General features: G+C 43.3%; 1 protein-coding gene and 1 long non-coding RNA gene across 2 annotated transcripts; one reads left to right on the top strand and one right to left on the bottom strand.

Moving 5' to 3' along the window:
* Positions 1-34,909: 34,909 nt before the first annotated feature.
* On the top strand, positions 34,910-94,728 carry SNX10 (sorting nexin 10). The gene is made up of 7 exons (XM_045006150.1): positions 34,910-35,023; positions 56,783-56,835; positions 76,584-76,670; positions 80,284-80,384; positions 81,303-81,401; positions 91,761-91,976; positions 92,398-94,728. The coding sequence occupies exons 2-7, from the start codon at positions 56,812-56,814 to the stop codon at positions 92,477-92,479; spliced, it is 609 nt and encodes a 202-aa protein (XP_044862085.1). The 5' UTR covers positions 34,910-35,023; positions 56,783-56,811; the 3' UTR covers positions 92,480-94,728.
* On the bottom strand, positions 88,358-96,903 carry LOC123364230. The gene is made up of 3 exons (XR_006577045.1): positions 96,658-96,903; positions 91,649-91,918; positions 88,358-89,206 (listed from the first exon to the last, which is right to left on the bottom strand). It is a non-coding gene; the product is annotated as an uncharacterized LOC123364230 (long non-coding RNA).
* Between the last annotated feature and the right edge of the window lie 31,889 nt (positions 96,904-128,792).

Genomic DNA, 128,792 nt, shown 5'->3' with positions numbered 1-128,792 from the left:
TGCTGAAAGATAATCCTCCAGTTATGAAAATAGTTAGAAAAATTAAAAAAATGTAGTTTTAGAAATTCAGTCCAATCTACCTGTTTTACCAGATATTTTCACTTTCTCTAATATCTTTTCCTTTTTACTAACTTGTATAGATAGCAGTCTATCATAGACAAGTTTCAATCAGACCAATTTCAAACACTCATTAAATTTATGAGAAGAAACCAAAGTAACTATATAGAAAAATAGTTTTTGTGCCCTAACACTGTCAAAAGGCTACATATAGAGAAACTATTTACTTAATGCCCCATTTCAAACCTGTTTCAGATTCCAGTTCTAGCTGTGAGTTGCTGCCAATACTTCTATAATATTAAGCTTCTATAAAATAGTAATACAGAACACTCAAATTAGACCCATAGATCATAAAAAGACTACAGATCATCTATAATATCGCCAAAGGAAAATGGTTGGGAAGATGCCTGGGGAAAAACAGATCTTCCAGGATGTTCTGGAGGTCACTAAATCCGGGCTTTGATGAAACAAGGAGAGAGCTTTATGCTTGGGAATGGGAGAATTAGAAAACAGGAGTTTTAATAGATGTCATCAAGGGAAATACAAACTCACATGGGTATTTAAATTCTAGTTGTGGGAGTTGGAAGACCACGTAGGTCGGTCTACCAAAACTGAAAATTGTCAGTTTAATGTTCGTGTGATTGTATTCATTCTTTAAAGCTGCCTCTTCTCTTCCCACCCCCTCCACTGTCTCTAATGTACTTCCATCTGCCATTTTATTTCTTAACCACTTCTGCATCCTCTCCTATACTTCATTTTCTGTCCCCTGAATGCAGTTTACTTTGGAGGAGCTGTGGAGTGCAGAAATATTTAGGCCTCTAGATACAGGGCTGATAAAGAATTCCTGGCCGTCATAATGGAGAACATTTAGAGGGAGTACTAGATTTTTCACTCTACCTTAATTTAATGTTTGTGGTGAAGTTAAGTAGCTTTGTCAGCTGGTCCTGCTAGTGTCAGCTTCTTATCACAACAATTTAGTTGTTGAGCTCTGGAATTTGAAACCCTACAAATTCATAGTGAGCTACAACAGAAGTAGAGGCATCAATGCAGTGACATGCACAGCACAACTGGGCCTGGGATTCTCCATTAAAATGTAAGAGGGGATACAGGAGCTTTTGAATCCACACTTTGACATGGTAAGAGCTAGCTATCTCACTATCACTGGCTGCTTTAATGTCTCCTGAAGTGGGAAATGCAAGCTCCCAAAATGCCTTTCTGGGTCCTGCAAAACATTTTGGGTTAGGTAGTTCTAGACTAGAAGTAGTATTTGGGTGAGTGTTTTTAAAGTTGACTTTACACAAAGCAGACTATTGGTACGTACATAATTTCAAACGTCTAGGACAGTTACTTCAAAATCCATATGTTCATTGAAATCTGCAGCCTCTCTGTTTTTCCTACTGGCTAGCGTTACCTACATTTTACCTTTTTGGGGTATGTCCATTTCAGATTCTGATTTTTTTTTTCTCTTTCTCTCTCCCCCTCCCCTTTCCAACTTGGCCTCAGAACTTTGCAAAAAGCTTAGTGTTAATTATAGCCACTCTCCTTCAGAAGGGGAGTTGTATTTACCCTTACCTCAAGGACATCTGATCCTTTTCCTGAGAGCATCAGGGATAACCTATGTAAGTACCTTTAGAGACTATGTATTCTTAATAAAATTGGACGCATTCAGACTTCTTTCACTGAAGTTTATCCACTTGTCTGTGCCTGGACAGGGAGTGAGTGAGACCTTCATTTTGGAAGACTTCTTGCTCTGCAGCATTTCCTTGCTCTGGTTTTGAGCTTCACTCTGTGCCTAACGTGGACTGTCCTTCATTGTCTTGGCCACTTTGCAACCTGTTTGGCATTGCTAATGTGTCTCAGTCCTATTTTTAAAAGTGATTTAGGCATCTAGGAGCCTAAATCGCATAGAAAATCACTTGGGATTAAGGATCTTTAGGCACTCTTGGACATTTTACCTTTCAATCTTATTTACAGTCCTGCACTTCTGTCCCCCAGGGCTTATTGGAAGGTCATATTTTAGCCTGCTTTGAAGATACCCTGCAGAAGATTACAGAAAGTAATTCTATCCATTGAATGGCACAGCACATCCTGAATTTTCTTCCACACCCCAACCTCTCACAATTTACTTATTCCTTGAGGAGGAATCAGTTGTGAGGACCTGTCTACCTTAAGGATTTTTGCACATTGACATAGTTATGTTGGTGCAAATCCCTGTGTAGATGAACTATGACTTGCACTGTATTGATGCAGCTGAGGCCCTGTCTACACTGGCAAGTTTCACCTCAGGAGTTACTGCGCAGTACACACTGCCAAGCCACTTTGTGCACAGAAACTGTGCCACTGTAGCACTCTTTTTAAAAAACCTACCCTGATGAGAGGTGGAGCTTTCTGCACCAGGGCTACAGTGCTGTGGTGCCAGTGTAGACACACAGGCGATTACAGCGCTGCAGTTGGCCTCCGGGAGGTGTCCCACAATGCCTGTACTCACCTTTGTGGTCATTGGTTTGAACTCTACTGCTCGGCTCTCACGTGACCAACCATCATCCCCACCCCAAACATTCTTTTGCAAATTTGAAAGTCCCCTTACTGTTTGTTCAGTGACACGTGCAATGGTCTCCGCACATCTTTCCAGGTGGCCATGCCTGCTCCACACACCAGGCAATCCCCCGCTTTGAGCAGTGCTGAGTTGCTAGACCTCATTAGCATTTGGGGAGAGGATGCTGTGCAGTCCCAGCTGTGCTCCAGCCATAGGAATTATGATACCAATGGACAGATTTCTGTCATGCATTGTGAAAGGGGCCATGACTGGGACACACTGCAGTGCAGGGTCAAAGTGAAGGAGCTGCGGAACACCTACCCCAAGGTGCAGGAGGCAAACCACAGCTCCAATGCTGTGCCCACGAACTGCTGGTTCTACAAAGAGCTGGATGCGATACTTGGTGGTGACCCCACCTCCACTGCAAAGGCACCTGTGGATACTTTGTTGGCTCGCATGCCAGTGAAGAGTGGACCGAGCCAGGAGGAGGAAATCTTGGACGAAGAGGGGGAGGGGAACCCAGAGGCAGAGGATGACTGGGAGGCCAGAGATGCATGCAGTCAGGAGCTCTTTTCTACGCCGGAGGAGCCTAGCCAGTCACAGCAGTCAGATCTTGGCAAAGCACAAACAGGAGAGGAGGCCCCTGGTAAGTGGATTTGATTTTGGGGAATTGCTGAGGCGAGTTGTTGAGGGCAGGAGGGTTGCAGAAAGCAGGCTTGTCTCCCACTGCATGCCTAGTCTGAGTGGTGGAACAGATTGTTGATTGATTCCCTCACATCACAGGAATCTCCCTCAGAGATCTCGAGGAAACTCTCATGGAGATGCTGGGCAATCCGCTGCTGCAGGTTCCTCAGCAGAACTACTTTGTTTCTTGCCCCATTAATGGTAACTTTCCCGGACCACTTTGCCGTCATGGGGAGAAGGGCATTGCTGCACACAGGCGAGCCACATAGGGGCCAGGGCGGAAGCCGCAGGCTTCGAGAAGTCCCTTGATTCTCTGCTCACCTTCAGCGGTGAGAGAGATTCCATAATCACATCCTGTGGAAAGTGGGGACAGGAATTATTATCAGGCCTGCCCTACAATGCTGGCTCTCCCCAAGAGCCACATGCCCAGTGTACAGCAGGGTCCGGGAAGAGTGATTTCCCCTGCCCCTGCGGCTACTCACTATTTTGAGGGTCTTGGGGCTCATGCGTGCTTGCCTGGGGTCAGTCAGTTAGTGACAGCTGTGTGAGTACTGGCTGTGTTTTAAAGAACTGAATCAGTGTTACCTGTGTTGCAAACAACACTGCTTCTGTAAAATGTTGCACTTAAACTTCACAGAGATGATCTTGGGAGCCCAGCCTCCCTCTGTTATCGGCGGCAGAATGGCTGCACAGAATTAAAAAACGGCCAAGAAGAACTAAGGAGGACTTTCTGTGTGAGGTTATGATGCACTCCACCGCCGAGAAACAGGAATTGGAGCGGTGGGACAGCGAGAAGAGGGACCAAAAGGAGAACACAGCACACGAGAGAGAAGCCCTGGAGCATCTCTTAAACATTATGGAGCACCAATTGAACATGCTCCATGCGATACTAGCTCTTCAAACCGAGTAGCTCCATGCCTGTCCTCCCTTGCAGGCGCTGTTGCAAAATTTTTTCCCATGTGCCTCCCCCACACACACCGCCAACACATTATCAACCTCCTGGCTCCACTCTCTACCTGCAGCATTCCACTCCTCCCTCCTCACAGTCCAGCACTGAGGACTATCCACTGCACTCAACACCCATCCCTCTGCAGTTTGGCCCTGCTGAAGTACAGAACCCGCTGCATTGTACTCCAAAGGAGAAGGTTGCGTATGATCCCTGGATGCATACAAATATGTAGCTGCCCTGGGACCCTCCTCTTGAGACCTTCCCTTCCCCATCCCCCTCCCTGCTGCTTTTTTTTTCATTTGGGTCTCTCCAGTTCTTAATAAAATAATTGTTTGTTTGAAAGCAATCTCTTCTATTGAGTGAAAGCAAAAAGAGCATGCAAAGCAACATACAATTAGGTTAAGGCCCCTTCTTGCATCATGTGTACCAATCACCTTCTAGCATTACAAGCACTGCAATCCTGAGTATAGCAACAAATATTAGTGGCTTTCAGCTTCAAGTTGCTGCCTCAAGGCATCCTTGATCCTTATAGCCTCACACTGTGCCCCTCTAATAGCCCTGGTCTCTGGCTGTACAAACTCAGCCACTGCAGTCCAGCCCTGAGTGAAGCTTTCACCTTTCCCTTCACAAATACGGAGTGTACAGCATGCGGCTATAAGCATAGGACTATCCTCATTGGCCATGTCTAGCTTCCCATATAGGCATCAGGAATGGACTTTTAAATGGCTAAATGCACACTCAGTCATTTGCACTTGTTCAGCCTGTTGTTGAACCTCTCCTTGCTGCTGTCAAGTTGCCCCATGTTTGGCTTCATAAGCCATGGCATTAAGGGGTAGGCGGGGTCTCCCAGGATCACAATGGGCATTTCAACTTCCCCGATGATGATCTTCTGGTCTGGGAAGAAAGTCCCTGCTTGCAGCTTCTTGAACAGGCCAGTGTTCCAAAAGATGTGTCATGCCCCTTTCCGGACCAGCCTGCCTTAATGTCTGTGAAATGCCCACTTGGTGATCCACAAGTGCTTGGAGAACCACTGTGAAATACCCCTTGCGATTAATGTACTTGGGGGCTAGGTGATCTGGTGCCAGACATGGAATACGCATGCCATGTATCACCCCTCTGTAGTTAGGGAAGCCCATTTGTGCAAAGCCATCCACAATGTCATGCTTGTTGCCCAGAGTCACGGTCTTTTGGAGCAGGATGTGATTAATGGCCCTGCACACTTCTATCAACACAAGTCTAACTGTTGACTTTCCCACTCTGAACTGTGACAGATCGGTAGTAGTCTGGAGAAGCCAGCTTCCACAGTGCAGTTGCCACACGCTTGTCCAGCAACAGGGCAATTCTCATTCTCGTGTCCTTGCACCACAGGGCTAGGACAAGCTTATCACACAGTCCCATGAACGTGGCTTTCCTCATGCGAAAGTTTGCAGCCACTGCGTGTCATCCCAGATCTGCATCAGGATCCGATCCCACCACTCAGTACTTGTTTCCTGAGCCCAAAAGCAGCATTCCACTGTGGTCAGTGTCTCTTTGAATGCCACAAGCAATCTCGTGTCATAGCTACTACATGTGGTGAGATCAATGTCACACTCTTCTTGCCTTTGTATTTAAAGGAATAATTCCACTGCCACTCGTGACATGTTGGTCAGAGTGAGCAGCAAACTGGTCAGCAGTTCGGGATCCATTCCTGCAGTCCAAAAGAGGCAGGGCGTGCAGTACACAAACCATTGAAAGATGGTGCCAAATGCAGACAGAAACACAGGGATTGCTGGGATGCAAAGCAATGCATCACGGGGCATTGGGACAGGATCCAGGATGCCTCGCGACCCTCTCCACCTTCCCACAAGTATTAGTGGCAAAAGAGAAAGAAGTGCTCTGTGGGATAGCTGTCCAGAGTGCACTGCTCTAAATAGCGCAAGTGCTGCAAGTGTGAACATGCTGTTGCACAGGCAGCTATCAGCGTGAACACCCAAGAGCGGTTTTCCTTCTGTGCTCTCTGAGTGGCGCTGTAACTGCCAGCGCTGTAACTTTGCCCTTACTCTGGAGTTGTAAGATTATTTATAACTGGAGAAATCATGTGTTCAGTGGATTAGGGGAAATGCTCTGGGCACCCTGCTGGCTCATGTACCTGACTACTGCTTTCTTCAGAAAGCTTTCCTTATTGGAGCTTCCAGTGAGGTACAGTGTTCCCACCTGCTCCTGCTTCTTGTTGCCTGATTCTCTTTCTCACTAGCTGAAAGCTCTCGCTAACTTCCTTTCCCAGTTATACAACACCAAATTTATTTTCAAAGTGACTTAGAGAGGAGGAGAACATGGTACTTATTTTTCCTTCTGTGTAACATATAAGGAATGCCTGAAATTCCCACGCCTTTATAATAAAAAGGAATGGTGGTGGATGGTAGTTTTGTTTGGTTTTCCTTACAAATATCAAATCTTCTCTCCCCTATGTTTGCTTAAAGATTAGAGAACTGAAGCCTGGAGCTCTGTCAACTCTCAATTTAGGGGACTAGCAGGCACTTGAATCATTGCTTTACATATTTGCAAGGAGGTTGAGTTAATTAACAGAAGCAAAATTTTGAACCTAAACTGTCTTTGTGTCTCAGTTCAGCTTTGATGTCGTCATCCTATTGTTCAGCAAAACCAGGGGAGATGAACCTGATACCTTTAGTGTACAAAAAAGCCATGCTAAAATAGTCTATTACCTGGATGCTTCCACTATTGTAGTCAGCTGAGAAATATTTAAATGTCATTATTTTAATAGTAATAGGCTTCAGTATTAGCATTCAGGTGAGATGCGTGTGCTTAGTGCTGTTGTTCAGATTGCTTACTTGAAAGGATTATATTGGTATACCTGTTACAATTCCACAGAAAACTTCATGGAGATCCCAAATTCTCAGAATTTATGGACTTTTCCTTTCCTGTGAATTTTTCCTTTTATCTTCATATATCTTAAGATACTATCCATGTGGATTAATCTTCCACAGGAGCCTGCTGGCAGCACATATACTATCTCAATATAAAAAAAGAAAATCTAAACCAATACTTATGATTGTTTGTTTATTTGCAGACCTCTTTCCCTCCCTTTCCTCTTTACTCCCCTGAAGAATGTTGTCATTCATGGATAGTTTGAAATACAGTAGTTGCTGGTTTTGGGTATTTATGCAAGTAGGATAATGTATCTCCAGTACAGCTGTTTTTAATACAAATGCTGTCAGCTTACAGTCTAACCAAAATGTTTCAGGCAATGGTGGGGAGTATGTAGTAGATGGCTCTCTTCTCTGGGAGTCATGTACTTCCTGCTCCCAGTCCTAGACTTCAGTTGTTTCTGTCGCCAGTAGGTGGAGTACAAGTGCCCTTACTGAACTGAACAAAAGAAGTGGACTAGGCCACACAGAATTTCTAAGCATACACTGGATGTGCATCTGCTTCTGTTGCACAAGAGACCAACAGCCTGCACTTGCTTTGTGTCAGCCCTTAGAGAACTGCAACAAGGGTTCAAAAAAGAACTAGTTAAACTCGTGGAGGATAGGTCCATCAATGGCTATTAGCCAGGATGGGCAAGGGTGGTGTCCCTAGCCTCTGCCAGAAGTTGGGAATGGGCAACGGGATGGATCACTTGGTGATTATCTGTTCTGTTCTTTCCCTCTGCAGCATTTGGCATTGGCCACTATTGAAGATAGGATACGGGCTAGAAGGACCTTTGGTCTGACCCATTATGGCCATTCTTATGTAACATACGTGGCTCTTTCAGGAGCTCCAAAGCTAGGAAGCACCCGTGCTGCCAGACTTCCACAGAAAGTAGCCCCCCAGTGTGGTTTTCCTCCTCTCGCTCGCTGCGTTTGGTTGTGGGTGTGTGTAGAGGAATGGAAAGTATTTAAAAAACAAAAACAGGGTGAGGTCCAAGCATTATATGTTTTGCTAGGAGAGTAGAGAGCTTCAAACCCTGCCTCTGAAGAACTATACCTGATCTTTTTTCCAAGATAAGGCCATTGTTAGAATGGTTCTATGCTTTATGTGGAAGGGAACATCATCCTTTCACCTAAACCAGGATCTAGTATTGCTGTCCTGCTCCAGTCTCAGTAACCATTTTGAAACTAGGCCCTGCTATCTGATTCTTACACGAGTGCTATGAATCTCTTGAAAGGGCTGTAGGACTGCACAGAGTCCAGATCCATTCTCTACAACTGGATAAAGCTCCTTGTCAAGGAAACTACTTTTCAGCTCAAGCAAACAAGTCCTGATGCTTTCGAAGTCCAAGTGTGTGAAAGTTGACTCTGTCCTGGGTGGCAAAGTTGTGTGCATCATTACTGGAGATATGCGAGGCAGCCACCAGGAATACTTGATGAGGTTTTCTAAACACTATGGGTTAATATTCATGCATTTTTTCAGTAAGCAAGTGCTTCTCTGTAATTTATGGCACTGCACTGTTTTGGGAGGTCAGAAGTGTCCAGGTCTGCTGAAACAACTGAAGAGGGGGAAATTTGCCTTTCTGTTAATTTTTCCCCCCAAGAAGTCTCTGCTACTGCAGACTGTTTATTAAATTTGTTTGTTTTTTGAGATTTCTAGTCAGTTTCAAGGTCTCAAAGCTGTACAATACATTTTGCTTAGTGAACAACACATGAATTGCTTTGAACTATGGAAGTCAGTAAGCCCCTTCTATACAGTGATTGACACCACCGAAAGATCTCCATGTACTGTCTCCACCTTCTGGCAGGGAGGAGCTATATTCAAGCATGCTGACTAGCACAGAAGATCTGGAAAAAAGAAAATGGGTAAAGAAAAAGTTCCTCTTTTTGCCCAATAGAGTTTGGTTAATCATGTTGCATAATCTGTACATTGCACCAAGCAATCTCAGGCTCCTCCTTGGTGTCCCTTCTCAAATGCACTTTTTCTACCGGCCATCCTATCCTTAACCTCCACTTTGATGTCATTCTGCCCAGAGTCCCCACATATTTTAATTAAAAAAAAATGCATTGTGTAACTGTACATAAATCTTTAGTTATTGTAACCCTTGATCTATGCCACTTTGTCATCTCTTGCTGTGGTGATATCTGGTTTACATTGTAAGCTTCTCTTGGGAAGGACAAAACATCTTTTAATTGTCTGCAAAGTGTCAATGGTTCTGAACTAATAGTAATGGCTTGTCTATACTTACAATGCTACACTGTCAACCTGGCACTGTTTACACCAGGGGTTAGGTTGGCTTAACTACATCTCTCAGGGATGTGGATTTTTCACACCTCTGGGTGAAGTTGCACCCAGCTACAGTCTATTTAGTGTAGACCAGGCTTTAGTCATGGTTGCAGTGGTCAAAGTTCAAATTCATCTAGGTACCAGTTGGCTATGCTCAACATTTGCTCTAAAGCAGTGATACTCGTACTTCAGGGGCTCAAGAGCCAACTTAGCCATCAACATTACCCAAAAGAGCCACAGTAGTGTGAATTCATTGTTTCATTTACTATATCTATTTTTTCTCACAGCAAAATAAGTGACCAAGTATTATTATGATCAACTACAATTGGTTAATAACATGGTAAAAGCATCCTGATTTAGGGTGACCAGATGTCCCGATTTTATCGGGACTGTCCCGATATTTGCTTGTTTGTCCCGCATCGGTCGGGACACTGGACAAACAAGCAATTTTGCCCTCCACTCCAGTGCACAGGCAGAGCCTGGAGGGGTTCGTGCCCCCCCACCCTGTCTCCGTCCCCTCTTCCCCCATTGGATCCCTCCCCAAATCCCCACCCTGGCCCCGCCTCTTCCCCAAGCACGCTGCGTTCCTCCTCCTCCTCCCCCCTCCCTCCCAGGCTTGCGCTGTATGGCGGTGCAAGTGCTGGAGGGAGGAGGTGACACCGGCGTGCGTGACGCGGCCATGAAGAAGGTAGGGCCACGGCGGGGATTTGGGGAGGACAAATTTGCTTGTTTGTCCAGCATCCCGAGCTGCGTGAAGGTGGGAGAGGCCGCGGGGAGCCTGGCTGGGCCACCAGTGCTGCGCCCAGACCCCGCGCCTGAGGGGCAGAGCTGCCGCCCACCGGCCCCCTCCCCTGGGGTGACTGACAACCCCCATTCCTCCAGGGCTCCCATGTTCCCCAGCCCCTTTGCCCAGCTGTTGCGTGTGCCCTGCCCCGACCCCCCCAGGGCCACAGCGCAGGGATGGGCTGCGGGCGGGTCGGCGCTACAGGCCGTTCTTGTACATGGGGACAGACTCGCCCCACGTTCAGGGCAACTTGGTGGGGTCACAGCAGCCGCAAGCTGAGCACGCCGCAGCTGCTCACTTCCTAATCCTGGGGTGCTCTGTGCTGCAGGGCAGAGCTGCCACCTGCCTGAAATGCTGCTGTCTGAGTGGGCGGGATTGAACCAGCTGGGCATCTTCCCCTATGGGGGGAGGTGGAGATGAGGTGAGCTGGGGCGGGGGGGGGCCTCCGGCGGCTTCCCCCCCCCCATCCTAATATTTCACCTTTGTCATCTGGTCACCCTATCCTGATTGGTTAATCACTTAGATTAGTTAATAATTAAATCACAGTGTTTTAGTATCATGTGCTGCAAAGAGCTGCAGGAGACACATTAAAGAGCCACTTGCGGCTCCTGAGCCTCAGTTTGAGTATCGCTGCTCTAAAGTATCCTGCAGCAAGCGCATAGTGGATGATCAAACTCCCCTGTAGCCACAATACTTGCTAATGGGTGATCTGGGCCTTTTAGAAGAGTTCAGGTGCTGTCTGTGAGTAACGGTGACTAGTCCTTGATCAGTGGACTACCACAAGGCTTCCTGAGAGAGGGAGTGGGAATAAAGCCAAACCACATTCTTAGTGTGAGACATTTTTTTTCGAATGTCTTCTCACAAGTGCCAACTTTTATAAGAACCATTCTGAGAAATCTGGATAAGAGCTACGCTAGGAAGCAGATGTGAATACAAATTAAGTTGCATATAATTTAGAGATGGAGAAGATCTCTCAGAGACTGTCTTTGTATGTATTTGTGCATTAGCTAGCACAGTGGGGTCCCGGTCCTGACTGGGGCCTCTCAGAGCTACTGTGATGTAAATATTAAGTAGAAATAATCATAAGTAATCTGAAATGCTCACAGCCACCAGGGAAGAATTGTTCCCTACAGTATATTTTCAAACAGTCTAGGACTAGGAGTAACCTGAATATTGCTGAGACTCTTGGTTTTAAGAGCCATCTATCACAGAGAGACACTCACCTGAGTGGCATGACAGACTGGAGTATTCAATGGGACTGTGTGACTCTGTTTAAGGCTGATAATATGCCTGAGGAGTTTGCACTTGGTGGTTGGTGAAATCTACATTTTAGAACATATGACCAGTTTGGGGTTGGTGCCCTGTTGTTTTTTTATAAACAAACTGCCCTGAGGTTGGTCCTCATGCTCTTGTGGGAGCATCACAACATAGTTGGGGTTCTCGAATTGTATTGGATCCATTGATGGGACCCATGTGCCTATTATTTTCCCACCACCAGGCCTTAGAATTCATCCACAGAAAGTGGTATTTCTCCATGATGATGCAAAGTTTGGTTGATCACCAATATTAATGTGTTCTGGTCTGGGAAGGTCCATGACACCAGGATCTTAGAAACTTATCCCTATTTTATGGAATGCAAAAATGAATTTTTCCTGCCAAGACATTAATAGTATTGTGATTTCCCTGTCATTCTGGGAAACCCAGCCAGCTTACCTTCTGCTTCCCTGGCTTATGAACCCATTAACAAAGCACTTGGATAGGAGAAAGGAACTGTTTAACTGTACCCAGAGTAGCTTCAGAATGACAGTGGAGTGTGCATTCTGAAGGCGGAAGGGAAGGTGGAGGTGTCTAATGATAAGGCTGGATGTTTCTGAGAAATAACTGCCTTGTGTTATAGCTTCTTGCTATGTTTTCCACAACATTTGTGAGAGTATGGGGGAGAGAGGTGGGCTTGTGGTTGTTCTGCTTGTATTGGGGGATGAAACAGCATGGAAAGGACCTGCCCTTTGTAGCTGGAAGATTTAAAGAGGGCTTTCAACTGGCTGCAGAACACGGCTAGGTTGCAATGAGCAAAGTGCAGCAGTGTTCTCCAGTAACTTGGTCTGCTTCTGCATTATGCCCAGCATCTTTTCCTGAATGACCCCTTTTCTGTCCATACATTTCCTTGATGGCTCCCTATTCTTATTCCAGAGCATGAAACCTTCCCTCCACTCTTCTGTCTTTTTGGCCCTCTACTAGGATGCTGTCACAAGGTCAGCAAACATGTCCTCTTTCATTTGCCAGGTGTTCAGCAACTGATAATACCTCTCTCTGTAAAGTCTGTGGTACATCAGATGCCAGGAGAAGAGAGTAAACTACATTATTAGCTATTGTCCCAATACTAGTGTTCATGGCAAGAATGAAAATGTGTTGCTTTTTTCTCCATGCTGGAATTCCTTTTCCTTCTGCTCTTCCCAGGCCATGTCTACACCACAGCAGCTACAGAGGCATAGCTTCGGACCTGCAACTACACTGCGACATTGACAGAAGGGGCTTTTCTATTGCTGTAGTTAATCCACCTCTCTGAGAGGTGGTAGCTAGGTCAACAGAATAATTCATTGTTCTTTGCAAGCTGCTCCTGTCTCAGACCTGACAAACTCACTATGCCTAATACCCTGCTTTTATGGCATTTATTCATAAAGGATAGTATGTGAGGTCTCTACTGAAAGCTTGTAACTTAAAGATATTCATAATCATTGTGAGATGTGTTTATGGGTAATATTTAAGGAATTATGCAATTATATTAAGAATTATGCTCTTATCTTGGAGTGAGGATGCATCAGCAGGAAATAATATGTCTTGGTAATGGCCCATTCAAGCAAAAAGGAGTTGTCAGCCCTCCTTGGCTAGCTGATTATATAATGTATTGCCCAATTGTCTACCTTTGCACCAACCCAGAGAAGACAATGGAAAACCATCAAACACAAACTATAAACATTAAAACCATTTAGAAAAGATCAGGAAAGCTATGACAGGGAGGGGATCTGTGAATAAAGACAAAAGACTGATTCAGTATATCACAGGGTGGAGTGGGGGTGCTTCATGAAAAACTGGGTCCTCCTAGTTCCTTGGGGCTTGCAAGTGCTGCAAAAGACTGAACTTTGGAGTGAGAAGCCATTAGATAGGAAAGGTAGCTATTAATAAGTAAGGGTCCTATTTTGGGTTTTATGATTTTGTTTTATAGTTGTTTTCCCATCACTCAGACTTGTTTCTATCTGAATGTCTACTCTTCCTTAAATTTCATTTTGTTTTACTATAATTGAACTCAAGTGCTGTGTGGGATACAGGAGTGGGGGGCTAAAATGAAACTTTAAACTGGAGGATCTGGGACTTCTAAGGGGTATCCAGTGATCAGGGGCTTGATACCATGGGGGGATACTTTGAAGGGATTAGGGGGCTAGGGTGCATCTGTTATCACCCTGCAGGGCAAAGACAGGCAGGGCTGATATAGCCCAGAGGAGAGTGCTTGCTTGAGTGGCTGACAGGCTAATTGTGTTAGGGAGCTAACATCTGCCACAGGCAAGACTCCCTCCTCACCTGCTGGAGGCAGGTGACTCTCAGTCCTGGGTGTCCTGAGAAGTATATATGGGTTCCCAAGGGACAGATTAGTAATTGCATGTGCTCATCTGCAGGCTGTCCTTATGCTGGAGAATATTACCCTGGTGTGTGTCCAAGAGTCAGAAAAGGATCCTGTTAAAGAAGGCAGTGGGCAAACCAGGAAGTAGGCAGCCTTGTTATAACTGACATGTTAGCTGTCTCCCTGTAAAATCCTAGTAGAGACAAGACACAGTTGTTACTTTGAGGTAGCTAAGTGAGGTTGACACTGTAACCCTTATCCACCTAGCTACATCAAGGTAAAAACTACCTGTGCCTTATCTCTAATAGGATTTTAACACTGGCTCCAATAAAACAAAACAACCCCAGTAATTCTTCAGGCTGAGAAGCCAATAGGTTTTGTCTACTCAAAAAAATTCCCATCAGCGCCCCCTCTGGTTTGGCTGCACTAATATTGGCATTGGTGGTTACCGGATGATTTAAAATGCCCCAAAACTGCCAGAGCCTTTTTTATACTAAGGATTTAATTAGTGCTGCCAAATATTTTTTTCCTAGACGACCTAATGAAGACATGGCTGTGGAGTGTGGGGATGTGTAATCTGAAATAGGTACATCAAATCATATTTTGAAAGTGGTGAATCAATGAACTGTTTGAAAGAATGGGTAACTAAGGAATATTTACACACCTAAAATATTCCTTGGCCTGAAAGTCTTTGGCCAGCTAAGACAATATCAAACAAGCCTCTAAGCAAGTAATTTAGAGCAGACAAAGCAACAGTCTGTGTTATACCAATACAAAGTACACCACCTCCTTTGATGTGAATCTTCACATCAGAGGATATCAGACAATGGAATTCCTGGCTTTGTAATGATTCGTGTGATGAAGAGATATTGCTGCACCTTAGGCAATTAGGCTCAAAAAGTTTAGTCCCATGGCTACCAAGAAGAGGCAATAGTCCAGCATCACACATGCCCTAAAATGTTATTGCACTTATAAAATGGCCATGCAAACATTTATGTGAGGAAAAATCCTATTACATATTTTCATAAATGCTGTGTGGTCTTGTGCCATAAAAGCCATAGATTAAGTAAAAACTAATCATTAAAACTATTCTTTAAGAACAGTCCTAGTTCTCTGCAGTAGCCTCTGTGGGACAGGAGAATATGGAATCCTTCTTCTAAGAGGTAGGTGGTACATGGACAGTACTGATGGTGCAGTTTATCTGACAATAGAAGGTTTGTGGCATTAAAATACGTACTGTGCTGTTTCTGATGCAGATGACCTGTTATGAAGCCAAGACTGTGGTGAAGGGAACTTGAAATGTGCTGCTGAGAGGATTCTAAAAAGAGGTAGTTCCCAATAACAACTTAGGACATTTCAACTTGCCTCCTGCTCTCTGCTAAAACAAGCCAGGTGAATCAGAATGAACTATACTCCCCTCCATGCCTACCCCCTTGAGGTGTTAATATCATCATTTAACTACAGCCATTTAAATGTTAATGTTAAATTCGGCAGCCAAAAAGCTTGTCTACATACGCAAGTTGTAACCCTTTAAGTATATGTGTATAGATAATGTGGTACAACGCCTCTAATGTGGAGGTATTTATATTGGTGTAAAGGGGTCTTATGCTTGTGTTTATTATGCCCATCAGGGAAAGAAAATAAACTGCCAGTCCAAGGCTCCTTTTTCTAGTATAGCTCCATCCACGTTTGGGATTGTACCAGTGCAACTATTTGGGTAAAAAAAATCACACCTGTAACTAAAATAGTTATAGCAGTACAAAAATTGAGTGTAGAAACGAACATGCTCCTTAGAGCAGGTGATCTGTTCTTATTTGTATTGTAAACCATACACATGTAGGATAAACACATCTTTACCCCAGTCTATAGAACAATAGCCTGGACTATGTGGGGAGTATCCACTCTAGCCTTTATTTAAACTTTGTTATGTACTCAAGTTACTTGACAATCCATTAACTCAAGATAAAAATAATCCAGCAAAGACAAGCCCTTATGGAGCTATATATCAGTGATTCTCAAACTTTTGTATTGGTGACCCCTTACACACAGCATACCTATATGTGTGACACCCCCCCCCTTATAAATAAAAACACTTTTTTAATATATTTAACACCATTATAAATGCTGGAGGCAAAGCGGGGTTTGGGGTGGAGGCTAACAGCTCATGACCCCCCACATAATAACCTCATGACCCCCAGTTTGAGAACCCCTACTATATATAATGAATAAACTAATAATAAAAATCAACATTAATGGCACATTTAAAGGTGCTTTGCTTTATGCCCTCCCCCTATGATTTTCTTAGAATGGACTCTTCATCCTTGTGTTCCCTAAATCAGAAATGTTTGGTGTCTCTATGCAGGGCTGGCACTTCCATTAGGCGAGACCCTAGGCGGTCGCAGAGGCCCCAGCATTTGAGGGGTGGCATTTTGTGCGCTCCGCATGGGGCGCACGGGAGCTTCCAGTTCCGCTCCTGTCGCACTGCCAAAGAAGGACCTTCTGCCGACATGCCACGGAAAACAGCGGCAGGCAATTGAGCAGCTCAATGACTGCCACTGTCGCCTGTGGCATTTCGGTGGAGGGTCCTTCTTCGGCAGCGCGATGGGAGCGGAACTGGAAGCTCCCACGCACCCCATGGGGAGCGCACAAAATGCCGCCCCCTGAATTCTGCCTAGGGTGCCAGAAACCCTGGAGCCGCTCCTGTCTCCATGCCAGTGTGGGAAAGGGACAGTTTCCCTGCCAATGCACCCATGGAATTTTTTTCCTTTTTACCAGTAGAATAACTATAATCTCCTACGTTGTGATGGATACCAGCTTTTTCCCCAATCCATGTAGTAATGCAGCCATTTTATCTGACAAACTTTGTTGAAGTTCTGTCCAAAAGCTCACGGTTCTGCCCAGTAGCTCCAAGCTCTGGCCTTCCCCCAAACTCCCCTCCATAACTGACATCTCTGCTTTCCTTGGTGCTTTCCCATCTCCAGCATTTCCTTTCTCTCTGTCCCAGTTACAGCTTCCCACAGCAACTTGGTCTGTAAGCCTGCATGTTCTTCTCAATTCCACCCCTCCCAGGAATCACACTGAGTCTGGGATGAGCATATCACCCAGCACCTTCCTCAACAAGTCTTCCTGTTTTCCTGGATCTCACCTCTGAAAAACTTTCCCCTGCCATCTGTTCCCCACTATAGCCTCCCTGTGTGCTCTCTCCACAATAATCCTGTAGACTCCGACACCCACCTGAGTTTTCTGTCCTGGGACAGTGAAAGCCTCTTTTAGTAACAGTAATTAGATAGGCACTAGTGAGGTGGCTAACATAGGGTGAGAAGTGCCATATTAGATCAAACCAGTTGTCTCTCTAGCCCAATGTCCTGTCTCTGGCAGTGTCCAGTTCCAGAGAAAGTGCAAGAAACCCTGTAGTGGAAAATCGGGGTAACCTGCCATGTTGAAGAGATCTTCATTTAGAAATGCATCTGTAAAACAAAAGCAGCTCTTTTGTGAAGGTTTGTGAGGTAGGATTAATCATCACAAAATTCTGCAGATTGAGGGCAACATCTCAGCAGAATTTTCTTCAAATTCCATTGGCTCCACTGCCTTAAAGGACAAAAGGAAACAAAGGACAAATACATGTCGTAGCATGGGCCTTTGGGCTCCCTGACAGAACACCAGACTGCTGGTGGCTTGTTCTTATTCTTTCTTACTCTTACTATCCCTGAAGACATCAGGACTGTGGTGTGAGGCAAATGATGGACTACTCTCTCATATTATCTTCAAGACCCATGCATGTTTTCCTCTGCTGAGATGCCAGCTCATTGGAATGCCACTTTCAGTCACTCCATGTGAAACTGTATCCTCAAGAAATCCTCTTGTTCAATGTTTGTTTAGTAAGGGAATATGGACTGAGATCAGAAGATCATCTCTTTCCTAACACTCCCACCAAGAAGATGGCCCATGAAGAGCGCAGTAGGGAATAGGCCCAGCTGCCTATTCTTCCTGTCCTTGGACTATTGGATGTCTACTACAGAGAACGAGAGGTAGGAGAACCAGTGAGGGCTGGGAGGTAGAGGAGAAGCTCCTGTCCTTTTTCTTGAACAAAAATAGCCAAAGCACTGATCTAATGTTCTGCAAAATACGAACGTAGAAGCTATTTATTTGGGGATGTAATAAGAAACTTCTGGACAAATTAAATAGCACCTAAACCACACAAATTTGATCAACAGACATTATTTTACATGATAATAGTCTGCTTTGTTATTGTCACAAAAGTGAAAATTGAGTTGAAGTGTATACATTTTATCACTTTATCATTTTCACTTGCCATTTGTTTACTTATGTTTGTGACTGATAGATAAGTAAGGCTGTAAGAAAATCACTGGCCACTATATTGTTGTGGAAACCACAACTTTCAACACGCACTGTAACTTTTTTGTAACAGCACTCACTCAAATTTGGCCTGATTGCCCCTTCATCATAACTCTCCAGGGAGCTCCTCATAGGTGGCAGATATCTAGGGCTAGAGGGGGTCTCAGCCCCATGCCAATCCGAGCTACCTTACCACCAGCTCAGGAGCCAAAGCCCTGCCACTCGCAGCATTAGGGCCTGCTTGGCGCTGAGCCTCCTGGCTGCCCAGCAGCAAGACAAGGGGGGAGAGTTACTGAAGCCTGGTGACGGGCAGTGAGGTGAGTCTGCAGGGCCCAACATGGTGCTGTGGACAGAGGCTGTCCTGAGAGCAGACAGCTCCCAGCAAGCCAGCCCTGTCCCTGGTGCAGCAGGCCAGCAATCCGTCCCTCCCAGGTGCTTTCAAGTGAAGTTGGGGTTGGGGCCAGGGCCGGCTCCAGACCCCAGCGCACCAAGCGCGTGCTTGGGGTGGCATGCCGCGGGGTGCACTCTGCCTGTCGCCGGGAGGGCGGCAGGTGGCTCCGGTAGACCTCCCGCAGGTGTGTCTGCGGATGCTCCACCGGAGCCGCGGGACCAGCGGACCCTCCGCAGGCATGTCTGCAGGAGGTCCACCGGAGCTGCGGGACCGGCGACTGCCAGAGCGCCCCCTGCAGCGTGCCGCCGTGCTTGGGGCGGCGAAATTGCTAGAGCCGCCCCTGGTTGGGGCCATTGAGTGAGCAAATGAGGTAGATGGAAGAAAAGAGAGGGGGAATGTCTGTGGAGGAGGGAGCCAGGCACTGCCATAGCCAGCTGTGGCCACCAGTACCATCACACAGCTCCCTGTGGCTCCCGGCCTCTCCCTTAGCTTCCCACCCAACCCCTCCACCCTGCTATAAACCCCCAACCCCCCCTTCCCACAGCTCCCACCCACCTTATCTCAACCTCCTTCCCACAGCCCCACACAACCCCCAGCTCCTGTTTAAACCCATCCAGCCCCCTCCTCCCTATCCCCAAATAAACACACATTATTAATATGGGAAACCATCAAACACTAATGCAGAGGACTTATACAATTGTTCTAAACATGCCTAAAAAGCCTAAACAATAAGCAATTTACTACATCGGAAAAGTAACAAAACATTTATAAGCATTTTATCAGGATATTTACACCCGGGCTAATCCCGAGGTGCTTAGACCCATATTGGTTGGCCCCAGTGTGATCAGGCAAATATTAGCAATGAAGCCTCTAAGAGTTTACTTTTTTACACCCTTCAGCAAACAAGTTATGTCATTCTGACCTCACCTAAAAACCAATTTGAGTTCACCTTTATTTCCAGTCTTAATCCAGATAAGATTTACAATCTCCTTTCTTCCCAAGGTCTTTCCTCCCCTCTTTCTTGCTGTTTGTTTTTCCATTGCATGTGGGTTCACATTAGCTTTAACGCTGGTGTGGGGGGTGGGAAGGTCCATGTTGGCACAGGCGCTGACTTTCCAATCTGCCGGGGAGTGCTTGACCCCTGGCTCTGCCCCACTCCACCCCTTCCCCCAAGTCCCCAATCCCTTCCACCCCTCCCTCCCCCGAGCGCACCTCATCCTTGCTCCTCCCCTGCCCTCCCCCCGAGCCTCTTGCACGCCACGTAACAGTTAATCACAGTGGGCAGGAAGCATGGTGATGGAGGGGAAGGCACTGATCAGCAAGGCTGCCGGTGGGCAGGAGGCACAAGGAAAGGGTGGGAGGGGGGTCTGATATGGTGCTGCAGTGGGTGCTCAGCACCCACCATTTTTTCCACGTGGGTGTTCCAGCCTCAAAGCACCCTCCTAGTCGGCGCCTATGCATGTTGGCTCATTTTAAGACAGATTCTCTTTGTTTATTTAAAATCATCTGCAGTTACCTCTATCGGTCAGAGGCCTTCTTTTTAGAAACTTCCCCCTTATCTCATTAGTTATTCTTTGAACCTGACATCCTCCCTATTTTATTCCTTCTGGCCTTACACTTATTATTTTCAAGGCCTTCCTTCTACTTGCTAGTCAGGGCCTTTCTTTACAATATATATTTCCTTAACCAAACTTAAGCTAACTCTAATTCTTTAATTTCTTATTTATCCTACACACCCCAACTCCCTCCCAGGCCCCAGAAAAATCCAAATCATGGGTGGTGGGTGAACCATGGGAACGGGGAGGACTAGTCCTCACCTCGGCTCACCTGTTCTGCCTGAGGCCCTGCTCCTCCCGCCCCCCCTTCCCCTGCCAAAGCCCAGAGGGCTCCCCCACGGCCACCAGGCTTCCTCCCAGCCCTGGGCCACCTGAGCACCACCAACCCTGGAGCACTGGGTGGGTGGGTGACGCGCTTGCCCCCCCCAAGCACCAGGCGGTGTGGCCCCAGTGCCACCTCAAGTCGTAGCCCCATCCCCACCCAGTAGGGTTCCTGGAAGAGGAGGCAGCCTGCCTGGGCTGGGGTTTGGGGCAACTAGCAGCCAGCAGGAGGGGGCCTTGGGGAGGAACATGGGCAGAGCCATGTGGGGCTGTTTGGGGAGGCACAGCCTTCCCCAGCCTATGCTATGTGCCACCCATGATCCAAACCCTCCTCCTGCCACAGTCTCCTGTTGCACAACCCTCCCAGTAAATGCTCCCAGTAAAACATCGCCCTGCCAAAACCCTCCCCCACCCCTTTTCTCCACTCCCCAAAGCCCCACATTCCCACACCCAAACTCTCCCCTGCTGCTGCCTACCATTTCCCTAAGCCCCATTCCCCAATAATGGGAAAGCCTCAGTGAATGGGGCTGGGCAGAGTCTGGGGCTTATGCTTCGTGCTGGATGCAGGACTGGGATATGCAACGCTAGAACTGCACAGGGCCTCCAGGGGTCTCTGAGATGGGGCTGGCTCTAGGGTTTAGGGTCATGCTCCCTTTCCCCCACTCTGGGGATTGGAGGAATAGGGGGGCATCCACTCCCTGTTGGAGGATTAAGGATGCTGCTGCTAACTCAACAGCCAGTCAGTTACAATATGAGTTTATGTCCTGCAACTCCACACCACCTTTTATGGCACTGAATGGACCACACTGAAGCCATCACTTTAACAAACTATGGCCACAACTTTTGAACCAAAAAATCTGTACAATTCAACTCATTATTTATGTGTGTGGTTTTGTTAAAAGTGATCTGCAAAAATAAACAGAGAAAATATCATCGCTCGTCTTCCCTCTTTGCTGGAGGACTCTGTGAAGTACCAGAGAGCTGGAGTTGGAGCTTTCATAGCTCTCAGTGGAGGAGGTAGGGATACTGAATCTTTCCCAAAGTGCTTGTCTGCTGTTTGAGTTAACTTGATTTTGTGATCACCCATTTTTCATTAAACAATCTTTCCTCTCTCCATTGCTCAGTTTCTTCTCTTCAAACTAGTGGCTCATATTCCTACTAGTTATCAAGTCTTCCATGGAGTAATCCAAGAATAATAGGGTACATAAGATCGGAATTCCTAATGTAATAAAACCAAGCAGATTTTAAAAACCAAAACAACTCCCTTTCATGCTCTTAAAAAAATAAGGCAAACAAAACAGGCCACAAACACACAAACTCTTTTATTTCTAATGCAGGTCAGCGTTAAGACTGCAAGTTTTGGGTTACTGTTTAAACATACATGGTGTTTCACTTGAAAAAGTAATTTGAATCAGGTGCATTTGTGTCATTAGAATTCCTAGTGACTGTGTATCTTAAAAAACATGTTTGTCCTCTGTCCTATTCAAAACCCTCCCCCAGTCACAAATGCACACAAGGACAAACCAAGGCCAACAGCTTCATACCTCTGGCAATTTTAGATACGAGATTATCTATCAAAACAGTTTGATGGAATGAGTTACTTTGTGGTTAGCAATATTATCCAACTGCTTTCAGTTCCTTCCTTCTATTTTTGTATATTTCTGAAAATAAGATAAAATATATATATTAGTAGGACACACGGAATAAACCAAATGTATCCTGCTTGTTTCATGCTTGTTTAACTGAAAACAAACAATATAAATCACTATTTGTCAAACGCAAAGGACAAAATTGTTGAGGGAAAGTGTTTTCAGCTATTGAACAGTAATAAATAATATAAAACATTTGACAAGGTTCCCTTTGAATTAAACAAACTGCTACATTATTTTCTATTCAGATTCTTATACCACTGATGACCGTATCTGCAGGCCTTCCAGAAATGCATTAAGCAGTGTGACTACTATTTTTTTTCTTTTTTTTTTTTTGGTACTACAGTAGTGCCTAGGAGTCAAAGTCTTGGACCAAGACCCTATTGTGCTAGGCACGGTACAAAAACAGAACAATAGATTAATATTTGTCATGTATGATTCCCTCTTTCTCTCTTCAAGGGCAAAATTTTACAGGAGAGTTTTTTCATTTTGTTTTTATTTAATATGTGTTATTCTGTGTGTGTCTATTATTGAGGGCAAGGTCAAAGAAGTACAGTTTGCCCATATATGAACTGGTGCATCTGAGCAAGATCCTGTCAAGTGATCAACCAGGCACCAGTGTGGCATTTTTCAGGTGAATGGGATCCACACTGACAGAACACAATTGAAGGGACAATTGACAGTACAGGCAAGGTGCTAATGAGTCATAGAGTTGAAGGCTAGAAGGGACCACCAGATCATCGAGTCTGACCTCCACCAACACCACTCAGCACCCACCCATCACACCTGACAACAGTGACAATTTAACCACTGTGATACTTAGGCCTTTTCTACATGGGGAAAATGACCGGCAGAGTGATATCTTTGCCAATACTATTTTATTCCTGAATAAAAGTGACCTTTTCCAGCATAACTACTCTGAGTAGATGCAGTGTTGTTGTAGCTGTGCTGGTCCCAGTATAGTAGAGAGACAAGGTGGGTGAGGAAAAATCTTTTATTGAACCAACTTCAGCTAGTGAAAGAGACAAGCGTTTGAGCTTACACAGAGCTCTTCTTGAAGTCACTCTGAGTGGAGTAATTATAATCATTCTGCTATAGCTTTTCTGGTCAATTTCCCCATGTAGACAAGCCCTTCACACAGTGTCTTGAAAAAGGGGTGGTTTAAAAACGCCAACAGCTGGTCCATTGGGAGTTGGGCATCTGAGTGTTAAAGACAAGCACACTTCTGTTAGCTGCTTTCAGATAAACCTGCAGCTTTAGGGCAAGTAATTCAGACCCTGTGTTGGAGCAGACGGGAGTGCCTGGCTCAGCAAGACAGGGTGCTGGGGTCCCGAGCTGGCAGGGAAAGCAGGAGGCAGAGGTAGTCTTGGCACATCAGGTGGCAGCTCCCAAGGGGGTTTCTGTGATTCAACCCGTCACAGTGCTGTAGTTGGCAGGATCTGTGCACAGCTGATTGCTTTGAGGTACTGGTAGTGATTTTAAGTGAGTTTTAAGTGTGGTGGCTGGAGAACAGGCAAAGAGGTTACTGGTTTGTTATTTTCTGTTTGCTTATTTCGGGTAAGGGAAGTAGGGACAGAAAAGGAAGCAAAATAAATGATTGAAAATCAGAAGAAGCTAGAACTATACAACTTGCAGATTGCTGAGAAAGGCTGAACACTGGGCACTGGAAAAGTCTCTGTTAATGTAGGGTATGTCTACACTACGGGATTATTCTGATTTTACAGAAACCAGCTTTTTAAAACAGATTGTATAAAGTCGAGTGCACGCGGCCACACTAAGCACATTAATTCGGCGGTGTGCGTCCATGTACCGAGGCTAGCATCGATTTCCTGAGCATTGCACTGTGGGTAGCTATCCCATAGCTATCCCATAGTTCCCGCAATCTCCCCGCCCATTGGAATGCTGGGTTGAGATCCCAGTGCCTGATGGGGCAAAAAACATTGTCGCGGGTACTTCTGGGTACAGCCTCACCCCTCCCTCCGTGAAAGCAGCAGCAGCCAACCGTTTCATGCCTTTTTTCCTGGGTGAACTGTGCAGACGCCATTCCATGGCAAGCATGGACCCTGCTGAGCTCAAGACAGCAATCATGGACGTTTTAAACACCTCGCGCATTATCGTGCAGTCTATGCTGAACCGGGACCTGCAAAGCCAGGTGAGGAGGCGGTGGCTACGGCAGCCGGGCGACGAGACTGATGAGGACATGGACACAGAATTCTCTCAAACCGCGGGCCCCTGTGCTTTGGAGATCCTGCTGGTAATGGGGCAGGTTCTAGCCATTGAACACTGATTTTTGGGCCCGGGAAACAAGCACAGACTGGTGGGACTGCATAGAGTTGCAGGTGTGGGACGATTCCCAGTGGCTGCGAAACTTTCGCATGCGTAAGGGCACTTTCATGGAACTTTGTGACTTGCTTTCCCCTGCCCTGAAGCACCAGAATACAAAGATGAGAGCAGCCCTCACAGTTGAGAAGCGAGTGGCGATAGCCCTGTGGAAGCTTGCAATGCCAGACAGCTACTGGTCAGTCGGGAATCAATTTGGAGTGAGCAAATCTACTGTGGAGGCTGCTGTGATGCAAGTAGCCAAAGCAATCACTAAGCTGCTGCTACGAAAGGTTGTGACTCTGGGAAATGTGCAGGTCATAGTGGATGGCTTTGCTGCAATGGGATTCCCTAACTGGTGGGGCGATAGATGGAACCCATATCCCTGTCTTGGCACCGGAGCACCAGGGCACCCACTACATAAACCGCAAGGGGTACTTTTCCATGGTGCTGCAAGCACTGGTGGATCACAAGGGACGTTTCACCAACATCCACGTGGGCTGGCCGGGAAGGGTTCATGATGCTCGTGTCTTCAGGAACACTACTCTGTTTAAATGGCTGCAGCAAGGGAATTACTTCCCAGACCAGAAAATAACAGTTGGGGATGTTGAAATGCCTGTCGTTATCCTGGGGGACCCAGCCTACCCCTTGATGCCATGGCTCATGAAGCCATACACAGGCAGCCTGGACAGTAGTCAGGAGCTGTTCAACTACAGGCTGAGCAAGTGCAGAATGGTGGTAGAATGTGCATTTGGCCGTTTAAAGGCGCGCTGGTGCACATTACTGACTCGCTCAGACCTCAGCCAAACCAATGTCCCCTTTGTTATTGCTGCTTCCTGTGTTCTCCACAATCTCTGTAAGAGTAAGGGGGAGACCTTTATGGCGGGGTGGGAGGCTGAGGCAAATCACCTGGCCGCTGATTACGCGCAGCCAGACACCAGGGAGATTAGAAGAGCACACCAGGAAGCGCATTAGAGAAGCTTTGAAAACCAGTTTCATCACTGGCCAGGGTACAGTGTGACTGTTGTGTTTGTTTCTCCTTGATGAACCCCTCCCCCCTTGATTGACTCATTCCCTGTAAGCCACCCACCCACCCCCTTCGATCACAGCTTGCTTTCTACGGAAATAAAGTCACTCTCGTTTAAAAATCATGTATTCTTTATTACTTAATTATAAAAAGAGGGAAAGAACTGACAAGGTAGCCCGGGTGGGGTTTGGGAGGAGAATAGTAGGGAAGGAAAAGGCCACTAAAAAAATTTCATAATAATGACAGCCTTTTGGTTGGGCTGTCCACTGGGGTGGAGTGGGCAGGTGCACGGAGCCTACCCTCACGAGTTCTTACTCGTCTGGCGGGTGAGGAGGCTAAGGAACATGGTGAGGGGGGAGGGTGGTTATACAGGGGCTGCAGCAGCACTCTGTGATCCTGCTGCCGTTCCTGAAGCGCCACCATACGCCGGAGCATGTCAGTTTGATCACGCAGCAGCCCCAGAGTTGCATCCCGCCACCGCTGATCTTCGTGCTGCCACCTCTCATCTCGAGCATCTCTCCTGTCCTCACGTTCATCCCTCCTGGCCTCACGTTGGTCCCTCCTGTCCTCACGGTCACTGGCATCTTTCCTGTACTTTGCTACCACGTCCTTCCACTCATTCAGATGAGCTCTTTCATTACGGGTCACTTCCATGATTTCCAAAAACATTTCTTCTTGCGTCTTTTTTTTCCGCCGCCTTATCTGAGATAGCCTTCGGGACGGAGTAGGGAGGCTTGAAAAATTTGCACCTGCATGAGGGAGGAAAAAAAGGGAGAGAAGTATTTAAAAAGATACATTTTAGAGAACAATTGTCATACTCTTTCACGGTGAACAACACTATTCACCGTACATAGCACATGTCTTCACTACAAGGTCGCATTTTGCATCTTAATATTGAGTGCCTGCAGCTTTGGTGTTACCGTTGAGTGCTGCTTCTTTCCTGTTAACGTGCAGCAGCAGAAACCACCCCGTGGCTGGCATCATGGAAGATCACTGCTAAACATCCCCCTTTCCCCTCCCCCACAACCGCATGGCTGGTAGCAGGAAAGATCCCTGCTAGCCAAACGCGGAAAAGCTCAGCGCCAATCGCACCCCTCCTTCCCCCACTTGGCTACCTTCAGGGAAGGATTTCTTTTAAGCCACAGGCAAACAGCCCAGTAGGAATGGCCATCTCTGTCCCCTTACTTAAATTCCTGAATTTCAACCAGGTTACCATGAACTATATCACTCTCCTGAGTATAACCCAGCGAGATAAAGAACGGATGTTGCTTGAATGCCAGCAATCACCGGGACCATACGCAGCTAGGCTTTGTCATGCAATGATACCAGATTACTTGCTACATGCATGGCGTGGTCAAGTGTCCTACCATGGAGGGTGGAATAAAGCAGCGCTGCCCAGAAACCTTCTGCAAAGGCTTTTGGAGTACCTCCAGGAGAGCTTCATGGAGATGTCCCTGGAGGATTTCCGCTCCATCCCCACACATGTTAACAGACTTTTCCAGTAACTGTACTGGCTGCGAATGCATCCCAAGTCCTCAGGGCAAATTAATCATTAAAAAACGCTTGCTTTTAAACCATGTCTTATATTTACAAGGTACACTCACCAGAGGTCCCTTCCATGGCTTCATTGTCTGGGATAGTTGTTTGGGAGGGTAATTCCGTCAGGGTGAGAAAAAGCTCCTGGCTGTTGGGGAGAACGGAGTGCTGTGTGCTCTCTACAAGCACGTCCTCCTCTTCCTCCTCATCTTCCCCGTCCACAGAATCCTCAGCCATGGCTGAGATTACCACCCCCACCTCGGAATCCACGGACAGGGGTGGGGTAGTGGTGGCGGACCCCCCTGGAATTGCATGCAGCTCAGCATAAAAGCGGCATGTTTTTGGCCCTGCCCCAGACTTTCTGTTTGCTTCTTTGGTTTTCTGGTAGGCTTGTCTGAGCTCCTTAACTTTCACACGGCACTGTACTGAGTCCCTGGTATGGCCTCTCTGCATCATGGCCTTGGAAATTTTTTCAAATGTTTTTTCATTTCGTCTTTTGGAACGGAGTTCTGTTAGCATGGAATCCTCTCCCCATACAGCGATCAGATCCAGTACCTCCCGCGCAGTCCATGCTGGAGCTCTTTTTCGATTCTCAGGAGACTGCATTGTTACCTGTGCTGGTGAGCTCTCCATGCTGGCCAAACAGGAAATGAAATTCAAAAGTTCATGAGGCTTTTCTTGTCTACCTGGCCAGTGCATCCATGTTCAGATGGCTTTCCAGAGCGGTCACAATGGTGCACTGTGGGATAGCTCCTGGAGGCCAATACCGTCGAATTGCGGCCACACTAACCCTAATCCGACATGGCAATACCGATTTGAGCGCTACTCCCCTCGTCGGGGAGGAGTACAGATATCGGTTTTAAAAGCCCTTTATATCGATATAAAGGGCTTCGTTGTGTGGACGGGTGCAGCGTAAAATCGTTTTAACGCTGCTAAATTTGGTATAAACGCGTAGTCTAGATCAGGCCTAAGAAGCCCCTGAGCTGAGTGCATCTCAGTTTCAGTGAACAGTTTCAGCTGGCAGCTGCCAGGGGGGTTTCTGTGATCCAACCCGTCACATGCTGGTGGCTGAAGAACAGAATATATTGTTGGAGCCATCAGCCAAAAGATGGAAATAGGCATGTGTGGTCTACACTGGAAAAAACAGGATGCATAATTCACCACCAGTGCAGGATAGTAGCAATGGCAAAAGCTGTAGGGTAGACTGGTCACGTGTGTTTACCTGCAGCTCCCTCGGAATCCATGAGGTTTGGAAGCAGAATGCCATCCAAACCCCACCCATCCCCCCTTTGTTGAGGAAACTCATCAAGGAGATCCTCAGGAGGTCTTCCACTCCACGAACACGGTATCCTCCATGAACCCTGCATTTTGTAATGAGGGAATGATTTGGCCCAGGTCCTTTTATAGCAGGGGTGGCCAATCTGAGCCTGAGAAGGAGCCAGAATTTACCAATGTACATTGCCAAAGAGCCACAGTAATACATCAGTAGCCCCCCACGGGCAGTCCCGCCGATCAGCACCTCCCCCTCCCTCCCCGCACCTCCCGATCAGCTGTTTCATGGCATGCAGGAGGCTCTGGGAGATAGCGGGGAGGAGCAAGGGCACAGCAGGCTCAGGGGAGGGGTGGGAAGGGGTGAAGCGGGGGCAGGGTCTGTGGCAGAGCCAGGGGTTGAGCAGTGAGCACCCCCTGAGCACATTGGAAAGCTGGCACCTGTAGTTCCAGCCCTGGAGTCGGTGCCTATACAAGGAGCTGCATATTAACTTCTGAAGAGCCGCATGTGGCTCCGGAGCCACAGGTTGGCCACCCCTATTTTATAGCATATGAGTATGAAAGAGCAAAATAGTCCTTTAGGAAAGTTTGTATAGTTCACAAATACATTCTGTAGCTCACTTCATACAGTCATCTGAGTTGGTCCGGATGTTTTTCAACCTCTGTTCCATCTGGAAAATGTCTGCAATCCCTATGCTTACAGCAAGATGTAGTGCATAGTTCCAATTCAAAATGAGGTGCAAGAGAGACAGAATATAAAAATCTGAAAGAAGAATAAAATAAATTACATTAAAACATGTAAATACTGAAAGTGGTATTTGAAGAACAATTGCTGCAAGTGAAAAATACTTTTCTTTAAGTGTCTTAAGTTCTTCTAAGAGATTTTAACCACTTCAGGAAAGTGAAGTGATTTTATGTCTACATTGGAAAATTGTACCGCATTAACTACACTGGTATGGTTAAAAGGGTACAAAACCCCTAGTGTGGATACAGATATAGCAGTATACTGGTGCTTTATACCCGTGTAGCTATTCCTGTATGGGAAGGGGAATAACTATATTGATAAATCACCTTTATACCAGTATATCTGCGTCCACATTGGGGCATTTACCAGTATAACTGTATCAATTAAAAAAAAAATCACACTGCCAACCGACATAGTTATACTGGTAAAACTTTTAAGTGTAGACCATGCCTTAGACTATACCAGCAAAACTGCATAGTGGAGATACAGCTAATTCCAGCTTCATTTACCCAGTATAGTTTATACCAATTCCCTGAATGAAATAAACTAAACTGGCAAAAGACTTTTTTGCTGATATAACGGCATCTACCTGGGGCTTTTGCTGGCACAGCTACACTGGTGACGGGTGTGATTTTTTTCATACTTGTAACTGATATAGCTGTGCTGGTAGACTTTTTACTACAGGCCTGAATCACCAAACTGAAACTACCATTGCCAAAATAATCTACTGCAAGGGCAGAAAATCGGACCAAATGACTCACAGGTGGCCAGTAAGGGATTATCAGTCTCAAGGAGATTTCTGGTTTATTTAAGCCATATTAAAAAATTGACTTGAAACCTGAAAATTGTGCACATAGCTAGTGTATGTAACTATGTGTCCCTGTCAGTGTTAGGGCTTGTCTACACAGTGCTTTAGTCCATACCAGAGAGGTGTAAATTTTATGCCACATTCAGGTGTTGTGACCCATGTGGACTCTGCTACTGGCCTGCACTAAAAGTTCCCTAGTACGTGGCAAAGTTGGGAGCCCTCATGTAGACAAGGTGCTGGTGAACATCGGTGCTTTTACCATCATGTCATATAAATATGCATTGAGCAGGATTAGAGAATGCAGTGATTTAAAATGCCAGCAGCCACCCAGAATCCTGCCTAGTGTTCCCATCATTGCTAACACTGCATCAGCTTTAGCAATAACAGCAAATTTTTCAGAAAAAAAGGCTGATGTAAACACATGCTGGGTGTTACACTGTTTACATCCACTGCCAGGTTTTTGGGGCAGAGAGTGTCTCTTGCTATGGCCCAGATTCTCATACCTTTACTCATTCTGGATAGCATGTTGCTCCATAAGTAATCACAATTAAGTCACCTTTGTTCACATCTGCCTCTAAGAGTTTGCATAGTGCCTGACCTAATGGTACCTCAATCTGATTGAAACCTCTGCATACTACTGTCATTCAAATTAATAATAACCATCTTCTTTCAATTGTCTGAGGCCATACAACATAGTTTCCCCCTAGAACTTGTTCCAATTCAATGCCTTACTGGAAGGATCAGATAATATTTTATATAAACACTAAATAAGAAAACAAAGGATCCCAGGCCTCCCTATATTCAGAACTAAATTCACAACTCATCTCTTGCCTTCAGTGATGGAGTCTCTGTTGAGTTTGATGGCTGAGCTATAGGAGACCTGCACAAAGAGTTGTTTAAAGTGGTACTAGGTCATGCACAACTAGTCACACTCTCTCATCCTTGTTGGCCATTCTGTCCACTGGGGCAAAAGGTTGTAACAAGTGGGCAGACGAGTGGCCATGTCCTGTATTCCCTGCTATGGTAGTAGGAAAAGAGAGTGGAGTAAGAGTCCCTATATTGTTTTTTCAGCACTGAAGGATCATCCTTACACTGGGGTGATCTCTGTGGGTTGGTTAAGATGGTTTTCGGGAGAGATTACACCGCACTAGAATGTGGTGTAAAGCTGCTGCACTGCACCTGAGAACTCCTCCCTCCCCCCAGCATTTTCACACAATGTTACATGTATGCTTCTATAAACTATTGTAAACTTTAATAGACAGCAATCAAGTGTGTGATTTAGGTAAACAATACTAAAGATGAAAGGTAGTTGCTATTTTAATATCCTTACGAGAAAAACATTCCAAAAGGACATGAGAACAGCAGGGCATGATTTACCAAGTCCCTGGACTCTACACTATACTTCGCACCCCTTAGCTCCGGGGCAACCAACCTGAGCCTGAGAAGGAGCCAGAATTTACCAATGTACGTTGCCAAAGAGCCACAGTAATACATCAGCAGCCTCCCATCTGCTCCCCAGCCCCCAGCGCTTCCTGCCTGCCAGCAGCCCCCACCAATCAGCACCTACTCTCCCCTACCCCGCAATCAGATGTTTCACCTGCATAGGAGGCTATTGGGGGGAGGAGTGAGGGCATGGCGGGCTCAGGGGAATGGGCTTTGGGGGGAGGGGTGTAGTGGGGGCAGGGCTTGGGGCAGAGTAGGGGCTTGAGCAGTGAGCACCCCCAGCACATCAGAAAGTTAGCATCTATAGCTCCAGCCCCAGAATCCGTGCCTGGGTAAGGAGCCTCATATTAACCTCTGAAGAGCTGCATGCGGCTCAGGAGCCACAGGTTGGCCACCCCTGCCTTAGCTGATCACTGGCTTATGGGCCCATCTGAATTCCTTACTCATTGTTCTTCCTTCATTTGCAGAAGTTGGTAGACTACAACATCTACGGTAACAATTGGGGGAGATTCCTGAAATGTGGTTTTTGCGGCTTGCTTCTGCCTTTCCTCACTGACGGACTCCTCCCCAAAATCTGTATTTAAATTAAAATGGGCTGGATGTGTCTCTCTTAAATTCACTTTTCTTTTTTTCTTAAAGACTTAAAAAAAACAACTTTTCTTGTAGAAGGAATAAAGGGAAGTTTGATTTGCTAGACTCCTAGAAGAAATGTTCTGCCTTGATACATTTGAGAGATTCAGAGTGCTACTATGCCTGAGTGAAATCTCTATGTCTGAAGGCATCTGCAGTCTTGGGTCATTTATTTTATATCTAAGATAGAAAATCTTTTGTTCCTTAATTCTGTTTGTCACAACCTGGCCTGGTACAGTCTGGTACACTGTATGGTTGCCAGTCTGTTATGGTCCCATGTACTTCTAAACCCCCAAATGGGCCTAACTCACCAGAAATAAAATATAGGTGACCTCTATCCTAGGGCATGTAACTGGCCATTTCACAACTAAGTGCTTTGCAAAAGGCTAACTGAAGGAGATAAGCCTTGCATGATGCCCTTAAAGTGACAAAACTCAGGCTCCAGAGGTTGTAAATTCATGGAGGCAATAAATTCCACAGCTGAGAGTACCCGTCCTCAATCTGGGGTCCATCAGCGTTTCTGTCCCCTTGAAAACGTCTGCTGCAGCGGCATCAGTCGTGGGTGTCTAATTGCATTTTCACATACCTTCGGGTAACTAGGCTCTATCCCAGTGGTTCTTAACCTGGGGTGCACATACCCCTGGGGAGTGTGAGATGCCCTTTCTGGGGATGCGAGACATGCCAGATTTTTTAGAAGGTAAATCATCGAAAACACAAATTAAGCACAGGCACATAAGTACAACTACACCTCTACCCCGATATAACGGAACCTGATATAACACGAATTTGGATATAACGCGGTAAAGCAGTGCTCCGGGGGGGTGGGGCTGTGCACTCCGGTGGATCAAAGCAAGTTCGATATAACACGGTTTCACCTATAACATGTTAAGATTTTTTGGCTCCAGCATTATATCAGGGTAGAGGTGTACTTTGTTTCATCAAACCAATGTATTTATTAACATTATACATTTTTAACGATTACTGTAATATACAAACTAAAAATATATCTAGGTTTAAAGAACTGAACTACTGCAACGATTTTTTATAAGGGGTGCGAAACCATATTTTGATTTTTGATAAGGGGCACGAGAACATATTTTGAGAACCAAAGGGGTGCAGGCTGTAGTAAAGGTTAAGAACCACTGTTCTAGCCTATTTAAGGCTTTGAAGACAAGAAGCGGGATCCTGAAATGGGTGGTTAGGCAACCAGAGTGGAGTGCAGAATAGTATCAAGGGGATGTTTTAATCAGAAGGTGGGTGTGGTAACATATTTTTAAGAACATAAGAACATAAGAAAGGCCGTACCGGGTCAGACCAAAGGTCCATCTAGCCCAGTATCTGTCTACCGACAGTGGCCAATGCCAGGTGCCCCTGAGGGAGTGAACCTAACAGGCAATGATCAAGTGATCTCTCTCCTGCCATCCATCTCCATCCTCTGACGAACAGAGGCTAGGGACACCATTCTTACCCATCCTGGCTAATAGCCATTTATGGACTTAGCCACCATGAATTTATCCAGTCCCCTTTTAAACATTGTTATAGTCCTAGCCTTCACAACCTCCTCAGGTAAGGAGTTCCACAAGTTGACTGTGCGCTGCGTGAAGAAGAACTTCCTTTTATTTGTTTTAAACCTGCTGCCTATTAATTTCATTTGGTGACCCCTAGTTCTTGTATTATGGGAATAAGTAAATAACTTTTCCTTATCCACTTTCTCAACATCACTCATGATTTTATATACCTCTATCATGTCCCCCCTTAGTCTTCTCTTTTCCAAACTGAAGAGTCCTAGCCTCTTTAATCTTTCCTCATATGGGACCCTCTCTAAACCCCTAATCATTTTAGTTGCTCTTTTCTGAACCTTTTCTAGTGCTAGAATATCTTTTTTGAGGTGAGGAGACCACATCTGTACACAGTATTCGAGATGTGGGCGTACCATGGATTTATGTAAGGGCAATAATATATTCTCAGTCTTATTCTCTATCCCCTTTTTAATGATTCCTAACATCCTGTTTGCTTTTTTGACCGCCTCTGCACACTGCGTGGACATCTTCAGAGAACTATCCACGATAACTCCAAGATCTTTTTCCTGACTCGTTGTAGCTAAATTAGCCCCCATCATGTTGTATGTATAGTTGGGGTTATTTTTTCCAATGTGCATTACTTTACATTTATCCACATTAAATTTCATTTGCCATTTTGTTGCCCAATCACTTAGTTTTGTGAGATCTTTTTGAAGTTCTTCACAATCTGCTTTGGTCTTAACTATCTTGAGTAGTTTAGTATCATCTGCAAACTTTGCCACCTCACTGTTTACCCCTTTCTCCAGATCATTTATGAATAAATTGAATAGGATTGGTCCTAGGACTGACCCTTGGGGAACACCACTAGTTACCCCTCTCCATTCTGAGAATTGACCATTAATTCCTACCCTTTGTTCCCTGTCCTTTAACCAGTTCTCAATCCATGAAAGGACCTTTCCTTTTATCCCATGACAGCTTAATTTACGTAAGAGCCTTTTTTAGTGGCCCAACTTCTGCTGGTGAGAAAGACAAGCTTTTGGCTTGCCCCGAGCTCTTTAAGTTCCCAGCACGGTTCAGTACCTCACCAGAGCTGAACTTTGCTTTATGCTAAATCAGAGCGTGTGGCCAGATAGCACGTCTGACAAATCAGGCCACTTTTTTTTTTTGTTTGGAGCGAGTGGGGTTTAGTTGCATGTATGATACAAAGCCCCTAACATCCGCCTGCGCGGTCACCCTAAACCTGATTCACACAGGAAACCCAGCCCGAGGCACCTGCTGTGACACCCCCGCCCCCAGGAAGCCCAGCTGTGCTGCTGCAGCCGCCGCAGGAGGGCGTGTCAGACTGTGCAGCCGCAGCCGCCGGGGCCCAGCAGACCCCATCCGCCTCCAGCGCAGAGCACCATCCTCCTTCCCGCTGCCTCGCCTGGGCGCCTCCCCACCCACGTGCCCTCCCAGCGGGGCACAGCCAAGCGAGCGCCCCCGCCCCCCCCCCCCCGCGGGTCACGTGAGCGCCGAGTCCCCGCCCCTGGCTGCCTTAGGCTGGGAGAGCGGCTGTGCCCGCGCTGCTGCCTGCCGAGCTCGTGCCGACGCCGCTGCCGGGGAGCGGGCGGAGCGCGGGAGCCGCCGCCGTCGGGGTGAGTAGGGCAGGCGCGGGGCCGAGCGGACAGGGCTAGCGGGGCCCGGCCGCGCAGGGGGGCGGGTTTCATTTCGTTCTCTGCTCTGCCAGGGCTGGCACTTGGCGGCTCTGTCACCCCGAGGCGCTCGTGCTCCCCTGGGGGAGGAGGCAGATGCACCGGGTAGCCTGGGTCTGGGTCTGGTGGGGTTTGGAGACAGGGAATCCTCGTTCACAACCTTCGGGGTCCAAGGGAGCAGCCTTTGCTGTAGGGGGGCCTAGGACGGGGATCACTGGCTCCCCTGCTAAAGCTGGAGCTGCTGCCAGCGCTGCTGAGAACCAGGGGCGGAGGGAGGGGCGGCCGGTCCGATGTAGCAGTTTTTCCCCATCGACAAGCAATTACTGTCTTGCGTTAATGGGCTTTGAAGCGCCAAAAAGGATAATGAGTTTCTCGATATGTGTTCGAGTGGATGTTAATGCACCGCTTCTACTTAACAGGGACGGTCATATGAGGTGGCATGGGCTGTATACTCTGGTATTCTCTCTTCAAGTCTATGCCTACCTTGGCTGTTTTAGGTAGCTCTCCCCCTGTTGCAGTAGTGAGGGAAAACGTGCAAGTTGACTATTTGTATTCATACCACTAAGTCACGTGAGAGGGGGGTTCCCTGTCTGAGGCCAGCTAGCCACGAGTCTAGGCTAGAACTCTCACCAGCAATATTAGTGCTAGCTAGTGCAATGGGCAGACCCAGCCTATATGGTTTGGGGCAAATGATACAATAATTGTACTACATGTACCATAGTTACAACATGATTTGGTCTTGTGCGTGCAGGACAATCAAACCATATTGTAACACAATCAAGGCACTACTGTGTAGTAGTGTAGATCAGTGCATAGTGGTTATTGCCCAGACCCAGTTCCTGCAGAATGGACCACTGGTTTTGGGTTTCTTGGAGTGAAGGGATGTAGATGGTTTTTTTTTTTTTAAAATGAAACAGGTAAATGAATTAGATTTGAGCTATTGCCATCTTTGAGGACACTGGCTATAGCCAATGTGCTCAAGGGCGTGATTGTTATATGTATACTGGGGACTTTTTCCATTTGAGATCCCACATTTGGTAAAAAACTATTACTGATTCCTTTTCAGAATATGCCTTTCTTGCAAATTTGTTAGCTATCACAGGACTTGCTTCTCCAGAATAGTATAAAGTATTAATTGTAACAACAGATAAATCATTTCTCCCTGTACTAGATAGGTTTTTTTCTTTGATAAACTGCCAAAAATAAGAAGTCGTGTACTATGCCCAGCTTTATCTAATAAGGCTTTAATTCCACTGAGCTTTTCTAAAAACATTGTAAGTGGTATATCCACATCACTAGGGCACCAGATGGTATAAAGCTTGACCCTTATTCTGCTCTCACATCCATCAGTGTAAATAGTAAACTTGGAGCATAAGTGAAATCAGAATCAGGCCCCTTAAAATATTATAATTACTAGTGTAGCATCTGGGAGCCCCACTTATGCACCAGGACCATTGTGATAGGCACTGCACAAACAGAGAACAAAAAGACAGTTTCTGGCTCAGAGACATCTGATGGACAGACAAATATATTCATTACTTATTATAACATAACTTTTTAACCCCCCCATATTTAATTTTGCCTGCACCCACACATTTCTACTCTCTTCTTTCCCGTCTTGATTATTTTTTAAAATAGCCATGCTAGTTTTCATAAATTCATACGATGTTCACTTTTCTGTCATTTTCTTATAAACCCAGTACTGAACACCAATATTAATTTGTTTTAATATGGCATATAATGTATCCACAACTGTTCATAAGACTGAAAATTCATTAAGAAATTCTGCCAACATTTTAATAGATTTTAAATTTATATGCCTAAATAAATAATGCAGCTGTATTACTTGCATGTATTTATACTGCTTTTAGGTGAGTTCGTGAGAAGTCCAAAGTTCTAGATATGGTAGTTAATCAATAGCCACTATTGAAATTTTGCTTGTGTATTCTAAAATCCCCATTTTTTCCCTCTTTGGCGGCAACATGAATGCTAGAGTTAGAGATTAATGCTTTTTATATCACCTGAAAGAAAAAGTTCCTGCTTTCACATGATAAAGTTACAAGTATTACTTCCTAGATCTAGTTGTTTGGAGATTGTGATAGCTGAAATAATATCTTCTTTGAAGTGCATGTTTAAAAAAGATGATAGTTAGAATTATTAGTATTATTTTAAGGTGCATTTTGCCCACAATTTGTTAAGGCCATCCCAATGGAAAAATATCACTTCTTTTTTTGTTCTTGTGGTACATGAAATATGCTTAAGTCTGATCCTCTATAAGCTTTCAGTTTTCTGGTTTCTTCTTGCGGCCTGACTTTGTGATGTGGCTAGGTAAATATTATCTTTACCCTCCACAGTCTCTCTCAGGGCTTGTCAACACTTGAAAGTTGTTTCAGATTGTTTTTGTGTATTAACTGATCGGGAACAATTGTTCCAAAAGCAGCTTGTCCTCACTGCTTTATGCCAATTGAAGCTGCTTCCCTTTTGAATCATCTTGTCCACATGGTGCTGTGTTTTACTGAAATATGCGCACAGCATTCAGGGCAGAAATCCCATGGTGCAGTGTTCTGCCACTAGGTGCTATGCATTTGGGGATTTTTCTTGTGGCACATAATAGGATACCTACTAGAAGCCACTTCTGGGACTTTGGGTCAAATGAAAAAATTCCCATCATTCCTCTCCTTTTATCCCATCATTCACCTGGCTTTTGCAACCCAGCGCCATTGTCAAACTGTTGTCAGGCAGCATGGGGAAGACATGGCTGAGTGCTGTGATCCTGATGTAGTTAACACAAACTGGCAGATGCACATATATTGGCAGTCATGCTTTGGGTAACTTGAGAGACAGCCAGGGTGGTGCTGTGGCAATAAGAGCACAAGAGGATGATGAAATTGAGCAGTGACCCCTGTATGAACTTTTCCAAGAGCAACTTCTCTCAGTGAGCTGCCACTTCTGGACTCAGGTGACCAGCACTTACAGATGGAACAGGATAGTGCTGCAGACCTGGGAAGATCAGCAGTGGTACAGCACTTAAGGATGAGAGAGCCCACTTTACTAGAAATCTATGCAGAGCTCACCCCAGAGCAGTAGTAGTGGAACACCTACATGAGAGCTCCCTTCAGCATGGAGATGCATGTGGCCATTGCTATCTGGAAGCTTGCCATCATGATTGCTAGTGGTCTTTAGTTAACCAGTTTGGTATTGGTAGATCAACTGTGGGGCTGTTGTCCTGGAGGTATATGCTGCTTTCAAGAAGTACCGGCTCCTTTTTATAACTTCTTTTAATGAAAATCCTCTTAATTCTATCCCTGATTACCTTAGTGTGGGACACCACAAACTCTTACATGTTTATCATCTCTCTTTGTAATTTCTTGACATTTGGGGAAAAAAGAAGGAAACACTTCTCTAGCTGGTTGATTTTAAAAAACAAAACACAACTTGTTAGAAGTTGCTCAGAAGTGTGGAATGTTTTAAGTAACCCTGGCCCAAATGGAGAATTTGGCAGAGGGCAGGTGACTAATTCAACGTGTCATGTCTCTGTAATATATCATATTGATATCACTTCCACATATGTGATCTGTAGCATGCACAGGCTCTTGGTTTTGGAATCAAGGAAAGGTGCTCCATCTGGATAATTTAAGATCAGGTGATCTTTTTCCTAGTTAAATATTCTGCTAAAACCTATTTAATCACAGGAAAATAACTCTTTAGCTTATTTTTTCTGATACTAAAAGTACTTGAGCCAAGATTCTAAAAGGTATTTAGGCTCCTAACTTCCATTGAAATCAGTGGAAGTTAGGAGCCTAAATTCCTTTGAGGATCTGTGCCTAGGAGAAAACTGTAGCTGTATCCTCCAGGAATTCTTGGCTCCAGATAAAATAAGTCTTGTTATTGAGTGTTAAATCCTGCTCATCTTACTGACTCACTCAAAAGGCCCTAATGAAGCCAGAGGGGTATGTGTAAGAATTTAGCCCCAAGTCTATCTGTCTAGGTAGTTATGGTATGTTGTCCATCCACTCAATATAGTATTTAAATTCTACCCACTGTTTAAAAATAGAAACAATTACCGTAATCTTTCTCTTTCTTTTCCCAGCCTGTAATAGCTTGGTTACTGTATATGGTTTTGAAACATGTATTTGTTTGTGTGGGTGAAGAATTTATTGAAGCAGAGCTAAATCAAGGACATGAGTTTGGCATTTAGTTTTTGGAAGTAGGTAGGCCTGTGGTCACTCCTATCACTGAGTTAGATCTATAATTAGGTGCATATCTCTTCCTCTGTTGGTCAACAGTATGGATGTTCCATTGAAATATAATGTGGAGAGAGAAAGAGAGGAGGTCTCTTGGTCAGCTATGAACAGTCCTAATGGAGGGCTCTGAACACCAAGACGGGATCTTGAGTAGGGTGAGCAGATGTCCCGATTTTTTTTATAGGGACAGTACTGATTTTGGGGTCTTATATATGCTCCTATTACCCTACAACCCCCATCCTGATTTTTCATACTTGCTGTCTGGTCACCCTAATCTTGAACCAAATTTTGTATTCAATGGGAAGTCATTGCAGAGAGTGGAACATTGCAATGACTTATTAACAGTGACTTGTGATGCTAAGGAAACTGGCTGCTGCTTTTTATATGAGCTGGAGCTTTATTCTTAGATATGAGATGAAGTAATCAAGCCAAAAGGTAATGAATTCATGGATCTCTATGAGCAGCCTATGTCCAATGGGATGGAACACAATCTTCTATCCATTTGCAGTTGGAAGCAGACATTGTTTACCCCCATGGCTATTGGGGCACCAATTGGTGCCCCCTGAGAATAAAAAAAAATAAAAAAATCCCAAACCTGAAAACCAGCTTGACAATCCAAGGGCAGATCAAGCCCTCATCAGTGAGGGATGTTACACAAGAGGCAAGTTCTTTGAAGCCTTCTCCTCTTCTTACCAGCATCACCTGAATCTTGAGTTCAGCTTTAGCCAGCTGCTCTTCATCCAGGTCCTGATTTCTTCCTGACATTAAGATAACTGGGAGACATCCTTGTAGCAGGGTTCAGTCCTGGTGTGCATCCCCTTAGGGCATGGTAAGCCAGTACAGGCACTTGCCTTCAATTCCCTCAGGGTTTTCCCCAGTAATTCAGGCCCAGGAGATCTGACTGTCATGCTCCAGCCCCTGACCTCTCTGGGGAGTCTTTCACAGTTTTCTTGTGCCCTGGTCTTTAGACTCACAAACTGCTTCCCCTTGGTTTAGGACAGGGGTAGGCAACCTATGGCATATGTGCCAAAGGCGGCACGCAAGCTGATTTTCAGTGGCACTCACTCTGCTCGGGTCCTGGCCACCGGTCTGGGGGGCTCTGCATTTTAATTTAATTTTAAACGAAGCTTCTTAAACATTTTAAAAACCTCATTTGTTACATACAACAATAGCTTAGTTATATATTATAGAAAGAGACCTTCTAAAAACATTAAAATGTATTACTGGGGCACGCAAAACCTTAAATTAGAGTGAATAAGTGAAGACTCGGCACCCCACTTCTGAAAGGTTGCCGACCCCTGGTTTAGGAGCTCCACAGCTGGGCTGTGATACAGTCAGGCTTCCTCATCCCACCAGCATCTGAGTTCTGATCCTGCTCCAAGGAGCTTCCCTTGGTCTCTAGACTCACAATCTATTTCTCCTTTGTTCTGGGGCTGTGCTCTAGCTTAGGCTAGGGCCTTTTGTTTTCAGTTTTCTTTTATTTAATTTTTCCCAGGAATTTATCAGTGTTCATTACCACAACAATAAAAGGTGAAAATCAGTGCAAAAAGTACTAATTTTTCTGGGTAAATATTGGGGTTTATTTTGGTGGATGGAAAGATGGGGGGAAAAAGGTATTCAGTAGCTTTGAATTCTGTTCATTAATGTGGTTTGCTGCAGAACTAAAACAAAACTCAAAGCACAATGCCACCTCTAAGTTTAAGAAAACAATACATCTCTAATCCCCAAATAAAACTTTTTTCATTTGAATAAACCATTTGCTGTTGTAGACTTAGAACTATTAGCCCATAAATATTTACATTTAATAATTGGGCCACATAATATTTGCAGCGCATACACTCAACTTCATCCTTTTCTCCTGTTTTTTTTTAAAAACTCTTGAATACTTCCTTATGTTCTGAAACATATTCTGATATTTTTGTCTTCCCATTTTAGTGTGTCAGATCTTTAAACTGTTATCTGCGAACAGCTTGAAATGTGTACGTGGTGGGCGTGAGATTCATCAGTATGTTCAGATGCACACGCACTTCAGAGTTTGCATGCCTGCCTGTTTGTTTTATAGTGTGTATTTTCTTACTTCAACAGGCAGCTTTGCATATAGACAGAGACTAATGTATTATCGTAATACACGTATCTCATGCAAGGTATTTTTTCCTAATAAAACAAGTTATTTTTTATATATTTGAATGATACAAAAGTAGGGTGAAAGTCAGAAAAAAAATGAATACTTTTTGTAAAACTAGGGAATTTTTTGGTAAAAATCGGTTTAAACTGAAAACGAAGGGGCTTACTTATGGTGCAGATCCTCCGCCCACCAACATGCAGTTTCTGGTTCCCATCCAGGAACCCTTTTCACGGGCCCTACCCCTATGCTTCTGTTTCCCTTCCCCCAGCTCAGAACTGGGTTTTAGCATGTCAGGAGGCACCTGATTAACATCTGGCCCCATTCCCAGCTTGGCTGCTGATTCCTAGAACACCGGTTTTCATAAAGAGGGCACATCATGGAGCAGGAGTTGGCTGGCCCCCGGGCTCTACTGCTCATAAAGTGGACAGACCACCCTGTTACAGTGCTGTTTACATTTGCTGTAAAAGAGGTGTATTGTAAGGTACTGTCTGCATCTTGCTGGCACTTCAGACTCACGCTCTCAGTAGCTTCAGCAATTAGATATTGAATAATAAAAGCAAGAGGATTGAACTTTGCAGGAGAGGGCTCATAACGACCCTATAGTCTTGGTCTGAAAGAAAGGACTTCAGCCATTTCAAATGAGTTTCTGTTTGCTCTTGCATCATCTTACAGGCAGGATTTATTTGTGTTCAGTGGCATACAATGTCACAGAGAGGTCTAGAGGATGTGAGCTGATGTACTTCTATTGTCTAAGAACAAATACATTGAAACATAAGGGTTCTGTTATGGAGATCTTCCATAAGATGTCTTGGGGAATTTTGAGTGAGAAATGAAAACATGGCTTGTAAGCATGATGGTTTTTTTCCCTTGCTGTTGTCTTTAGTATTTTGGGGGGTTTCTGGCTTAAGGAAATACTTTTTTCCCCCTACCAGAGTGGACAGATGGAAGAGAAACACTATATTTTTATAACAAAGCATCTGCTTTACTGGAATGTGAACAGTGATTCATTTACGGAAGAAACACCATGACCTTTCCATGTATGTGCAGCCAACAGATTATTGGAATCTTAACTCCAACTTCCTGCTGCTCCTTTCCCTCAGGGTCCTAACTCCTAGCCAATTCTTTGTATACACACAATGACAATAATTATAATACATTTGGGTGTCTATTAATAAACTTGTTGTTTTTAATCACTTGTGTAGTAGGAATGTAAGTTTTGGATTATTCATAATATTGGTATCTCTTTTAATGAGATCTTGGTCACATTCTGGGAATGGGAATTTTTATTTCACCCAAGATGTCTTACTCAGAGCAGCGGAGAAAGAGGTTCTAAAAATCCAGCATTAAAGGGTAAATTCAAAAGCTGAATGGAAGACAGTACTTCACAGGGGGAAAGGCAATAGCTAAGTAACATGTGTAGTCATAAGCCTTATCGATAATAGAGCATGTTGGCAGTGCCAACATGTCTAACATGCCTGTGACATCCCCATTCACAAGAATTTGCAACAGTGCGCAAGTGTTTGCAGCTGCCATTGTGACTGAACTTGCTTTCAGCAAGGCTAAATGCTCTAGCCTTGTCCACACTATCGTTGTAGCTAGGAATGGAAATTTGGTCGGGTCCAAATCTTTCTGCTCTCTCAGGACTCTACAATGGGGACACGGGAGAAAAAGAAAATATGTTGTAGGCTGTGTATGGATGTCTTGTTTTTTTAATTATCGCCATCTTGAAGCTTCTCAGAGGTTTGGAATGTGAGTCATTCTGCAGCCAGAGAGGGATTATTAGACAGAGTGCAGGTGGCACAGTCAGACTTGCTTAATAAATCCCAGTTTCATTTACATCATCATGTAATATCACCTGGCTGTCACTGCCACATGTCTGGTGTGTGTGTATAATTATTTTTTGGGGGAGGGCTGATGATGATCAAGTTTGATTAATTAAATGGCTCTTTGATTCCCAGGTTCCTGTGTAATGCATGACACTCTCCTAGATAAATGTTTTTTAGGTGATTTCAATTCATTTTCCTGATAGAACAGTTCTTGATAGTAAGGGTGCTTGCCATGTGGTAGAATGGTAAGCATGCTTGATTGGAATTAGGCATCATAACGTTAAAGAGAATTCTTTCTATAAGTTGAGCATTTCATCAGCCATTGAGCTGAAGTCCTGCATGAATGTGAGCAGTTTCACCTAGGCATCTTGACAGTGGCTGCTCAAGTCCAAATTTCAGGAGGAACTCTGTAACTTGCTTCAGCATGCTTTACCAAAGGGCTGTTTTTGAAATTGTCCCTCATTGCTGACTTGTGGCCAGTGCTTAAATTGTAATGAAAGAGGTGCCGGGGGCTCAAGCAATTTTTTTTCCCATTCATAACCAATGCAGCAAATCTAGAGGTGCCGGGGCTGAGCCCCGGCACAAATTAAACACTGTTTGTGGCTGCCGAAATCCTGCTGATAATTTGGAGTCCCTTATGGAAAAGTGCCCAGTTTCATTTGAAACCGTCCTTGTTTCTTGTTAATAGCCATGTCAATGAAGTGCTTCTGCTGCTGGGGTGGAAGACCATGACTGAAATGTGCATTGGCAACCTGAGGCACAAGGACAGCTGGTCCTGATGGATCTTTAATTTGGTTAAATTAACATCTGAATACTGCATAGAACTAAGATGAGGATACATTTATTTTCCTTGGATTATTTCCTCATATTTTCAGTGGGGGCAGTGCTCTAACAACAACTGCTTGGCAGCAAGAGAGGACAAGTTGATGCTGTGAATGCCAAACTGGGGTATGAGAGAGAAGCAAAGATCCTGTTTGGACAAACAAATGGACATGTCCATGGCCTAGAGTACTGGACAAAATCCTGTGTCTGTGGGAAGAATGATTCAGACTTAGGCACAAATGCCCCTATATGGCTCTGTCAAAATGTTTAATACTAAGTTGTTTCCTTGTTGCAGGAAGTAACTTATTGTATGTTTTATGTAAGTAGTCTTGTCTGTTAACATATGAGTGGTGGGGTCCATCTGTATCTACCACAGCTGATCCTCTAAGGCCATGGGACTGATCCAAGGATTGGAAAATATGCCTTACAGCGAAAGTTTCAAGGTGCTCAATCTGTTTACCTTAAAAAGGTGATTTGATCATAGTTAATAAGTACCTACATATGGAACCAAAAATTTGATACTAGAGGGCTCTTCAGTCTAGCAGACAAAGCTATAATAAGATCCAGTGGCTGAGAGTTGAAGCTAGACAAGTTCAGAGTAGAAGGAAGGCACAAAATTTTAAGTGAGGGATAATTAACCGTTGGAACAACTCAAGGGGTTGTGATGGATTCTCCATCACTAGAAATTTTTAAATTAAGATTGGATGTTTTTCTAAAATCTCCTGTAGTTCAAACTGGAATTAATCCAGGGAAATCCTATGGCCTATGTTAGACAGGAGGTCAGACCAGATGATTGCAGTGATCCCTTCTGATTTTATAATCTATGAAAGAACAGCTTGACTTCCACTGACCGCTCAAAGTGAGTAGTTTTACAATCCCACTTGAGGGTCATAGGCTATAGCCAAAAGGAAACTAGCAACCCTACTTATTAATACAGTCAGAGGGTCATATTCATTGCTGGTATAACACTGTTTGTTTGAAGTCAATAGCTTACACCAGAGCTGAATTTATTCAAAATTGTCTAGAGAGGTCTGCATGTGGAGTAATGGAAGCACATGTGAATGAAACATTAGAGGAAGTGAAATTGAAACAGGAGAGCTTATTCTAATGTGGGGAGTTGCTGGTTAATGCAGTGTAGTTCTTGTGTGTGTGAATTTTATGTTAAATATAGAGAGGCTAGCGACACAAGATCCTTGCAGGTGTAAGGTGTAGGGAAGACTGCAGTCCTGGCAGACAGGGCCTAGCCAGGACAAGGAGGTGGAGGACAAGTCCCCAGCTGGGGACGGCCACCTGGCTGATGAATGACTCCTACCCACGGACTTAGCCCTTCAGCCTCAGAGTGGCCTCCCTCCTGGGGGCTCCTCCTTGCACTGCTGGGCTGAAGCCTCTGCCCTGGCAGGAGCATCCTCAGCCTGCCCTGCACCCTGTGCCTGCAGAGATCCTGTGTCACCGCAGGGAGCTTTCTGCAGTCCTGCTGTCATGGGGGTCTCTGCTCTGCCCCACTGGGACCACAGCCTTGTACCTGCTGGTGAGAGTATTGCCAGCCTTGTTGCAGCACAGGGCACCCTCTGCAGTTCCGCACAGCTCCACTCACTCCCCTCCGCAATCCTGCTGTCCTGGGGGTCTCTCTGCACTGCCACAGGGCCGGTGACAACCAATCCCTGAAGGCACATGGTGTGTGTGTGTGAGGCTGAACGAACTTTTTACCGATGGATATTTTTTGTTGTTGATTTCAATGTGTCAACTGAAATTCATGTTTACTGACATCTATTGATTTATATTAAATCCTGCCTAGCCTCAATATCTAGTATCTGTAAGATGCCAGACTGAGAACATTGGAAACCAAAGCTCTTTAATAAACAGAACTAGTCCTGCTTTGGGCAGTGCCAAGCCTTTTTTCCCCACCTCTTCTCTCCATGGTGCTGCAAACCCTGTTCTACTGGAAGGACTACTCTAGGGGTGAGAGGGCAGTCCCAGCGCCACACCCTTTGCCTCTGCTGAAACTAGTGGTGGTGGCTACAGTGACTTGAACAGAGACTATTAACTCATGTCACATAGGACAATTAGCTCCCGCCCCCCACTGCCCCAACAAGAATACCTGAAATTACCTGCAGTTTGAAGGAAAATTCCATGAAATAATTATTAGAAAACGCTCGTGTGGACTTTGTTTGTGGTAGATTTTGGTAGTGAATGGTCAACTGTTACCCAGCTCTGAAAACAAAATTACTCTTCCCTAGCAACAATTAAAGTTGGTTGTTAAGTTGGCTCCTTTAGAGATATCCAAAGATGGATGGATAGATATTGAGCAGAGGATCAGTGTTTCTTGTTTGCAGGAAGCATAACAAGAGGATTTGTGGAATGGACAAGAGGCTTCTGAATAATATCAGAACACATAAAAGCACCAGCAGATGCCACCAAATAACAAAAGGCTGATCATACCATTGCCATATAATCTAATATAAATACAACTTAAGATGTTGGGAGAGGTGAGGGATTTCTCTCTCCTTTATTCCATATTCTGCTGCCAGAGATTTAGAGACCGCCAATCCTTGAGTGAGTTGCAGAGCTTGAATAGGATGCTGGGGCAGAAAGCAATTGGTTCTTTTGATTATATTTATTTGCTTAGTGCTCAGGCCAGCCCTGAGCGCTCTCACTGGCAATTTTTTGTGCCTTGATAGTATTGCTATAAGTTTGGCTATTAGTTATGTTTGGGAGTGTAGGAAAATTGTCAGCCTGTCCTGTAGTGGCTCAAGAGTGTATCAATCTCAGGGGAAACTGTTAAGAAGCAGGGTACAAACTGTCAAATTGGTTGAGAGTTCTGTACTTAGATTTCACCAGCCAATCAAGTGTAAACTCTTCAAGCACTGTAACAGCCTGACCCTGAAGTCAGACTGTCCTCTTGGGTACTCTGATCTTTCTCACCATCTAGGCAAGCTTGTCTTTGTGATAGATGGTCCCTTACACCAAAAATCACAAAATATTTAGGCTACTTCAAGTCCCAAAGGACCACTCACTTAACTTAGGTGCAGCTGACCTGGGGTCTCTCACCAAAGACAACACTTGTAGCCAGTCCTATAATAAACTATCTGGAGATGTATTAACTAGGAAAAGGAAATGAGTTATTTACAAGGTTAAAGCAGGTAAACATACACACAAATGACTTAGCTTTAAGTTTCAAAAGGTAATAGAAGCTTCTATAATAAGCAAGCTCTATATGTTCCTTAGGGCTAATCCAGACTTAACACTGGGGATCTCCTGTTTACACCTAGAAAACCTTGCTCTCCAGAGTCCAAGCAGCATAGAGACACTGTTCCTCCTTGTTAGAGCAGAAGGGAGAAAGGAGTAAAAAGCCCTAAGATGCAAACTTAGCTGATCGGAGGAATTCACTTGCATGCCTCCTTTTCATGGGGAGAGCGCAATCAATAAAGTCTTTTGTTCTCTGGTGTTCCACAGTAGTTTATTTGGTGTTGAAGGGCCTTCTCTGTTTGGCAGGACCTAACACAGGGGTGGGCAAACCTTTTGGCATGAGGGCCACATCTGGGTATTGGTATGGAAATTATATGGCAGGCCATGAATGCTCACAAAATTAACAATTCAGAGATATTCAAATAAACTTTATTTAATAAAGATATATGCTAGTGGAAATAAACATAAAACCTTACTTACTATTAAAAATATCATAATGTATTACAATAATTAAACCAAACTTACATGCTTTCCATGCCCCCTCTCTCTAGTGTGGATTTGTTGGGCGTCAGCTTCCTGTCATTGGAACTCATTGAGATTCACCAGTCCCTTCCCTCAGAAATCTCCTCCTCCACGTAGGTCCTGACAGACCATAACTTTGAAAACCGCCACTGAGCACTCCCTGGCCAACTACTCTGTTTTATCCTCAACAATGGAAAATTAACACTACTAAAAACATCAGCGTCACCTAAGCCAACAAGTAGCAGGCACATGGGCTTGCATGTTCCAGGCTCTGATGGTGCATGAGGCACATTTGGGTTATGCAGTCAGAGTAACATGTGTGCTCTCACACCCGTCATGCAGGTCCTGAACTTGCTGGAGTGCTGGGCTCGCGCAGCGGGGCAATCCTTCGACCCTGCTTCCTGGCTGGAGTGGGGCAATGGAGCTTAAAGGCTGGATTTTGCCCACGCCTGACCTAACACTTTCTTTTGGATGTCAGCATTTCACAGTAATTAGTATCCATTTCCGGTCTAGTGATTTACGCAGTTTCAGAGGCTTACAATGCAAATGCTCACATATTACCTTTATCCCATGGAATACTTGCGTTATAAGCGAGATTAATGCATGCAGCAACTTACAAGCAATCAATACCAGACTGATTCCAGCTATGTGTTTGTCAGTATTCAAGTGAGGCATGGGAACCTTGGCATAAGTTGGCACCTGGTTTGCCAGTGTCACAGCTACCCATCTAATAGCAAAACTTAGTTTTCAAGATAGTGATATTCCTGAGACTGTTCTGTTAGATAGTGTCTGAACTAAGCATTCTCTGAGAGGGCCCCTTAGCTTTGGAATTCACTCTGCCCTGATTTTGATCTCTAATACCCCTAGTTTATTAACATTCAGAGCACACTAGATGGCCCAGTGTAAGGGAATAGTAAGGCTCTGCTTGATGATCTTAAATATCGTTTGTTTGGTTTAATGGTTCAAAAGGTTTACATGAGTGGTCTGTTTTATGGTGTGTATTTAAGAATTGTCAAGGAGCACTTAGGGCAGGGGTTCTCAGACTAGGGGTTGGGACCCCTCATGGAGTGATGAGGTTATTACATGGGGGGGGGGGGGTCACAAGCTGTCGGCCTCCACCCCAAACCCCACTTTGCCTCCAGCATTTATAATGGTGTTAAATATATTTAAGTGTTTAATTTATAAGGGGGAGGGTTGCATTCAGAGGTTTGCTATGTGAAACGGGTCACTAGTACAAACATTTGAGAACCACTGACCTAGAGCAAGGGATAGGTACTTCTATGTAATAGATCTATATCTAAGTAAACAAAAGGTATTCAGGCTGATACCAAAACAGGGAAGGAACAAATTTTTCTATTTCAATCAGTGGGTTTCTTCCCTGCAGGCCAGAAAACATTTTATCGAGACTATAAATCTGCCACTCTCTCTCTTGATTCTTCTTCCCCATCATGTACACATCTCTCTCTCCCCCTATCTCAATGGAAACTCACTATAAAGAGCAAGAGAATTAGCTTTCTGCTTTGTTTCTACAGGCCATTTCTCTGTCACAACTGTGTGTTTAGTTTTTTCTTTAAGAGAATCTTCGCTTAAGCAAACATTTGAACTGTTGATCTGCTTCAGTGACTCCTGCACTTGCTAGAAAACTGAAGTATATCAAATCCCTATATTGAATTACAAAAGAAAAAAATCACTAAATGTCTTTTACAAAACATTTAAAATTTTATGAATGAAGTCTTGGCCCCATTGAAGTCAAGTCAATCTTGCTGTCTTACTACACAATTTGTGAAATAGTAAATTGCATTTCCCATTTGAATACAAGACATTTTAAAACTTGCATCAATTTTGAGTTTAAAGTTTCTAATACAAAAGATCCCCTGTAATAATAGTAATTGCATTACAAAAGTTTGGAAAGCTTCTTCCTATTCTCATGCATTCAGATATCAAGAGCTTTGTCTGATTTTGCAATTTTATAGGATCTTTTCCTTGTTTCTGACTACTCTTTTGGTCTATGCCAGGGGTAGTCAACACTTTTTGGTCAAGGTCTAAATGTCTTGGTCAAAGTATAGTATGTGTGCAACTGATCGTTCCTACTTAAGTGGATTACTTTGCATTTGTCCTTATTGAATTTCATTCTATTTACTTCAGACCATTTCTCCAGTTTGTCAGGATCATTTTGAATTTTAATTCTATCCTCCAAAGCACTTGCAACCCCTCCCACCTTGGTATCATCCACAAACTTTGTTTACTCTCTATGCCATTATCTAAATCATTGATGAAGATATTGAACATAATCAGACCCAGAACCGATCTCTGCAGGACCCCACTTGTTATGCCCTTCCAGCATGACTGTGAACCACGAATGATTACTTTCTGGGAATGATTTTTCCCAACCACTTATGCACCCTCCGTATAGTAGCTCCATCTAGGTTGTATTTCCCTAGCTTGTTTATGACAAGGTCATGCAACACAGTATCAAAATCCTTACTAAAGTCAAGATATACCACATCTACTTCTTCCCCCCTATCCACAAGGCTGGTTACCCTGTTAAAGAAAGCTATCAGGGTGGTTTGACACAATTTGTTCTTGACAAATCCATGCTGACTGCTATTTATCACCTCATTATCTTCTAGGTGTTTGCAAATTGCTTAATTATTTGCTCCATTATCTTTCAGGGTATAGAAGTTAAGCTGACTGGTCTGTAATTCCCCGGGTTGTCCTTATTTCCCTTTTTATAGATGGGCACTATATTTGCTCTTTTCAATATATTTAGTATTGACTTCCTTGTCTGTTCCTTATGACAAGGACACAGGATCTAATGTTCAATAACAGTTTTCAATAGTATGCAGATAAGAACAGTGATGCTAGTTTTCTAGACACATTTCCAACTGGTTCTTCAAGAATGACTTTAGATATTCAGTTAATTAGCTTTTTATGTGTGTGTGTATATATTGACATGAAATTGGTAGCAGCTACCTTACTTTTTTCTGTGATTATTAGAATAATATATCAGGACCTTACTGGATTCTTGTGTGCACTTGTAACAATACTACTATTCAAAACCGTAGTCAAGGTCCAGACTCCAGAGAAAAAAATAAATAATAAACCAACAATAATGAGTAAGTAAAATGATGATGTGGTCTGTTCAAAAGCATCTGGCAGTCTGGATTTTGGCTTGTGGTCCACCTATAGACTACATCTATGCTCAATAGATTTAGTGAAGTACCACACATATGACATACTTTGCTCTTCATATAATTCTATTGTTAACTTATCTGAATTTCTCAATTTAAAAAAAAATCAGCTGTGCCATAGAAAGGGGATCCTACTGTAGCTCACACTTGCTGGAGTGAGCAAGCAGTAATACCTCTCTCATTTTCTGCTGAGCTTTCAGGTTAGTTTTATGGTAGGCTTACTTAAATAGAGTAGGCCAGTTTGTGGACTCTTGCTTTATGATGAAGTATCTCTATCTTTTTAATGGGATACTAGGTCTAATTCTGCACTAATTTATACTAGCGTATATGGGAGTAACTCTCCTGAAGTCAAGGCAATTACACTGGTGTAAAACTGATAGAAGGGAAAGCAGAATCAGACCCTGGGTTTTTAAAAGCATTTGAATATTGGATTTATTTTTCAGTTTCTTTTCTTTACAATTGTTAAAATATTATTTTGTTGAAAACTGAAATGGGGTCTGAGCTACTTATCTGGGGATAGCCAGCATCTGTCACACTGATTGAACAGTCTCTGTCTTCCCAAAGGGGATGAAGGAAGCAGATAGAATTTCTTGGGTACAAGGCCTGGGGAGGTAGAAAGGTGCAGCTTTTCTCCCCCATATACTGCTATAATAGGGTTGGTGAAGGTTGCAAATGGGCACACAGAGCCAGCTGATTTGAAAGGTACTAGGTACAGATATAGTCAGTGTTAAAGTACAGGTGATGAAGGAGGTCTGGACTCACCCCTGTGGTGCCTCCTGCTGGTTGTCCTTGGGAATTAGCTCACTGCCAGCCAGGAGCACCCTCTGCAGGCCAGTGATCCACCTGTCCTCTTGGCCCCCCCATGTCCCTCCCTGGACCCCAATGCCCCTTTTAACTGGCAGTGCTGCCCCCTGGCAGTACCCCACCAATCTGGGTCTCCCCTCCCTGGGGAACCCCCACTCCACTATCCCCACTTTGCCTCAGTTTTGGCTACTGTCCAGTCTCCACCTATCCCCCCACACCCTGGGGTGGGCTGCAGTGTCAGCCACTCATCATAGGCAAAGTGGTTTGGACCTGCTGCCTTTGCCTACCCCTGGGGTGTCCCCTGCAACTCCCAGTACTTCTTGGCCTTATGCTAGGCCGCAGCTTGGGGCTTTCCAGGCAGGAGCTCCTCTGCCTTTCCCCAGCCCTGCTTCACTCAGGTACCCAGTGTCTAGCTCCCTGCAGCCAGGCCCTTCTCCCTCTAAGGCCAGAGGGAGACTGTTTTCTCCTGGCTTCCCTGGCCTTTTTATACAGGCCAGCTGTGGCCTGATTAGGGTGTGGCCCAGCTGTGGCCACTTCCCCAATCAGCCCAGCTTTTAGAGCTGCAGCTTTCAAGCCCTCCACTTTTTAAACCCCTCAGGGCAGGAGTGGGTAACCACCCCAATACACCTGGTCTTAGAAACAAATATTTGGCTTCATTCTAGTCCTCTGTCTATTTATTGAACCTGAGTTCAAACATTAGCAGCTGAAGACAGAAGTTTTCTCTAAAGGTTTGTATGAGTTGCTTGTGTAACGCAAGTTTCACAAGCATCTGGTCCCAGACTGTGGAACTGACTCCCACAGGAAGTAAGGCCCAATGCAAACCTTACTATCTTCTGCTCCACATGCAACGCACACTTCCTCATCCTTGCCTTCACTAACACACTTAACAGCCTGTACATAGTTATACATATAAAAACCTAATCAAAATTACCCAAAACTCTACATTGTGCACACAGCTTCCCCCATGAGAAGAGGATGAGAGAGAAAATGAACCACAGATGTTAGTTCCATTGCTTAATGCACTATTAAAAGTTGTTCAGATGCTGTGGTGATGAGGGTGGTGTCACCTTGCCTCAGTGGGTAAAAGCTCAGAATACCAGATTCAGGACAAACTGCTGAGAAATAAGGCAGACTCACCCCCAAACTGGTGGTTACTCTACCCTTAGATATACAAAGCCAGTAACAAAAGTAAACTTCTGTCTCACCACGCTGGTTAACAAGAAGTCAAAAATGCAGTCCCCTTAGGCATTCCAGCACTTCTTTCACCCCCCCAGACACTAGACTTTGATGAGTGGTTATTGAAAACCAATTTAATCAAACAAAGGGTTCTTCTGATCTCAAGAGCTCAGTCACATACCCAAGTCAATATATAACTCAGATCTTACCCAATAATCACGCTGCTTCCAATCCTTTTGTAATTAAAATCTAAAGGCTTAAGAGAAAAGAAGAGAGTTAAAATGGTTAACAGATTGTGTGTAGATATACATAATTCCTTTGGATTAGGTTATAGCAGTGGTGTAACAGACTGTTAGCTTGAAAAGTCTCTGGTAACTTCCAAAAGATTGGAAGGTCTTCAATTCATAGTCAGAGTGCTCTTTTTAGTTGTCTGTCCAGAGTATTAGAACAGAAAGAGGCAACATGGAGATGTTTCAAGGGTCTTTTCTATCCTCTGCCATGTGGATGGAATCTTACTATCTCAAACAAAGCTCATAGCCTAGTTTGTGGAAAGATACTGGCACAAGATGGAGTCCAGGGTCACCTGATCATGTCACATGCCCTTACATGGCTTGCTGACTCACAGGTGCAGCCATTGGCCATTTGGAATCTTCAGGAAGAGCCATCTGGGAAGAATGAGTTTCTTCAATGGCCCATTGTGAGAGTTAATTGCCTCCGATTGGGCCATCAGCACAAAGCTATCTGGCTTCAATGTAGATTTTACTGGGTGGGTGTTAGCCCAGGAACAAACACATTTGGGATACAGCTCTATAGCCAATATTTATAACTTCAGATAAAGTGATGATACATGGATTTAAAGAAGATAATCATCTTTAGTGAATCATAACTTTTCCATTGACTCCTTACATGATATACTTTGTACAAGTTTTGTTGCACTTGGCTAACAGTGGCAATATTAATGAGACAAATGGTTATATTTCAATCAGAGGGAAATGTATAGTAAACATTTGCACAAAATTCCCCACTGCCACCCTTATTTTTGGAAAAATTTTGCCCAGCCCTAGTTCTTATCGTAAACAATGGGTCACCTCATCTTAATGATGTAATAAATTTTTTCCTCCAAACTGGTTTGAACACGTTGGTAACTGGTGAAACATGTTATCTTATGTCTGCTTTGAAGGACAACTGTCTCCTTCAGAATGGCAAAACACAATATGCTAATCATTTCCTCCCACAGGCTTGTTGATAAAACCTTTATGCCAAACAACACCGTCATATACTATGTATATGCGATATGTTGCAGAAAAAGTATTTTTGAAATGTTGTAGCATTTTTTAAAATATATTGGGAATACATTTTTGTATCTCTTTGCTGTGAATTCAACTGTACGGGACTTTCAGGGGCAGGGAAAATAAAACTAAGGCCTTATTTACATGGAAATTGGAACTGAAATAACTAAATTTGTTGCAGTTCACTTTCATTATTTCGGTGAAGGCTTGAGTCTGGACACTCTTATTCCAAAATAAGACCCTGACCCCAAAATGACTTACACATGTACTTAAACTTGCTACTAATGAGTAGTTGCATTGAAATCAATGGAACTACTCATTGTAGTAAAGTTAAGTATGTGTGTAAGTAGGACTGGGACCTAAGAGTGTCCACACACAGACTTGCACCTAAATAATTAGAGGTGTGAATTAGGTACAATGTAGCTATTTTGGTTCGCGTTTCCATATGTATAAGGTTCAATTTAATAAACATGTAAGACTCCTCTAAAAATTACCAGTAGTATATTTTCGATATAATGTGCAATGACTGGAAAGTCTGATAGCTCAGGAGATTCCAGAGTGAGAAGCAAGTGCTGTCCATATCATTGGGAAGCTTCCAATGGCATGGTAGTCTATCCTTTCTACTGGTATAAGCTCCTGTTTTTGCTCTCCTAAGGATGTGAAATTGAACCTTAAACCTTTCACTGGTGCACAGATAAATATTGTCCAATCCTGAGGGAGAAATAGCACTCTCTCAAGTAGATCTGGAGAGAAAAAGTTGTTTTGAAGCTGTGCAGAGATTTGGAATGTATTCCTGGAAGCCAGACGACAAGCCACGGAGGACCAGGGCGGTGGACAAGCATCCACCGAAATTCCGCCGACAAGCAGCAACATCAATAGGCGTCGCTGCCGAAATGCCACCGACAAGCAGCGTCATCCAGAGATGTTGCCGCCGAAATACCACCGAAAATCGGCGGTATTTTGGTGATGACGCTTGGCATTTTGGTGGATGCTCGTCTGCCGGCCAGTACGTGGGCGCACTTAAGACACCCCGGCAGGCGCCATGGCACCCGCGGGCACCGCATTGGGGACCCCGAGATAGAATGTAGGTGCAATGGTCAGAGATGCATGCAACATTGAAGAGCTTAACTTAATTTTGGACATGGGCACCACTTCCACATAGGGGTGTGTGTGTATCTATATAAACTGCATACAACCTGGTCTAGCTTTTCAGGGGTATTCATCTATCCTGAATACATTCACTAATTTTAGAAAATAACTTAAAAACCCCCACACACAAACACAATACAACTCTGACTCCATGAAATTTACCCACACCTAAAGCCAATGTATGCTGGTAGGTCACTCATAACATGGGAAGATTTTTTCTTTACAATCATGTTCTAGACTAGGTTATCTATAGCATGTTTTAATACATATTTATGAAAAAATCCCTATGTGAATCCTAATGCAAATATTTGTCTTATTTCCTAATGTAATATGATTCCAAAAATAGTCCTGCACGCCAATTCATATAGGTGTGCTTCTTTATGGTCCATATTATGCCTATAGGTATGACCTTATGAATCATGAGGAATGCCTATGGATTATGTAATTTATAGCACAGTTTTATAATCTTGTGAGAAGCAGGGAAAGTCCTACATTACTATTCATACTACCTGTTTTGCACAGTATTTATTAATTGATCTGTCTCAAAAAGTTTCTCTAGTGATTTTTATACTGTGGCTGAGGGACAGGTCGGGAGGGAAGGACCCCTTTCCACACTCCTTAAGGAAGCTGTGGTGGAACCTGGATGGTGGTAACCCTAAATCATAGTTCTTGCTGGCATGGTTCCAGCTGCTGTGTGGACAAGATCTTGGTAACATTCTGGTATAATTGGACTGAGCATATTATGTGATTCACCAAATAAGGCTGTAGGCAGTTATGAAATAAGCTATCACAATACATTTTGCAAAATGCTTTTCCAGTTCCTGTTTCAGAGCAGATGAATACTTATACATTATTGTGCAAAGAAAGTTAATGGGTCAGATACTCTGCTTAATCCAGATCATGCTGGACACAGCAGAGGGGAATATCAGGAAGCCATTGCTGCTCCAGGGGTGCAGTTTAGACTCCAGTTTTTGCTGTAGTTCCTCAAAGGACCATCTGTAGCCGGAGATAGATGGAGTGTATTGCGTCCTCCACTCCCCCAACCCAGGCACACAAGACTGTGTGCAGAGGCTGCAGGGAGAAAGGCAGAAGCAGCACCCTACTCCATCTCTGTCGATAAAGGACTCCTGCATGCCAAGAAAATGCCTCCAGTCCATTTGTTGACATTTTCCATCTGAAGTGTAAAGTTTTAGGTAGCGGTTCAAGCCACTTGTTGTTGTTTGTTCTCCCAGAAACCCCCCTAGCTGTAACCCATGGCACCATATTATATTTACCCTGGTCTGGCCCATTCTTTTGTGGCAGAAGGATTATATAGCCCTATTTTACAGTAAGTTAAGGGCTAACTAGTCTGCCCATTTTGTTTTACAGGTTGATTTTTTTTATCTTCTGTTTTGAGGATGACACCAAAACACGAAAAACAGGTAAGTGACTTTAACGGTAATAAATAAATGCCAAGTTTCATGGTGAGTATTGATAGAATTTTACTGTACAAAGCCCTGTAGACCGGAGCTTGGAAGATCATAGGGGCAAGCTAACTTGTTGGGTAACTAGTAGAGCAGTGGTGTGCAAACTTTTCCAGTTGTGCCCCTGCCCCACCATCAATGGAATCTGTCTGTGTCCCCCCCTCCATTACTACACAGCTAAGGCTTCCTCAGCAGCAGAGCCTGGTCTGAAGGCAGAGCTGGTGATGGGGGAGAAGCTGGGGCTAGAGGTGGAGCTGGTCTGGGGCAGAGAGGGAATGAAGGCAGAGCTGGGTTGGGGAGGTGGAGTGAGACAGGGGGTGGATCTGGTCTGAAGGCAGAGCTGGGCCAGAGACAGAGCAGGACTGGGGGCTGTATGAGGGTGGTGGCAAAGCTGGGTTGGGGGCATAGTGTTCCTTTCTCGCCCCCATGGGGGCTGTTGTGGGCCTGGAGGCAGAGCAGGACTGGGGGCTGAATGGGATTGAGGGAGGAGTGAGGCTGGGGTGGAGCAGGGATGGAAGCTCAGTGCTCCTTCCCCACCTCCTGTGGAGGCTGGCCTGGGCCCCACCACATGGCCCCTGGAACATTCCTCTGTGACCCTCTAGGGGGGCATGTCCCACAATTTGAGGACCACTGCATTAGAGCTGAGTGAGCAATGGAAAACTGATGATAGAAAAAGGGTATATGGTAGTGGAGGAAGAGGGGGATACATTTTGTGAAAGTCCAGGGACCTCTGGGATAAAAAAACAAAATTTTAACCCCCCACTTCAAATAAGCAGTTAAACCAACTATTTGCATACTGTGATATTTAACAGTCAAGTATATTGAGTAAGCTCTTTTATGAAAGCTTGTAATGCACTGAGCTTAATAGTCATGATGAGATGTTTATACAGGTTATTGTGTGTGTGTGTGTGTTATATAAATATGAAGAAAATTGCAACTGTGGTGCAACTTCTTCAGCATCACCTCATAACAGGGCAGTGAAGTAATCAGTTGGAGAGGGGCAACCTCCCCAACAAGATACAACTGGCTTCAAGCACCTAGGAACCATCAAAACAAATGGGAACAGCTTAAAACTGAAAAGAAAACCTCAGTCTTCAGGAAAAAAGATAGGATGGAGTTTTCCCCACTTTAAATATCTATAGTGACTGAAGAGAAAACCCCTGCAAACCCTTTTGAAATGGAAGGGGTTTGAACTGAAGGGCATCCAGATCTTGGGGAACAAAAGGTGGGAGGCTGTCCAGGAACTCTGGATCCCTCCTATAGCTAGAGATGCACGGGGAAAATGTTCGAAGACAGTGGTTCTCATACCACTTTGTTTGTGCCCCTCTTCTGTGTGTCTGTAATAATTTACACCCCCGGGTGCCCGGCCAGCAGCCCCACTCTCCAGCTCATAGACTCATAGACTTTAAGGTCAGAAGGGACCATTATGATCATCTAGTCTGACCTCCTGCACAATGCAGGCCACAGAATCTCACCCATCCACTTCTATAACAAACCCCTAACCTATGTCTGAGTTATTGAAGTCCTCAAATTGTGGTTTGAAGACCTCAAGCTGCAGAGAATCCTCCAGCTCTGAAGGCAGAGTGGAGAGTGGCAGCTGCTGGCCAGGTGCCCAGCTCTGAAGGCAATGCTGCTGCCAGTAGCAGCACAGAAGTAAGGGTGGCATGGTATAGTATTGCCCCCCTTCTCTGCTGCTGAAGGTGATGCTGCCTTTAGACCTGGGCACCTGGCCAGTAGCTGCTATACTCCGAAGGCAGTGTGGAAGTAAGCTACTGCAACACCCTCCCCACCCTCGCCCCCCATAATAGGCTTACGACCCACTTTTGGGTCAGGATCCCCACTTTGAGAAATGCTGTGTACTTCTGTATACTTTTACCCTACTTTTTTTTTGTGTAAGAGTACCCAAAAGACCAGATTTTACAGTCCATGATCTGATTTTCATAGTCATAATGTGGTAGACCTTTACATATGGGTGGTTTTTTATTTATTGTTAGACATTAAAATGAATTCATAGATTCATTCATGCACACAGCTTTAATTTACAATTTTTATATATATATATATATATAGTTATGGGTTTGAATGACAACTAATCTATTGGCCCAAACTAAATCAACATTTCTGTTTAATGAGACAGAACAAAAACACAAACCATGTGAAAGTTGAGTTGCTATAACTGAAAAATAAACTCAGCAGGCAGTTTTGCTGTAGGATTCCTTTGTGATTTGTATTGCTTCCATTATTGTGGCTCATGCCATGAAGTACCATGCTGGTATTTTTTCCTGTTGAGTGGCTTGCCTAAGGAGTTTATTTTTAGTGGTATATTAATTAAATATTTCCCTTTTAAACTGATGAGCACTCCAAATTCCATGTTCCCGCTTAATGGCTAGTGACTTGAACTATGAGCTCACACAGGGGTGATTGAAGAGTAAGAATCTGGACTATCCAGGTCTTGGATCCAGGCACACAAGAGTAAGCCAGTGCTCATGCCTGCTGCTCCCTGCACTCAGAGCAGGTAGGTGAGGATTGGGTGGAGTCTTGGCTCTATTTCCAACTCTGTGCAACTGAACTGGTCTGGGGCACTTGTAATTTGCTGCTGGGATGGGTGCACTGGCATTTTGCTTGACATAGCCAAGACCAAACTGTTTGTTTGTGATTAAGGGACTATTGTGTTATAAAAGAATCCCCTGAAATGATTATCTTTGCTGTGTAGGCAGCCCTTACGCTCCACCTGCATTGGTCTAGAACCAAATTGGGAAGTTATGTTTGAAGAGATATAAATCTCATGCCTGGAATATTGATATAAAGGGGTATGGCTTGCTCAGGAAGGACATGTCAGAGGAAAAAAGGGAGGAGGTGTTGCTTTATACATGAACAATATATACACTTGTTCTGAGGTTCAGAAAGAGGTGAGAATCAGATCAGTTGAAAGTCTCTGGGTGAAGATATAAGGGGGGAAAAAACAAGGGTGATGTAATGGTAGGAGTCTGCTATAGACCACCACACCAGGAAAAGGAGGTGGATGAGCCTTTTCTAGAATAACAAATATCCAAAACACAAAACTTGGTGATAATTAGGGAAAATATTGGGACCGCCGTGGGGGCGGGGCGGGGGGGGGGGTTACCTACACTCACCTGTCTGGGAGTTCGGCGACAATTTGGCAGAGAGCCCTTCGGTCGCGGACCGTCTTCGGCGGTATTTCGGCAGCGGGTAGTAAACCTTGCCACCAAAGACAGGAGCACCTGCTGCTGAAGACTGTCCACGACTGAAGGACTCTCTGCCAAATTGCTGCCGAAGACTGTCCCTGCCAGCATGCAGGGGATCTTGGGGGACAATTACCACACGGGTGGGGCGCAAAATAAACTTTATTAAGAAAATGCAAAAACAGGGAAAATTTAATAGTGAGGGGTGTGGGGTTTGTTAAGGTAGACAATTGGGGAGGGGTTTCTTTTGGTGAACAGTATGGGGGTTTCAATAGTGGGGTACAATACAGTTGGTAAACAATTAACACTGAGGTATAAATGTAACAGGTAGCTAACAATTTCTATGTAGAAAGGTGTGTCACAGCAGCATATAACCAACTAACAGTTATGGAAAAATATGTTAAATAACAAACAATTTTAGGTAAAAATGTGTCACAGTGGTGTAAATGTAGAATGTGAGGTGTATCAGAGAAGAAAAAGTAACCAATGGGGTTTTATGCTAGATTGGGATGGGGGAAGAGGAGCACGTGGTGGAGCAGAGGGGGATTTAAACTTAGACACAGAGAACAGACAGACTGTAAGGAGTCAGAGGGACACAAAGAAGCTGGCGGGGGGCGGGGTTTGCAGTGGAAAGACAGACTTAACCACAATTATGCAAAACACAGCAAAATCTTATCTATGATCTAACTTAACCAAGACTACACAAATTAGCAAGTAACAAAACACAATGCAACAATTCTCTAAGCCTAATTTACAGAGTATAATGCTAAACCTAACTTAACCTAATGAGTGCACCTTATACTAGGGGTGGTTCTCCAAGGGTGTGGCTGCAGCAGTGGAGCAACTGCAAGTGAGCTGCCCAGGATAGAATCCAGGGAGGCACAGGTTTATTTCTAGCAGCAAAGGAGCTGCAGAACCAGAACCAGATTACAGATGCAGACCAAGGAGTTAACTTGGGTCTGTCTGTTGGGGAAAGAAAAGCCAGCAGCTAGAACAGGGAGGGTCTGCAAGAGAGAGTTCTTACCAATCCCCAGGACAACAGCAGAGGCAGAAGCAGGCACAGCAGCAGCATCAGAGGACGCAGAGAGGACTCAATTTGCTCACAATAATCAGGAGATCTCCAGGCAAAATTCGTTGTTCGTGGGAGGGGAGTTTAAAAACGGGGGTACGCTCAAAAACAAACGAGAGCGGGGAGAGGGCCTCCCAAAGACCCCTAGCTGATCAGAGCAGGTGGCAAAGCAAGGACCTTCTCCGAGGTCTGATTAGAAAATGTCTGGTTATATAGGCAGACTTAGGCAGTTTCCCGCCAGTAACTTTGATTGGTCCCCCTTGTTAGAGGGGAGGAGAGAAAGCAGGGAAAAGTCTTCAGGTGTGCACAGACGTGTCTGGGCTAGTTCTAAGTCACAGACATGACTTACATGCTCAGCTATGTGGCCATATAAGGTCTTGCATTCTTGGGCAGCGCCCCCTACACCGAGCCCAGGTCTGAACAAAGGAGGCAGAGGCCCACCCCCACCTGAGCAGAGCAATGGCTCCGGTTAGTCTGCAAAGGCCATTCCACTGAGCAGGGCCAGGCTATGACTCTTGCTAGCCCCATGGCCGGGAGGGGCGGCCACACAGAGAGGAAAACAAAAAGGAATGCAGCAGGGAGGCAGCTGTAACAGACAAAGACCAGGAAACAAAATATTGGGACAAATAGAGTCCCGACCGTACTCTGGTTGGGATGCGGGACAAACTCCTCAAAATCAGGACGTCTGGTTACCCTAGTGATAATGGACTTTAACTACCCAGATATGTGCTGGAAAAGTAATACAGCAAAACTCAAAACGTCCAGTGAGTTCTTGGAATGTGTTGGGAACCTCTGCTCACCACCGGAGCACCTCCTTCTGGTCATGTCTGGGGAGTAGCTCTGCCAGCCCGAGAGCCTCTTCTTGCAATTGTTCAGCCTGTCATCTCAGGCTCTTGCTCTGTGGCCTCTCTCTTACTCCTCAGGAGCTGTTACGCCTCATCTTCGTGGCTTAGCCCTCCAGCCAAGTCAAAACAGCCCTCCCCATCTGGGGTATGGTCAGTCTTCCACACCACCCCAGGCAGTCCTGAACCTCACTGCCTTAGCTGAGCCACTCCCTTGGTGACTAGAATGAACAATCCTAGACAGTAGTCAGATTCATTGCCCATATTGTGCCACTCGCTCAGTGGCTGGTAGGGAACCCAGGCTCATCCCCTATACTGGGTTCCTGCCTAGGGGCCCTGTCTCCAGCAGCTAAGGTCAGTACTACCATGAACCTTCCTGTCACACCCCTGGACTAGTTTCTACCTAGGCTATCCCAAGCTTGCATTGTCTGCTCTACTAGCTAAACCCCTCTCTCTAGTCTGCTAGACAAACTCTTCCTTGTCCCAGGGAAAGTGACTGTAGCTGTCCTCCCTGCAGTGCCCTTTCTGCTACCAGCTGGGCCATCCCTGGGGGCTGGGGGTAAAGCCCAGGACAAATCAGCCTGTATGGGCTCCACTTAACATTTTTTTTATACAGATTAAATCTGGTGTGGGGAGGGGACACCAGTGCTGGGGGACAAGGGATGATGGAGAGTCACAGGGTGGCACCTGTGCTAGAGGTGAGGGGGGCCCCCTGTGCTGGAGGGTCCCAGAAAAGGGAGGGGTCCGGGGCGGAAGGGCAATGGATGGGGCCAGCCTGGCGCTGGCGTGTTGCGGCAGCACTAGGATGCTGGTGGCCGGCGATGCCAGGAGCCAGTGGGGCCACGCTGGGGTTGCTGCTGGAGACTGAGCCCATGCCCCACAATGCCAAGCAAGAAAAAGAAATACAATGTGCTGGGGGGTGCTTCCCGCTGGTGAGTGCGGGCCCGACCCCTGCTACCGGTGCCAGGCCCCCCGCTAACCTTCCAGCCGGCCTGGACCACCAACCCCTAACCCCACCCCCCGGGCTGGGCTGGCCCCCCAGGCACCCACCCTCTGGGCCGGCCTAGTGCCCCACGCATGACACACGCACATCAAAGTGCAGGGCCTGGAGCAGTAGCCCCGATTCGCTGTACCTGAGGGACAGCTCTGGCTACCAGCTCTCTAGTCTTACAGAAGCCCTGTCTGTTCCTGCACAGGTGAGCATCTGTTAATTAGGGCTCTCCTCTCAGCTTAAATGCTTCACGGTTTGCAGCCTATTAGGTTAATTGCACCCTCTGGCCTAAATTAATCCCTTCAGGGTGAGTGTGGGGAGTACAGCTCCATCACAGCTGGGGAAAACTTCTTGTTTCAGAAGATGGAGGAAGTAACAAGTGAGGCAGTCATTGATTCTGACCAACAGAGAGGAATTATTTGAAATTCTGAAGGTGGAAGGCAAAATGAGTGAAAATGATCATGAAATGATTTGAGTTCAAGGTTCTAAGGCAAGGAAGAGCATAAGGACATAGGCACCAACTCTGTGGGTGCCTTGGGACTGGAGCACCCCCAGGGAAAAATGGTGGGTGCTGAGCACTCTCAGGTAACCCCCCATTACCTCCCTTCCCCTCCCCCAGTGCCTCCCATCCATTGGTGGCCCCTGCTGATTAGCACCTCCCCCACTCCCTCCCAGTGCCTCCTGCCTGCTGCGATCATCTGTTTTGTGGCATGCAGGAGGCACTGGGAGGGAGTGGGGGAGGAGTGAGGGCATGGTGTGCTTGGGGGAGGGGGAAGAACAGGATGGGAAGAGCCAGGGCAGGAAGAGGTAGTGGGGGGGACCTGGGGCCGAGCTGGGGTGGGTCAAGCATGCCCTGGCACATTGGAAAGTCGGCACCTCTGCATAAGGACAATGGACTTAAAGTATGTTTGTTTTTTAAAAAAAACAAACTCAGACAACTGGTAGGTAAGGTCCCATGGGAAGAAGAACTAAGGGAAAAAGTAGTTCAGGAGAGCTGGCAGTTCCTCAAATGAACAATATTACAGGCAGAACGACAAACTATCCTGATGCGAAGGAAAGATAGGAAGAATAAGAAGAAGCTAATATGGCTTCCACAAGACCTCTTTGTAGGATTCCTTTTTGATTTTTGAGGTCATTTAAAGAGTGGAAACGTACAAATTTCTAAGGAGGAGTACAAAAGAATAGCACAAGCATGTAAGGACAAAATTAGGTGCACCTAAGAAAAGGTTTATAATTAGGAGTGAGAGAAAGATGTAGAAGAGTGTAGATCCACTAATAACAGATGACCAAGAAGGCTGAGGCGTTTAATGCTTATTTTGCTTCAGTCTTCATTTAAAAAGATTAATGGTGACAGATGCTTGCACAGTTAATACTAACAACAATGTGGAAGGAACACAAGCCAGAATAGGGAAAGAACAGGTTAAAGAATATTTAGATAAGTTAGATATATTCAGGTGGGCAGGATCTGATGATTTGGGGGTCATGGTGGATGATCAGCTGGGCATGAGCTCCTAGTGTAAATTTATGGCCAAAAGAGCTAATGTGATCCTAGGAAACATAAACAAGGGAATCTTGAGTAGGAGTAGAGAGATTATTTTACTTCTGTATTTGTCACTGGTGCGAGCACTGCTGGAATATTGTGTCCAGTTCTGGTGTGCACAATTCAAGAAGGATGTTGATACATTGGAGAGGCTTTGGAGAAGAGCCATGAGAATGAGTAAAGGATTAGAAATAATGCCTTATAGTGATAGACTCAGGGAGCTCAATTTATTTAGCTTAACAAAGAGACGGTTAAGGGGTGACCTTGATTAGTCTATAAGTATCCACATGGGGAACAAATGTTTGATAATGGGCTCTTCAGTCTATCAGAGAAAGCTATAACATGATCCAAGGCTGGAAGTTCAAGCTAGACAAGTTCAGACTGGGAATAAGGTGTACATTTTTAATGGTGAAAGTAAAAAACAACAACAATGGAACAATTGACAGGTGGATTCTCTGTTACTGGAAATTTAAAAATTAAAATTGGAAGTTTTTCTAAAATATATGTTCCAGGAATAATTTTGGGGAAATTTTATGGACTGTTATACAGGAGTTCAGTCTAGATGATCACAATAGTCCCTTCTCACCTTGGAATCTATGAAATTCACCCTAGGGTACTTAAAGACCTAGCTGAAGCAATCTTGGAACCATTAATGATTACCTTTGAGAACTCCTGGTTAAGGTCCCAAGGACTGGAGAAGAACAAACATAGTTGTGACATACCCAGGGTACAATCCAGACTAATGAGTAGCTGTGTCCCCCTGCCCTCTAACCTGGGGTGCCCTTTACGCTGCTTTGCTGCTGTAGCCTCCAGTCTGGACTGCTCACAAATATCCTCCAGCATGTAAGTCACTCCCAGCTCTGTGTGTGTGCTGCAGCCAGCCACACATTGGCTCTTAGCTGCTTTGTTTATACTGCACGGTGACCTCAACACACTCCCAGTCTTAGATTTCCCCCTGGAAATCTATGTCCTGTACTGCCCTCCCCTCACCTGAGCAGTACAAGCTTATAAAAAGTCTGTCATTTAATTAATAGAAATGGAGTTTCCCAGACAGTTCAATTCAAACACACTGGATTAGATAAAACAATAAAATAAGTTTATTAACTATGGTGAGAGAGAGAGAGAGAGAGAGTTTAAGTGAGTACAAGTAATGAGGCATAAAAGTCAGAAATGGCTACAAGCAAAATAAAGATAAAACACAATTGGTGCCTAATTTAACAAACTATGTTAAATTCAAAGCAAGGTTTTCTCACCACATGCTTTGGTAGATTACAGACCAAACTCTTAGGTCAGGACCCCTCGCCCTGTCCAGTGCTGCTTCCTTCCTCCTTCAGGTTCTGGGGAGGAGAGCGAGAGAAGGGAGTACTTTTGGGGTATCCCCCCTTTCTTTCTATAGTCCTCTCCCCCCTTTGAGAAGCATCTCCAGCTGGGAGCATGGTGACAGGCAGTCTGTGTGTATGGGAATCCCATACTGTTTCTTTGCTAAGATGTAGATTTTTTTGCCCATGCCCTGTTTCCTGCCAAAGAAAGGACATTTAGCAGGTAATGGCCCATTTGCCTTGTTTACACCTGGCTGTGGTGCCAGCTTACCCTTTGTCTCTGAGGCCTTGGCTACACTTGGAGTTACAGCGCTGGTGGTGGCTTTACAGTGCTGTAACTCATTCCCCGTCCACACTGGCAAGGCACATACAGCGCTGTATCTCCCTGGCTACAGCGCTGCTTGTACTCCATCTCGACGAGAGGAATCAAGAGAACAGCGCTGGTGCTGCAGCGCTGGGGTGCCAGTGTAAACAGTGATTAATCTTACTACGCTGTAACTGACCTCCGGAACCTTGCCATAATGCTTTTAAGTAAAGATAACACTCTTTGTTTTGTTGTGATGCCTCTGTTTGTTTTGTTGTGAAGTCAGGGCTCTCAGAACTGCTTATCTAAAAAACAAACACAGCTACTGTTTGCTGTGAATGAGCAGAGGCAGGCAGGGGGATCCCTTTGGAATGTCCACAGCTAGTGTTTGCTTGAGGAGAGAAGCAGCACGGCGGGTGGAGGGGGGTGGTGTCCGTTTCGGAACAGCTGCTTATCTGGTCTGTGAGGGGAAAAAAACAAAGGCTATTTGCATTTAGTGAATGAGAGAGGGGTGGGGGAAGGGGTCGGAACTTGCAAGGCAGGGAGCTGACACAATGTCAGCTCCAAAAATCCACTCTCTGTCTCCTCCATGCTCCCTGTCACACTCCACCCCACTCCCCCTCTTTTGAAAAGCATGTTGCAGCCACTTGAACGCTGGGATAGCTACCCATAATGCACCACTCCCAACACCGCTGCAAATGTGGCCACGACAGTGCGCTGCTGGTAGCTGTCAGTGTGGCCACACTGCAGCGCTTTCCCTACACAGCTGTACGAAGACAGTTTTAACTTCCAGCGCTGTACAGCTGCAAGTGTAGCCATACCCTCAGGAACCGGTTTGGCTGCTGCCCAGACTTGGAACATGTGTTAGTAACACCATATGGTGGAATCTTATAATTTTACATTAAACAGGATTGCCCCACACATTTTACCAGGACAATAATGACCAGCATTATTGACCACAATGACGAAAATTGTAAATTTTCAAATGATACCTCAGAAGGCATACCTTGAACAAAGACTTACACTAGTGTTCAAGGGGTGAAGTCACAATAGATTTATCCGGGGAGGGATAGCTCAGTGGTTTGAGCATTCACCTCCTAAACCCAGGGTTATGAGTTCAGTCCTTGAGGGGACCAGTTAGGGATCTGGGGCAAAAAAATCTGTCTGGGGATTGGTCCTGCTTTGAGCAGGATGACCTTCTGAGTTCCCTTCCAACCCTGATATTCTATGATTCTGACTTTAAAAAGTGAAACAAAGAGGACAAGGGAATTATAGGTCATGCAGCCTAATAGAAAGATACTGGAACAAATAACAATAAGTTTGTGAGCACTTAAAGAATAATAGGCCAACATTGATTTGTCAAGAACAAATCATGCCAAACCAAACTAATTTTCTTCTTTGACGAGGTTACTGGCCTACTTGATGGGGGAAGCAGTAAATATGATACATCTTGATTTTAGTAAGGTTTTTGATACGGTCCCACATAACATTCTCATAAGCAAACTAGGGAAATATGGTCAGATATAATAACTATAAGGTGAGTGCACAACTGGTTGGAAGATCATACTCAAAGAGTAGTTATCAGTGGTTCACTCTCTGGCTGGGAGGATGTATCCAGAGGGGTCCTGAAGAGATCTTTCTTTGGTCTGGTACTATTCAATATTTTCACTAACGATTTTGGATAATGGAGTGGAAAGCATACTAGGAGGGGTGGCAAGCCTTTTAGAGGACAGGATTGGAATTCAAAGTGATCTTGAGAAATTGGAGAATTGATCTGAAAACCAAGATGAACATGAATAAAAACAAGTGCAAAGTACTACAATCAGGAAAGAAAACGGAAATGCCCAAGTACAAAAATGGGGAATAACTGGCTAGGCAGTAGTATTGCATAAAGGATCTGGGATTTATAGGGGATCAGAAATTGAATATGAGTCTACAATGTGATGCAGTTGCAAAAAAGACAAATATTCTTCTGGGGTCTACTAGCAGAATTGTTGTATGCAAGACTCTGGAGGTAATTGTTCTGCGAAGCCAGAGTATTGTGGGTAGTTTTGTGTACCACACTTTAAGGAAGATATGGACGAACTGGAGAGTCCAGAGGAGAGTAACAAAAATGATAAAAAGTTTAGAAAGGTATGACCTATAAGGAAAGGTTAAAAAACTTGGTGTGTTTAGTCTTCAGAAAAGAAGAGTGAAGATGGACATAACAGTCTTCAAATATGTTAAGGGCTGTGATAAAGAGGATAGTAATCAACTGTTCTCCATGTCCACAGAAAGTAGGACAAGAAGTAATCAGCCTAATCTGCAGCAAGGGAAATTTTAATTTAAGTATTAGGAAAACTTTTCTAACTACACATCCACCTCAATATAACTCTGTCCTCAGGAGCCAAAAAATCTTACCACATTATAGGTGAAACCGCCTTACATCGAACTTGCTTTGATCCACTGGAGTGCACAGCCCAGGCCCCTGGAGAACTGCTTTACCGCGTTATATCCAAATTTGTGTGTTATTGGGTCGCGTTATATTGGGGTAGAGGTGTATGAGGACAGTTAAGTGCTGGAATAGAAGCAGCAAAGAATCCTGTGGCACCTTATAGACTAACAGACGTTTTGCAGCATGAGCTTTCGTGGGTGAATACCCACTTCTTTGGATGCAAGTAGTGGAAATTTCCAGGGGCAGGTTTATATATGCAAGCAAGAAGCAAGCTAGAGATAACGAGGTTAGTTCAATCGGGGAGGATGAGGCCCTGTTCTAGCAGTTGAGTGAAAACCAAGAGAGGAGAAACTGGTTCTGTAATTGGCAAACCATTCACAGTCTTTGTTTAATCCTGAGCTGATGGTGTCAAATTTGCAGATGAACTGGAGCTCAGCAGTTTCTCTTTGAAGTCTGGTCCTGAAGTTTTTTTGCTGCAGGATGGCCACCTTAAGATCTGCTATTGAGTGGCCAGGGAGGTTGAAGTGCTCTCCTACAGGTTTTTGTATATTGCCATTCCTAATATCTGATTTGTGTCCATTTATCCTTTTCCTTAGAGACTGTCCAGTTTGGCCGATGTACATAGCAGAGGGGCATTGCTGGCATATGATGGCATATATAATATTGGTGGACGTGCAGGTGAATGAACCGGTGATGATGTGGCTGATCTGGTTAGGTTTCCTGTGATGGTGTCGCTGGTGTAGATATGTGGGCAGAGTTGGCATCGAGGTTTGTTGCATGGATTGGTTCCTGAGTTAGAGTTACTATGGTGCGGTGTGCAGTTACTGGTGAGAATATGCTTCAGGTTGTCTGTGGGCGAGGACTGGCCTGCCACCCAAGGCCTGTGAAAGTGTGGGATCATTGTCCAGGATGGGTTGTAGATCCCTGATGATGCGCTGGAGGGTTTTACCTGGGAACTGTATGTGATGGCCAGTGGAGTCCTGTTGGTTTCTTTCTTGGGTTTGTCTTGCAGTAGGAGGCTTCTGGGTACACGTCTGGCTCTGTTGATCTGTTTCCTTATTTCCTCGTGTGGGTACTGTAATTTTGAGAAGTTGGTCTCTGTCTGTGGGGTTATAGCAGATGCGGTTGTACCTCAGTGCTTGGCTGTAGACAATGGATCTTGTGGTGTGCCCGGGATGGAAGCTGGAGGCATGAAGGTAGGCATAGCGGTCGGTAGGTTTTCGGTATAAGGTGGTGTTAATGTGACCATCAATTATTTGCACCGTAGTAACCAGATCAGCCACACCATCACCGGTTCATTCACCTGCACGTCCACCAATGTTATATATGCCAGCAATGCCCCTCTGCTATGTACATCGGCCAAACTGGACAGTCTCTAAGGAAAAGGATAAATGGACACAAATCAGATATTAGGAATGGCAATATACAAAAACCTGTAGGAGAGCACTTCAACCTCCCTGGCCACTCAATAGCAGATCTTAAGGAACCAAATCCTCCTTTTTCACCCATTGTTTTGTTGTGTTAGAGGTGGCGAAATAGCAGATTCCACTATGTATGTCAAAGTAGCTCTGTTGGCTAATTTGGAGGGCAATATGAGACATTTGAATTTTTAAAGTGTGAATTAGCTCTGTTAAGTGAGAGACTCACTAAAGAGAATTGAACATGTAGTACAGGGGTTCTCAGACTTTTGTACTGGTGACCCCTTTCACATACCAAGCCTCTGAGTGCGACCCCCTTATAAATTAAAAACACTTGTTTATATATTTAACACATATATAAATGCTGGAAGGCAAAGCGGGGTTTGGGGTGGAGGCTGACAGCGCGCAACCCCCCCCCCATGTCATTGTTTTGTTAATAATAGGCAGACTGATTGGAAGAACTGTTGTGGTTTTTTTTTTTTTTAGGGAACTTCATGGAAAATGACTGGACTGGAGTTGGTGAATAAGCAGATGAGTACCAGTTGTGGTTTCAGGCACTCTAGAACATGAGGTTATCATCTGATATTTCCCTCATTACAGTGGTTTGACTGAAATCACAACTGAATAGATGAAGTAAATAGCTAAACAATGAAAGGTTTTTTTTATCCTTCACAGTAATTTTTACTATTTTAAAAATAGCTATTTCCATGGCAGACATCCTATTTTACAATTATAAGTATAATAACCCAACATCATTCTTCATGTTATATATGCTTTCTCAGAGACCTAGTGCTTTTGCTCTCAAACTTTTTACAGAGCACCTGGTTTGCCAATTATTGCAGGGCAATATGCTTTATTGTCAACAAATTAAACTGGCAGCAGAAGCAAACCTTAAGAATATTTCTTGCATTTGCTTCAGTTCCTTTTGCAACATATTCTCTCCTTTGTGGCTAATCATAACAAGAAGACTCCTGATACTTTCAGCTTTCAGTGGTTGTGTCTACATTAGCCTTTTCCCCTACATATTTCCCACCATTGCCAATACCAATGCAGCTCCATTGTGAGAAGCAGCAGTGAGAGGGCTAGTGTAGAAAAGCCACCTGCATCGTCTTTACCACTGTGTCATGCACATGTATCCCTACATGTCTAGAATGCCCCCATTCCAGACAACATGGTGGCGTAATAACATCACTGGTGCCTTGTTTACACTTATCAGTGGAGCTGCGCCAATGGAAGGAAATAGGTATAGACAAAGGCAGAGAGGCATTACAGTGCATTCATGGCCAGAAGAGAGGCTATGCTGGTACCTGCTTATTAAATAGCTAGGACTTCTCTTGGTATTCCAGGCCCTGTCTGCTTGCTGTTCTGAAAGATATGTTAGCTCCCCATAGCTATTTCAGATATAGGAAAGTAAGCTCAGGTTGCATTCTTCCTCACTCATAATCAACAATATTCTTAACTAAAGCCTTGTCTACACAGGAAAGTTATACTGGTGTAAGGTAAGGTGTGGATTTATACCTCTATAGTTATACTGGCAATTCCCTACGGGGAATAAGAGTGACTTTTTCTGGGTCAGCTTCTGTCACTTTGGAAGTGGTTTAAGCAATACCAGAAAAAGCCACTTCTATGCTAGCACTAGGGAGTTATGCCAGTGTAACTGTATCAGTATAGTTTTGCCACTTAATTTCCCTGTGTAGATGAGTCCTAAGTTCTAATTGCAGAACATGTACTTCTGGCCCTGGTGTCTGAGCCAGAAAACACCAAGCATGACTGTTAGATCCCAGGTGAAGGTTACAGGACCGGCAGTTACGGGGGGACATGTTTTATTTGTTAACTTAGCTATTTGTTATAAAGTTACTCGAGAGAATAAATGAGAACCTCCTGATACCATTTTTCCCAGTGTCTTTCTGTTCTGTCTGTACAGTTCCTAACACTTTGAGGCCTCTCATCCCTGAGTATGGCTTCCAAGTGCTACGGCAGCACAAATAATGATACTTTTAAGAGTATAACAGCACCGTAAGTATATATTCTGTGAAACATTTGTGCCTTAATAATCACAAGGCAGCCTCAATTTACAGCACCAATGTTTTTTGTTGAAGAAAAGGCCACTTTTAAGTCTGTTGAGTGTCCAGGGAGACTGAAGTGCTTTCCTATTGGTTTTTGAATGTTACAGTTCTTGATGTTTGTTTTGTGTCCATTTATTCTTTTGCGCAGAGACTGTCCAGTTTAGCCAATGTACATGGCAGAGGGGCATTGCTGGCACATGATGGCATAGATCACATTTAAAAGTGTCCATTCTTCAACAAAAAAACTTCAAAAACAGACTTTAATGAGAAACTGCAGAACTGGAATTAATTTGCAAACTTTACACCATCAAATTAGGCCTAAATAAAGACTGGGAGTGGCTGGGTCACTACAAAAAGTAATTTTTTCCTCTGTTGATATTCACCCCTTCTTGTCAACTGTTGGGAACGGGCCACACCCACCCTGGTTGAATTGGCCTCGTTAGCAATGATCCCCCACTTGCTAAGGCTACTCTCATCTTTTCATGTGCTGTATATTTATACCTACTTATTGTATTTTTCACTCACTTCATCTGATGAAGTGGGTTATAGCCTACGAAAGCTTATGCTCAAATAAATGTATTAGCCTCTAAGGTGCCACAAGGACTCCTAGTCTGTATCAGCAAGAACAACGAACATGGCTGCCACTCTGAAACCTTTAATTCGACTGGTCTACATAAAGCAGCACACCTTTCTAGTGTAGACAGGGCCTAAGAGTTGAAAGGGGTTGGGGCATTCTAAGCATTCAGTTCCTGGCTCTGAGGAGCACTGCAACAATAGCGGTGGTTGCTTACCACTTCTTGGAGCCAAGTCACTAATATTGAAAATTTCATAGATCTTGGGAAATGCTGTACATTTTCTTTTCTTCCCATTAGTTAATATTTGTTTTGCTTCCTTCTTTCCTTTTAGCCTTGGTATTTTTTTGTGGGTTAAAAAAAAAAACAACAAAAACCCTGCTACATGTTGTTAGCTTGAGATTGTGAAGTTCATTCACACTGTGTTCAATAAAATGATATAATTAGCTGAGCTTTGAGTTAGTTCTTTGCTACACTTCCTCATCGGAAAACGGTACAGCTTACGATGAACCCAGCAGCAACTAATGTACATAATCACCACAGAACCCAGTTCTTGTTTTGTTAGTTGTACAAATAGAATGTGAAAGATGTCTAGCTGGTATATTACTGCCCTACTATGGGATCATAGGGGTTAGGGCTGAATCAGACCTTGGGCATAAAATGATTGGGGTGTTGGTTTGGGGGTATTTGGAGGTATTTACTCTAAATGGTCAATACTTTGGAATAGCCAATTTTTGAAAGCAGCATTTTACTTAATACGGCTCTTTTGATCTGTTGCAAAGGGTGGGGGAATTAAAGTTTATCGGAAAATAATAATTTGGGGAACCTATGTATAAGGAGGTATCATGGGCAGATGATATGAAGAATGGTGACGGGAAAGGAATCAAGGTCAGATTGCAAGAAGACTTCAACCCTCTTTGCCTCACGGGGTGGAAGCCTTTAGTGGAAGGTAAGAACAGTGACCCCGTTCCTTGTGGAGACCTCTTCTTTCAGCTGGCTGAAGCTATGTATTTGTGGGGTGGGGAAAGAAAGGGAACAGCATGTAGGAGAAGAGTAAGAGAGTACATAGCACTAAGATTGAGCAGGGAGAGAGAAGCATGAGGAGCAGAGGAAAAACTCAAACAGGAGAAGACAAAACAAGATTAAGAAACAGAAAATCTAGCAGGAGAAGAGCAAAATGTAGGCACGGGGAGCAAGATATACAGACAGTAAAATAGGATTAGACTGGGAGATTGAAAATGCAGTATAGACATCTGAGACTGGGAGATGAACTTTTCTCCTTCCCTGGTTTTCACTTGATATGTCGAGTTATTCTGTTTTGGAGAGGGAGTGCTCATTCCCATCCAACTCTCCCATTGCAGGTTCCAGCAGCGTGGTGGTTTTTTCATTTTAAACCTGTGGTTACTGTAGAGGTGATAGATCTACAAACTAAGAGCCAGGGCCTCAGCTGGTTGAAATCATCATCATAGCTCTGTTGACTTCAGTGGAGCTGCGTCCATTTACATTGCTGAGAATCTGGCCCTAAAGGTTATGTTCTCCGATGGCTCTGCACTGTGCCATTGACTCCTATGTAAAATGCCACCAAATCAGAATTGTGGTGTTTTACATCAGTTGGCTCTAGCGTTAAAAGCTATACAGGATGCAGGGCAATGGAGAATCGGGTCCTGAATGTTTCTCTGGTGCTGAAAGAGGAAATGGAATCACCATGAAAACAGTTGTTCCATGTGATGAATTATTTATTTAATCCAGACCACAAATGCCTCTTTTCACACATGATGCACAAATGCTCTTTCAGTCTGAATACACCCTTTCCTCTCTCAGATGTCACAATTCTTAAGCATCCACTTGTTTATCTAGTTAGCAGTTTACTGGTGGGAGTATATGGGTTGCGTGGGTTGGAGGCAGAGGGGAATTCAGTTGAAGAACAAAGCAGTCATTTTCGGTATCTGCGGGCTGGGGGTAGAGGTATTCTTGGGAGCTCTCTGTGTCAGTACTTTTTGGTTTCTGAAAAGAAAAGTGTAAATTATTCTATAAATAACACTGAGTTCAGAATTCTGGGCCAGACCCTCAGCAGGTGCCAATCAGTGTGGCACTCTATTGAAGTAAAAATTACATCAGCTGCCAGTCTAACCTTCTCTATGCAAAATGCATTTTTTCTAAATAGATCATTGCATTTTTAACACCAGCTCCTTCTAAAATAAGTTTTTGTTTGTGAGTAACTCTTCCCCTCGTTCCAGAATTGTTTCACTTACCCACAGAGCTGACGCAGTTCTCCCCTTCCTGTTCTTCCCCTGCTGCCCCAAAAGTATAGTTTAACGTGATTTTCTTTTCTTTGTTTCTTTATGTAATTTAGAGCATTTCTAAAGTGTATTATCACCACACATGCAGGCATGGGACAGACAAGTCTCCAAGATAGACAAATGACTAAAACACAGTATTTTCTCTGATTTGACTAAATTGATAGGAAAAAATGATGTAGTTAAATCAGTGCAACCCTTTAGGTGTTTATATCAGTATAGCTTGTTTTGGCACAAACACGAATATAAACACCTTTTATACCAGTATAACTGGCCACACTAGAGACTAAATCATTGCAAAAGCTATGTGTAAACAAGGTCTTTGAGCATCCTGTCCAGTTTTTCCTATGTATTTTGGGCAGTTCTCTGGGGGAATGATTTGGTTCAGTAACTATCCTCCAAAAGTTGAACTGGTTATTAAATTACCATACAAACACATTAGTTAGACATACTGCCAAATATTTGTGTTTTAAAGGATGCTTTACTATTTACTACTTTAATATTCACATATGAATTTAGGGCTTGTTACGCCACTGTCCTTAACATGATCTTCCAGAGATGTTAGGTGAAAGTGTCTGCGTTTCTTCAATCTCATACAGCTATTATTAGCAGTACTTATTTATAGTGTAGTATTGTCCAAAGGCCTCAGTCCTGATTGGGACTCCATTCTGCTGGGCACTGGATAAATACTGGGCCACATCATGGTCCATTCCACAAGCCAGCCCAGGGAGTTGAGGGGGCATGTGTCCCTTATTCCCTTGGGCCAATGCACTGTACCACCGCTTCCTGTGTGTAGGCAGAAGTGGGCTCTGAAGAGCCACTACATTCAGGTAGATGGGAAAGAGCCTTGACTCGGCTCCCCTTCAGTGTGCCCAATTATGTAGTTTCACTGGTGCATCAAGGAGCATATGCTGTGACAGGTCTAGGCCTCCCTCCACAGAGCAGCTAGGAGAGAGATTATGACTTTGCAAGGCAAAATCTCTCCACTTGTGTTGCTCCTGGAGCAGCCTGTGATGTGCTTCCCCCTACTCTGGTGTGGATCACAAAGAGATGATCTAGACCATAGGGAAAAGACAATTCCTGTCTCCTTTGGGCTGGTTTAAGCATTTATATATCTTAATTTCAGATATTTTGATTGTTAAAATAGTGTGTTTTTTTGTTTTTTTTAAAAGAAAAATTGTACAGAGTGGTGAGGAAACATAAATTCAGCAGCATGCTAATAAAATGTAATAGTCATTCTATACCACAGAGTATTTCTTGTAAAGCCTCTTTTATTTAATGCAATGATTGGCATTTGAAAAAATTGCTGCACAGCTATTTTTAGTCTGATTTACAAGTTAGATAATCAGTTTGTCGCCACTCAGATTGCCGAGTCCCCATGAATGTGGTGTGTTTGACAGTTCAAAAATCTACAATATTATTTAATTTGAAAAATTCCCGTTTTAGCTGGCTCTGTGGCAAAGAGTTTCCCGGACATGTACTGTAGTTCAGATGATTCATTGCTTTTTGCTTCTCCTTTTAAAGGATTGCAACATTGCATAAGCAGCAGTTCAGATTGTAGTCTGCACACACAAAAGCAAAACAATCAAATAATCTTTCAAGCTGCGTTCTTATTCTAAAACTAATTGCTTGATTTATTATGCCCTTACAGGAATTTGTAACTGTCCTGGTACGGGACCCTAGGATACAGAAGGAAGACTCTTGGCATTCACACATAAACTATGAAATATTCATTCATGTAAGTATAAAAATAAGTGCAAAGTATTTTTACTATGTTATGTAGCACATCTATTCAAGGCTGTGATCATTTCAGAAATATTAATGATTTAAGCCTTACAGCACCTGGGACATCAGCAGGTGGTATGCGCCTTCTACAGATGGATCATGATACACACTGGCTCACGTTTGTGTGCTCTAGGATGTTCCATCCTCTGACAGATACTGTTCATGGTTCAAATTCTTAACAAGACGACTAATGTGCAGTGACCATGCAAAGTCTTTGTTTTATCATAGTAAGAAAAAACATTGGATTTCAAACATCTGTGTTTATACAACTCTCTTTTCAATGAATAATCCAGTTACTTGCATCATAATCAAAATTCCTGAATCTGTTTTATCTACCAAGCTATTTGATTGTCATAACTGTGCAAATGTTCAATGTGTCTAGACATTTATATTGTGACCAGCTCTGTGGTATCTGGGTACTTTAAGTGTTTTTCTTAATGCTTATCATTTTAGTGTACTGCATTCTAATAAGGATACATTTGAAATTGTGATTCTGTCATATCCTAAATCTGCCATACATTTCATTCAATTAAATATTGCTGATTATTCTTGCATTACCATACTTTGTTGGATGAAACATTGAAGGGCTTATAATAATTTCCTTAATCTAGATCCTAAAATTGAAAAATATGACGTATGAAAAATATCTTCCATCCCCTCATGGCGGCAGGATTACTGGGTTCAGCCTATTACTGTTTTGAGTGTAAAGTGTCCCCTACAATATTGGCTGCCAGACAAACCTAGATCACTTTGGTAGAAAAGTGAAATTTCATCCTTTGTCACACATTGATGCTGTACTTTGAGGCAGCCCATTGTTGGAAAATTGACAGGAAACTCGTAATGTGGACAGTGTGAATGCATAAGAGGATAATTTGGGTCTCTCAGAGGTTCAGTTTCTGCGGTTTCAAGCACTCCAACAGCAGTACACCATACCTCGTCCAGCTGCCTGTCGTTACCTGGAGCTTAAGCATCTCTTGAAGGACCTATTTGGTCCTGTTATGCTGGAAGCACCAGAGACTCCAGTATTGTTGCCGATCTGGAGAGCACTCCATAGGTTCACCTGACCTGTTATAGCTTGTTACGACTTCGTGGTCCAAAAACCCCTCCTTAATTTAGATTGCTAGCGACAAGCATTGAACAGTAATTTTGTGTATATACTTAAAACCTAGCCAATGGAGAAATGCCTTGCAAAGCATTAAAAACTGAATGTTTCTACGATTAAGGCTGATTCAAAAGAAAATTTATATTTCATTCACACTGGTCACTGACAGGTTACAGTGCCTGAGCCTTGCCAAAAGAAACTGCTGTTGGAGATGTGGGTCTCCCAGAGCTCAGATGTATCCTGGGCCAGTCCCAAAACAATCCTTTTGGCTAGAAGTGGGCAGGAGGATTAATATGATAATGGATACCTCTTTAAAAAATTACTTCCCAGAACTGTGTTTTGGGATATATCACATCATCTTGGAAACTCTCCAACTCACGGAAAACTTGTTCTCTAGAGCAGTGCTGGTAGCCAAATGACTCATACTGCTTAGGTGGCAGAGCAGACTGCCTTCAGGGCTAGAAGCTTGGTTCAGCAACTGGGCTGACCTGGCAGCTAAAGAGCAGGTAACATTTCTGAGAAGAAGGACCTCAAACAGATTTGGTCTGACTTGTTAGAAGTCTTTGATTCATTCCTAGCGGATGGAAACTGAGGTCATGCTCTCCTCTCCTTTCTTTTCCCTCCCTTTTTTCTTATTTTTTGGGTGGAAAATATAAATTGAAAAATTCTGGCATAATTACTCAAATATTGAGGTGAGAGTTTGAGAGCATGAAGTCATATGATGGCTAAATAAAGCCAAAAGGCTATCAGCACTTATTACGTGTGTGTGGGAGGAAAGCATTCATCTTAGTAAGGGCAAACAATCAAGTTACTGGTAACTAAGGGCCCAGTCACTGCAACTTTGTAGCAAGTATTCATGCTAGTCCTATTGATAGACCCCTGTGCAGATACACAAATATGTATTCACATCCGATCCGCAAAAATTATCTGCGGATGCGGATATTTGCAGAGCTCTACACTGGGGGCCGGAGCCCGGTCGGGGAGAGAGGCTCTGGAAGCTGTGGGGAGCCGTGACGGACCCTCCACCTGTCCGAGGGGGTGGGGTGGGTAGTGTTCCCTCAAATTTTTCCCACCCATGTGCAGAATGAATTTTGTTATGTACAGCAATATGGAGGTAATGTGTGACACATCACCTTCATATTGGTGCACATAACAAAATTCTTGTGGTGGGGGTGGGGCTGAGGGGTTCAGAGTGTGGGAGAGGGCTCAGAGCTGGGGCAGAGGGTTGGGGTGCAGGGGTGTGAGGGTTCCAGCTGGGGGTGCGCACTCTGAGGTGGGGCTGGGGATGATGGGTTTGGGGTGCAGGAGGGTGCTCCAGGGCTATAGTGGGGAGAGAGGACTCCCCTCAGCTCTCTCCCCCCACAGCAGCACCTGGGCTGGGGAGGAAGAGGCGCCTCTCCCCACCGCAGCAGCTCTGGGGCTGGGGCTGCAGGACAGGCGCTACTTCCCCAGCAGGTCCGGGCTAGGGCTGGGTTCGGGCCGGGGTAGGGCTGCCCTGGTTGTGGCTGGGTCCGGGCCGGCCGCGGCAGAGTTGGGGCCAGGGGAAGGACGCCCCCGCCACGGCCGTGGCAGGTCCCCGGGCGGGTTCCCTGAGTGCCTGCGCAGTGCAAAGAAGGCTGCTGCGTGGCTGCACAGCTTACAGGGAACTTAGCCAGGGGGCCCGAGCAGCCCCCCGCCCAGGGCATGTGGAGGGGCCCAGGGTCCCCACAGCTGCCAGTGCAGCTCTCCCTGACCAGGCTCCAGCCGGGGAGGGGACAGCTCAGAGCCGCAGCCCAGCCACAATAACAGCTGGGGAGCTGTGGTGGACCCTCCACTTGCCTTGGCCGTGGGGCCCAAGCAGCCCCCAACCCCTGTCCCTGCCCCCTAGGCCCTCCTCCCAAGGCAGGTGGAGGATCCGTGCTGTGGTTCCTCACAGCTGTCTGCCCGCTCTTACTGTCCGAGCCCTGCACGAATATAAAATTTGTATCTGCATCCGCGCTGGTATTCACAGAAATAGTCCACGGATATAAAGTGGATACCCATGGATTTGCAAGGCTCTACCTATTGATTTAACCAGCACTATGCACTGGAAGAAGCATATGTGCAGGAGTAAGTGTTTGCAGGGTAATGACCAGAGCTAGTTTTAAAAAAACATTGGTCTTTTTTTAATGCAAAAATTGGAATTTTCTGTTGGAAATCATTTTCTGACAAACTTTTTCACCTGCTGTGATTGACGTCTTCATTCTGGTCATTCTTTGCTTTCAAAACAAAGTGAAGAAAAATATGTTCCCTGAGAAGTTAGAAACTGATCCTGATCCGGTTCAAGATACAACTGTTTACATAGCTCTTACACTGAACTGAACAGAAGTCAGTCCTTTAGTTTTCAGGGACAGAATTCTCAACCAACTTTTTTAGTATCAAATATCTATGCTGTTTTCTTAAGTCTAAAGGATTTACAAGTAAAGTGAGTCTCATTTCCCAACAGACAAATAGCATGTGCTTTACAAGGAAAACATCTTGTGTTAGACGACGCTTTCGAGAATTTGTATGGCTGCGACAGAGACTTCAGAAGAATGCTGTGCTACTGTGAGTGACTTTTTTTTTTTTTTTAAATCTACCTTCTTCCATCAAATACAAGTTTAATACTCTGCAGATGACACACACAGCTGGTGTTTTTATCTGTTCTGAACTATTACTAGAGAATCATATAAGTTAGAGTTGGGCAAGACTTTAGCCCATATACTCTCTACCCTACCAGTGCAAGGTTGTTTTCCACAATGTATTTTCTAGTGGTTTGCAGGTACTTCTACACAGTAAAAAAAAAAAACAACAACTTGCGGCTGACCTGGCCTCCGGGACTGAAAAATTGCTGTGATGGTCCCAGAGCTTGGGTTCTAGCCTGAGCCTGAATGTCTACACAGCAGTTTTTCAGCCAAGAGCCCAAGCCCAAGTCAGCTGACAGATTTTTTTATTATTATTATTATTATTTTTAATCACTGTGTAGACGTACCCCTGCCTGGCCTGGAATTAAACATCTCAAGCAATGGGGCTTCCACCATTACCTTTTAGTAACTATTCCCCAAACTAGTAAGGCTTAACACATTTAATCTTATATTTTGTTGCATACAAGTTTGAACAGCTAGTGCTTTTGATAAACCATTTAAGATGACAAAAAATGTAAATTACACTGCTCTACATTTTCCTGACCCAACTGTTAATCCTTGGAGTCTAGGTGTCTACATACCAAGGGTCTCATATGGTCCTTATCACTGTGGTATCTGAGCACCTCCCAAAATGATAAAATGTGTACACAAAGATATGTTTATCTCTTTCTCTCCCCGCTCCAGTCAGCAGAGACTGGCTTTGCTTTATATTTGTCCAAGATATTTTTTCCTTTGGCCTGATGATGATGTAATTTATCCTCCTAAAATTAGATCACTTGCATAAACTATTTTTCTCAGCCACTTCATTTTTGGTTTTAACTCTGTATTTTATTTTTTAAAGCCAATTACCTGAACTTCCATCTAAAACTCCCTTTTTTAATATGAATAATCCCCATCACGTGGACCATCGTCGACAGGGCCTACAAGAATTTCTTGAGAAGTAAGTACTGCATCTTAGTGTGTTTTTTATTGTTAATGAAGTCACTAATTTGCTGTATTAGACAGCCCATCTCTTGTACGGGAGAGCCATCTTGTGGCCAGCATTATATATTGCTCTTTTAGATTTCCTCTGTCTCTCATTGACACATTTTTGTATATACCACTTCCACTGAACTGTTGCAACGGAATTTCAGCTGAAGTTCTGCACATTTCAGTGTATTAATTAAAAATTGTCATTTTTGTAAAGCATCAGTGTTTAAATTATTTTTATGGCCTTATTTTGGTTAAAAGTGCTGTTCTGGTGAAATCTGTTAGCTAGCTCGTTCTGGAAAGCTATGTTTAAACAAAGAGACAGATTTACAGTGGTGAGGAAACCAGTGTTAACACCTCTCTAGCAAACTCTGCTTAAACACAGTGGGCTTGGGGCTGTAATAAGGAATCATTAATCCCTCTAATACTACAGCTGGTTCAGTGAGCTGGGGTTAACATTTTTATGTTTGGGTCCCCTAGTTTAGATATGCCAATCTCACAGTTGGCACCATTTTTACCACTTTGCCAAATAAGTTTTATTCTAGCAGGCATAACTGAAATAGCACCAACACTCCTTCACCTGGACTGGTGATAACAGCAGTGGAATTTTTTTTTGGTAAATTTCCCCAGTGTAGCCTTCTTGCAGTGGACATTGTGTGTGAAAACATTGTTTAAAGGGATGGATCAAAATAATTTTTAAAATAGTCTCCTAGGCTAGGCTTCAACCTGAGCTATGAAAAGGTTTCAAGAACAGCTTAAACATGGTGGTTTAGCTCAACACTCTGGCTGTTTAATAATACTTAGCTCTTATACAACACTTTTCATCTGGGTAGATCTCAAAGCGCTTTACAAAGGAGGTCAGTATCATTATCTGTATTTTACACATGGGGAAATTGAGTCACAGAGCTGTGTTCAAAGTCATCCAGCAGCTAGCTGCAGAGCTGGGAAAAGAACCCTGGTCCCCTTAGTCTGAGTCTAGTGTTCTAGCCACTAGACCAAGGGTGGGCAAACTTTTTGGCCCGAGGGCCACATCGGGGAGTAGAAATTGAATGGCAGGCCATGAATGCTCACAAAATTGGGGTGGGGGTGAAGGCTCTGGTTGGGGGTGTGGGCTCCAGGGTGGGACTGGGGATGAGGAGTTTGGGGTGTAGCAGAGTATTCTGGGCTGGGACTGAGGGGTTCGGAGGGTGGGAAGGAAATCAGGGGTGCGGGAAGGGGTGCAGGTTCCGGCTGGGGGTGCAGGTTCTGGGGTGGGGCTGGGGATGAGACGTTTGGGGTGCAGAAGGGTGCTCCGGGCTGGAATTGAGGGGTTTGGAGAGAGGGAGGGGGATAAGGGCTGGGGCAGGGGGAGAGGCTCAGGGGTGCAGGCTCTGAGTGGCACTTATGTCAAGCGGCTCCCGGAAGCAGTGGCATATCCCTTCTCTGGCTCCTACGCAGAGGGGGGGCCAGGTGGGTCTGCATGCTGCCCATCCGCAGGCACTGCCTCTGCAGCTCCCATTGGAGTGCCAGAGGGGGCGATTGGAGTGTGTAGAAGCTGGAGCGGGGCCATGCTGCGGCTCCCAGGACCCGTGTGGAGCGGCCCCCAACCCAGTGCCCCGGCCGGAGTGATGCCGACCTGCGTGGTGTGGTCCCAACCCTGCACCCTGGCCGGAGCGCCAGAGTGGGGCCGAGCTGCGTGGTCCGGCCCCTGACCCAGTGCCCCAGCAGGAGCTCGCGGGCCAGCTTAAAATGGCTCATGGGCCCATAGTTTTCCAACCCCTGCACTAGACCAACCACGTTTGTGCTATCTTGTGGCTTTTTCTACCATTTATAAAATGTCCTACCATTGTTATCACTGGTGCAGCTCCATTTGTGGTTGCAGTGGTAGGAGCATTAGTGAAGTCAGGCGGCTACCAGCCACCAGCTTTTTAACCATTGTTTTGTTTAGAGCTACTCTGAGCATGGTTAGATGACGTGAGGGTTAGAACACCAGTCTCCTTAGCACTTACCAGTGTGGAGTTCTACCAGTGATATCAAAGGCAGGAATTTTTAAGCAAGTTACTGTGCTTTTTGGCACATGCTCTTCCTGGCCAGTGTCACGTAGCTTTAAGCTGAGTCCTTTGCTCCCAGTTTGGGAAGAGCAAGGGAAAATCTGTGTTAGCAGTGTGCTCAATAACTGGGAACAGGGCGTGTGTCTATAGTGACCCCATTAGTCATTTCAGGAACAGTCTTATCTGTTCCTGCATAGAGTCATATCCAGACTTTGTTGGCCAGGACTTTAGTCATGACTCTGCTTGAGGGTACATGACACTGAGTGGAGGAGGATCTAGGGATTTCCCCTCAACCTCATTGATAAAAAACAACTCAAGAGTTGGGAATACCGATAGGCTGGACAAAGCCACATGTCCTTGTCTGAGCTCTCAGCCTTCTCTGTGCCATGTTGTGGATAATTGTTATTTTTAAAGATACTCTCATTTTAAAATGAAACTTGTAGGAATGTTGAACAGCCCAAACTGCTCCAAAGTGACTTTATTACGGGACACAAAATGTTTCCATCCAGTGGCTATGTTTCCAGAAATGACATTAAAACAGAAATGTACTTTCTTTCAGCTTTTTGGATACCTGCAGTTTAACTGAGTATTGTTAGTGGAGAATGTTGAGCATTCAAGAACATTGCTCCATGAACATTAAAATGATTAGTGTTCGGTGCATCAAAGTTTTTAAACTGGGTTTTTCCTCTTATAGTAATGATTTAAATGTTTGCTCTTCAGTGCTGCATGAAAGGTGGCACTGTTCTCCCAGACATTCTCAGCCACAGGGGAAAGCTAGACTTGAAAGGAGTTTTTAAAAATATAGTTGTGTTAGGATAAATTGGTGTGGCATTGACATTCTGTGGCACTGCCCTCCACTGGATGGAATGTCAGACAGCCCAGTTTGTAGAAAGGTTCTCTCCATTAGCTGAACTAGGAGGCTGCTCCAGACGCCTCTGTCTTGGAGATTGTGGGGTTGGTTTTTTTTGGGGAGGGGGCGGGGGGGACACAAAATGTCATGAATTCTTTCCCCAAAGCTGCATTTATGTGACTCATTGACAAGCGTGAGATCTCCATAATTCCAGCACTGGATCACTGCAGATTTTTTTCATGACACATGCTCCAATAATTTAAAATAGTGGCACTGACATATGGTTAGTCTGGGGCCTTTCAAATTCCTCTGCCTTGATTTTATGTACATTTATGGACTGTTTTGTTTTGTTTTGTTTATTTATTTATTTATTTATTTGACATTGCTTAGTACTTTTAGTCTAAATTCTGGGCCCCATGGTGCCTATAGCACAGAGCCCTCAGCAGCTCCCCAGGATGCCCAGGCTGTGCATCTGTAAACAACCACTTCTTTTGGGAGACGGAACATCCTTTGGTAGCACTTATGCCAATGCTCTGCCCTTATCCACCCCCACACAGCAGTTTGGTGGCTCCAGTAGGGGAAATCAGTCATGGAGAAACTGAATGGGACCCTACAGGCCAAAACAGCAAAAGTGAGCTATTAGCTGGGGCAAGGAGACAGGTGCCTGTCAGGCAGAATGACACCCAGCTCTCTTTCCTCTCTTCCCCTCCATCCCAATTGCTTATGGGAATGAACAGACCAGGGATCACAAGCCACATGTGCTAACCAGCTTGAGGAAGATAGGGCCATAGGTAAAATTTTCCAAAAACCCTCCTTGAATCTTAGGCTCCTAAATCTCTTTTGAAAAATGTGACCTATGCTCCTAAATCATTTAGTCGCTTTTGAAAATGTAACGCCTCATCCCTAGCTGTTTTCTGTTTTTCCTCTCCTCCATCCACCTCTCTGTGTAGGAAGGTTACTGCAGCAGCTCCCAGGGCACCCACAGAAGACAGAGGGGCGAGGATTTATGGAGGGCTGGTGGAGAGAGGAGGCTCATTTGCCCTCTGTACTAGCCAGCTGGAGAGTGGATGTGTATCTCTGTCCCCCACCTCCACACACCATCCTCTGGATTAGTTAACTCTGTGAACAGCTAGTTACTTAGACGTAGTGGGTTTCTGCAGCTCTTCCTGCTGCATAAATGAGCGCCAGGATTTGACACTTAGTTTGAAACAGACGTAAAGCATTATAATTCATGTTGGAAGTTGAGGTTGGATGAATCTGGCTTTATCATATTTCCAGCACTGATCCTGTTTGTTTTATAGGGAATTATCACTTTGATTGACAAAAGAACTGTATAACCCAGTCCTTGTTACTGTCAAATTCAGTGTTTGAGAACTCTGACTCCATTAGCTAAATGTCAGATTGCCGATCTTTCAGTCATAAATTGCTTTTTGGGAATGAGGAAAACTACCCATTTCCTATTGGAAATATTCTGAAGATGTTGTATTGTGACGTTGATTTAATTCTCCTTTAAGTTCAAATAAAAAAGCTTATTACTGAATTGAAAAAAAATCAAGAAATTATCTTTGTTAATACTAAGTTTTGTTAGACCTTCTTCCTTTTTGCCCATTTGTTCTGCACAAAACTTAATTTTGGGGCCTAAAATTACCTAAAATGATGATTTGCATTCCTGTTTGCTTTTGGTAAATACATATTGGAGTTATAACAATTTATTTTATTTAAGTTGCATTCCATTATTTTGATTTAATTGAATGAAACTGGAGTTTTCTCATACCAATGTGTGGTTTAGAATAAAAGGTAAATATCTATTAGTACTCTCTTGAGAGTGGCTATTCCTGGCAATTACCACAGGAAACATGCTTAATGTTATATCTCCTGACGAGATTAATATGGAAACAGATTTAAATAATTTAAAAAGTTCACTGCTGATTCACCAAACCAGTTCCTAATCCTGCCTCCATTCCTTGCATGCATAAATATTATGTGTGTGGTCCCATTGGGCCTGGTTCACTTTTGCCCTGTACAGTCATTTGCATCACTGCCAAGTGGGTACTAAAAACTACCATTCTGATCTGGTTGTACTTTTTACTCTCACTTTGCACTGTATAAATGACTATGCAAGGTACAAGGCAATAGTGCACCAGGCCCAATGGGACCACACACATAATATTTATGCATGCAAGGAATGGAGGCAGAATCGGGCCCCATCTTTCTATTAGCATTATTCTGAATAGAATGCTCCAAATATTTCAAATTTGATGAGTTGTGCTGAAGTGAGTATGGGATCTGGCAGCCCTTCCTAGCTTCTCTATTTAATTAAATTCTCTTTCATATTCCCAGCTAGCACCTGCTACCTTTCACACTGGCCTATTATAAAAGAGGAAATGGTATTGATAAAAAGTATGAGGAAATAGAGCTTTAATGACTGTGCCCTGTATTTCCACATTCTCCCTGTCTGAATCTGTGTGTGTTCAATAGAGGGCACCAGAACACAGGCTGTGATGAGTTGGTTTTGGTAAATTTTATTTTTCCCCCCTCTCATGATGTGATGTAAATGGGCAGAGTAAATTTGCTGAAAACGAAATCAGAGTGTTAACCTTCCGCACACATTCAAGTGTGCATCTGTCATTGTATTAGTTTACAGTAGATACAGGAAATCTTTAGTTAGGATTAAGTTGTACTGTTCAGCCATATGTTGTTCTCCTCCAGCAGAACAGTGGATAATATACCTAATAAAATCACATTGAAGAAAACCAGATTTTGGCCTTTATCCAAATAAGACACAACACATGTTTTGCCTTTTGTAAATGTTCTCTCTTTAGCTTGGGAGAGGGAACATGCCTCATGTAGCATACAGCATCTCCTCAAAAGCCATGCACTTTCTTTTGGATATCAATTGGAAGTTTATTAGAGGTCTGCTCGGGTCTAATTTTAAAGGCCCGACTAGACCACAGCTGACCTGAATCCACTCGAAGCTGAGAGTGTCAAGGCATTTTCATAACTGACCTGACCGTTATAGTCAGGCCACATCAGGTTGCAAAGTCAGAGATGGAGCAGCAGGAACCGTAGCTAGCATAACAGCATGTCCAGGATGCTGCAAACAGACTCAGGTGTTTCTACCATTCGGAAACCTGGCCCACGCCTCTTCCCTCCCGTGCAGCTGCCCCAAGAAGCCCAGGGTTGCCCATACCTCAGTGGAGCCTCAGTCCCTCAAACTCCCAGCCAGGGCAGCCACACGGCAGGACAGACACATTGCCATGCAGGCATGGGGCAGCTCCCCTTCTCTCCTCCACTGCCACCTCCTGCCTGGCCCTACTGCAGAGTAGATGGGGGCATGGGCCCAGGGGTGGTGCAAGGTGGGTACCCATCTGCAGAGCCCCATGAAAGCCTCCATGCTGTGCAGGAGGGGAGAGGTGCAGAGCAGGCAGTGCCTGGTGTGGGGTCCCAGCTGGCCTTGTTGTTTCTCTCTCTGTTCACACCTGAACCACACCGTGTATGTGTCTGTCTGTCTTAAGGCAGGAAACAGCTGATGCAAATACAATGCTGCCTCTCCTGGTGGCAGCACCTCCCACCAGTCACTGACCCATGTAGACAAAAGACTGTTTACCACCACCCTGCCGTACCATCCCTATGGCTGCCTGTGATCGTGCACCTGCCCCCAGTCTGCTCAGATCTAATTTTAAAGCCTGACCTGAACCCAGTCTAAGCATGTCAACTCATTTTCATCTCCAAACTGACCTGAACCCAGCACCTATAGTTAGGTCCCTTTGGGTTGGGTTGCAAGACTCTGTATTTTATGCCCTCTTTCTGTAAAGATTGAGATATCATAAATTTTTACCAAGGCTGCTTACGAACAAAGATTCTCATGACAACAAATAAAAAAGATTTTACTATCTCAAATTGAAACGTAGGGCCTGGTTCTGCAAACCCTTACTCATGTAAAAGAGTTCTTATGTGAGAGTAATGACTACTTGTGTGGGGAAAGGTTTGCAGGATTAGGGCATTAATTTCTATCCTAGGTAGGTATAGGAAAAGTTTGACTTTCCTTTAAATCTGCCATGTCAGTTTTTTTCAGGTGATACTAGAATTATCAGTGTGAGCTGTGATTTTTTTTTTTTTAATAAATTAACTGTGTGGGCCAGATTTTGATCTCATTTACTGAAGATTTACATCAGAGCAGCTGGGGTCAGAATCTGTTCCTGTGTTGGTATTTGCTATAATGAACAGGCTGCTGATCATCAAACATTGTGATAATTGCTGGTTGGCTAAAAATTGGACACATGGTTAGTCGGTGCTAAAACATCCTAATTGTATGTTACCTCCCCCTGCCTTCTCCGCTTCTTTGTGCCCAGTTGTTTGTTTCATCTACATGTCATGTCTTGTCATTTAGACTGCAAGCTCTTTAGGGCAGAAACTGTCACTTTTTATGTGCTTGTACAGCACCTAGCACAATGGGGCCCCAACCTAGTTGAGGCCCCTGAGTGCTACTGTAATAATAATATTCCACAGTACTAACAACGGGCGACAAAGCATGCATGTCCTTGTTTTAGAGGTATGAATATTTTGAACATAAAAACTAACAGTTAGAACTGAATAGTGCAGACACTTTATTTTTCATTTTGATGGCTTTTTAATTACATCCTTCAAGCAATATAAGCGGATGGTGCAGAAGGAAGAAAGCAAAAGTTGTCATTTCTCAATTAAAAAGTAGAGCAGGCATTCCAAGGGCATGCCTAGGTGAAGAGTGCTTCTATGACTGCTCACATGTTGGCTTACAGTGGTTAGTAAAGAACTCTAAATGTTTTCCCTTCTAGATGGACTGTGTGGGATTGGTTCAATGAGCATCTTTCTCTAATTCTTCCTCTCTTTCTTCACTCATTTAACCTCCAGATGGCACTATTAAGCAGAAGAGAAAATAACTGTGAAATAATGAGTCCAATGTAAAATAAAATTGGAAATTGAATTATAGCTGTAGAAAAAGGACAGTAGCCTTGAGGTTATGATCAACCTGTACTCTTATCACTTTTGTTTGCTATTCCCATATGTTAGGTTACCAGCAAGTTAATAATAGTGCTTCAGCAGTTCAAGGCTTAGTAGAATTGCTGTGGACATGAAATAAAGCTAAAATGAATTTGTGTCCAATATCATTGACATTAGTGCTCATTACTTCTGTGGTGTAAAGCCTCAAACCATCTAAAATCAATTTTAAAGATTACCCATTATTTTATAAAGAAAATAAAATACATTTCAAACAGCAACAAAGCTGCAAGTATAGCGTAATCTCATGAACAGTTAGTTACTTGCGCTTTAGCCTGGGTGGCAGGAAGCTACTGGAGGTAAAATACAGGAAAATCTTTAGGGAAACTAAAGCTTATTCATGTTGAATTAAATGGGCTGGCTTTTTACTATATTACTCTGAATTAGAAATACAGACATTAGTAGTGCAAAAATGTGAATCTGCTCACTGTTATCTGTTTTTAAATCTGGAACATAAATTCTAGTAAGATTTACTTTAAGAAAACAAACAAAAGGAATGAGTTTGCTCATCCAGTGCTTACACTATAAATCTGTATTTATTGTGTGGTATGATTGGGTGGTGGGTTTTTTTTCCCTTTTTGTTTTTCATGATGTTTGTGTCATTTCTTGTTTGGGATTTCACATTGACCAAGAGTGGCCAATGAATGATGGCTTTTCAAACTATAGTCATGAAGCTATTGCTGTTGAGGAGGGAGGTGTGTGGATTTGTAGGTTCTGTGGCTTGATTCATTTTTGTACACTATTAGGTGATTTCTTTGGGGGTTACTGAGAAGTTGTTTTTAAATGTTCTGTGCATTAAGACTTTGTAGGAATGGATTGTAAGACAGACTATATTTGTGATGTCTGTTTTTAAGAAAACTATGTGTGGGTTTATCAGAGTAAAAGCTGGATTTTATCAATGTTTAACAATGTCCTTATCTTGAACAGTAGCAAAAAGTGATCTCTGTTGCAGCCCCACTCTCTGATAATTTCACATGAAATGTGGTAATCATTATGGGACACTGCAAATATTTTTCATTACTGCAAACTTACCAATTTCAAGATATATATAGGTCTTTTTTCATTTTGCTGACTTTAACCTAAAGACAGAAATCCTTAAGTATATTACATTAATTAAATATTACCAGTATATTGGTCACAACAGAGAACAGTTTTCAGAGTTAATTTATATTTAAAATATTACAGTCCAAATATGTGGTTAAGATTGGAAGAACCAGTTTCTTGTACACTTGATGTTAATTCGGGTATTTATAATGCAGTTGAATTTTATTTATTTTACTTTCACCAGTTCTTATGTTGTTGTCTTGTATTTGATTATATTCAGTAATGTTGGCAAATAAATAGAAAAGATATTGATAACTAAAAACTAACCTAAATATTTTTAAACAGACAAACATAAATTCTAAACAGTTCTGGCTTGCTTAAATATATTGCAGTAAATTTGCATGCAATGTTAGTTGTTAGTGTCATAGGCCCTTATTTTGCAAATGCTGAGTATTCCCACTGAGCTCAAAAAGACTACTCCCATGTGTAAAGTTACACATGCACATCAGCATTTTGTAGGAATGGGCCCTTATTGTCTGCTGCTGATCATGTTAGAATAGACCTATTGTGCAATTAGTTCCTTATACAAATATTGCAGGAGCATTGCATTTTCAGAGTAGCAATGCTAATGCTCAGATTTCAGTCCTTGTAGAGTACCTCTAACTTTACAATGCATTCAAAAAAATTGGAGTTGGATTACACAGTTCATGTGATTAAAAAGGTTATGCTAAATGCATTTGAAGGCTTATTTTCACAAATAGACTTTTTCAAAAAAAACATGAAGAGTATTGTCAGAACTCACTGAAAACATTTTACAAACATTTAAATTATGTACATCGATGGCATTTTTACTATCCTTTAAATATATACAAATTTGTAAAAGTGTAAATATGTACTTCTAGTTTTTGTTGGTGCATACACATTCTATTTCACAGGTATGTCAAAGTCCAGACTTTTCATGCTTCTAAACTCCTTCATCATCTTCCACTCCTCCAAGAGAAATCGGGCAGTTGAAATTTTAAAGTAGTTTAATATTTTTAAATATAGACAATTCTTGAATGTAGACCAAATTTCCATAAGTGCATGTGCCTTTGCCCCCCCCCCTTACAATCATTAATTGATCCACATGGTAATAACAGATGGTTAAATGGAAGAAACGCCCTTGAAGTTATTCTTATAACAGATGTTCTTAACTATTAGCTTCATGTTTTTACTCACCCAAAATTCCAGATAATGTAATAAAAAGATAACACATACCTAATCATTTTATTATATGCAGTGCATTCTGAAGCTAATTTGGGATTCATTTAAAAGCAGGACACCTCAGAGAAATTGTTCTAGTAATTGTGTGTTTTTTCTTTTTTTAAAGGATCCTACAAAATGCATTATTGCTTTCGGACAGTAGACTTCACCTCTTCTTACAGACTCAGCTAAGTCCAGAAGATATTGAGGCTTGTGTATCTGGACAGACAAAATATTCTGTTGCTGATGCAATTCATAAGTTTGCCTCTTTGAAACGACGTTTTCCTATTGAAGATGAAGAGAGAAAAAGAGGGAAAAATGAGGCAGATTCTGATTCAGAGAGGTTACTTTCTTTCTTCTTTACATTCTGATATACATACATATATACACACAGACTTCACTTTTTTGTTGATGTAATACTAAGATAATGAAAAAATTAATTGACTGAGATTTTATTGAGCTGTGACAGCTCATCATAGAAGTCTTCACACACACCTCCACACTGAATTAATGAATGCAGTAGAAATTCAATTATCTGCATTCTGATTATGTGAATTTCATTTAGTCAGACTTGAATTATTCGCGTTTAAATTATCTTGCTAAAAAAAATATCCAACTGCACTCCAAATGGCTAATTAAAAGTCCAAATTTCCTGTCTCTCTTTGTGACTGGAGATAATTAAAGTTCTCCTCTGTTACTCAGGCTTTGAGTGTGTTGTGAAAACCAATTTCCTTTCTTTATTTTTTTTCTCCCCTTCTCTGTAGTTCATCCTCTGGGCTTGGACACAGTAGTGATGACAGCATTTCACATGGATGTAAAGCAAGCACAGTCCCTGAAGAATCCTGAAAAATCACTTGTATATTGCCATCCTAAGACCTGCAAAATAATGTTCTCTCAATTTTCAAACCATAGCTTTGAAACTGTTTCTTTGTTGCTTTTATTAAATTGCACTGATTTATTTTTACGTTGCCTATTACATTTAGGTTTATGCAGCCATTAAAATCTTGACAAATATTGGGCTAGTGGTGTTCTATTGCCATATATGGCTGATAAAATATTTCCCTGGGTGACGATGTATTTTAGATCTTAAAAAATAAAGGTATTTTACATTAGTTTAAAAGTGGTGTATCAAATGAAAATATACTCAAAGCAACTTTGTGTACTTTATACCAGAGAAGTTTCACTCTAAACAGTTGTGTGACATTGGTAATGAAGTTTTATATAGACCACAAGGTATTAACTTTTTAAAATAGCATGGTGACTTGAGGAAAACAGAATCTGTACTATTTGTTGCTGACAATTGGAGATATAGGCTGAGGGAAGATCGTCTTTCTCCAATGTTTATGGAAAACTTGCTCTTATTATGCACAAGAGCCAGATTCCAACATTTTCAAACATAGATGCCTAAAGTTAGGCACATAAATAAATGTGACATGATTTCAAGGGGTGCTGAAAACCTTCAGCTCTCATGGAAGGTAGTGGGAGTTATGGTTGCTCTCTCCCTGCAAAAATCATGTGTAAAATCTGGCCCCACTGAAGTCAATAGGCATTTTGCACTGACTTCGACAGAGTCAACATTTCACTCTAGGTATCTAACTTTAGGGACCTATGTTTGAAAATGTTAGCTAAGTGTTCTAGGTTAACATTTTAAATGAAGTGAAACTGTCTTTCCGAAAGGATGATAGTCACATAGATATAACACATTGTTCAAATGTAGAACTCTAAGCTATTGGGTACAAACTGAAATGAATGGAGTTTTTAATTTCACTTTTACTGTAGTAAAAACATTGAAATATTGACTTTTTCACAAATAGCAGGCTTGAACACAACTTTTTAACCACAAACATTTGTTATAATCTACTTTGCTCTTTATAGCAGCAACTATGAGTTAGCTTGTCCCAGAGCCTGTCAATAGAAAATGTTTCAGTGTTTGTTTATATTTGACGTTTAACTGCTATTAAAGACAAGGTAGTGGGCCTGATCCTGTTCTATTGAAATAATGGCAAAACTCCTCCGGATTTCAGTGCTGCAAGTTCAGGTCCAGTATGGATTTTTGTCTCTGACAAAGATACAGTAGTTAGTATCTTTTAACCTGTGAATTACACAGAAACAATATATAATTAATTGGCCAGCTAATAAAAGTTAGTGCGGATGTGTTTTTAAAGCATCCTCCTGGGAATCTGTTTAGTTTTAGAAAGGTGTGTCTTAAGAGCTTGAGGATAACATTTCATCTTTTAGGTAATTATTCTGAACCAGTTTTCTCTTCAAGGTAGCACTTTCATAAGATAAAAATCTGTTTCTTTTGCTCAGTTTTGTTGAATTGCACAAATATGTCTAGTCACCATCTCTGCTTGTGTGTAGAAGGGTCAACAAAATATTTTCATATAACAGCACTAACATTAATTAAAGTAACAAGTTATCATGGCAAGATAACTTCTATTGCAAAGTGCAGACTTTTTGGGGGCGGGGAAGATGTTGCCTCATTGATAGACTTATTATTTAGCAAAGCTGCCCATAACATCAGCAAAAAAATCTTGAAATGAACAAAAACTGAGAATGGGATAATTTTTTAGAGAAGGAAATTATCATTTTGTTTTACCATACTATAGTATTGGGTTTTTTTATTTAAATGTTGAGCTAGATCATTGAATGCACTTTACACTTTGTGGCCTGCTAACACATATCCTGACTGTCTGTTTAAATGTAAGAGTTGGAGAACCTTTGTGACTACTTATTATAATTCAGGGATCTTGTCTTTTGTGTATTAAGGAGATTTTGCAAAGCAGCCTGTTTCAGTGATAAATACTTGGGATTCATCATAATTGTATTATTATTAACTTTATCATACTCTTCACAAGTTAGATCTGTGCTCTAAAATCTGTTCCATTATCATCATCTTGTCCTGCATGGAAATTTATTTAAAATGTTACTCTTTTGAGTTCTCTGTATACCTAGTATTAGTGAAAATGTTCGTGTTAAATGATAATGAAGAATACTCTGTTCTAGGGTTTATTTACCAAGAAAAAACAATTGTAAATGTTTTAGGATATGTTTCTTATTTTGTGAAATTTAAATATAAAACTTCTTAAAATTTTTGATTAGTGTGTTGTGATTTTAGCACTACATCAAATATTGTTTTTCTACAAGAAACTCATCTTGTTGGGGATTTGATTCTTGGCTTTTGTTGTTGTTTTTTACTACAAGTGACATTTCTGTCTAGTTTTTCAAACAGTCAGGATTTTTAATGCGCCACTTCTGCATCCAAAATCTTACATCACTTTAATTGTTCCTCCTTTGCTGCTTTCCTACACTTATACTTTTATAAGGAAGTTTAGTAGAAACAGAACATTCTTAAGTAATTAAATAAGACAAAAATAAATTGCTGTTTTAACTTACAAATAAAATAAATCTCATTTACAAAATCCATTTCCTAATTTATTTATTTTTATGACTTTTAGTACTCTACACAGTTTTCTGTTTCTCAGATATTTTTGTGTGTGCTATATGTTGTTAAACATAAATACCCCCAGTCATTTATATTTTTGAATTGTAATGCATATTTAACTTGATATTCTAAATCAGCATTCCAACAACCTGTTACTCGTAATGCAACTGAAACATTTCTATAAACAAGGTAACAAAAATCCTCTTTTAAAAGAAAATAATTCATTCAGTAACAGCTCAGTTTTTATAAACATTAAGAGTAAGAAACTTGACAGTCTTATTTTCTCAACACTCATTTCTAAATTCTGTGCCCACCTCTTCCAAATTCTGTGCATTTTTGTTTCTTGAAATATTTTTGTTATTTGTTGAAGATACTTTTAATATAGTTCTGAAAAACTATCCAATTGTTTGTAATACAAGCAGCATGTAAAGTTAGCAACCCTTTCAAGGAATGGGTAAAATTGAAACCTTATGTTTCTAAGTAGTTATAACAACAGTAGTAGAATCAATAATGATGATCAATGTTTATCCCAAAAAGGTTGGGTTTTTTGTTGTAAACTACTTTTACAATGCTGCACTTTTTCTTTTAAACACAAAAATGTAATTCAGTACTTCCAGTGTCAAGACTGATTCTTCTCATGAAAGGCCTTCAATACTTAAAGAAAAACACTTTCCCTCTTACAATTAAAAATATTGCAGGTTAAATTGCTTTTTTGCCTATTTGAATAAACCATATTTAGAAGATAAATGATCATTTATAACAGGAACCAAAAATACTCCTTTTGGTTTGGAACATTTAGAGTTCCTGAATTGAGATATCCATAACATATATGTATATATTTCTAAGTATTCCTATGCTATCAATGTTCCATGAGCAATTATACAATATTATATGGTTTGCAGCTCTAAAATTTTATTGTAGGATTGCTTGTGGAAAGTTAAATAACAATACCTCGTTGATATGATACCTCTACAATATAAGTTTGCAATTACAATATATACTACTTAAAATCATCTACAATTTGGCAAATACAAAACTGTTCCAGTTCCATGAGGAAATCAAGTACTAAAGCAAAGCTGAGCATGTTTACTGGAAATCATATGTAAAAACCTGCAAATCAGAAACTTTACCAACCCAAATATACTTTCCAAAACCTTGCTATCTCTTTGTAGCTGTATCTTAGTAACCAGATCCCCTTGCTTACAGAATGCTACATGTCAAAGCTTTCACTAACTGATACTGTAACTGTAAAACTTTTCCTAATTGTTAGGAACACAGTTCCACCAGTTTGATATTTGCCACCAATTGATCTAGCAGCACAAACTCTTTCAGTGACTGCTTCTTTCCTCTCATTGTCTGTGCTCTCTCCCAAGGCCCCCGTGAAGCTTTCAGACTACCTTTTCCTGCCATGAATTCCTAACTTTATAAATTCCCCCTACTAGCCATCTGGCTCTATGCTAAGAGGCAAACAGTTACTTCAGCAAGTGCCTAGTCATCAGCAGCCCCCCCATCGCCTCCTGCCTTGACTCCTGGAGGCAGCATTGGCACCACTTTCCGTTGAGTTTTGCTAGTTTCTTACCTCAGGGCCTTCATCCTCTCTTCCCTCCCACCCCACTTGCTGTAGTTTTTCCTGCAGCTGCAAGCACAGACTGACTGTGTGTGCAGGGGGCTCTCGCGGCAGCTCCCTCCCCGCCCGTGAATCTCTTCCAGGCGCCTCCATGCGCCCAGGCTCTGCCGGGGGCTGTTTGTCAGGTAAAGCAGCTCGCCGGCCTTGATCCGGTAACTCGTAGCAACCGCAACCCATAGCAACAGCGGGGGAGGGGAGGAAAAGGGAGGGGAGGGAGACGCAGCAGTTTGCAGCTCCTCGGCCCCAAGAGCCAGAACCCCAAAGTCTCCTGCATGAGATCTGAGTCTAGCCACTCACCCGTCCCCACTTTAAAACTACAAAAGCACCAAGAGATGCGCGGGGGGGGGGGGGGGAAACCAGCAGCATCCCCCTCAACCCCCAAGAAAGCGGAGTTGGGAGGAGGGTGTCGGGGGGGCCTGGGGAGCTCTGCAGGGATCGGACATTTTTAGGGCGCTGCTGGTTTATTTTTAAATGTATCCGCCCCCCCCCCTACACATGAATGTAAAACAAAAGGCTGGGAGGGGGGTGCGTGCGCGCGCGCGAGCCAGGCTGTGATAATGGGATGCTGCAGGAGGGAGGCTGATGGATTCTTTGTTATGCAAAAGCCCAGGCGGCTGGGCTCCTCTGGGCAGGCTCCGAGCCAGAGGAAACGTGTTTGCGGGGGGTGGGGTGTACAGAGCAAAAAGGGGGAGCTCAGGAGCGGCAGCTGAGAGTGCGTGTGATCCCAGAGGAGTGCGCCGGTCCCTTCGATTAGGGGTAGCCTGCTCCTCTCTGCAGTTACATTTCAAATCCCAATCAATGCAATTACCAGAGCATAGCCAACACTTTCCTGTTTGCTGCCCTCAATATCCCCACCTTCCATCAAATCGTTATGGCTTTATCTAGTTGCAGCGACACTTGTGCCCCCATGAATTCTTTCGCCCGGGACTGGAAGGAACTGATGCTCTGTGAGGTGGGTTTTATTGTTTTAAGTAAAATGATCGCAAAATAACCTCTGTGCATTGCTCACATGACAAGCCAATGCAATCTGGTCAGTCCTTCCTTTATATTAGATTAGAAAACCTAGTGTCTGCAATGAGAGTGCGGAGTCTGAGACTGAGCTGGGAAGAGAGCATCGCCTCTGTGCAAGATGGGGAGGCTCTATCCTGCCTGGGCATGGGGCAGGCACTGCTTCCCAGCGCTAAGTTTGCCTGACCCTATTGGGCCTAGAGAGCTCTTGGTACCCCTGTGTGTAATTCACCTAGCGGCCGGAAGGAGGCGCTGCCAGACAGAGAGCCCGCGCGGGTAGATTGAACGAGCTGAGAGCAGAGCCCAAAACTGAGCCGCCGCCACCTTCCCCTCCCTGGGACATTCGACTCCCGCAATCCGCTCCTCAGCCCCTCTTAACAATGCACTAAATCTCTGTGGTGGGTGACAGGGCCCTTCTGGTTTGTATGGGACTCTCCCAAGAGGTGGAGCTTACAGAGTATGTTCCAGACACAGAGAGCTTAATGAGTTCATTGCATTTAACACACACACGCTCTCTCTCTTCCCAGACCTGGGCATCTCTTTAGCCAAGGAAAAGGATCCATTGCTACAAAATACATATAGATCCACCTTCCCCACGTGCAGTGGCAGTTATTGCTGGGGTGTTAGATTGTGTGTGAGGAGAGACAATGGCTTTCTGAGGGGCCCACTCCTTAATTCCTCTCCTGCCCCTCCCACACACAGCAGCTCTAAGCCCTTTAATTAATTTATTTTTTTAAACTAAAGCAATTACAGAAAAGTGCAAATCTAACGCGTGACATTTAACACTTCGCTGTGGCAGGCAGGCTGCCTTTAAATGGGGGCCTTTCTGCGGAACAACAAGAGCCAAAAGGCCCTGTGTCATGGAGTAATGTAAGACACAATCTCGCCTGCAAATGCACAATGAATCGGGAAGGATTTATGTAATTAATTGACCAGTCTTAACCTGTTATCGTGATGTAAGGAATTTGGAACTCATTAATTTGGGCCTTGACAGATTTCATATTAGAGCTGGCAAATATGGATTGAACCTCTTATTCTTGCAGCAGCTGGAATTTCCATGACAGTGAGGATTAGTGAAGAAGACCTATTGCTGGAGTCAAACTGCCTCTTTTGTAATCAGCAGCCCTGCTCTGCATTAAAGGGATAATGGGTGATAGGGGAGACAAAAAAAGTAAGAGTGTGTGTGTGTGTGTGTGTGTAGAGAAGATATTACCCTGGTGGTACAGGGAAGAGTGGCCCTTTTGCTCACTCTGCTAATATTTATATAGGTCCCAAGCATTTGCAGCTGAGTGGAAACCTTAATACCAATCATAATGAGAGTGCAGCTACCCAGAGCTAAAGGGAGAGGACAAGGCCACAGGCTGAAGATGTTCTGGGGGAAGTTTAAGGTTGAAAATGTGAGGAGGTGGGCGTTTCTGCAAAACATTCTCTAGCTGTAGCACAAAGGCTGCAGAAGCCAGGAGATTCTAGGTTTAGGCCAAAAGGGAGTTGGTGCAATGCTTTAATTGTAAGTGAGCACACCAGGGCAACTCATAATGGAGGCTGGCCTTCTCTGGAGCACACTTACTGTCTCCTAGACAGTGGGCTACATGCAATCTTGTGCAAAAATAATGAATCTGTTGAGGTGCCTGTACTTTAATATGTGCCTTAGTCCCTCTGTGCAGAATTTATGAGTCATCTCTTCAGCAGTGTGGAAAGGTGGTTTTATGGTTAAGGGATTGGATCAAGAGATCTAGGTTAAATTTCTGGCTTGTCCACAGACTACTGGTGTGACCTTAGTAAAGCTTTTAATTCTTCTGTTCCTCAGGTTCCAATTTTTAAAATGGAGGATAATAATACTGCCTTTCCCATCCTTTGTCTGTTTTCCCTATTTAGGGACTGTCTCTGACTATGTGTTCGTAGTGTCTAGCATAAAGAGGCCCCAATCTTCATTGTGGTCTCTGGGCACTAATGTAATAATAAGGTATCCAGACTCCAGCTTGTATCTGGAAGGAAACAGTCTTAGACCTTTTATCTTTCCTTGGCAAGTCATAAATTATTGCGCAGAAAACTGATCAAGTTCTTAGAAGGAACACTAAATGCACTGAACCAGACCCCATCTACTTAAAAATCACATTTCTGTCTATAAAGTTTTTACCTACTATTGTTACTAATACAATTTACTGAAAGATGTTAGAGAAAAAACATTTCTCCCTTTTTTTCTGGTTTCTCTACTTTGTGCATTTGACAGCAAGTTGTTTCAGTGGTTCCCCTGCATAGTCAGTGCACTAGGTCTCTCTTTTATTTGTGCGGGTCTTCTGCACAATAGCAAAAGAGAGAGAACAGCATTAAAAATAGGCAAATATGGCTGTGAAACCACAACATTTGGCAGGGGGCAAATGTGGTACCAAAAATAGTTAGATTTGTGCTCTTTAAGCAGCTCTATCATTTATTATGCATTTGGATAGTGCCTAGCACAATGGTGGCCTTTAGACTGCCCATATAAATGTCAGATAATAATACTGATAATAGGTTTAACTCATTTTATTAAAAAAAGACCAGATTGCAAGTTGCTCATACCCCTTTAAAGTGTATCTTTTTATTGCTTCCTGGTACATTAATCTTAACATATGCCATGGAGATCTTATTTATCCACAGGTGAGACAACATTTATCTTTTACAGATTTACATGAATCTGTCCTAACAGTTGCTTCACCAATTCTGTACTTGCTTTTCTTAGTGATCAAGAACAGCAAACGGCTCAGTTTACACTGTAAGCATACATTTTACCAAATTTTTACTCTCATTAAGTGTTGATCAAGCGTAACTAATTTCCTTGTTAAATTAAATGTGCTGGCATATGGTGAAGCTTAACATTATTTAAAAACAACAAAACAAAGCATGTTTAAGGTTTTGTTTATTTGTAGGGCCTGTATTTTTAAATATTTTCATCCTCTTTGATTCTTTCAGGTGAACAAATTTAAAGTATGAATCATTTACATTCTTTACTTAATATTATCTGGTATTTTGGATGCTTGCAAAATGAAAGTTAGTGGTTATTATTAGTAAGGGTGAAGGTTTTTGCAAGATATATGTTGGTTAAAAAAACAAATATCAAGTGTCATAGAAACCTTAAGATCAGATTTTTATTTTGTTCTGAGATGATTAACATACAATGCAAGGCAAAAACTGTGTGTATTATATTTCAGTACAGTCATACCTTCCAAACTAATTCATTTTTGCTTCAGATATTTTGTACCTGAAGAATACAAACATATATGTCTCATTAAAAGTTTAGTTTATTTATAGAGGGTAAATACACATTTCTGCCTAGACCCGATGAAGGATGGAATAGTGGCCCCATTGAAGTCAATGGCCAAATTTCCATTGATTTCTGTGGGGCTAGGATTTCATTCAAATGGTGGATTGTTACTGTTACTTTAGTATCATCTTGTTTGCTGTTTACGCTCAAGTTGAAAAAGTGCCCTTTCCTACATACAACTTAGGTTAAAATTATGTCCTCTTTGAACCAACAGGTGGCCTTTTTTGAATGTAGTTAATTTTTGCCTGTACATCGATGAAAGTCTGATTTGAGCTTAGGAACATTTTCAAATACTATCAGGTAGATGGTTCAGCCCCCAGGGCTAGGTTTCTGGCATCCTTGTTAATTTCACTCACAGTAGCTGGGGGGAGAGGGTCATGGGGAGGGTGTGTTTGACCATGGCAGGGACAGTCCTTTTCTGCCCCCCCGGATGAGGGGATCTCTCCAATACTAATATACACAACAAATACAAGCATTTGGCTGCACAGCTTAAATCCAGAGCTAATAAAAGCAGGTGGAAGGGGAAAACTCACTGTCACATTGGTTTCTTGGCTCCTCCCTCCCCCTCCTCCAGCCAGGCTGCAGACAAGGCTCTGCATTCCTCCCCCTCCACCTCCAGCAGGGGTTCTCTAGGCTCTAGCTTGCAGTAGGGACACTGGCTGAGATGCCTGCTGCTGCTGCCTGCAAAAGAGCAGTTTAAACTCAGCTGTTCCCTGTGCAGTTCAGTGCCCAGAGTTAGGAGCCATTTCTGGCATCCTTGTTAATTTCACTCCCAGTTGTTGGGTGTGTGTGATCATGGCAGGGGCAGTTCTTTTCTGCCCCCGGGATGAGGGGATCTCCTAAACACAATCAAAATCAGGAACCATTTCCAAGTTCAAATCTATCCCATTCCCTCCCCAGCAGAGGATCATGGTTGTGATGTCCAAACTGCTTGCAGATCTTCTTTGAAATGTTACTGTTTAAAAAAAAAAACAACACAAAAAACATGGAGAACATGGTGGAAAGATGTGTCATGATGATTAGGGTTTATTTTGGGCAAAGCAATTTTGCTAAAGCAACTGAAGATTCACAGGGAAAGCAAATAGCCCCCATAGACAAAACCACAAAGGGATTGGAGGGGAAAACTGAATAGTCAGGGAAATTATTGTGCCTCCTTTGAAAGAAATAGTAGTTTTCATTCCAATCCACCCTCTTTATATATTGATTTAAACACCTGAAATGTCCTTAGGACATTGGGTGCAATCTTAGATCTCTTTTTGTTTTGTCCTGCCTGCAGAGTGCAGAGGCTGAAATTGACAAAACTTCTCTAAATATCTTGTATATTTCATGAAGGCTATTCCAGTTGTCCTTCATTCACCCCTGACTTCCCCTCCCCCGGCTCCCTCCCTGGATGGCTGGCTGTGGTTTTTGCCTTGGTTACTTACTCCTTGGCAGACCCAGCCTAGCGGCACCTGCTGGCTCTCTGCAGGCAGCAGCCCACGGGGGCCAGTTGCTGGGGTCGCTGCTGGTCGGAGGCAGGCTGCAGCTGCATTGTTTGTGACACATTCATACACATACACATACATACAGTCAGAGGTGAAAGTGAGCGGTCCGGTCTGGTCCGGCGTACCGGCAAGAGCCAGTACGCCGTGCTGGACCGCATCGACTTCCACGGTGGGGATTGAAAGGGCTCTGGGCTGCCCGTGGCTGTGGGCAGCCCTGAGCCCTTTAAATCCTGGCCGCGGCTGAGATTTAAAGGGCTCAGAGCTCCCCGCCTCTGCGGGCAGCCCAGAGCCCTTTAAATCCCGGCCGCAGCTCCAGCAGCTGGGCTGGGGCGGGGATTTAAAGGGCTCAAAGTTCTCCGCAGCTGCGGGCAGCCCGGAACCCTTTGAATCCCGGCCATGGCTCTGGCGGCTGGGCTGGGGCCAGGATTTAAAGGGCTCCAGGCTTCCCTGCCCCAGCCCCACAAATCTCGGGGTTCCCCCTGGCGGCCAGAGCCCTGGGCCCTTTAATTTGCCCCTGAGCCCCGGGGCGCTCCCAGCCACCTCTGCAGCTGAGAGCCCCTGGTTGATTTAAAGGCCCTGGGTCTCCCAGCCACAGCTGGTTCCCCAGGGCCTTTAAATCTTGAGAGGCCACGCCTCTTCCGGATGAGGCCACGCCCCCCTCAGGATTCCGACAGTACCGGTAAGTCCTGTAAATTACTTTCACCCCTGCATATAAGGTAAACAAAGCTACACACCAGCAGTAGAGAGAAATTTTATCTGAGCTATCAAGAGAGGGGTCTGCCCTCAAGTGACAAGCAACTGACTCAACTGATTATGTACAATATTACTGTACGATAAAAGTTTAATGAGTGAAGTTTTTTCTGAAAGCCTGTGACCCACTGGTGATTAATATCATTGTTAATTGTATGTATGTATGTATACTACATAAAGAATTATGGATTTTTTTTCTATTATGCTTTACAATCTGGGACCAAACAAAGGGAGAAACATGTCTCTCCCAGACAGGAGGGACCATCACAGCAATCTATCTGTCACCAATGAAATTAAGTAAGGTGTGACAACAACAATGGAAGCTTCATTTACATTAAATCAGCAAAGGAATGGGAAGCCCACAGGAAGGGAAGAATAGCATGAGGTCATCCTGACTCTTGAAACAAGGTCACTGAACTTTGAGAGATTTAAACACAGAAAGCCATTTTGGCATCCATCACTGGACAGACACAAGGGGCCAGAGCTCTTGCAAGCTGAGAAAGATGGGTCCTTCAACCAAGGAGGGATTGCAGTCTCTGAGAACTGAATATAGATGAGAACTTGCATGGGCAAAGATCTTTCACCTAGGAAGACACGGGAACCCAGCACCTTGTGCTTCTGTGAAAGGTCCTGATTGAAGGAAAGTCAGCCTGGCTGGGAAGAAGAATGACTGGCAAGAGGAACCATCTTGATTAAAGCCTGTACCGTGCTAGATTAAGTTTTAGACTTTTAAATCTGTTTTCACTTTTATTTGCTTTTAACTATCTCTATTTTTATTTCTTTCACTTGGCATCACTTAACCATGTCCTATTGTTAACAAATCTGTTTTATTTTTACTATAAACCAACTCAGTGCTGTTTGAAGGGAAAGGTGTTTTTACCCCAGTCAAGTTAATAAGCTGTAATGTGCTTTTGTCTCTATAAGGAGCAAACAGACCTTATTATTTCTCTGACTTGTCCAGGAGAGGGCTGGGCACTTGCAGAGCACATGGTTTGGGTAAAACCTGTGACTGGGAGTGTGTTGAGGCACCCTGTAAGTAGTAATTAAGGCTGGTGGTGGCCAGGATGGGGCTGTTGTGCTAGAGACAGGATGCTGGAGCCAGAGTTGCTGAGCTAGGGATGTACAGCACACAGATGCTTGGGTGTGACCTACATGTTTGTCTGCTGTCTGCTGGTGTCTAGGCTGTGAGCCACAGTACCGGGGCATTTCATGCACCCAGGGTTACAGGGCAGGCGGTGATCCCTATCACTGGTCTGGATTGCACCCCATGCCCTACACACTATGTCAGTAGTGTGCAGTGTAGATGGAGCCCTAGTGTGGAATCAGAGTGTCCCCCCCAGGAGGATAGTATGGAACAGCTACTGCATTTTTAATGCATACGCTAGCTGTTTCACACTATCCTGTGAATTCCCCATGTAGACAAGCCCTCAGTGTTTTTTGTAGACACAGGACAATATTTTGCTTTTTGTGGTATTTAGCAACATTTGGGGCCCATTTCTTCTCCCTGGGGAATTATTAGTATCTGTCTAGATGGGTTGTAAAGTAGCACAGCATGGAGTACTTTCTCCAGCACTCTCAGAGTGAAATCCTAACTCCACGGAAGACAATGGGAATTTTGCCACATTGATTTCACCAAGCATCAAAAAACAGCGTCACCCATACTGTACCTCATGTACAGCAATTGGTTGGCTAGTTCCATAGTATAGGGCTGGAAAATGCATTAGACACGCTGTTCATATTAAGCTTCCCAATTATTGCTACTTCTTCTTGATATAAAAGATGGCACTTCAGTATCCGTTGTTAACAATTAATTAAGCCTCAAAACACCTCAGGAGGTAGGTACTATTGTTTTACAGATGGGAAAATGAGCTGTAGAGCAGTTAAGTGACTTACCCATGGTTGCACAGAAAGTCTGTTGCGATGTTGGAAAGGAATAGCAAGTGTCTGTTTCCTATTTCTGTGTTACAGAGGACTTCCCATTCCCAATGGGAGATGCTAGGTAACAAGCCCTTTTGAAAATCTGGCCACAATTGTGGATGCAGAGTCCTTTTAAAAATATGATTTCTGGGGCCACAATTTTTGGATGCCCAACTCAAGCCATCTCAAAAACACCTAATTTTCAGAGGACAATGAGCACCCACCCACTCACTCAAACTCAAGGCACTCAAACAGCAGGGCATCCAAAATCACTAGTCACGTTTGATAACATTGGCCAAAGTATTTTTCAGGCTTCAGCACTCATAGTAGAGGTCTGTGTTTATTTTGGGGAAGAGAGAAGCAGTGTAGTCACCTCGCTGGTTACGGAGTCAGAGAAGGGGAGAGAAGAGAGAGGGAATTAGTGTACGCATGTACATATTGGTTAAACGGGCAGCATTGACAGAATTTCCTTCTAGGGAAGCTAGTAGCAATGTTGTAGTCTTGTTAATATCAATAGGTGTTATCATTGGAATTGGTGCCTGAGAAAGCAGGATTGGGGTTGATTAGAAATTGTAGGAAAGATATTGATTTTTGGGCCAATCCTGCAGTCATTAGTAGCCCCTATTAAAATTATTGGGACTACTGGCATAAGTAAGGACTACTCATTGAGTAAGTGTTGCAGAATCAGCTCTTAAATATACCTTATAATAAATCTGGGCCACATAGGGCTGTTAATTTCAAGCAGAACTCCCCATAAGTGGGAGTTCTGTTGTTCAAATTATACTATGATATGGCCCTCCATTATTATTTTCTCATATTATGTTAAAATTAGTTCTTGAAAATTGATCTTATTTTACAACTTATCATTTTAGAGATAGAAAACGTATAGCACATGACAATCAATTTAACCAAATACACTGAAAATGTGTTGAGATCTATATTTTATTTTCTGAACAGGTCTTTCCCCGTAATGCCTTTTGTACAGGTTTCTGGCCAGGAAGAATTATGCAAACAGCTTGTATTTAAAAACAAAACAAAATTTTGTTTCTTATTTCACAGGTATGTGTTTGCATGTTACCAGAAATCACATGCACTTACAGAGTAAGATTTTTGTCTTCCATTGCCAACAAGCAATTACAGAGAAACACATATTTTCTTGTTCTATATTTAAGACTCATTTCTGCACTCTTGACTGACAGGAAGAGTCCTTATGCCTGTGACTAAGACACACTTGAGTAGGATTTTACAGGATTGGCCCTGATTTTATATTCTTCACATAAAACAATACAGCTTCTTTTCATTAGCTTTAAACTATGCCAGGCCTGACATAAAGACTGCCTGAAACTCAAGGAACCACAATTGACTCCTTTACTCCTGCCCACCCTCTGCTGTGCCCATTGGTGTCAGGGGCGGCATCTGAGGACTTCAGATGCTTTGCCATATGTCTGTCTGTCTCCCTATCTAATCACAGTGGACTCTGAATGTATTACAGTACATTGAATAAAGACCAGAATTTGTAAATAATTAAACTCTTGTTCTCTCCCTCTATTCCATGAGCCTGTAGTAAGAGGCTCTTTCTCTTCTTTCCCTTGAGTAACATCCGTTCACTTAGTATGATTTTCATATTAGTCTTCCCCTCCTTGTTTCCCATCTCCCTGGGTGGGGTTGGTTCTGGTGGGAAAGATCTGGGTCTTACATTTCCTTCTGAAGATTCACTTGCTTAAGTGCTTTGCTGGATCAGGGTCAGAGAGTTCAGCATTTGCAGGATTGAAACCATAAAGATCAAGACCAGAACTTGGAGTTCAGTCCAAAATTCTTTGGGAAGTCAGTGCAGTATGCAGAAAGCATTGAGGGGCTGTGTTTGCATTGACCTGTGTTACTTAACAGGGTAGTTGTCATATTGTGCACCAGCTGAAGTTTTTTCAGAGACATTGGATTAATTCCCAGCTACAGTGCATTGCAGTAACAGGCAGGATGTCACAAATGTGTGGATCATTGTGGCTTGGTCCGTGTCTCTTTAGATGAGGTTTAAGCCTTCTAGCAAGCAGGAGGAAGATTTTCTGGTTTAGAATGACCCAGAGACTGTTCATTATCTGAATGACTGGAGGAGCGACACCCTCAGTTGTTATCGTTTCGGCCAGTCCTCTGAACTCTTTCCCTGTTGTACTATACTCATGTCTGTTTTGCTTTGGTTTAGCTTCCACCAGCCGTTCTTCAACCACATGCTAATTTTGGGATCCCTGATGGGAGCGATGTCTAAGATCTGGGTGTTGTCTGCATATTTTGGCATGTGAGTCCATGATGTTTCACAGTCTCTCCCAGGCTTAAGTCTCAGAGCTCTCCTGTCATGTAGGAAGGTACTAATAGTATATGGATGTAGAAGCTTGAAGTACAGAGAGTTCAAGAGTTTGACTTACCTAAGGTCGCATGGCAAGAGACAAATCTTTCCTTTAGTTACAAGACTTAGGAGACCCCAGGGGTCAGTTGTTCATGTGAGAAAGGCAAGCAGGACCTCCTGAGATGTGCAAAAATTATCTTCTGTTAGAGGTGAAGGTACTCAGTTCGTCCCAGGAGGCCCTCAGAATCTTTCAGGATTAGATGTGTTAATTGTAAGTTCTTCCAGGCCTGGACCTTGCCCTTGTATTTGTCTGTGAAACACACATTTGATGCTACATATGGTAAATAATAAATAATGACTTTAGACACCTGCTGCACATGGGATTATGAACTGATTCTCCCTCCTGATTAATTTCCCGTTCCAAGATGCCAACTGTGCAGTTTTCCTGGAATATGTCAGTAGCTGGTATGATGGCCTCTGCTACTTTCTTTTATACTATACAGCATTAACTGTTGGGATACTGTCATCTGCCATATACAACATATTTTACAGCACAGAGGAAGAATTTTAATAAGACCTCCAAGGGGCTTGCTGCCATTTTTTAGTGGAAAGGTTTTCTACAAAGAAAGTGCACTGAAGCTCCCAAGAGACAGCAGGAGAAAACACTCCCACTGAGAAGAGCCTGTGTCATCCCATTTTATTGTCTATATGTCACTACAACACTCACATGATTCTGACAAGCTGTTCTTTTCTGCCTTAGCTAGTGCTGCTTAATGTCATTTTCTTGGTTGAACATCTTCATTTCAGACTTGTTACAAGGCATTAACTAGTTTCTCGGTTTCCACATGTTGGCTATATGTTGCTTTGAATAACATTCTCCTTTCTCCTTCACATAAAGGTAAACTACATGTTTACTTGATCCACATTTTTTGTAGCACATCACAGAAGAAAAAGCTCTGTGATGTCTCCATCCAGATTAAGCATTTTAGAATCACATAAATGAGTTTGATGGGCAAACTAGACAACACTATTTCAATGAGTTACAAATAACTGAGAAAAGAACATTGTCCATGCAGTGACTCCAAATACTATACATTTAGGCCATCAATTTACTACAGTCATATGATTCTCTCTCATTGGTAAACCACCAGCTAGTCCATTTCTTAGTGCAAAACTACTGAGAATATCCTTTGAAAAGCAATGGGCAGCTCATCCAAGTGTTTCTCTTATTTTTGCTTGTGTATACAGTGAGTACATCCTGTTTGTATCCTGTTTGTATAATTTTGGACTTAGCACTGTTCAAGGAGAAGTGGATCATTCTGAGAGTTGGCAATCAATAACCTTACTCAGAGAATCAATCCGATTTGAGGCCCCTTCTATAAACATTCATGTGGGTGGTCCTTATGGATCCTATTCTGATAACTTTACTTGTTCAATAGCACATGGCTTCACAAATAATCCTATTGATGTCAAGGGGCCTATTTGTGGCGTAAAGTATTGAACGTGAATAAAGGTATCTGGACTTGGCTCTGTTTAATTCAGAGAGACTGTTGTGAGAACGTTTGCAGGATCCTACCCTAAGTGATGAACCTAGTCTGCAAAACAAATGCAATGGGCTTTGAAAATTAAAGGGCCTCATGCTGCAAGGAGCGGCTTCCTTGAAATGCAAGTACCCTCTCTCCCTCCATGGAGATGGGGTGGGGGGCGGCGTTCCGCCTTGGCCAGCGCCTAGCAGCTGACTTAGAACCGGTGCACACCCCTGAGCGACACAGGTTATATTGACACAAATGGTAGTGTAGACATTCAGCAGGTGTGCTACAGCACCTCTTCAGCTTGTACCAAATGTGCACAACAGAGTAGGATCTCATGTTTGGGGCCTGATCCTTACTTGCCTCGGAGTAATCTTTTGAAGTCAGGGAGAATACTCACGTAAGAACTGCGCATGTGAATACGGGTTTGCAGGGTGGGTTTGTGTTCCTGAACTGGTATTGCTTCATACTTCAATTATAGTCAGCAGCTATAGGGTTAGCCAACAAATTCTCTTCTCTCTCACATTGCAGTGTTCATTCATTCTCCACTTATATATATATATAAAGAAACTGAATGCTTTAGAAAGTTTGACTGAAAGCTGATAAATCATGTTTTCCAGATTTAACTTTTAATAGGGAACAGTGATATTTTTTGTGCATTCACATAACAAACTCCTAACTACTGCATCGGGCGTATTGAGTTTTTGTTTCATTTTGCTTTTAAATTGAACCTGAGAAGCTGATGTACATGAGCTGCCCTGTTCTGAATCTTTGTCATCTCAGACAGCTCTGCTTATTGCCAGCTCATTTCACAGAGATCTATTTCAAATCAACTCATAAATTATTAATCGTACAAGTGTAGGTCAGAGAGACACTAACCCTGACAATCACATCCTAATATTCTCTCTTTAGCATCAGAAATAAGAAAGGAGATAGGAATAATCAATATTCAACAACCAAGGTATATCTCACACAGATATGGTTATGTGCACTCAGAAAAAAAAATTGTATCTTTACAAAACCTGTCAGGTTGGCATTAATCTTGCATGATGAATAATGTGGCAATTTATGAATTTTTAACACCTTTAAAATGATGAAATTGTGGGAGGTGATATTCAAAAGTAAATTTGATCAAATCCGAGAATATTTCTGATCAAATGGAGAGATTGAATAATGTGTAGAAAAATATTTAAACATCAATTTAGTTCACACAGCAAGCAAGAGAGTTCAGATAGGTTTGTACTGGGAAGTAGTTCTGGTCACAAATAATTCGCTTGAAGATTTAATTATAATTTAAAGCTTAAGCAGTAAAAGTTAACAAACCAAATCCTGTAAGGTGTTGAGTGCCTCCTGAGACTGGGAGTCACGGGCACTAGCAATTCACAGGAGGCACGCTGTACCATACAGGCTGTTGGGCCAGACTGTGCTACCTCGACTCCCATTGTGTTGTATCTTATTCACGGAAAGCCCCACTGATTTCAGTGGAACTCCTTGCAGAGTAAGATACTAATCAGAGTGAATAAGGGAACGTGGGGGGGGGGGAAGAATCTGGCCATTTATTTATACTGGGGTCTGAACCTGAGAGGTGCTAAGCAACGGTGACTCCTGTTGACTTCACTGGGAGTTGTGGGCATTCAGCACAGAATCAGGTCTTAATTCTGATAAAACGAACACCAAATAATTTGCCTACACATTTATTTATTCGTTTTTGAGAGAGGCACAAATTATTGCTATTGGTTAGTAATGAAAACTATGGGACCAATCCTGTCACAGCTGAGGAGTTTGCCATTGACTTTAATGGGAGTAGGGTCAGACCTTATCTTTAAAATTTCCTAACTTTGAAATTGCCAGACAAATACCAAACCAAAATGTTTCATTCATTAGCTGTCAGGAAGGAATTACTAACATGTTATGATTATTAAAAATAGTTACACGTTTTCCAGGAACCATGGAACAGTTGTACACATTTTAATTTTTCATTGTAAGTAAAATAAAAATGAAGATCAAGAACTTTATTTATTAACAAAAAGCATCAACCCTTTCGATGCAAACATTTTATTCAGTCTTTGTTGAACAGAAAATAAAATGTGTTTGTTTCCACAGATTTGAGGAGAATTAACATGTGTCTGATTGTTAATATTTGATCCTTCTTTAATTATTTATGATGCCAAGGAATGAATCTGTCAAGTAAATAATGAAATGCGTACATGCAGCATATGTAATTAGGTTGGGTGCATAAATCCAAAGTGTTCACTTTGTAGTTGTCAGTGCAAAATTTATTAATAATGAGAAATGCTAAATGAAGAAAATCTCTAAGTCTACTCATTAGCGTAGGTTTGAGAAGTTGCTGAAAAAGAAAGTGGCCATTAGTCCTCTTTAGCTGCAGTTCATAGTTTAAAAATGTTGGTAAACTGCTGTCCATTTTGCTCTTCCCTGCTTTGAACTTGTAACAGGGGCATCCTCTAAGAAGGGTATTGAGAATGCATATTGTAACTTCGCTTTGTAAATAAATGTACAGCTATCTGACTATAGTAATGTATAGGTAGAGATTTTCTGCATCCACCCAGAATTTAAAGTTCAATAGACTACTGCATGTTTTATTTATTATGAGACTGAAGTACCAATAAACACTAAAATAAAGTCAACCATGTTTGGGTGTTAGAATGTTAGGATCAGAAATGTGCAATAAATTCTCATATTTCAAAGAACAACAGGAACAATACTGCACATAGACTCATGAGTAGAGTGATGCTTTCCATGTTATGTACTTGCTTGTGTTGTGTTCTGTGCACTGGGCAGAACATGGGAGTGTGTGTCTGTGTGACATATGTATAGTTCATTTTAAATGCCTAATTGTGGAGCAATGAAAATCCTCCTTTAGCTCACAGTCCGAGTCTGTAGCCAGTTTGTGTCCACACAATCAAAAAATTTAATGTATCACTTTATTAGCGTGCTTTCAACTTGATGTCTAGCTGCCTCTACCTTTTGTGGGGGAAGACAAAAAATGGTTCTATTTAACAACAACAAAAAAGCTGAGTTCATGTCTTCTGGGGTACAAAAAAAAGTGAGAGAAATACCTTTTTGAGACAAACACCTGTCATTGTGGGACTCAGAATGAACATCTGTCAATCCAAAATGATATTTTGAGTTTAACTGCTAAATTTATGTTTTAAAAAGTCTTTCAATATGTCTGAATTACATATTAGCATATGCAAATAATAAGAATTATCTACACATGAGATGCTAACACATCAGTGGCATTCTGTTGTATTTTAATACATAATATCATATGAACCTTGTTGTTAAACCAAGTCATATTTTGGGATCCAGAATGAAAATCATCTCAGGATGGCCATAAAATAAAAATATTTCAGCCTATCTAAATGACCCTAGCTAAGAGCATATGCTTTCTTTTTCAAGGCATCAAAATATCAAGACCACCAAAAGAAAACTGGTAGCCACCCATTCAACTCTGCAGCAAAAAGTTAGTTTGCAACCCCAACATTCTGCATCAGAATCACAAATCCTGTTATCTGCCATCAGGGCTAATCCCAGGACTAACGTTTCTTTGCCCCATCAGATACTACAATATTCATGTCCGCTAACCAAACCTAGAAGTTCACTGAGTTGTCCATCCATAAAATCAGGAACAGGCATGTAGTGATACAAAATGGTCTTGCTAAGACCTAATGCCTGAGGGGCAGATCACTCATATCAGACTCCCAGTTCTGCCTGAAATAGACCAATTAGGTTATCCTGTCTCTATTCCACTACCAGTGCAGGATTGCTCCCAACAGAATATTCCCTAGTGCTTTACCCAAACTAGTTTTAAATTACTCAAGTGTAAGGACTTCTATCACCTCCCTTGGGGGACTATTACAGTCTCAGGTCTCACTGGTAGGAAATCTTTCCTGTTATTCTGCCAACATTTTCCTGTGCTCTTTCATCCCAGCACTTCTAGTTACATCTTCTTGGACAACCCTAAATTCCCTTTTCCTTGGTAGTTTCACCATTCCAAAATGTAATGACAGTTACCGTAAACTTTTGCAGAATTAATTGGCAAAGCTATTTAAAGTCTCCTTAATTGTTTTAAACTTTCGGCAGGAGTGGCAGGACCAGAATGCCAAAGCTAAGCTCTCCCTTATTTGTTCTGGGCCCCCTCAGCCACCCTGGGCTGGATTTTTGTTTTACCCCCCACCACCCCAGTGTCCTGTTGTCACTCCCTTCACCTGTGTTATCAGACAGGCAGAAGTGGGAGCCTGAGAGCCAGATCTCGGATTAACCGAGGAGCCATAGCCTGAAATTTCTGTCTGCAATAAGTAACCTATTGATGGGGGTGGCCATCCCTTATGCAGCAGTTCAAGGTGATAAATCCTAGCTGCAGAATGATATGCTGCTGACATTTCTATGATATTAATTAGATCCCCCTTGTCAGGCTGGAGGGAATTTGCTTAACATTCATTAGGAATTTTTTACAGAGCGAGATAGGCCTCTCCCCTCCTTCCCTCCCCTTTCTTTCGGCTTTGATTGACAGATGAGGTCAGGCCAGAGCCAGGTCTGCCCCCCCGCCATGCCTGAAGAGCCAGTCCCCGGGCTCCATGCAGCGAGGGGAGTGGGAGCTCATTACACGGGACAAAAGCTCAGCTGCCTCGGGGCTCAGGCTGGGGGGGGGAGGTCCCTGCAGCAGCCCGCGCGCACCAGGCAGGCGAGGGCGCGACGCAAAAGCCATTGGCGGCCCCTGCGCTCATTTTTCCACGCGGCGGTAATGAAGTTGTCAGCGCAGCCCCGCTGTTCCGCTAGACCTGCCAGCCTCCGCCCCACCCCCACCGCGGCCCTGCACACGGGCCCGCCTGTCCTGGCGCCCGCTGCGCGCGCACTCCCGCCTGGCCCGGGAGCCGCCGGCGGCGGCTCTGTTCGGCCACGTGCGCTGCTGCCGGCCGGGGCGTGGCGCGGGGCGGGGCGGCGCGGGGCGGGGCCCAGCTGGCCGCGCCGGGGCTGTCATGAGGAGCCCGCTGCTGGGCGCCCTTCCCGGTGCGCCGGGGTTGGGGGGACAGGGGGTTGTTGGTATCAGTGGGGGCAACAAGTGAGCTCCTGGCAGGAACCGGGGGGCGTTTTCTTGCGGGCCATGGGAGAGGAGGAGGAACGTGGGGTTCCCGCATGAGCCGGGGTGGAGGCTCGGGCTCACTCTCCTCTCGGGGTAGTTTTGCATTTCGCGTGCACACGTGCTCCCGCAGGTCCCCCGAGCGCTACACAACCCACCTGCTGCGGGACGGCGGCCTCCAAGCGGTGCCGGGCGTGCTGCAGCAGCTGGTCTGTGGGCGGTGGTAAAAGGGTGGGTATTTTGGCCAAGGAGGCCAGAGCTGCTCCCTACACTCAAAAAGTGCCATGGGCGGGATCAGACATGATACCAAAGCAGATCAGATTGGGCCACGATTTTTTTAAAGATCATATTTGAAAAACTCCCTCCTGATAAGATTGCCCTGGAATTCTAAATATTGACATCAGCATGAAGGGGTGGCAGCCCTGGGTAGCATTGGAAATCAGTTACTCCAAATCTGAAGCTAGATCTTCAGCTGGTGTCAGTGGCATAGCTCCCTTGAAGTCAATGGAATGACACTGATTGACACCAGATGAGGATCAGGTGCTTGATTTTGAGACCACTGAGGTGCACACTTTTAAAGAGAGCTCAATCTCTCTTCCATTTTTGTACTTGGCATGTGTTGTGATTACAGATTTGTAGGTGCAAATGATCACATTTAGACAACTAACTGATTGGTTTGCAGGTTCAGTCAGGTTGTTAGAAATCTACATTCTTTAATTTGGGTCTGTAATTGATAGAGGGTGCAAAATTAGGGGCTAATAAAATTGATCCCACTGATAAGTATTTATCTGCCATGATAGTCTCATTTTTGGATCCTCAATTTATTCATCATTTTCAGGAAAGAATATTTTTGTGGCCTTATGAAAATGATCAATGATCCTTTAGCACAGAAGACTCATAGGAGTAATTTATTTTGTAAGCAGTATTTTAAAAACAATGGTTCAAGCATTTTAAAAGGCACAGAAGGCTAAAAAAAATCAGTCAGCTGATGTTTTGTTCTGCCTTTGTTCTTACCATGAGATTTTGCAGATCCCTAGAAATTTGGGAGGTCCATGGATTTACAGTGTATGATACATAGTAGTGTAACTAGCAGTGTTTATGCCTTTAGGATTTTCTTTTTTCACAACTTTAAATTCATTTAGAAATGGATATACACTAAAACAACTATTCCATCTGTATTTTTAGGATACAGAGTTACTCTGCATGCTGGACCTGTAGAGTAAAGGCTCCCCAAATATACTTGACACGATACACTGTAAATGATCCACAAATGGAGGAGTCCCTAAGTGTGCATTGACTCGATACACCATGACCATAGCAGCTCCTACAGAGAATTTACAGCATAGCATGCCAATGATCCATGGATTAAGGACTCCCTAAGTACACATTGACATGATAGACCAAAACAACTCCAGTCTATCGTGTCAATTATCCAGGGATAATGACAGTGTCTTGTGCATGTCCATTGAGACTGGAGCTGTTATGGAAGAAACAAAATTGTTCAACTCTAGACATATTGCCCTTCTTGGGTGCCCTAGGAGCTTGGCGTGTGTTCCCATGCTTCATAACCCATCCAAGGTGTATATACAACACTTTTATGGCACTGGCTGCGTTCTATGCTTGGGTATATGTTTGGAGTAATGCTACTGAGATGCATATAGCTTCTTCATCTAGAGTACCACAGAATATCAATGTTTTTATACAGAAAGTCTATCACAATTTAAAGAGAAGAGTTGGGTTTTTAGGGAAAATTTAGTGAAGAAGTGATTCAAAGTGAAGATGAATGTCAGACAGATGAGTAGCACTAGAGTCAGAGAAAACTCCCCTCCATCCCCAGTGCAGAGAATAATGGGCAGGTGAATGAGTTGAGATAAATAACAATAATACTTTACAGTTATACAGTGCTGTTCATCTTCAAACTGCTTCCTCAACAATAACTAATTAATCCTCACAACACCCTAAGAAGGTGCTAAGTAAACATTCTTATCCCCATTTTACTGATGGGGAAACTAAAATGTAGAGAGGTTAAATGGCTTGCCGAGGCCAGTGGCACATCTGACGCTTGAATGCACAAATTACTGGCCCCTAGTCCTCTCCTTCACCTCTAGACAAAGCTTGAACAGTCTGGGAAGTAGATTATATGAGCCAAGGTTGACGTGCATAGAGAGTTTTGAAAACTAGCATGACAACACGGAAATGGATTTGGAGACAGAAGGGAAGTCAATGGTCAATAGTGTTCTTCCTCCAGCAAGAAAGTAGTCTGCTGTTGTCAGGATCTAGATCCCTCCTGAAGTTTATTCATTAGGGATTTAAAAGCCCAGAAAAAAAAAGAAATATAGTAGTCAGGATGGATCAGAAGATATAAAGGTATAAATGGGATTTCAGCAGAGGCAGAGTCAAAGTGAGGATGATTTTTAACAATGTTCTGGAGGTAGAGATGAGGAAGTTTGGGCTCAGATTATCTATTAGCCTGATAGGATTGGTGTGCAGAGCCTAAGGTCTCCAAGCATTGGGACTGCTGAAGATTTTGGTGACATAGCCTCTGTGTTTGGAGTCTGTCTTTTGATGCTGCTGAACCAGAAGGTTAGGAGGAAAATGAGATTCCTGAGTTGAAAGCAGGCTTCCAGTTGTATACATTTTTCTTCTTCTTCAAAAGCAAGAAAGTAGTAAACTGATCACATTGTTCATTGAAGACAGGGATGGAAGAAAAAGTGTGTGTGTTGGGGGGAAGAGTAGGAATGGGCAGAAAGCAAGGGTTGGAAATCAGTAGCTGGCAAAGACTCTGTAGTCACCTTTATCTTCACTGGTGATTGCTGAAAGAACCTGGGTATTCATACTACAAAAGCAGATTCTGCAGTCCTAGTGCTCTGGTTTGTACCATCATCTCTCTGTCTTTCACTCTAGACTCCAGTAGGTGAAACCTGAGCTGATTTATATAGCAGAGTGATGTGGGAGGAAATACAGTACAGAATTACATGGGATTAAGTTGGCACAGGGTAGAATTATAGATATCAACGTTTCAAGGAATGGAATCAGATAATGAGTGATTAGGGTGATGATTTGTTGGGAAAGAATCAAGGTTTCTAGGTGCTTTATCGAATAATGAATGTAACACATACGTAACTGTTATGACAAATATATCTTGTTTCTCCTGAATAATGAAAACTCAGGAAGATCTTCAAACAAACATTCACTGGATTCCCATCCATTTCTGAATGCAGCATTTAGATTAAACCATTCACGTGTTAGAAGTCCTGGCCACAACTCCATCTGAAGTCAATGGGAGCTGCTAGTGTTCAGCATCTCTAAAATTTGGCCCTAAATGACTGCTATCAAAGCTGGTAGGTCAAAAGTGTGAGCCACCCATTGTGTTTTGGACTGCAGACGTTCACACACACTCGCTCAGCTCCCTGTGCCTGACTACTTTTTTTTGTGAGAGTAGGAGGGGCCTTGGAAAGTTTGAGTGTACTGGTGACTACTAAGAATGGAGCAGTCAGACACATTAAGAATTAGTGGCGTGAGCGTGTGCATACCTCTGTCATACTAATACACATTTAGTGAACCACAGGATGTTTTGAATTTTGTAGGGTCACTCAGAAGTGCTGAAGTTTTTTTTCCCGAGTTCAACAATGCACAAAAGCGCTCAGTTATTTTGAATAAAAAAAACTGTATTGCAGGTTTCAGAAGGTCAACAGAAAAGGAAATATAACATTTTAAATATAGAAATACAATCTGAAGCTTACCAACCTCCACAGAGCTCATAATAATTTGAATACATTTAATTGAAAAAGAGAGAACCTCTTTGACTCTGATTATGATTTAAACGAATACATTATACATTGACTACCAGCCCCTTTGGTGAAAGGCTGCTTAGCCGCAATATATTGGTTTCTCAGGTCCAGTGAAGTTAATCATAAACGTTCCCATTATAATATGCTCTTCTTTGCAATGCTTAAATTCCTTGACACCCAACAGTCCAAGAAAAAAGGTGTTGTGTGCATATTAAATGTGTTTTTAGGGCTATTTTTAATTTTATTTTCAATTTTACATTCTTGGAAACCTAAACCCTACCTAACTGTCTTCTGAGGGAAAATGCACACTATTGAGGCCTAAAGAAAACTGAATACGGTCCAGATTTCATTAATAATGTTCATGTGCCTAAATGCTAATCAATTTTTCAGTTTACAACCTTGCAATGGCAAAGCTCTGATATATGAAACTTAATTGGAAAATGTCACTATATTTGTAGCAGGCATGATCTTACTCCGATCAAATCCAAAAGGGCTAAGATACAGTATTCCTTAATGCAACACATAAGAGTTTATTACTCAGTGTTCATTCTCAAGAATTATCATTTAGTTGTGGGCAGGAAACAAACAAACCTGACATTTTTGGGTGACAAATGTTGGGATTTGAAATTTTAACAGTTGAGGAACACTGCTAACAGTTTTTTTGGGAAAAAATATCTCAACATGTTAAGTTTTTTTCAGGCAGCTCTACTTCCAGCTATTACAGTTACTCAGATTCTGGATGGCATTCAGCTTTTATCCAAACACCAGTTGACCCCACCAGTTGCTGAACTGCCAATGAAGCCTCCAACCACAATGGGAGGAAATATAATGGAGGACCTGGCTCAGCTGCAGGGGAGAACAGAATAGAGGACTCTCCCCACAAACACTCTTGCTAGCAGCAACAGCTCTTCTGACACAGAGCAGAAGTAACATGGTGAGAATGAAGGGGGACCCGTTTACCCGGAATCGCAACAGTAGCAAAAGTTGGCTTTATTAAGGTAGGCATATTTGGGAGTTGAATAGAATAGAAACCCCATAAAGAAGCAAAGATGAAACGAGGCACAGTGGGAGGGGGCACAAAGGAGAGAACTGAGTCTGACCTCTGGAGGGAAAGAGATGGGATTGTGGGGAGAGAAGAGAGAGAGAAATGGTGTGGAGGAGCAGGGAGAGGCAGTGGATTTTAGAGATGCAAGGAAACAAGGGAATGCAGAGAGCAAAGAGGGTAAAGGACAGAAAAAGGGGAGTGTATGTAATGGGCTGTATACTGGCCAGGGCCGGCACTTCCATTAGGTGACCTTAGGCAGTCGCCTAGGGCGCCAGGATTCGGTGGGCAGCATTTTGTGCGCTCCCCACGGGGTGCACGGGAGCTTCCGGTTCCGCTCCCGTCGTGCCGCTGGAGAAGGACCTTCTGCCGACGTGCCGCGGAAAACAGCGGCAGGCAATTGAGCAACTCAATGACTGCTGCTGTCGCCTGCGGTATTTCGGCGGAGGGTCCTTGTTCGGCGGCACGATGGGAGTGGAACTGGAAGCTCCCGCGCGCCCCGTGGGGAGTGCACAAAATGCCGCCCCCCGAATTCTGCCTAGGGCGCCAGAAGCTCTGGCACTGCTCCTGACACACTGGCCCTCTAAGGGAAGCTATCACTCAAGTATGGCCTGAAAAAAAGCATTCTGGGGAATGTAGTCTGGATTGGAAGTGTAGTCCAGGAGCTGTGTGACTGTGGGCTGGGGCCAGGGGTGGCAAGTCGCAGGGGGCGGCATGCCAGTTGCCATGAGGGCAGCAGTTAGGCAGCCTTTGGCAGCATGCCTGCGGGAGGTCCACTGGTCCTGCGGATTCGGCGTCAATTTGGCGGCGAGTACGCTGATGCGGGACCGGCAGATCACCTGCAGAACCATCGCTGAATCTGCGTGGCCAGTGGACCGCCCGCAGGCGCACCGCCTAAGGCCGCCTGACTGCCATGCTTGGGGCGGCAAAAAACATAGAGCTGCCCTTGGCTGGGGCTATATAAGTCAGGCTTCTTTCTTAATTTAGAGTGATCAGGGATGAAGAAAGTTTTACAGCTGAGAAAGCAGCCTGGGGCAGGGGCTGTGAGAAAATGCCTGGAGACAAGCATAGATAGGACTCTTGGGTGGGATGAAATAAATGAAAGAAGAGCATATGGGCAAAGGAGTATAGATGGCTCGGGATAGGAACTGAGCATTGGCTTGCAGCTTTGGGTCCACAACTGGGGCTTCCGGAGAGGATGTGAGGAAGTTCCACTTGTCTTACACCAACTGGGGGAAGCTGAGCCCTGGGAAGGAACAAAGAAGAATTTGTTTAGTCCAGAAAAGGCCAAACTACTCCATGAACAGAGAAACTGAGTCATGGATAGGTAACCCGATTTCAGAAGGGTAAGGGAACCTGCCATAGGGAGCCTGGAGGAAATAGAGTTTTGATCTAGCCTCATCGTCCACCCTTCACCACTTTGAATCCTTACTCCGACTTCTCCTTTTCTATTTAAGTTCAGGCTACCTTGTCATTGCTTCAAAGACCTGTATAGCTTTGCTCTGACCTTGCTTATTGCAGTGCCACTCCTGCTGTCAATACAGCCATTCCTGAGTGCTCATTTGTCCACTTCTGCTAGGGTGACCAGATGTCCCGATTTTATAGGGACAGTCCCAATATTTGGGGCTTTTTCTTATATAGATGCCTGTTACCCCCACCCCTGTCCTGATTTTTTTACACTTGCTAACTTCTGCAGACCTCTTTTGATGCTGATCTTTGTGAATGGAACAGTAGGACCACTATCCTCTCCTTCAAAATCCTTCAAGACTCACCTCTATCCTGATGCCTGCAAGAAATCAGTCAACTAATGAGGGCAGGATTGAGGAGACTATGGGCTATATGGATTACAAATGTTGGCAGTTTTTGGAGAGGACCACAAATTTTCTATGGTATTTAGCGGGAAATCACTGAGACAAATTTTCGCCTACATAAAATACCTGAAAATAGAATTTTCTGTGCCCAACTGCTTCATCCCCACTAACATTTGATCTGAGTCTAGCCAAAAACCACAGCATTATAGTAGGACACTAGAAGAAAATGTAAAAACTTCAGAAAGTCCTTGCCGTCATCCATTAAGGTCAAATGTGAAGAAAATATACTGATATTCATAGATTTCATAGAGTTTAAGGCCAGAAGGGACTATTAGATCACCTAATATGACCTATCACAGGCCATTTAATTTCACCTAGTTACCCTTGTATAACTTGAATTTGACTTTAGCATAACTTGTTCTTGGCTAACGCATGTCTTCCAAAAAGGCATCCAGTCTTGATTTGAAGACATCAAGAGATGGGAGAATCTACTACTTCCCTTGGTAGTTTGTTCCAGTGGTGAATCGCCCTCATGGTTAGAAATTTGTGCCAAATTTCTGTTTTGAATTTGTTTGGCTTCAGCTTCTAGCCATTGATTCTTGGTACATCTTTCTTTGCTAGAATAAAAAGCCCCATGATACCCGGTAACTTCTTCCTCGAAGGTACTTGTACACTGTAATCAAGTCACCTCTCAATCTTAAATGAAATGGAGCTCTTTAAGACTCTCACTGAGTTCTAGGAGATTGGTATATCTCCAATTATTACCTTTACCTTTAGGTATTTTCTCCAGCCTTCAACGTGCAAGAAGATGTACTAAGGAGATGACCCAAACCCAATGAAATCAAAGTAAACATTCCTATTGACTTCAATGGGCTTGGGGTAAGGCCCTAAAATTGTTCCAATTCTCATTGAGAATGACTAAGCTCTCAAAGACATGGCGAACAAGATGAAGCTGTCCTGAATTTCTATCTGCTCCCCAGATATATATTAAGCTAATATCTTTTTCTAAAAATTCGTGTTCTCCTTGAATTTGAGCCCTGGTTTGGTAGTGTCATTTTAGTATAGTGAATATTTGTGCATCTCATAGCACAGTTCTCAGTCTTGGCTCAAAAGAATTCCAGGACAAGCTGAGCAGTGGTATTGCAAGTCAAGATGTATGGTGCATCAACAGGATTTTGTGGAGGGAAGCTTGCACAGCACCTACCTGCATTCCTCTTTGATGTAACCAGTGCCATCCACCCCCTTCATAGCCCCATTCATACCCATAGAATTTACTCCCATATTTTTTACAGTAAACTCCCGTCTAAGCTAAGAAACTATCTGTTGAAGACAAAGTCTTTCTGCACCCTGAAGTGTGTTTGATAGGCGTTTTGTAGAGGTGCTGAAAGTGTGGACGGGTGAAAACCATTAACATCATTGGTTCTAGGCAACACATTGGTGACAACCATTGTCAGCAATGGGTCAGTGTTGTTATGCTGATAGTGTAATGGGTCAAAACGACATCATCCAAGTTTAGTAGGCCCAAAACTTTGCCCTGTTCTTCTTTATTATACCTGTTTGCAAAGTCCACATAAAATTAAAAAAAAAACCAAATGGTTTAATTCTTGTATTTCTAAAAGTAAGCAAATGCCAGCAGTCTAGTGTTCCTGAGTAACCCTGCAATAACCAATCAGTGAGTTTCATACAGCAGAGGAAGACAATATAGTTAAGGAAATCTATTGCATTTTCAAGCTTCGTACAATTATTACCAACAACTGTGAATTTGTTTTAAAAAGGTTAATGATTAGGAAAAACATGTTTGCCATAATATTTGACTGTTCCAAATAGAAAGTCTATAACAGGGACAACATGTATGCTCTTTGGGACAGGGACTGTCTCTTTGTTCTGTGTTTGTACAGCTCCTAGTACCATGGGGCTCTGGACTCTGACTGGGTGGTACAGTAATACAAATAAATAATAATAACCACATGTTTAATCCCCAAAAATTGTCTTAAAGGACAGTAAATCCCATGTGAAATGCCTGGTGGATATGGGCTGACGCTTTTGTGCGCTTGCTATTTGGGACAAACTCATTCATTACAAAATCATGACATTACTGCACTCTCACACCACACCAGGATGAGGCTGAATCAAAATATCTTCAAGATGATAGTTCTCCAGTACAATGATGGTTTTCAGATCCTGAAATTGGTTTATGGACTTGTGATCCCATGTGGCAATGGTCCAACAACAATATGATTCATCCTAGAAACTTAGGGGGAGGGGAATAACTCTGTTGAAAGATGCCATTTGATACTTTAAAAAAGAGGCTAAGAGTCTATGAAAGCATTGCTTTAAATCTTAGCAACCTAAACAATGTGTGTGTGAGCACAGGTTTCTGTTCAAAACATTTTCCAGGGATGCTAAGTGGTGCTTGCTTTCCTTTATACACATATATTTCTCCAAACTTCTGGAGAAACTATTCAATACTTGCACAACTAATACTTGCACAGAGCCTGATCCAAATTGACATCTAGGGTTTTTTTCATTGACTTGAATGGGCATTGAGTCAGACTCAGGCAGTTAATGGGGAAGGCTCCAATCTTACAATATGATGCATATAGGCAGCCCCCAGGTCCTGCACAAAGCCTGGGCAATAGGAATCTGTGTGTGCACATGCACTTGTTGTGAGCATCACTTTGGTAGATTGGGGCTTTAACACATGTAGGTTATAACTGTGGTGATGAGCCCCTTTTATTTCAACATGCATAACTGAGATGAATATACATAGTAAAAATCTTCTGTTCTTTAATTTAGAGGTAAAAGGAACCTGGCTTTTTACACCGAGAAAAGGTATGCTAAACTTTTTGCAGGTGAAGGATCTTTCAAACATTGGTTGAATAATTTTTGTCCATTTGGCCATTCAGCTAATTGCTTTAGTACATCCTCCCCTGCATTTCTTCACAAGTAGTCAGACCTTTGCAGTAAAATATTACAGTCAAAATATATTTTGGAGGAAAGGTATAATAATTCTGTTAATGGATTTCTTTAAATTTCCTTTGTATTTTGCAATGAAATAAGCGTATCTATAGCATTTTTTTAAAATTGTGCTTAAGGATTTATATACTCTTAATGGATAGAGATTATTTCTCTAGATAATATAAATATCCTAAAGATTTAATGAAGCCATAAAGACATTAATAAGGCTTCTGTAATTTAGAATTATGGTTACAATAGCTTCAGAATGCTAAATACCCTGGTAATATTTCATTGTTTCAAGTTTTTAGTAAACAGGCTTAGTGTGAGAGACCTATACAGGAGCTGGGGAGCTGTAATTGCCCTCCCAACCTGGTGGTGGGGCACAGAAAACCAGTGTACACATTAGGGTGGGTTATAACCAGAGAAGCTACATACCTAGCGGCCACACCCAGGCCACTCTGCCAGACCACACCTGACTTGTCCACAGCCTCCCTGTGTACACTGCTGCAGACTATGCCACAGTGGAATACCGCTTACCAGGGGCATGGATTCTCCATCTTTGACTTCTCCATGTTCTGTCTCCAGCACATAGTAGCTGAACCACAGTTTCACTGTTGTTGAGGTCTTGTGCAGCCATGCAAATGTGGGGGCACATTCTGACCCTGATCTCCCATGGCCATAGCTATATATATATATATTTAATCAGTGTTACTACTCAAACAATTTCTGCTGTGTTGATCCATTGGACATTTTGATCATATGCAAATGTTTTGTCTGTTTGCTATGCAAAGAACAACAATGACACAGAATCCAATGATGATGGCACAGAATCCAATCAGAAAACCGGCATAAAGATTAAAGGTCTTCCCAATGAGAAGTGAACTTGCTAAACTACACCTTTCAATGAATTTGGACAAAACTGAAAAATGTTGTTGGTATCAGATCCTTAGGCTGATTACTGAAGCGTTCGATTTTTCAGTGTGTCAATTCATCACTGTCTACCTGGTTATATTTAACATTTTCTCCTGTTTCCATTGTGTCTGCTGAGATAGGCAATCTCTGTCACATGATATCTGCTTCACAAGAAGGTCAATAGACCATTGTGGAGGCCCATGATTTCTGCTCCCAAGCTGGCTTGATTCTTTCCATGATATTGCTGAAAGCAGATGGAGCCTCCGTGTTTTGCAGCTTCTAAAATATTAATAAGATTATAGCTTTTATCCTTCAAACAGTTGAGCATTTCCTTTTTGGTGCTCTGCAAATAGCCAGCCTGTCAATGTAAAGCAAGGGCTCTCTAAAAATATTTGGTAACTCTGACTGGTGATACCAAAATGCTATACTGTACCCACCAGCAAATTTCCTGTTTATCTAGTTAAAATGGTACTCCATATTTTAAGTTATGCTTAGAAAGAGTTAAGTTTATATTGAAGATATTAAGCTTAGTGTAATTCTGTCTGAAGTTGAGAGGTTATGGATTTAATTTGGTAAGTATTTGGGTTCAGATCTTCACATGTGGCCAAAATGCATGAAGTGTGAGGCATGGGATGGTTGGTGTGCAAAGGTGGCTTAAAGCTCCTCTGTTCACTGACCTGCTTATGGTGTTGTGTTAGAGCAGCCCTTTAGGTTGGTCTAACTTACACCCTGCCTGTAATTTCCACAGGGTGCCAAAATGAAGTGCAGGATTGACATGGCATAGAAATGTCCTGATCACACCCTTTCCCTCTGCCATCCTCAGGGCATAGAATCCATTTACATTACGTCTTTGTTACTGCAGGATCAGTCTTGCATTATGTACCACTGTCCCTGGGCTGGTTAGGACAGAATTTATAGCTAGAGTATATTGATGGTTCAGAACAAAGCTGCTGCATTTCATCCAAAGATCTAGATCATTATCTAGGTGTGGACCTGAACCAAAACTCTGGATCTGAACACTTCTGAATTTTAGGGGATTTGGAATCTGAACTCAGACCTTTTTTGCCTCAGTTTCCCAATCAGTGATGCTTACCCACCTTTGTAAAGTGCTTTGAGATCTACAGATGGAAGGCACTATAGGAGTTCTTTCCTTAAAGGGCCTATCCCTAAATGCTTGTTGAAGAATCAGTATTTATAACTATGCATAGCCCTCTGGTGTAGTATTTTGCCTATTCTTATTCACTCTTCCCTTTTTAGAATCAACAATTAAATTGCACAGCACTGCTGTGTTTTACCAATTAAAATAACTACTGTCTATCTGGCAGTCCTTTAATGGGAAATGAAATTCCCGTTTAGGCATATATCATGCCAATACATATATCATATGGTATACAATTTAGATAATTTTTGAGGACAGTAACTATATTAGTTTACACTCCCCCTACCCAGTCCTGCTGATGAGCATCAATTTTGTTAATTAAGAATTTTAAGCTCTGTAAATTTATAGTACAATTATGTTTTACTTCACACGTAGAAGGTCTTTACCCCTCTACCGCTATTAACAAAATATTCACTTATATTATTTGCTGACGGTTTCAAAGGCTGGTGAATTTTATATGAAGATTTACCATTTATTTCTAAGCCTTGCTCACTGAGTCTCAGCTGTTTGTCAGCAAAACATAACAGTGAAGACTTTTGACTTAAATCTTTTTTTTTTTTTTAAGAAAAGGCCATTCATCAGGTAGGAAAAGACTGCTGCTCACAGTCTCAAGTTCTGCCAGAGACAAATGGCTGTAAAAATTTAAAATCAATCATTAACAGATTAGCTGTTGGTCCAAAGTAAATAGCAATCAGCTTATTAGGCATCAGGCAGAGTGAGATAAAGGGGAAGAGTTATTGAAAATGAGGATGTTTGCTGGAGCTGTGCTGATGGAGCAGAACAGGAAAAGGCTGTTTCTTTGTTGCTCTAATTACAAATGGAAAATAACCTACAGTGCTGAACAAGTTGAGCTCCCTAGTTGAATTGAATGGAGCATGGTGCTTATGTTCTACGTCCTGGCTTGATTTATCTTGATTAGCATAGAAGTTTGCTTCACTTTTTTCCCCCTCCCCACAAGGCCCAATTCTATATTCCCTCTGCACCTAAAACCACCACTGAAGTCAATGGAATTTTTGGACTGAAGGGGCTGGGGCAACATGTGCTAACTGGTTTGAGCTCAAAACCAATGGCAACGGTGCACAGACTGTTGCCACACAAAAACATTGATGATGTTTGCATATCTAGTTCTTGCACAGGGGATTCCCTGCAGGACAGGTGGAATTTTTATCCCAACAGGGTTTAACTCTGGCTAGCTGACAAGCTGTTGAGGAATAAGTCGCAGCCAGCATTGTCAGCTAACTTGACAGCTACGTTGGAACATGGCAAAATTGTGTAATGTAGACAAGCTCAGAAAGAAAGATAGGTTGTAAGACATAGAGAAGAGAAAAGAACGAATGAGAAAGAGGAAGAGCAGAGGAACAATGAAGGTTAAAAAAGAGTTGAGAGGAAGGAGGGAGGAGAAATCAGGAGGAAATGCAATAAACAGGTAGAGAAGTGAAAATCCTGGTTCAATTGAAGTCAATGGCAAAGCTCCCCTTGACTTCAGTGGAGCCAGAATTTCAGCCACAGTGCCTTTTTTATGATGTGTTCTGCTGATCCAGTTGGATGCCTCATCATATGGAAGTACCTGAGTGTACTTTATTTTCTGCCCCCTTGGGTTAGGAAGAATGAATTGAATGAACATAATGACTTACTATGTTCATTCAGTTCATTTTGGTATTTGGAGTTAGGGTTTTTCTTTTAAGCGACTGAATTTGATGCTTATGAAAATGAGGGATGATTAATACTGGCTAGATCTAGGTATAATGAAGGCCTTGTGTAAACTTCCACACTCCTTTTCTAATGCTTACTGGTTCCAACTTGCAGCACTCGCTGGTTTTTTCTAGTTCTACATCTCTGTTTTTATAAATTGAATCTGGTTCTTGCTAGATTCATCACATCAGCTGCTCTGCAGTCTAAAGTGCATTAGTTCAGTCTCCCTGTCCACTCATATTCCTTGTGTCGCTGCTGAGAATGCCAACAAAGATGCCAGCTTGATAGGTTTTGTGATTGTAATGAAATGTCCACTAGGCCCTAGAGCCTAGGCAAAGACCACAAGTTCACTCCCATTGGTGACCTAGCAAGATGTCAGTACAAGTTGGGTTTATGCTGTACGGTCAGCTGTAGAACTGAGCCAAGTATTTGCTGCAAAAGTGAAAGCATTTGAAATTTGACCTTTAGAGTTCCCAGAGCGTCCAAAACAGAGCAGTGCGTGTGGACTTTTCTGTGAAAGCAAACATTTTGTAGAAATTGAGCACAACATCTTTTATCATCCATCTGGCAACCTGGGAAAACTTCACTCCAGGTTTTGTGGAGCACTTTTAACTTAATTGGGAGCAATGAGAAAAATATGGTATGTGTGGTTTACTGATTGTTACCAGTTCCAGGGCTCTGCATGTGTCCAGAAGTCTGTCTGAGAACTGAACAATGCAGAGTCTGGGTCAGTTAGAGCTTGGTGGGAAGTTGTGATGAAAATGGAATTCAGACAAAGTAGAAATTATCTTTTTTTGGTAAAATTTTAGTGACTTCTTTCTGATTTTTCTGCAGCCCTATTGGTTATTAGTATACCTGGGAACTCTCCGTTCAAGGGTTTCAGCATCTAGTCTCCCATTTATTTCTTTATTTCTAGTAGATAAATTTGGAAACAGTTTTTGTCTCTGAAATTATTCTACTCTTTATATTTCTGCTTTGCCTTATAATATACTGTCATGACCTAGGGGCATCCTACTTACATATAACTCTTATCATGTTCTCATTAATGGCTGAAGCAACCACATGATCTTATTATTGTAACTCTCCCTCCTTCTGCTAATCAACATTTGATCACATCCCTCATCAGATCATATCTTGGCTTCTAAGCTCTCTGTGCAGGGACTTGTCTGTTAAATGCTTTGCATATTTGTTGTGCTGTGTAAAACAACCATAATAATAAATACCCCTGAGGGTGTGTTTTGTTCTGTCTGTGGTGTTATTACAGGCCTGAAGGCAGCTTGTTCCTGTTCTTAGG

Source organism: Mauremys mutica, chromosome 2, assembly GCF_020497125.1.
Source record: "Mauremys mutica isolate MM-2020 ecotype Southern chromosome 2, ASM2049712v1, whole genome shotgun sequence".
Taxonomy (NCBI): Eukaryota; Metazoa; Chordata; order Testudines; family Geoemydidae; genus Mauremys; species Mauremys mutica.
Note: the sequence above shows the minus strand (reverse complement) of the source record. Positions and strands in the feature narration are given on the sequence as shown.

Coding starts and splice junctions, on each gene's coding strand:
- SNX10 (XM_045006150.1), top strand. CDS start 56,812: ATGACACCAAAACACGAAAAACAG. Junction 81,402..91,760: donor CTACAAGAATTTCTTGAGAA/GTAAGTACTGCA, acceptor CTTTTTTTAAAG/GATCCTACAAAATGCATTAT. Junction 91,977..92,397: donor GCAGATTCTGATTCAGAGAG/GTTACTTTCTTT, acceptor CCTTCTCTGTAG/TTCATCCTCTGGGCTTGGAC.